General features: G+C 37.9%; 1 protein-coding gene across 4 annotated transcripts; it reads right to left on the reverse strand.

Annotated features, from left to right (window-relative positions):
* Positions 1–51965: 51965 nt before the first annotated feature.
* On the reverse strand, positions 51966–119358 carry ETV1 (ETS variant transcription factor 1). Of its 4 annotated transcripts, none has more exons than XM_064704406.1 (13): positions 119218–119358; positions 117147–117282; positions 116268–116355; positions 114505–114552; positions 104581–104634; positions 84206–84335; positions 82475–82663; positions 78438–78685; positions 66405–66473; positions 63979–64047; positions 60790–60959; positions 57132–57233; positions 51966–54558 (listed from the first exon to the last, which is right to left on the reverse strand). In XM_064704406.1, exons 2-13 carry the CDS (start codon positions 117189–117191, stop codon positions 54337–54339), a joined length of 1434 nt encoding a protein of 477 aa, XP_064560476.1. In that variant the 5' UTR covers positions 117192–117282; positions 119218–119358; the 3' UTR covers positions 51966–54336. The 4 variants fall into 4 exon arrangements, with proteins under 4 accessions (XP_064560476.1, XP_064560475.1, XP_064560477.1 ...); XM_064704405.1 differs by lacking the exon at positions 119218–119358 and adding an exon at positions 117840–117989; XM_064704407.1 differs by lacking the exons at positions 66405–66473; positions 119218–119358 and adding an exon at positions 117840–117989.
* Between the last annotated feature and the right edge of the window lie 24821 nt (positions 119359–144179).

A 144179-nucleotide genomic window follows, 5' to 3' on the forward strand; every position in this document is an offset into this window, starting at 1 on the left:
CAAAATCATGTTTCAGTTAGATTCAGACACAAAACAAAAGGAATAACAAGACCTTCTTGCAGATACCAAAGAAAAAGTTCAGTTCATTTTCGGTAAGTCCAAGGCGGACTTTCATCATGGACAGTTTGGAACATAAAACCACATTGAGACAAAAATTAAAAATTATCCAAAAAGCAGTTTTCCTACCTATACCTAACTAGTTTGCAAATATAGACACACTTTCAGTGTTTGTAAGAGGCATAAAATATATAATATGCTATTCATTGGAAATCACCATGCAATTTCATATTTAGGTATTACTATTTTCAACATCCAAAAAGCAGGTTTTCTATGCTTTCAGCTTGATACATAAGTTTTAAAGACCCTTAAATACCAAAAATATAGAAATCTCTGTTTTGTAAATATGTGCAAGAAGGAAAGCATGGTGGTTTTTTTTTTTTTTTTTCTCTAGGACATATCTTAACAGGGAAATTTATTCGCTGTGATATTTTAAGGCATGGTTTTTTACCATAATTTTTGCACAAAACAGTGACTCAAGGTGTAACATCTCTACTTGCTTTACTTAGAACATATTTAGATGCAAACCTTTAGAAATCTGACCTGGAAAACCATGACCTTTGAATACCCCATTCCTGTTTCCTTCATCTAAAAATTAATTCAAGTGTCTCCACATGGCTACAGAGGCCGAATGCTCCATACAGCCTTCAAATCTTCTATAGCCCTAATTCTCTACAGCTCCAACACAAACCCATTCATGGATGGAGGGCCAAGACCCTCGTCCCCTTTGACTACCAACTCCCCTCTCCTCCTCCTGCACCAGTCTGCCCTCCCCTTTTCTGATGCTGAGAAGGGAGATGAAGCATTTCCTGTGCTTTTCTCAGCATGGCAGCAGTAAATGTGGCTGGTCCTTCAGCAAACAATCCAGGTCAGGAGAGAGCACTGTGTACAAGCTGTGTGGGGGCTAAGCATCCTGCAACCACCACCAGTCTCACAGGGTGACAGTGAAAAAGCAGCATTCAACAGGCCAGAAAGCTGCTTGAGGTCCCAGAAAGAGTGGCTAGAAAAGAGATGCAGTGCACTTCTCACCGCTACTACCTCCGTAAAACATCACTGCTAGTGTTGAAATTAATGGGCATGAGGGCATGAAAGGAAAATGCCTTTCTTCTTGACAATAGATGGCAATTATAATAATTATTATTTTCATTTTGGTTATTATCTCAGAGCTAACCATAATAATTCCCATAGCAAGCATTGAAATGTGGTCCTGAATTTTGCAGTAAGGACAAATAAGAAGCAATATGGTCTGAGCATGTGTCCAAATCCTATGTTCAGCCCCACGCCTATCTATTTGTGCACCCTCCCATCCAATGCCACAGCGCCTGGAGGTTGTCCCTGCATCCCCTGTCAATTTATTCTTCCTGCCCTCCTGTCACACCATCCCAAGCCACAGCTGCAGGAGTTGGTGTGCACATACAGTAGGTTTGCATGGCAATGTTTTGGCAGCTGGGGGGTTACAGGGAGTGGCTGCTATGCCAAGCTGGCAGAAGCTTCCCTCATGTCCAACTGAGCCAGCCAGTTCTAAGACTGACCCACTGTTGGCAAAGGTTGAGCCCATCACCAATTGGGGTTGTGGCTCTGGGATAGTGTATTTAAGAAGCAGGGGGAAAAGAACTGTTTGCTTGTTTGGAATATACCAAGATTCTGTCTTTCGCCCCCTCTCCCTCCTTCTTTTCTTTCCCTATCACCAAGACACCTGAACATCTCAGAGTCTTTTATTAATTTACCCAAACAATGATCCTGTGAGCCTGGGAAATGCTGTTGTCCTGTCTTATTCTACTATACTGATGGCACAAAGGCAATGAATGTGCCCAGCACAGCAGAGCAGGAATCTCAGCACAGCTTTCCCAATGTCCTCATCACTTGTTCCCATTGAGTCTTCCTGTTCACATTTCTCTTCATTGTTTCATCAACAGCTTCAGGTTTACTGCTTCAAAAACTATGTGTTATGATTTTAATAATCAGGTTTTTTTCCATAGATAGTTTTTTCCTTTCACAGCTTTTCCTGCTACATATTTTTTGGTTTATAAGAAATGACATTTTCTAAAAATATTCCCTTGCTTTCCACATAAATATAGAGCATTGGAAGTTGATTTGGTTGATTAGAAGATTTCATTAAAAGCAAAAGTGGAGTTGCTTTAGAGCACAATAGGCAGAAGAGTGATCATTTGTTGTAAACTATCTTACAAGATACAGGTACAACCCTACAGCGTGGAGAAGGAATGGCTTTATGTTACCCAGAATAATAGCGATGTAATTGGGGTACCACGACATTCAGTGCTATGGAATTTTCTTCTTCAAGCCCAAAAAAGGCATTCAAGAAATGCCTCAGACATTTTCTAAATGTAAGCCTGAGAACAGGGCCTTATACACTAACTTCATCCAAACCCCGTTCACAGAGAACTTTCTCCTTATATGATTTGTAGACTGTAGAGCAGACACAAAATTGAGTCTGGATTTTTAACTTTCCTTTGTGAAACACATGGAGTTGCTAAATAAATGAGGTGTAAACAGTGCTTATGTATCACTGAAACACAAAAAAAGAAAAGTAGGAGCCATTTGCATGGTGTCTTCACATCAGAAAAAGGGGAGTGAAGAATAACCATCTCTAGCTGACATTGCAAAGTAGGAAAAAACCAGGCCTTTTCCTTGGCACCTTTTTCTCTATCTTTGAGAATATTACTGGATTCCAAATCAGCAGCACTGATCCAGGGCTCTGTTTTGGACACTCATGCCAATGTCACCAGCATCAAAATGATCCATCTCTTGTCTCTTCACTGGGAAAGAGAGAAGGATGACAAATATTCCAAATACCAGTGTTGATACTTTCAAACATACCTCATGCTCTAGCCTAGGTGTGTCCAAGTGCAGGGAAAACAGGGAAGGACTGCATTCCAACAAAAAGAGAAAGGTGAAAAGGACCTAGAAACAACAAAGGTAAATGTGACTAAGTAAGAAAGCAAGTGATCCAGCCACATACACAGTAAATACTTTCATCCTCTATACATGCCTAATTTCTATTTCTCATCAACATTTACTAGACAACACTACATGTTACTAAACAACATTTAGTGGTTTCTAAGTTTTGGTGTACAAACCAAAAGTGAGATGTGATTGTAAATACTACTTCCATTTACTATGGATTTAAGACAAATGCATTTAAATATGGGTATTAAAGGTTTTTAAAAAATAAGCTACATAAAAAAATTTGCATATTAGTTAAATAAAGAATAAATTATTTGAAGCAGCTGTTCTTGTTAGAGTAATATTTTTTCATATTAATTACAAACCTCTTAGTTTGTTTTGTGTGCCCAAAACAAAGGCAGCCTAATCAGTATAAATTCAAGGCTATTTTGTGCCAAAATTTGTAGGGACTTACAAAGTTGGTGAAGGCCAAGAACATCTAGGAAGACAACAAAACATATTTTTGTTATGGCTTTCATCACAATTTTTCTCGAGTTATTCTCCTGTGGACTGTTACCATAGAGGGGAAAAAACCCAAAACCAGCAAAATAAAAGGGAAGCCAAATAACCCCTGTTGCAAATAAAGATGTAAAGTTTGATGCTTTCAGCCTTTGAATCCTGATGCAAAGAAAAGTTATTGTGAGTTAGTAATGGATGCCATTCTTTCATTTTAAAGGAATTTTAAAGAAAATTCAAAATACAGCTCTGCTGAAATCATGTTGCATGCCAGTAATGATAGTGAATCTTGTATAAAGTTCTATATCCTGTCTACTACCAGATGCAGGGCAAGACTTTTCTGCTGGCAAAATTTTCAGATTAAATGAATAATTATAGAAAGGGATTGGATAGAAAGTCAGGAGATCTAGTTTAAATCCTACAGCTGCCATATATTTCTGCATGACGAGGCGCTGAATGCTGAAAATCTCCGTCCATTCTCTCAGACAGGGATGCTGATATTTCTTTTTCTCTTTCTTTGAATATTATGTTTCCTTAGAGTATAAAATCATCACAGCAAACACTCCTTCTCCTGTATCAAATAAATTATTTTATCCTTAGTAGGATATGTTATACACAGTTGTAAGATAAATAATCATGTTCCAGCTCTTAACATTCATAAACTGGAAATTGTAGTTAACTCCTGAGAAGACTAATTTGAATGGATTATGAGAAAGATTAAAATGACAACACAGTGACTTGGGCTAGTCCTTTTAGGTGGAAATGTGTTGTCTTCAATGTCTGTCATGACATCTCTTATTAGATGCTGAAAATATCTGTACAATGAAAATATACATTGAAAACCATCTTCATTTATTCTTGGAGTTTCAGCTCTAGAACTCTTTTCTGAACTAAGAGGGTAAGAAGAGTAAAAAGAGAAAGGAAAGGAGGAGGACTTATTGAAAGTTAAATTATTTCACACTAATGTCTGGGTACTTTCTGGAGTTCATCCAGGCCCAAACTACTCCTCAGTTCAGTCCTGCCATTCTACTTCACTGTGGTCAGACGATGAATCAATTCTTATGCTCTTTCTGTCCATTGTCTGTTTTTCTTCCTTTCTCTGCGTAATTAAACATGTGAAAGACTCTTCTATTAGCTCCCTAGAAAGGACTTAAAAGATAATTGGCCTGATCCACAAAATGGTAAGAAAATATTATGTATAACACAGCTATCTTCACTTTGCCTGAACATTCAGCAGGGTCTGGAGATGCTGCCAAACTGGTGCTTCAAAGGATCAGGCCCATAAAATGCTCAGTAGTTTGTATTTATGCAACAGAAGCCATATACTGAGCTAGCTAATCTACTGTATTCCCCATGGAGGCATCCCAGCATCAGCTACGTTTGCTATCTCTATTCCTGTTTAAAGGTGTCAGCCTAAATTCAAGCAGCTGTCAGCTACCTAGTGGGCTTGGCTCTTTCCTAGCAGTTAATTGTGCAGACACCATTGATTAAGAGGATAGGCCAGTTGCACGGGTTCTGATTTGCAAGAAAGCAAGGAGGAAGAAAGAGAGGAAAATAAATCCTTTTATTATATACAAGCCAGACATAACAAATATAACCTCAAAGCTATTTGTAAAATTAGGCAAGCATGCATGATTAATGTGCAGATTATTGTCCACATCTTGATCATGCTATGGCCAAGATACACTGCAAAAACAGATATGAGATGTAAGCAGTTTCTTTTCAATCTTGTTTTATGATTTCATTTATTTTATTTTACACTGTTCTGAGGAGACAAAAATCTTTCTGAGAAAACCAAATCAATGAAGTTTGCTGTCCAGAAGGGAATATTAGTATTACCTTTGTAAAACACAAGCCACTTCATCCTGTTAACTCTATATCAATAGTATGTTAATGCTTGATCATGGCAACCATTCCATAAACATCTAATAATTTAAAAAGTCAGAAAATGGAAAGAATAGAACACAGAATGAAAAGAAATCTAGGCTTGTTTTGGAAACATTCGAAAGATATTTAAGTTCCCAGAAAGATACAAAATATTTTAATGATTTTTCTCTGCTAGTGTAGACATGTGAGACATAGTCTCTTCTTCAACACTATGAGTAAAGACTTTTATATGGAAATAAGGGATTCCTCAGCATCTTTACTGAAGCTGTAACCAGTATAGCTTAACACATGAGCTATTTGGGACTCTGCTTTCGTGTCCTGGCATAGGTTTGAATAAAGGTTTAAGGTACTGAAGTTTTAAGAACGTTATTCTGTTAATATGCAAACTTTCCAGCATTTATTCTAAAAGCTGTACCATAGAAACAAGCTCTTTCTTTTCTTGCATTGCCTATTGTAAAATAAATATGTACAGATGTGTATCTGTGAGCAAACTAAATTTTAACTTGAAATGCTCAGCTATGACAATTACAACATTTCTTACTTTCATAATGAAAAGTATAACACACACATGTCCGGTTTTCGGCTGTTTGGATGGCCTGGAAAGGCCTGGGGTGACCTTGGGGCAGCCCGCGTTTCAAAGGACGAGAAGAGGCTTCAGTTCTTTTCTCAGTCTCGGTGTTTATTAATTGTTTATCTAAAAGATTTTCTCTCGGCCCAACAGAGGTCTGCTCAGCAGCCAGCCATGAGCACACTCCCCTGCCCTCCGGGCGGTCACCTATCTTTATACTCAAAGTTACGTGTACAATATTTATCATTTTTCCCCAATACCTTTCACCCTTATTGACCAGTGCACTTTTAGTAATGACCAATCCCAAAGTGCCACCATCACCACAGAAGATGGAGGAGAAGAAGAAGAAGAAGAAGGACAGGACACGCCCCAATTCCTCCATCTTACTTCTCTAAACCCCCCTGTACAGAAATCCTAAACCCTGTGTTTCACTCTCTAATTAACTAATCCCTTCACCATTCACTCCGGTGAAATCCTCCTATCCTCATACAAGTGTCGTCTCCTGTGTAGGATCAAAGTCCAGCCACCAGACACTTCTGGCAACATTCCAGGACTCCCGAGCCCCCCAAGGGTGGTCTCGGTGACTCGGCACCTCAGTCCTGAGGTGCTGAGATCCCATACAGACATTTGACAAAAATTCATTGCAAATCAGTGCATACTCCTTCAAAATCACTGACTCTCTGTGGGGTGTCACTCTTCTCTCAGCAGTGACTGACTGAGCAGTCAAATACACCTGACATGCTTTGGGGACTTAAATCCAATAACACTGAAATGGATAAGGCAATGATCTGATAGGTGACTTGAAGAATGGTGGATTTGTTAAATAGATCAAGCTCAGCAACAAGATTCATCCAACACTTCCTCCCCTCACTTTCACAAGTGCTGACTTCCCTAACTTTTCTTCTCCAGTGACCCTTAACATGTTCAGTTGTGATGCCTCCAGCAGGGCCTTAACCTGTATAATTTTCCACTGCCATCACCCACATGTTTTCCACAGAAGGGTATTTCTCATACAGATTTATCAATATCCAGACATCTGTATCTGAGCACAGTGTTTGCTTCTAGAAAGATTCAAAAGAATTTCAATGTCCAAAAATTTTAGTAAACTGAAACTTTCTATCCTTAAAAGCTGACTAAGCCAAAAGAAAAAGGTGAAACAAGCTTAAAAGATCTGAGAATCCTATTCCTCCCCCATCCCTGTTCTTTTTCATTTCCCGTGGAAATATGATATTTGTTTTGGTACACACAGAATCTTTTTGAAAATCTGACTGATTGCACATTGAGCTTTGTGTGCAACCACTTTGATTTGAAAGCAACTGCATTTTCCAAAATAAAGCAAGGAGCGCTGAGGAGGGAGAGACACAGCTGTATGAAGCTCCATGTCCCAGCAGTGGGTGTGTCAGGTCCCCCCCACTCCTCCAGATGCTTGTTGCTTAGCTTCTGTGTTTTCAGCACAACTTTGGGGGAGTTTCTAGCTTATGGTTTCTGACTCTGCCTAGCAACATTTTAAAGATTTTTTTTCTGTCTGGAGTTTTGTCTGTGAATCATTTCAAAGACCATATTTCTGGTGATACATGCTATCAGGCAGAATTAGCAAAATTTTGCCTGACTCAGGCAAACAATATTTGAGCAAGTTTGCGGCATCAGGAAGAACACCCACAAAGAAAGTGCCACTTTTTGTATTGTCTAAACTCTGCTTTTCAACCTACAGGCAATTGGCACCTAGGCCTCTTGAGAATGTTGTCCCACCTTTGTGGTGGGCACAGTGCCACCCTAGCAGATGGCCATGAGTGTTGGCATGCTGAGAATCAGTATGTGCATCACGTTTGAGTACAATAGGTCAGCCTCCCATCCAAGTATGTGGGAATGAGAGTGTCTGTGCTGGGCTTCTGTGCCAATGGTTAAAGGAATATACCATCATTAAACTAGCTGAAGGAGGAGATTATTTTTTTAAGATTAAGTCATGTTCTCTATAGCCATTTGGGATCAGCATTTCTGCTGCAGTTCTCTGGTTGCTGGATCACTGAGAGAAGGCAGAATGCATGTATGCATACATGCACACAGATAGCCCAGCCAGGGAGACACCTTCTTGCTTCAACAAAGATGTATTTTTGCCCTATTTGGTACCCCTGCTGAATGGCTCATCTAGGTACAAAAGCCAGATCCATAGAAGCTAGCATATAATTTGAGCTCAATGGATCCCTAAGAGCACTACAGTATTTGGCATGAAATTTGCCATGGAGCCCTTGAGGGGCCTTTCTCATCCTGGAACCAATGGAGTCTAATTTTGATTCAGTAATGAAAAAAAAGCACCTTGCTGACAAAACAGAATGGACCTGTTCAAGCTCCTTTTTACAATCACATTTAGAAAGTTACTGATAACAGTAGACATGCTTTCCTCCCTCTCTTCTACCAAAATAGGAAAAATTCTTCATAAGTAGTATGGAGGCTCAAGGCATTTAGACTGAATTGTCTTATAACAACCTCTTTTAGTGTAAAATGTGGTAGGAAATAAGACTGTCATTGTCTGTCAATGGCTTCTGTAGTGCAGGGCATAAACTAAGAGCAAGCCAGGAGCATCTGCTTCTCTAGAGAGATGATGACCACTCAGACTTATTGATGTTCTTTGGCCTTATGCATTTGGAGCTACATCACAAGATGCACTGCAATTCATCAAATTTCTTTCTTATGTCACTGAATATTCTGTTTGAGCTTCCAAATTTCACTCTTATTGGAAATGTAGACCGTTTAGTCTGCATTGAATAGATATGTCTGTTGTCATCAATTTTAAGTAGACATATTGAAGAGATTTTTTTTTTCCTGGAGAGTGAATGAAACCACCTATATATTTTTATCATCTTATGATATTTTAAAATTAGCTTTATGATGCCATCAGGAAGAACAATTTTGAAAGTTTTTCACTACCCTACCAGTTCTTGAGAAAAAGAGACTGACTATAATGAATAAGTGAGCAATTGATGTGGAAGAGCCAGAGTTAAATTTCAGACTTTACCTCACTTGAAATTATTTGAGTTATTAAAATTAATCATTAACATCATCAGCTGAAATCAAATAAAGGACTCAAGTCCACTTCCAATATCTGAACTCCTTGAACCTGTTCCCTGGAGGAAGCTCTGTTAATGAAAATTATCAAAATATTTTAGATTCAGAAGAAGTATATTCTTGATTAAAGCCAACAATAATCAGGTTTTATAAGAGTATGTCAATTACATCTTACACAGGTAAATCACTCCTTGTCCTTGTATCATCAAAAAACTAAAAAAAAATCATGGCACCATTCTCAAAGCTACCCAAGAGGGTTCAGAAGACTACCTGTTCTCATCTTAATTTTGAAAATTTCCCCTATATCCTCAAGTTACCAATAACAGCTAAATAGGGCTCAGAATCACAGAATCATCTAGGTTTGGAAGAGATCTTAAAGATCATTTAGCCTAACCTTCAACCCAGTACTATTATAATCACCCCTAAACAATATCTCTAAGTGCCCCATCCAGACACTTCTTGATGTCTTCCAGACATAGCACCTCCAGTGTGGAGGCTTGCGAGCCTACTGGAAGGCAACAGCAATTCCCTGGAGAGATCCACCTTAGGCTCCAGGCATTCCTCACAGCTCAGGGTGAGGAAAGAAGCTGCCCCCATGGTGCTCTGCGGCACTATGTTAATTTGTACCAGTTCTGTCCTCCCCATTAGCCTGTTGGCCTTCTCTACCCCTTTTACCCTTACGTTTTCAAGTTCTACTAAATTCTCAACTCCCTCTAATCCCACTGGTTTGTGTAACCCCGCCCATCCAGCCTGGAATTCCCTATTAGTCTCTTCCCCGTGTACCGCCCCTGGGCCCTCAGAGCATTGGATCCCTGATGCTCTTGTGTGACCCCTCTTTCCCTGTAGTTATACCCTAGACTCTCCTTTGTCTTTGTTTTTGGCCCCTGGACCCTTTCAGTGTTGCCTGAAACAAAGCACATTGGAACTCTGTGTCTGGGCCCTCCCTGTCTTCACTGCTGAGCTGCTGCTGAGCTGCTGTGTGTGTGTGTCTGTGTCTGTGTGTCTGTGTCTGTCTGTCTGTCTGCCTGTCTGTCTGTGTCTGTATGTGCTGGTGCTCTCATGGGTCCTACCCGTTGGCTCAAGATGTTCTCAGGGAAGGTTGTGTTCACCACCCCTGCAGACTGCAACACTCCAGCACCTCCCTGGGCAACTCATTCCAATGTCTAACCATTCTTTCAGAGAATATTTTTTCTAAAATCTAGTTTTTACTTCCCCTGGTGCAACATTTCCACTCATCCTTCTTCCACTTGAGACACAGCAGAAGAGACCAACCCCCACTTGGCTACAACCTCCTTCCACAGAGTTATAGAGAACGATAAGGTCACACCATAGCCTCATCTTCTCCAGACTAAATAACCACCGTTCCGTCAGCCCCTCCTCACACAAGAGGTTTTCTAGATCCTCCACCACTCCATTGCCTTTCTCTGGACACACTACAGCACCTCTCTGTCCTTTCCGGAGTGAGACACCCAAAAGTGATCACAGAACTTGAGATGCAGCCTCGCCAGGGCTGAGTACAGAGGCACAATCATTTCCCTGGTCCTGCAGGTCACGCTATTCTTGATACAGGCCAAGATGCCATTGGTGTTCTGGCCACCTGGACACACTGCTGGCTCATATCCAGCTGGCTAACTACATCTGCTACTCATCCTACAGTGTTTGCTCAGAGCAATAGGAACACAGCTCCTGTGTGGCCTCCCATATTTCTCATAAGAAGGAAAAGAAGCAAGCATAGGAACTAATCACCATTAACACCTACACTCATTCATCTCTATGCTCTAACCACTTGATTATTAAAAGCTGCATAAGGATCCACAGAAAAGGAGAAGAAGTTTCTGAGTACATTCAGCCTGCATTCAATGACAGGGAACTAATTATGTTAAAAAACCCAAGAAACGATGACAAAAAGAAATAATTAATGTTCCAGCTACAACTATTGTTTATAAATAATAAATGTACATATAATTTATAACCATATATAGGGATATCATTTGATACAGTAAAATAGTAATATACTGTATATCACAACATAATAATTAGAATGCTAACCCATGCTAGATAGTCTTCTAAAACTAACAAAATTACTAATTAAAAAAAACTAACAAAATACTCAAACCATACAACAACATTGAAACATCAAATCATTCCTTGAGAAGCTGAGAATTCTTTTTTGTGTGTTCATTATGCAATGGGCAGATTAATAAAATGAAAACTAAAAAGCTTTTACTATATCATTTACTTAAGTCTTTGTATTTCAGACTTTACACAAGGGAAGAGCTCCATCTGGAACTTAGTTTTAGTAGTGCTAACCATGCAGCAATTTTTTTCACCATATAGAAATAAAAAGTAAAAGTAGAGTTAGAGGTACCACTACATTGTGGTACCTCTATCAATTATTTGTTCCCAGTCTTTCAAAAAATGACTGAATATCAATTAATTTCTAAATAAATAAAATTATAATTTCAATTATGTTTTTTCAAGTATCTGCACTAGTTCAATACACAGCTTGATATGCTTTCTTCTCTTTTCTTTAATATCTTCCCATGCCCTTGCAAATAATTGTTTTGTTACTTACAGTAAGCCAATAGAGAAGGAGTGTGTCTTCCTGGGACAGTAAGTGACACACATCTCTGTGCCCTCCTGTGTCTTGAGAAAGAAAAGGAGAGGAGGATAAATTCATATGGCTGGACCTTCCTGTAACAAGTTAGGGCAGAGCCTGGAAAAATGGGAGAAGTTATGACAGCCTCTCTTTAGTCCCCTCAGCAAGATTGTGGAGGAAAACATCTTGCTGGAGTGAAAAGAGCAACAGTAATATATTACATACTCTTTTATAAGACAATCACAAGAAAGGCAGACCTCACACCTGGAAGGCCATTGTGCAACAGCACTTATTTTACAGAATAACAAGGAACCTGAGGCTTCTGCATTAGGAAGGACAATTCTCAAATATTACCATGACCATGGTATATTCCTCCTAAATAGAAGACAGATTCATCCTTGCATCAGTTTTCTGTTCATGATTTTATTTTACTATTTTGCAAAGATTCCCTGGATTGAATGAATCTGGCCTTTTCTGCTCTCATTGGTGACTAAAAGAAAGCTAATAAAGCCATTTTTAAGCTGAGTGTGTAAAACTTGAAATTTTTGCAATAATAATGGGGTTTACTTTATTTAACAGAAAAAACTGTTATTACTACTTCATGTATTAAACTAAGTTGTACCATATCTCATTTACATCTGCTTAAGAAACATGTAAGTCAACTTCCCATGTTAAGCAGCATAACAGTCAATATGTTTTGTTTTCTGTGGGAATTACCTACCCTCCATCTTTCCCCAGAACTGGACATCCTTTCTGCTAGGCAGTCCTCCAAAGATTTAAAACAGCTAGGAGAGTGACAAATAGTAGAATGCATTGTCAGAAAACATAGCCAATTATTAAGTTAATTAGTATATTTGTGTCCCTGGCTAATTTCTTTTTATTTTCCTCATTAAAGGTAGTATCATACAACCTTCAGTTAAGTACATGACTTTGTCATACTATGTTCTGTAGTATGTGACCCCAGGGCTATCACAATATGCATGAACAGGCACCCATGAATGACAGCATCTCAGAGAAAGAAAAAAGAGATTTAGTTGTATTCCACAGACTGCTGCCAGTAATGGGGTAACTGACATGATGCTTGTGCTGGTTTTTGGCTGCAGTAGAGTTAATTTTCTACATTACAGGATTTATAATCAAGTACATCAAAGAGTCAGCATTTTTTGTCTGTCATGCTTTTCCAACATTTTTCTGCTTCTGAAAGTTCTAATTCTCTTTCAAAGTGTTTTTTGTAAGAGTAGAATCAAAAAGGAGATTGTGAAATTTGAATTATTTAATCAGAAATATTTTTACAAAAAATAGTCATTCATGATACATCTTATCTGCCCTGTATGACAGTTAAATCTGTGGAGGATTCCACAAATAAGCACATTGCGCTACAAACACATCTGACTGATCTAGAGATATCTTTAGGTAGCTTAAGGCAATCTGGCTCAAACAGCAGGTAAACTAGACAAGGTAAGTTCAGCTCTCATAGGCTACACCTCTCCCAGCCGCATGACAAAATGTTATTCCATGAGAGCTTAGCTTTCTAGACTCTACCTGAAATGTGGAGGTACTCAGGCTAAACAAGCATTACTCAAAGCCACAATGATAATTAAAATATAGGCATCTCACTGGCCAAGGACATGTTCCACTCTAGGAACATCTCACTGGCCAAGGACATGTTTCACTGCTCTACAGTGAAAGGAGGTAGGTTTAGATTGGATATCAGGAAGAAATGCTTTCCTGTGAGGGTAATGAGGCTCCAGAATAAGCTGTCCAGAGAAGTTGTTGACACCCTTTCCTTGAAATGTTCAAGGCCAGGCTAGATGGGGCTCTAAGCAACCTGGTCCAGTGGAAGGTGTCCCTACCCATGGCAGTGGGGTTGGAACTAGATGATCTTTAAGGTTTCTTCCAACCCAAACCATTCTATGGCTCTATGATGCCCAGCTCCCTGTGTCATTTCTGAAGAAAGCCAACATGTTTACAAGGTTTGGTTTACAAGGGGCCTGATTTGCAAGGCAGGACATTATACAAACTCAGTAGGAAACCAAGACCTAGGTGCAAGGCTGGCTCAAAATTTTATTTCTGAAGCTTTCAAGAACAAGAGACCATGGCCAACTGAGTCACAGTGGCCCTGAGAATTGCTCACCTGGCTAATACAAAATTACTGAAAAGCCTGTTTCTTTGTCATAGCACAGCCTACCTTTTTCTAACAGTCATGCCTGTAAGTCAGTGAAATTGTGTTTCAAATCCCTTGGCAGCCTTTGGGAGGTTTGGGAGTAAATCTTTATCTCCAGAAGGAAGACTCCATGCAGAACAGAAGATGCCTCAGCAGCTGTGCTGCCTGGCTGGGGGCAGGCAGCCTTTCAGAAGCTGCAGTGTGGCTCTGCAAGGCAGCTGTGGTCCTTGGTGCTCCCTATGGTGCCTCTCTGAGCAGAAGTCAGGGCCCTTTTCTCACAGTCTGGTCTCGTTTTTCTCTTTGTTTGTTTTTCACCTAAACCATCGAATATAATAAGGCATAAATAGTCCAGGGAACACAGATCAAAACCCAGATCTCACATACACCGTGCCAGCATCCTTAATCAATAAGATAAAGATTTGCTGTCCCACTTATCTGTTTTCATTCTGGCCATCAGAGTTAGGCAGTGATGGAAAGTAGACTCTCTGACTCCCTCTCTTGAATTTAGGGATCTATGTTTTATCAGACAAAGTAGCCTTGTCTGTACAAATGTCATTAACTGTCCCCATTCATTGGGAGCTAGGATTTCTGTATGTGCCAGTGATGCATACTAGCTTCCTTGAAAACTGTCTGGCTTCCAGGGACTTCTAGAAAACCTGCCTGGTTCCCTGGGCAGGCAAAAGCAAATCTAACTTCCAAGGGCAAGATCATTTATATAGAAAGAGTGAGGAATGAAAATCCACAGGGAATTTTTAGTCAATCCTCCTACTTTTGTGAAATTATTGTGAAATTTATTCAAGTGAAAAAGTCTGTTTTGTTTTAAATGTATGTACTTTGTCTGAAGGAAAACTTTCATTATTCAGCACTTTTACACTACTTTTTCTGTCTTCCTCATAAACACATTAATATTATTGCAAAGAATGGAATACAAAGAGGTGAGGGTAGTACACTGAACAATCTGCAGTATTGTGGGCCTGGTTTAGATCTCATCTGATGAGTATGAATTAGGAGTAACACTTCAGAAGTCCAAGAAGTCAAACTGACCTAAAACTGGTGCAAGGCCTTTGGTTGGATATTTCTGACATATGAAATTACAATTGTGGTCCTCTGGCTGGTCTACAAAAGTGCTGTGCATTAAGGAGAGGTCACAAATTTATGAAGTCAGTGGCTGCCATATAAAGAGCTCAGTCATCAGGGTGAGAGCAACCTGACATTGCCTAATTGTCAAATAACAAAGTTAAAATTTCCCTGTATTTTAATGCCCTGTTTCTGAGCCCTTTGAAAAGAGTCATAATTTATCAGATCCAAGGTAATTAATAAATCAAAGTGAAGATGGAGAGTATGACCCAGGGCATGAGCCTCTTGTAACTATTCCCACTATTGTTCATGCCAGGCTCATGTTCCCACTATTGTTCATGCCAGGCACCTCTAACCCCTCAGCTGGAGTCCCAAGAGATATCTAACCTCTCAGAGCCATTTACATGAAAAATTAGGCTCCACCAAAACATATCCTTAACAAAATCAAATAGTGGAGGGAAGCTTCCTAAGGCGCTGGGAATCTCCTATGTCTAGCTAATAGGAAATGTCAATCATGTCTGCAATCCCTTCTCTCTCCTCTGGAATTTTGATTTTCTGATCTGAGCTGTGAGCAGACTGATACTCCTTTCACACTTGGGACCCTCAGTCCCAAATGCTCTCCTGAAGGAAGCTTTACCAATTGCTCTTTATGCAGAACTCATTGTTTTATTTCAAAAATAAATCCAATGGAGGAGCCACATGTAATAGCTCGGTGGTTAGAAGCACTCCCTGAGGAGAGTGAAGGGGGACCCTGCTCTCTGCAGCCTGAGGGGGCATCAAATTAGCAGCTCCAGGAGCTGCTCCAGCCAGGGAGCCCAAGGGGTGCCTCCTTCCTCCCGCTCCCCTGAGCAGCGTGTGGCTGTGGAAAAGCCAGCACAGCTTCTGGGGCCAGCACTGCACAGACGGGTCTGGCTGCAGCTAGGAAGGGGTGACTGGCCATGATTTGTACTGCCAGTTTGTTTTGCCTTCCTCACAAGGAGAATTTATACTACTACACCATTGTCCTGCTGTCCTACTCTCCAGCAAGAACCCCTGTAAATATATTTCCTATAGTAATAGTAAAACCTGATTCACCCTCTAGTATTAAGGAGAAAAAAGCAAAAAAGGTAGCAATCTCTCAACATTCCTCATATAATTCTTTTTATGTGCTATATATTAACTCTTGCAAAGACTGGTCTAACTACATTTCATCGTATTCTCTAAATTCATTTGTTATGCATTATGTCACATCATAGGTCACAGTAACTTTATTCCAGCTCAAGAACAGTAGATTCTAATATCAAATATTTTTTTCAAAGAAAAAGCAGATAATTAGTGGATAGGGTAAGCAGAATTTTTTTCTCTAGAGAATTCACTCCTCACAGATCTCTAATTAAAGCAGAAGAAATTGCATGATGTGCATATGCTGTTAAGCGTTAGCACAAGCAAACCTTGAAGAGGGCTGGTACAAAGTGATATAGGATATTTTACTTGCTTGTTTCTTAACACTTCATGCAGACAAGACCTCTACTTTTGCTTCAGCTGCTAATCAGCTTGTCTGGTTACTGGATTTTTTTTTTGTTGGCATTATTGATAATTATTTATATTGCCCTGGTACTTAGGAGACTTATTTCCAAGCTGAAATTATGCTACTCCTGCCAAAAAGGCAGGCTCTGCTTCAGCAAGATTGCAATTTAAGGATACATCTGTACTGTACAGGAGACTGCTGCTCATGATAAAGTCATTTCATTTAAAGATATTTCAGATATTTTCTTTCTATTCTGAAGCTAGCTCCATAAATATTATGGAGGTGGTGTGATAAGAGGCAACAGATACCAACATATGGGGAAATACAAGGGAAAAATGAGGTGATTTTGGTCACTGAGATTGATAGGGGTCAAAGCACATCCACATCATAATTGCTGTCAGCTGTTCACTAAAATTTATGGTCCCAAAGAAAAGGGTTTTAAGGAGGGAATGAAAAGAGGATGATAAAGTAGCTGTGTATATGGTAACAGAAAGCTTTTCCCCAGGATGAAGAATAGGGGGAGAGGAAGTTCAGAAGATAAAACCAGTGAATAGTGAAGACTCAGGTGTGAAAAGGAGGGATATCGATGGTGGAGACAGGGTCTGGAGAAACTTAATGGTGAAAGCAATAAATTTCATAACAAATGTGGGAAAAGATGCAGAAAAAGGAAAAAATCAGTCCTTTAAAAGATTGAAGAAAGATGATAAAAAAATTATTGTAACAGCATTTTATATGGGACCAGACTCTTGTAAAACTTGGACTAAGACATCCTGCAGTACTACATTGTTTGTAGTTATTAAATATCCACAAAATTTAGATTCATAGTGACTTTAAAGTTATATTAAAACAGTGGCTGAAGCTATGTCTACAGACAGAAGAGATTGGCAGCTCAAGAAGATAATTCATCTTCTACTCTAAGAGAGCTCATGTGAATCTCCTTTTGACTAATAGACACAATCAGAATCTTTCTAAATACATTTTCAAATTACTTTGTTGAGTTACGTTTTTTATTCCATTTTTTTATGCACCGTCTCAGTTACATCTAGGCTTCCTGTCTCTTCCTGTTCTCTAAAGGTTATGAAGTTAATTTATCAAAGTGGTTTTAAACATGAAGTGGTAATGAATATTTACACATGCTATGTCTGTCTTTGATGAGATAAAATGTGAGGATTTATTAAACAATTTTCCAATTAAAGATAGTCTACAAAGAACAAAAGATACATCATTGGGCAAAGTAAAGCAGCGCAAGTGAAGCTGTTAAAAGCTTATGAATTTTGGGAGTATTGACCTGTAATAATACACTACTTCTTAAAAACCCAGCACTGTTTTCTCAGACACTATTAACTTTTGGTATGCATTGCCCTTTCTAGGATTCTTGGTAGGTTTGTACCCCATGACGCAAATTCCTTAGGAGGCTTCCATCCTAACATCTGTTGTAACCTGTGGATAGTTTATCACATAAAACTGTGCTTTCCTGCAGATCTGTAAGGCGTAGCATGCCACAGGAGGACAAGTAGAAAAATGGTGTTATTTTACCTGTGTCTGGGAAGAAGGGTGTTTTCTTTTGGTGGTGGCTGTCATCATGTACAGAGATGTCAAAAGCTGAATAAGCAGTTTAACTTCCAAACAAGTTATTTTGCTGGCCGCACAAAATCTAGGGAAAGCTGCTGTTGAGTCCTACATTATGTCTGGTTTATACTGAGCAAAATTCTCATATAGACAGAAATACATTGGACTCTTCAGGCCTCCCACTTGCAAGAAAACCTATGTCAATATTTCTGAAAACCAGTGGGCAAATTCACAGAAACACTGCCAAGTTGAAGAGCTTTTTCAATATTTTTTCTTTTGTTATTCCATGGGTCCTGTATGTAAAGGGTCTGTCATTTCTCTACATAACTACATTATATTCAGTTGAGCTGCTGGTAGGAATAGAAGAAAACAGGATCTCTCTTTGAACTACAAATTGCACTCATGTTCAAGAAAATGTTTATGTTACACAATTATCAGATCAGATTTGCCTTGATCTAAAACATTTTCATAACATTTATCAAATGACAAAAAATTAATTTTGTCCTTGTTTTCCTTCAAATCCAGCAGTGTTCTTATTACTATGAGGGCTGCAAGTGCTAGTTCAAATTCCCAAACCTTTGAAATAAATCCAACAAGTACAGTGAAAATTACTTATTTTTTAAGCATCACTAACACACTTATATAAGGGCCAATAGACATCTGTATATTTTAATGTTACGAGCTGGGACAAAACCCTGAATTTGTTATTCAAATAAAATAAGCTCTAAATATAATCAGACTAGATTCAGCTTCAGGCTCAGCTTACCTGTAGGCACTTAAAATATCAAGGCATGTTACGTCATGCAGGAGAGTTCTTGCTGTTGGGAAATCTACACCCACGTGTGAAGGCACAGGAACAGACACGGCTGAGGGGCTACCAGGCATTGACAACGTCTTGCACATTGCTGCTCCAACTCAACCCCAATAAAGCAGTATTATGCTTTTTATACTTCAGTGACAATCTCAAGACGTGTGCTGTCTCAGAAGATGATATGGCATGTCAAAAGGGAAGATCAACTGTGTTACAAAAGGAACAAGAATTTTTTCAGCAAAATGAACACCCTCCAATTAGAATTTTTCTAAAATCAACTGTTAGGGTTTTTTCCTCTTTTCTTTCACCTGCCTCATTTCAGTCAAAAAAGGCAAAATCTCAGTGCCAGCATCACACATACTGTCTGCAGCTGATGCAAATGAAACTAGTTTTTAGCTTTGGATGAAGGAAATATATCTTGACAGATAGGGTTTTTTGTCAACTGTGTATAAAACCTTTGATATATATTCACAAAACTGAGCTTGAATCTAGATACTCCATTCTCCTTAAGCAAATATGGTAGAGCACAAAATGAGGTTAACCTTTATAAGGGGTAATTTATAGTAGAATGAACTATTGATGTGATTTTACCTTCCAAAATATGAGGGTGATATCGGACTTTTGACTTCATGTGGCCAAAAAGAGCAAAATATTTTTCTACTGTTCCTGTCAGTGAGCTGCCAGCTGTCAGCCTATGTTTGAATTAAAGTAGTTATTAGTGCATAGATCCTAAAACGAATTGCTGCATTCAGAAATCTCTTATGGAGCAGGATTGATCCTTGCTGTAGGTTGAATCAAACAGAATAAACATCCACCCATGATTGAGTAACATTTTGACATTGCAGACAGAACATGTCCAGTCTGGTAAAATCTCAGCTGGGGTTTAAAGCCTGGTCCATGATGGCAGAGATTGTTGGCATCTTGTGTCAGGCAGCCCTCTGAAACCTGCTTCAGGATGGCTTTTCATCCATGGGATGATTTCAGGTTGCATCTATCATGCCAAGTTTTTACAGTAAATCTAAGAGGCAGTTGGGCCTCAAAATATTTCACTTCCACTTTCTTTAATAAATTGCCTTTAATTCATTAATATACTTAAGAATTAGTAAATGTAAACATTATTTATATTAGTAATGATAATTAATTAATCAATTAAGTCATAAACAGGTATAATAGTAAAAATGTGATTAATGTAGAACATAGTTACTCGAATGAACTTTGTAGCTTTTCATAAATATTAAACAAATGGGAATCATAACACATTTTAGAAAAAGTATTGGCAGGTAAATTCAAGAGGGGATTGTCTGCAACTTTACTCACTTCTGGCATTTTGGAAATTGTCTCTACTAATTATGTCACAATCTTTCAGGTTCTCCATGGAGATCTTAGTTGGCAGCAGAAAGATAAATATGTACCAGATAATATTATTCTAAATTAAAACTGCTGTCATTATAATTGAAGGAAATGTGAACACAGGCAAATTCAGCTCCCTGAAATTCAGAGCCATCACCTATTCAAGTCAATGGGTCAGCATTAATTTTAATTTAAGCTTCTATTGCTGTACATAATGAAATTTTAAAAATCAACATAGAAAAAAGATTATATAGTTAAAGTTTTAAATCCAAAGAGATATATGCATCAGTCCAATCTCACACCATCCCTGCTGTCCCTCCCTACTCTGTCCATTCTCTTCCCGGAGAATGTACTCACTGCTGCCTTCAGTGCCATTACCCTGGCAACTGGATGGTCTTTGCACATAGTCCCACCCCAGACACATCTGCACCAGAGTTCAGATCAGTCCACAGCAATTGCTGACATGATACAGCCCCAGGAGTTCCTGAACAGAAGCTGACATCCCACAGCACCTTGAGGGAACTTAAGAATAAACTGTTTTCCACCTTTTGCACTTACAGATTCACACAAACCTTCTATCCTCATGTTGAGAGAAAAATGTAATAATCAGGTCAGTTAACCTTTGATTGTTTGTGAGACTAGCTCTTGGAAAACATTACCTCTTCTAGTCATCACTACATTGCTCAAGAAATCCAGCCCATATCTAAAAAGTGTATACAAGGAGGCTCAATCCAGAACTTGTCCCAGCTGTATGGGATGAGTGTTGGTTGATGAACTTATATACACAAATGCACGACTGGGGAGCTTGGGGGTTGGTGTTTATGTTCATTTCTTAACACACAGCAAGGATCCTTTGCCATAAGAAGAAAAGGAATAAGGCTCAAATCATCTTGGTACAGCAATATTTGCCTCTGATTTCTAATTCTGACACAGACCTCCAGTGGAAGCATGGACAAATTCATTGACTCTGCCTCAGTAGCTTGTTTTTGGACCAGAGGCTGTTTTTCCTTGCTTCTGAAGGAGTAAATCTTTCAAAGCTGTGCTATAGCTGTGGGAGAGCCAAAGGAGGTAGACATCCCACATTTACTTTTCAGAACAAAGTAAATTAGCCAGGATGCAACTTGCAGATAGAATAACAGACTCATTTAGGTTGGAAAAGACCTCTGAGGTCATGGAATCTACCCAGCACTGCCATGTCCACCACCAAGCCACGTCCTCAGGTGCCACATCTACACATCTTCTAAATTCCTCCAGGGCTGGTGACTCAGCCACTTCCCAGTGGGCAGCCTGTTCCAATGCTGGAAAACCATTTCAGTGTTGCAGCTGGACTGATCCTAATTCCTGCTTTAGGAGAAACTCAGTATTGTCTACAGAGTGCTCTATATTCACCAACATTGCTACACGAGCTGCAGAAGCAGCAAACCTGTCCTGCTAACAGCTCATCTCTGGCTGGCTGTTTGCTTGTTCCCAGCATATACAACACCCATGTGTTTACATTGCTTACAAGCAGGGATGACCAACCCCCAGGCAGCAGCAGTGCAGCCAAATCCATTGAGTTCAATGGAAATATTTCTGTTCAGGTCAGCAAACACAGGGTCAGACTCTCTTACATTCAAATGAACAATTAACAAGCAAAGAATAAACTGACACGTGCTCCTGAAGGCTTCAAGAAGAATGAGGAAGCTTCTCTTACAGCTCAATTATAAAAGGTTAAAAGCTTAGGACATCTGATTATAGGACTTCTAAGCCTCATTGATCTAGGACATACTTGCACATTAAGCAATGAGAAATATTTTAATTGATCATCCTGATTAGCCATGAAGTGTAAGGCTGAGCCAGCTGGGCACTGAGCACTGTCCACGCTGAAAATCAGTAATCACAAGTTACCTCTAATTTAACTGGACGTGGGGTCTTTTTTGGTCCTGCATTTAACTTGCACATGCTGTGTTTACTCCTATCTGCCAAAAGTCTTAGCTCCTCTGCAGACTAGCAGCTTGATCTCAACATTAACCATTCCAAACTCAGACAATGCAAAATCAATTTTGCAACCAACACTTGCTAAGACACAGAATATGTTTGTGTCAGCTTTTTGAGTTACCTTTTTTTGCCCATTGCCCTGTTTCCAACAGTGAGTGGCTCAGCATTTTTTTAAGGTAGGAGGGTTTTTTCACTTTGTGTTAGTACAATATCTTTGATGCAGATATCTTCAAATGTTTTACAACCATGCAGTAACCTTACTGCATATCATGGGGGTTGCATATTCGTTTATCTGTATAGCTAAATTTACACACATTATATAAAATCCATATAGCTCATACACACATTCACATATGTAAAACAATACAAGTATTAGAACACATTTTGCCTTATATGATTATACAATGCTACATGTGGTTGTCAGCTAGGCAAATATCTTACTGCATGATTTCCTTGACGGAATATGTATTCCCTCAAGGAAATTATGGAGTAAGATATTTAGGTGGTTGTAAAATATGTGAGCATTTCTGAGTCAAAGATTCTGCATATACAAAATCATTGTATATACAATCATCATTGTCTCTACTCATGTCTGGATGAACTATAGCACATAGCAAATTCTCAGGATCATTCAACAAATCATGAGCACAATTGGGAATAGACAGCCCTACCCATGAGATACAATTTATTTTCAGTGCTGTGTATTGAGAAATGGAAGACATTAGAGAGAGTACTGATGCACCAGTGCTAAACAAAACAGCGTTTCTTTCTTCCCTGACTTCCTCATTTTTTGGCAGAAGCAATTTTATTTTTGAACATTTATATTCTTCGTGTAATATAGTGCTTCAAAACAAGAGTGTCAGAAAGTTAAAGTGCAGGAAGATCAATGAAGCTTTTTAAATGGTTTCTAAAAATGTGATAAACCTTTCTTCTAGTTTCTTCTATAATAAGCACAATGTTTAGCAAAGTAGTTAAAGCAATTTGGGATTCCTGCAAATCTGACTTAAGCTGTTCTAGTATCAATATGGAGAGGAACCTTGAAGAATACGATGCCCTTTTGTTAGCAACTTTGGCTGTAGCTGATTTACTCTCAACCAACAAGCATGTTCTAAGGCACTCAAGGTATTTCTCTTTTGTCTGATTAAACCACAGGTAAGAAAACATACAATTAAAATAGTTCTAGCCTATGATTAATAATCAATATTTAGTAGGGTAGCACAGAGATTTCTAAGGCTAAGTCAGGGATATATGATGCTTTCTTAACAGAATGTTAGTGCACACTAAAAGAAAAAAGTATTATCACATGTTGGTGGCCAGGGAATTACCAATCCTCTGCATTACTTGCTCCTCACAATGTTAGCACCATGGTTTTCCAGCAGTCTTTTGGTCGCTGCATGCACAGATGTTCCTAAATACAGTTAAATTAACACTGCTTGCAGTCCATGTCACATGGTCTCCATAACATCAAATCACTTAAGCAGTATGAATTGGTTAACATATTTTATGACTGAGCCATATTAATGAGTATTAAGCATATTTTAACAAAATCAAAGAAAACCAGCCCAATATGTTAGATTTAATAGGTAACTTGGAAAACTAAATGCTTTTTTTCCTGCTTGAAAATAAGAGTCATCTGGTTTTTTGTTACTGTGTGAATATGAATATTCTGATGAAACTGGTGTAGCTCTTGCTTTCTGTTGCTCTCTGTTACTCAGTGTTTTCAGAGCTTGGGAACAGATGGTGCACCACCTGACTCTGCACACTCTAATGTAAGATTCATTGTGCTTCACAGGAAATCAAAGATCAAGCAACATTGCAGAAGGTGAAGCAGCACCTCAGCAACCAGCAACACAGTATGATATAGTCAAGTGATGGAGCAAGAAAGCAGAATGAGAGAAGGAGAGAGGTAAAGAGAGACATAATAGAAGAAAGAATCCTTTTATTTTCTGCTTGCCTTTTTTTTTTTTTTTGCTTTATTTTCTTCTTTCTTTTCAATCTCTGATCTATTCTTTGGAAAAGGATCATGTGATTTCAAATGAGCAACTTTAATACTAAGGTTGTCAAAAGTTCAGACCTGCCAAGAAAGATATGAATGCTTAGAAGGGAGTTGTTTGATTTGGTTGTTGGCTTCAATTTCCCTTCAAGAAATTCCTGTTCGCAACATTATCAGCTTTAGAAATTTTAAAAAGTTCATTCTAAATTTCAGAGGGCCTTATGGCTGTAAAGAATTACAGGTATTAGTTACCTGCCTCTCTTCACTTGCTACCCATTCTTCCCTCCTTTTGTCCTGACTTTCCATGCCAGATGGCATTTTGAGGTACCCAGGACAGCGCCATGTAGAACACACATGCCTTACACTTTGCTCATAAGAGGCAGGTAACTATCTGAAAGGATCATCCCCCACTTTCTTGTTACTGAAATACAGGAATTTGCATGACTCTGTATCCTTAAATATATGTCCCATCCCAGCATCTAGGCCTGACCTAAATCAAAGTAAAGTCAATAGGAAAACTGCTTTATGATCAGTTTGAAGCTCACCATAGCAAGCTTTGCACTAAAATACTATAGGGCTGTCTGTTTGCAATGTGCAAATAGTGAAGCAAAAACCTTTACCACAGTGAAGAAAGTAAGGAAAGTCAAGGATCACCTAAAAAGGAGGGCCAGGGGAGAGTACACAGTGAAAAAAACCATTCACTCAGCCCTCAAACCTGTTTGAGTGTCCAGATTGCATCTGGGTATTTAATGTTCAATGAATTAAAAGTGAGGTGGCTGTTGAGGATCTGATCAAGAAAGTCAGCAAAATTATCAAAGCCATTGAGAAATACGAAAACTATGTCATTATTACAGGGCTCTGATGCTATAAAGAAGATCAGATCTAGGCATAAATATTCAGCAGCAGACTAGAGCAGGACTGCACTGCCTCCGGCTTATGCTGATTCTCAAGAAAGCCAGGCTGGTACCTGTCACTTAGAAAGTTTAGAGCCTATCTTGTTAGTTTTCACTTTTAACCCTTTCAGTAAGAGAGTCCTGAATCTTGTAAAGTCCCTGCTCCTCATCCTTGGCACAATCAAGGAAGGACGTAAATATTAATTTTGTTTATGAAGGCCTAAGATAGATCTACCTCAGACTTACAGTGTCTGGATACTGGTAAGAAGCGCAAAACCAAAATAAAAAAAGCTGATTGTCCCACAGGGAGAAAAAAGAAACTCAGTACATTGCAGTACCAGACGAACAGAAGTTACACCAGTCTTAAAGACAGTGAAACATCACAGAAGACAAGGAGCTGAAAGCAGGACATCATTCACTGCATCAGTGCTTCACTGTGCTGCATAGACAGATGATAAGACCAAATCTTACACTCCTCCTGACATTCACTTTTGAAACCACCTGATTGCCTCTGCACATATGCTTTCCAGTGACATGTGCCAGCTTTATTGCATACTCCTCTTTTACATTTCTAACAGACCCTATATTTATAGGAATGATGCATAAAGTGATGTTTTTGCTCCAGCTAGAGCAGTGCAACAGGGAGCTGAGCACAGCTGATGTGCTGCCAGTTTGAGTTCACTGCAGTGAGGCTGTATCAGAGGATTACAGTGATGTAACTGGAGAGATTAGTTAAGTTATCCTATCCATTTTCTTTATATGAACAAGGTGGTAACTAGTCCCCTTGGTCAGGCACACAATGAACAACAGCTTTGATGCTTAAGCCTCAGGATTTATAAAGTATCTAGTACAGGGGGGTGCAAACAAAGTTGTGCTATCAGTATGCTAATCAAAATAAGAAATTTCATTGGTTTCATAGGTTTAAAATGGCCCCTTTATCCTTAAGCATAATAATAAAAATAGAAGTTACAGATTTTAGTTATCAGGTTTTTTTACTGAAATCTTGATATACAAGACAGCTTAAAGCAAATCCTTATTTGCAGATGGATTATTGTTCTTTGACATATAGAAACTGAAACAATATTTTTGTGCAAACACAGCAGGCTTGAAACTCAGCATGTAGAATCAATTCGATATTATGAGCATACATTACCTTACTGTAAGCTTTATTTTTTTTCTTTTTTTTTCTACTTCAGACAATTACAGTGTAAGCCTTGCAAGTAATCCTTCACAAATCACTGCCCATGTAGGTCTCTACATTGAAAAGTGATGTGGTTAGAATAATGATATTTCCATAATGAAATAGCAGGCAGGAAAAAAAATGGCATACATATATAGCATTAGGGAAGAGATATCTAAATTTCTCTTGGTAAAATCCAAAGCAGCTGAAATACAAAATTCAACAATCTCTTCAATCTAATCAATTTTATATTCTTACAATATTTGCTCACATTAGTAATATAATTTGTTACTTCAGAAGTCACTGCAGTCACTTGGTTTGACTCTTGTAGCTGAGCATGACACAGAATGAGAAAGATACTTTAACTTCAATTTGTCCATGACATTTGAAGAAAAATACTTAAACTCTTCCAACAAAAACCCAAGGGTATTAGCCAAAGAAGATAGTAAGTTTGAATAGAAAACATCTAGCTATCAATATGATTATCATTGTTATTTATACTGTGTTCTACCCTACTCTGCAAGTACAATTGACTATTTTTAAAATTCAGTAAAGATATCTTAATATTTTTCTTACTTAGATGACTGAGGCACTTTGTGGACTGAGGGATGAATCAGCTCTTCACCAATGAGGGGAATAAACTGTACTTCATATTTTTCCATAGTTTTTTTTCAATTGTCCTCCTTATGTCATTTGTGGCTGTTAAGTCATACTCGAACACAAGCTACAGTAACCCTGTCTACTCCTCATCTCTCCCCTGGCCACACAGTTTCAATCCCTCCTTGTCACCCACGCTGGCGTTTCTGTGATTTGGCACTGAGCTAATTCATGGAGCTGAGTCAGCTGAGGATCATTTTCTTTTTAAAGGATGGGGAAGAGAGGCAGAGCTGTGACTTTGGCTGGTTGTGCACCACTGTAAAATAATGCTCTGAGGGATGGGGCAAATACAAATACATGAGCTCAAGAGCTCACACCAAAGCTCTTGAGTCCACTTGTGATTTTTTAGCGATGCATTGTGCATGTTGGTGTACAGCCTTCTCCTTCAGTAACAGATACAAAGGGGAATGGCTGGAGCACTTCTAGAAACTCAAAAGTGGTTATTTTTTGGAGATATTCAAAAGGTGTCTAGGCACAGTCCTGGGCAACTGGCCCCAGGAGGTCCCACTTGAGCGGGGGGTTTGAGCCAAATGATCTCCATAGGTCTGTTCCAACCTCAGACATTCTGATTATATGAGAATTATCCAGACTGATACTGATCTGTTTTTTTCCAAATGTGGTGCTCATCACATCTTGCTCCATTCCAGCTATACTGTAGGCATTCTATTGGGATGTCTTATGTAAAGAGTACACACTCTTTAACCAGCATAATTGAAAACCTAGGTAGACAGCATCTTAAAGATTGAGTCAAGGGTCTTGAATCCACTTCCTAAAAACCCAGAATTTAAACAGTTACTGGGTAAGCCTGACCTGTTCATAATCAAGCTCAGCTTTCAGAGGAAATTAATTTACTTTTTCCCCTTTTACCAATATTGTGTTAATTACCACTGCAAAGAAATGTGCACATATCAGCTTTGAGATGAATACAGAAGGGAATGGGTTTTTCAGGAAGAAGCTGGGAAATTGTCACAAGCAAGGTTACCATTAAGCCCACACTGGTCCTTCTGCATCACCTTTTCTAGTACACAATAGTAACTCTGAAGCATAGGGTTAAGAGATTCCACTTTTTAAAAATCCAAACAGTACATTGACAATAAGGTAAAAGCCATCAATATAACTAAAGTGGCTCTTTCTTGCCACAGATATGTAGCAAATATTTCATTCCCTCCTTGTCACCCGCTGGCGTTTCTGTGATTTGGCACTGAGCTAGTTCATGGAGCTTCTAACCTTGGTGCTGGAGAACTGACTTTGCTTATACAGTTCTTTCTTAAGGTACCTCTGTACTTTGTATAATCCAAATAGTGAAGAATTTACAGTGAGAGGATTCCAGAAGCTTTATTAAGATATAGCATCTGGTTCTCTTAATCTAAAAATATTACTTCCTCTCTTGAACAACACAGCTAAAAGTAAGCATGAGTGGATCAAAATCTAGATCTGTATTTACCATAGTCTTCAAAAATTATATTTTTTGGAATAGAAATGTGAAAATTCTTCTCAAAATGGCTTCTCTGTGAACAAAAACAACTCCCCCAAAGACCAAACAAGCTAACAAACAAAAAGTAAAAAGCATTATTGGAGTCATGTCTCTCTGCTTATTAGATAATTTGCAGAACAGTATCTTGATCAACCACAACAATGCCTTCTTTCTCAGTCAATTATTACCTTTTTATTCCTAACGTCATTTAAAAATACTGGAAATTCCTGAATTTTCATATTCCTTTACCTATAAGAACTTCCACTTGCACTCCTCCCTTTTCCTATTTTATCCTCTCCATCCTGTCAGTTATTGACTGTTTTTTTGTTCACTTTCCCTGGCCTACCCACCTGTCCTGCATGACTTCCAGAGATTTCCTATCTTCCTTCATACATAACTCATCATCCACACCCTATTTGTCTTTCTCAGTCAAACATTATCTCACTCCAAATATTTGTCTTTCACTCTATCAAGACCAAATAGACTTTCTATTATCCTGGCCAAACCCAGACAACAACAGCAACCACACACCACTACTCTCATTCAAAGGCTGGGTTGAGCCTGTAGGTCCCCACCCCTGGACATGTCACCGTCCAGGTTGCCTCTCTTGTCCATACCATGTCTGCTCCTGTCAGGTTTCATCATCTCATTGTAGCCATCTCTTCTTCCTTCCCAAAACATCAACCAAACAGTGGACACAGAGCTTCAGACTGGTTTGGTCAGTCCCCCAAAGGGCTGGGTGAGCAACACTCTCTACCTCCTTGGAGAAAGCTGGGATCATGAGCACTCCTGGTAATGATGGAATGGTGTTGACCCTCATACTGAAATGCAAGCGAGTAGAACCATATTGCTAGATACTGGCATATCCATCAATAGTCTTTATTGCTTGAACCAGGACTAGGACCAGCAGAATTTTAGAAGACTCTACTGTGCATCCTACTTATTTATTTCATGCACTTTGCAAACTGTTTCTCCACTACATTTTCCCTCCCAGCAAGATTTCTTCCTGGTAATTGAATATGAAGGTTGACAGCCAGAAAAAGGCAGACAAATGTTTCAGGAGGCTCTGGAATATACCTAATGTAGCTGCATATGAATGTACACAGACAGGCCTCAAAACCAGAAGAATGCGAACACAAAGGAGTTGCTGGGTTCCCTGACTCAATACTTCTCTACACACAGCTTAAAAGTCCTGTCTTTGTGAAGGTGAGGAGTGTGAGGCTCTGAATTTTATCTAAATAGAATTAATAGCAATCACAATACCAAAAAGGGCAAAGAAATTAACACCTCACCTCTTTGAGAAATTGGAACTTCTTCAGGGTACATCCAGATGTTAGATGCTGGTTCCAGCTTCTTCTCCTTCTGCCATATTAACAGCTTTTGCAATTTTATATTACTCAAGAACAAAATTGTTCCACAAGGAACTCCTGCTTCATGACTCCAAGATATGGCAGTACTACAAGCCTGACGTGCACTCAGATTTCAGACAGACTTGAAGTATAGAGAATAGATATTACAACACAAGCTTATAGGTCATGGTGACTTCTTGCTGATGTTGCTGTTACTTTAAAAGTCATTTTCATTCTGTCCTTGAAAGTTAAGAGCAGATCATACTAACAAAGAAGTCATTTTCCTGGAATCTTTAGGGCTGTGAAAATTGTGATTTGGGCCTTGAGTTTTCTTATGTTGTCACTTTGTTCTCAGAACAGAGACCTTGCCAGCTTTGCTTCTTGGAGAATACTGAAGTAAAACAGCTGAACATCAGAAACAGCTCATGATGAGCTTGTCATTTGTGCTCAACAGCAGGGGCCCCACACTTGGTAACCATTACCACTGCCTAATCTACTGCATGTTTTCTTAGTCAGTAGAGATTAGAGCAATGGTACTTCAGACATCTATTGGGAATAGAGCTAAAACGGAATCATGAAAATTATGTGCAAAAATAAGAATGTATAATATAAACAATGTTACTTTGCTGAATGTTGGCCTAATAAAAATGCTGCTTGTTGCTATGCTGAAGTCCTACCTTTGGGAATTGACTGCAGACTCTAACAACAAAACAAAGAGACTACGGGCTTTTGAGGCTTCTACAAATTTAGAAACTCATTGAGAACACTTGTCCACACAGGGGGAAGTTTTCTAAGTTATGTGCTTGAGATTAGGCTGTGTGATTGCCAGCAATGTTAATGGGAGTTATTCTTGCCTCTGAAAATATCAGCCTAACTCTGCAATAAAGTAATTTCCTCCACTATTGGTTTAAGAGCTTTTTGCCAAATTTCTGACCTCAGTTACTTATTTGAAATCCAAGGTTGTTTTCTGGGTTGTGTTGTAATGAATCAGTGCCTGCAGGCAAGAGAAGCAATTTCTCAATAAAATTCAGAGACTACAAGTACATCTAGGACTAATATCGGCTGCTTCTAATACATTTGTACCACTATCCTCCACGCATAAACCACCAGTAGGGGACATTAAATGCATTATAAATAGAAAGCCTTTGAAATATCTTCATAGATTGAGGAAAGGAGTATCAGCTGAGAGAACTGCCAGAAGAATTACCAATAACCAAGGTTAGTTTCTGGCCCCTCTCCTTGGGGCAGGCAGAGCTGTTTGGTGCAATGTACAAATGCCAAAATGTTCAGTGCAATGTACAGGAGACTAAAATGACAACTGCTAGCTTTACATTCCAGAGAGTCCAGCATCTCTTGAGACATTGTGGCTTACCACTGCATTGCAGTGAACTAAGCACTGGCCCACCACAGCAATCCAAATGGGCTGTGGGAGGCTGTTTTGCTGGTTTAGAAAATGTTCACTAAGATGCAATAGCTCTGACAGACCAGGAATAAAGGTTTTTGAGACCTAGGTAGGAGTGGGGACATGCCTTAGAGACAATAGCCACACATCAATATTTATCATTATTTCAAACTGGGGTGACAATTTACAACTGAACTACTCACAGAGTATAGTGTAAAAAAAAAAAAATTATACTAAAGGTGAAGTAATTTGCTTCTGGCCATTTCAGCATCAAACAATTTCATTATACCAGTTAGAAGTGAAGCTGGAAGACATTTTTCCTTCTATGAAACAGTGAATCTGGTTTGAATATGTCACGTATTCATGTGAGCCATGTGATACTGTTCCACTCTTTCTGGATTTCCAAAGATGCTATGAAAAGTGGAATTTTCCTTTCCAATATAGACAAGAGAATGCTCTAAACAACCCAGGACATGTAAAATTGAGTTACTTGAACAATTTTTCACAGAAAGGTAAGTCAGGAACTACTGTTTAATATTAAATTTATCTAAAAAGAAATTAATTTGACTTAAGTGAACAAAATAAGTCATTGTTATGACATTATATGTTATCACACCATATTAATAAAATATTTTTTTCTTTTTCTGCCTTTTTTTTTTGGTGTGTGAAATCTGCATTTTTTAACAGAATAAACATGTTAATTGAAAGTGGTATGACTAGGTCTAGTTTAAATGCTATAAGCCCTTTGAGTGTACAAAGTGCTGGGCATCCTGGCTTTGGTGAAGTAAAGCAGATTAAAGTACATATAACTTTAAACACAAGAACAATCCAGTATTTATACTGCACTTGCATAATTTGTAATTCACTGTGGTTTCTAGCTGACTCCCATCAGTAGAAACTCAGTGGGTCACCACACACCTTGGTCTGATTATTTACACCGAAAGAACCTGTTGAAGTCAGAGATGCTTTGGTATTCCTTGTATATCAGTATTTGTTTACAAAGAAGAAAGGAACTATGTCTGCATCCCATCCCAACATTTAGTCAAAAGTATTGACTAAGGCAAATACTTGAGGAGGAGAGTAGTTTATATCTTGTCAAGCATTCAAAGCACACCATAACACATCTAGAATGCAAAGAAATTGTACAGCCTTCTTCAGCTTGGATTTGGGGTAAACTACACTGACATAGGTGTCCTTTTTTATCAGAAGCAATAAAGCAGATTGTTGCTGCTGCAGTTTGGCAGATGCTGACAAAGGCCACTCAGGTGTTCTTGCAAAGGTCAGAAAAAAAACCAACTTGAAAAACACACTGTCTTAGTCACCACAAACAAAAAGCCCAGGTAAGAGCAACACAGCTATGCAAGGGAAGGGATGGACTTTTAGTCAATGCAGAACTTCCACTACTGCCACTAGGTCCATTGCAGAAGTGGATTATCACTATTTTTAGTGTTGCTTTACTTGCGTTAATGTTTTGCAGTAGAGACATATTCCAAAAAACCTTCATTTACCTGAGAAAAGTGATTTTCAGTCTTTCAGTGTGTGCTTTACATCTCTGTACTCTAACCTAGAAGATCAGATGAAGAAAAGCAGTGTGACTCAGACAAGGAGGCATTGGTCCTACGCCAAACACAAGAAGTGGTCAAAGGTGTGGTGTGGATTATAGACTGAATAGGAGAGATCAGTCTGGTGTTTACACTCACCAGGAATGGCAATAAGATCCTGTATTTATTATCCTATTCAGCAAAATCTCAATTTGAGAAAATTAGGGAATTGGCAAGAATTAGAGTTTAGCAGTAAGTTAGCAATACTTAATTTGTCTGCTGGGAAATTTGTCTTCTGTCAATTTCCCAGCTAAAAACTGCGAAAATGCAAGTTGACTAGATTAAGAGAAGAACCACCACCATTTCCAAAAGAGAATGCTGCCTTATATCTGATGAAAGCTGATGAAAGCCTAGATCCTTGGTCTTCAGTCTTTTTACAGTATGTTATTTATGGTGTTCTCTCATGTCAGTCCTTTTATCTCATCAGGTTTCACATGAATAATTCACTGAAACTCTGGCTATATGATTTGATTGCTCTTCTAGAATGTATGTTAAATTTAGTTATGCTGCACTTTTCTTAGTGAAGCTTTATTACTGAAACTCACAGTTTAGCAGGATACAATCCCCTCCTCCCACCTTCCAACTGTGGGTTTTGTTGTGGGTTATTTCTTTTTTTTTTAACAGAATGTCAACAACACAGTGCTAGACAGATCATCCATTTATACTCTGAGGCTGTATTTTCATCTAGGTTTTCACTTCTCAGAAAGGTCTTAAGTGTCTTGAACTATGTTCTATTCAAGTGTATTTCTTGTAGGATGCCAGCTGCTTTCCTGGCACTAGCCATGAACGTCACTGCTAAATTATGCTCTCTAACACTGTCTCTGACATCTTGAATGCAATGTTTCTAACCCTGACCCCCCTTCTGAATTGAAAGACATGTTGAGGATTATTCCTGTTCTGGCCCATTCTTTCTCACTTCCGCTTGTATTGTGTTAGATAACTGAACTAATTGCTGTGACTCAAAAATGTCACATCTTTGCATGTAGTGGCTTGCTATCATCCTCCCAGAAATACTAACATCATGAATAAAGTTGCATCAGCAAAGTTTTAAAATAAAGATGATTTAAAAATATTCTTTCTAACTGTGCAACAAGAAGATTATTTGGAAGAGATATTTTCTATTGTCTGCCTAATGAAAATTTTATATTGACATATAAACCCTGTGCATCTCTTACTGGAGGACTCAATTTACCAGGACTGAAAAATCTGAAGGCCATGGTCTGAAATGAGAGTGGCCAACAAATCCTTTTTTTGTGTAGATACTGATTTTATCAGGAGTCCTTACCTCTGTTTGACTGCTCTGCATACTCAAACTCTGTACAGCATAGAACTTTCCTTTGTGACATGTTGGGACCGTGGCTTTTCACAACATTCAATGGGAGTGATGAAGTGAGCAGATCTTATTAATTGCATACATGTTTCAATACTTTATGAAGCTTGAGCATGAAGGTCTAGACTATGAAGAAACACATAACACTCATATCAGGAATACCACCTGCATCTAACTTTCTTTGAAATTATTTAGTACAACTTTTGTTTATAATTCCAGTTTGAAATCAGTAACATCTACAACCCCAAGCATCAATGCCCTTCAATATCTAATTTCACAGTTTTCTTAACACATATCTCATGTTATTTATTATAGTCAGTGTCATCCCAACACCTTTGTCTGTTCTTGCTACATTTTAAATGGTTTAGCTGGCAAGCCATCAATCATAAATCATGAGACATATTTTAACTTCAACTAAGATCAGTTTAGAAAGAAAACAAGTCTTCTATGGCCTAAATGTGTACATTACTCACATCTATAAGTGATAAATGCCTGTTCTGGAAATTTTTTTTTTTTTTAGAGTTTTGGTATATGTCTGTAGAAAGAAACAAAATTTTCCATTTCTTTATGGCCTGGAGCAACAATATTATTGATAAAACCAAGGCTTTTAATGTGAGGAAGCCTCTGCAGACATAACTTTCAATGTTCACAAACACATCCATTAAACACAAACTTTCTTTCTCAAGTTATACTTCAGTCACTAGCTAAATGAGGAATGATATAATCTTAGGAATAACTGCATTTTCTCCTCTGGAGACATAAAGAAGCTGGAATCATTGTTTTTATTTACTCAGTGTATTTTAATGTTTCCCTTCCTGTAAGATATCTTATGCAGACTAGTTCTTCTGTTGTTCTCTAACTTCTGACACAATAAAAAAACAAAGATATTTTTAAAATATGAACCAATATGGGAATTGGCCATGTGTTTTTGTGGTTTTCTCTACTTGGTGTTAAAGAACAATATGACAACAATAACAAACTCACAATAGAAAATTATGAACAAAACCAAAAACATCCAGTTTTATAGTACAAAACAAACAAGTATTTGGAAAAGATAACAGTCTTTCTACAATGCAATTTTAATTCAAAATAAAATAGATAATTTTGTATATTCCATCAGGTCTATTACTAGCCACATTAACCAGGTGATGCTCATTTCATTTTACAGGTAATTTATTGCAACTGCAACACTAACTCCAAGGCAGTTCACAAAAAATAATTTACCTTAAGTAAACACCATTTGCCACTAATGATGGGGCAAAACAAACTTGCAGAGCATTTATGAACAGTAACATCTCTCTCTTTCAGTACACATTTGGAAACCAATCTCTGTTGTTTGCAGATGAATTAAGCATGGCTTGAAAAATCATTAAAGCCATCTGCTTTGATGAGAAAAAAACCTGCTGTGATCATTTTATTGCACTCAGAGAGGCTAGGGACCATTTTACAATATTTTTTAGCATCATTTACCCTAAATTTGACATCCTGTCTAAAAAATGATGAATATTATCATGTCATGCTTATTTAGAGCTACATGTACAGACAAAGCAGCTTGTACAGGTAACTCAAGGTATTTGTTTTGCTGGTCTCCAACAGATGGATAAGCCTGTTTTTCAACCATTAAAATCTGTAGTTACAACAAACTAAATGTTTATGGGTTCTGTAGAAAGCTTAATCTCCCTCCTAAATGATAGAAGCTAATAAGCATAAAAATATCATCAGTGTTTCAGTTACAAATTAGTTCCCATGGTCCATTTAAACGTAACCTCCTTTTATGGTTTTTTCCCCAAGAGTGCTCTGCAGTTTTTCTAAGTATAATAAACCAGTAGGTTAATATTGCTGGCTTTTTTGCTTTCCAAATACATACATTTGAGACCAAATCCACCTCATTTAGCTAGAAATAACTTCTAATAACTTTCAGAATCTCAACAATTCCATTTTTAAAATACTACTCAAACTCCTATAAATTGTTCAGATTTACCTCTCAAGTAGCTTTCGGCAGTATTTTACTGACTGGATTCCACCACGGCTGGCTCCCCTGAAATACAGTACAAGATGTACAATTGCAGCAATGCTCTACCAATAACAACACTAACACTTTCCTGCTCCCTGTTTAGCTTTTGTACAAATAAATGTACTGCACATATGGAAGTTGTTAGTAAAATTTGTGGCAATAAAGCCTCCTAACATTAAATGAGTCATATTATGGCACTTTTTTCAATTCCACAGAAGGGCGGTGAATGGACCACCTAGAAATGTCATTTATTGCATCATCATCCTAAACAGGATGAGCTGCATGTGACCTGAGCTAGGAACCAAGGAAGAGGAACCAAGGAGCCATGTGAGGCAGTAGCTGCTGCCTAGAACCACAGGAAGTATTTATAGGTACAAATATTACTCCCTTTTCCTGTACTCATCCGAATCTTGGCATGTAACAGACTCTCCGGTCCTGGGACCAGTCTAGAATAAACAGGCCCTGGGTATTCCTGTCGGTGCATTCATCACAATTACAGGTCCTTAGCAAAGATCAATCCAAGCAGATAATCAACACAGCACAAAGCAGCAATGGGACTGATGTGTTTCAGTGTCTGCTGGTCATAACTTCCTTGATCCAGTCTAGAACCTCATCTGCTTTTTCATGACCAGATCACATCCCTCTGCAGCAGGCAAGAACATCTGGGTAAATCTGCTTGAAGGCTAGATTGTTCAGGAGAAACTTAATAATATGGAGTCCTCATTCAGATGCATCTGCCTTTTTTTCATTTATGACTCTCCAGTTCTCTCCATTCTAAGTCTTTGCTAGATATTCCCCTTAAACTCTATTCCTTCTCCAACAACCCTATTTCTTCATATGGCTTGAGTTACCGAATGATCATTTCCTCATTTTCTTTCTTTCCCTCCACTTCATTTCCTTTCACTTTGCATCTCACTTGGTAATGCCTAGAAAAGTACACACATTTCTCTGTTCACCCCTTCCTTGCCAGTCCTCCACCTTTCCCTTATGGTTATACATGTACGTGTGTCCGAGGGATGTCAGCAACCACACTCCAAAAATCAGTCAATTTATTGAGTTTTCAGTACTTCCTGAATGCTTAGGTGTTCTTCGCTCAACCTCCCCCATTGCCATTTCTGGAAAAGCCTAATCTTTGTATCAGGTTTCATGAACAACTGTTTATGCTTAACAATAATATTTGGGGATATTAAATCAATGCAATTACTCCCATTTCGAGGATGGAGAACTTGAGCACAAAAAAATGAAGACAGTGACCATACTTGTAAAGTAGTTCAGGTAAAGATCGGAATGAGCAGACAGGTCTCTGGACATATAGCTCTGAGGTTTGTTCATTTTCTTTTACAACAAATTTTAAGCATACTTTCTCCTAATAAACATTAAAGAAAAATCACCCACCTGAAATCTTCCATACCAAGGTGAAAACATATAATCTAGAAACTAATTCCACTGTTAGGTATGAAAACATACTTCATCATTGAGAACATCATGCAAAGAAAGGAGTTAAATTGACCAGGAACACAGCAAACTCATCATACATGGCCATGTTTCTGGGTGAAGAATGGAGCCCATGGGCTCATTCCTTTCTCATCTTTTCACAGGTGGTTGACCTGTAATTATAATCACTCTACCTCCCTTGTCTGAGAAATATATTTGTTGATACCCACAGAGATCTTTGCAAGGCCTAAAAGCAGAATCCAGCTGTATTTCTAATGGTGCAGACAGACTAGAAAGAAATAGCCAGGAATTTCTTTGACTGTAGAGGATCACGTGAAATGTTTGATGACTGCATAAGAGAATAGTTGACATCTATCTCATACACATAACAGTAGCTGTTAAAGCCTATGCAGTATCAACTATACAATCACAAGTCATTACCTTTCTCTCATTATCTATTCCATGCTAATTCTAAGAATAAAGCATCATATTTGCATAAGAATATTATCTCAGTTACTCAACATGGTTTTTAAAGGCAGACTTAGAAGTTAAACAGTGATATTTTTAAAACAGTACAATGAATATTGTATTAAACAGTCACATAGCAGAGAGCTGAGTGAGATAATGCATCTGCAGTATTTTTCTGTCTCTAATAAAAGATATTTACAAGCATCCGTGATCAGGCTTCTATACTCCTTGAATGACAGAATTGTGCAGTTGATCCCTGAACATCTTAAGCTGCCTTTTAAGATGCATTCTTTTAATTAGGTAAAGTGCCTTGTATCTCATTGCTTTTATCCCCACATATTCTCACACAGCACTTTTCTTTTAAAAACTTCTTAGGTTGTGTCACAGACACATACAGACACACATACACACACACACACACATATACACACACACACACAAAAAAAAAACCAACAAAAAAAGTCTTTCAAAATTAACTCTGAGGCAGAATGTTCTTCTAGGTTTGCATGGGAAAAACCTTGTCATTTCAAGACTCTCTGACTGTTCATCTACTCTCTTTCTAATGAATTCATCCTTCCATTCTCCCCCAAAAGGCTGCTGAAGAAAAGATGAAAGGTACACTATAATGGAAGACGTACTACCAACTTATATTAGAAATTAAGATTTATGGTTTTGAAGGAGATAGCTGTTCCCCGTGTACAAGATGTAAAATATATAATATACAACATCCAGCATAGAAAGAATTTTACATGTATATTAGTTAATCTTATCATTTCCTTCATCCTCAAACAATTAGTTAATATATTTTCTTTTTTATTCCGTTATACTGAAGAATATAAATATTCTGTATCTAAGCTTACAGTCAGAGCCAACTTTTCCCAGCTGCTTAAGAGTTTAAGGAGCACTGCCAATACTTGCTGATTCACAAAGTCATGTTACTCATTCTCTCTTTGTCTGTCTTCCACATTCTCTCTACTCTTTTCCCTATTTTTCTGATCAGTATTGTACAAAAGATGCAATCTTTTCTTTGTTTGCATATTTGTTCCACAAAAATAGTGTTGATGGTTCTGATAATAGCCAGAGTATGATTTATCGTGATATATTCCATATTCATGTTTCATTAAAATTAAGACACGTTTTTTCTGTCCACTCTCACATCTTCTATGTTCTAGACAAATGAGCCACTAAAAGAAGGTTTTCTTCACTTATTTTGAATAGAAGCTATCTTTAAGTCCTAAGAACTATCCAACATTTTCCATCATCTCATTTCTTTGCTCTTTACTTTTCCCAACACTCAAGCATTTGAGCTTTCTTCGTTCAAATATGCAGGTAGAGTTGTGACAAATTGCAGCTATAAACTAGAAAAAGTTAGAAGCTACAGCTCTAGGTTCCACAGTGAAGCGCAGTATTTGCAAAGTACATTACATCACTGCTATTTTTAGGGCAGTAGCAGTAAAAAACAGATTCCAGACCTCAATTCTCAAAATACTGCATGAATATATAGTAAAGAAAAGCTTTTATTCCGAAATCTTATTAATTCTGATCAATCTACTATAGGTGTTGGTGGAAATAGTCCTATTAATTTTACTTACCTCCATGTTGATTTGGGCTTAATCTGTAATTTTCATTATAATGATTGCAACTCACATACAATCTCCTGAAATTTCAGAGGACTTTTGTAAATACTAAGACAAAACAAAACCAAAGCAGCAGAGAATATTTTCCCTGATTCTGGGCAACTAATTTAAGCATGTGCATTGTCAGTGCTGCTTCTAAAAGCCAAATCAGAAAGCAAAGATAGCACTACCTGTTGGCTTTCTGACAATACCTCAGCTTCTCTTCAATATCCATAGAAAGAGACATGAAGAAAGAAGGTGGGGAATATACCTGTGGGAGGGATGGAAGAAGAGAATGTGACATCTGGAGTGGCATCTGGGATACAGGGCTCAGTACATCATGGCATGGTCCATAAGGATATTCAGAGAATTTAAAAAATTGTTTTGGTTGAAAAAAGCCTCTAACAATGTAAAGCTCAACTACAACCAACCCCACACTGCCAAGCCCACCACTAACCATGTCCCCAGGTGCCACATTCACTTGTGGTTTTAAGCACCTACAGCATCCAAGCAATTCCAGAAGTCACTACTCGCTCAACAAGGGGCATCACCTACTGTGGTCAGGAGAAACCACAAATTACCCACTTGCTGTTTGGAGCATCTACAACCACCAGTGCCTCAGCTCTGCTAGAACAGATGTTTCACTGCACCCCAGCAGAGCTGGAATCTGATGGCAGACTGGACATGGGTGTATAAAGGATTTCCTCATCTTATGGAAAAGCTCAATAGATGAGAATAATTTTTTTCTGACACACCTGTTAAAAGTTATTATAGTTCTCACATCACTGAAAATATGTTTTTTTAAATCTACACATAATATTCTGTGTTCCATTTCTGGTTTCAGTTCTGTTAAATTCTCTATGAGTTTTCCAAATGGAGAAGTATTATTGCATTGATAGCAATATCAATGATCTATGATAAAGCTTTAGTAATATTATAGTCATTTGACCTAGCCTACATATATAACACAAAAAACTTAGACACAAAAACCATAGACCCTTTTCTGTGCTTTTTCTGTCCAAATTTTAAAAAGTTATCTAGCTAGTCATTTCTTTGCTGTGAATTTTTACCTCAGGAAATTATAGAGGCATTAAATTTCTGAGTGAAGTAACAAAAGAAAAAACTCTAGGAACAATTTTCTATTCAATGACTCAAATGATTGCAATTAACAGCTTTCACATTTTCATGAGTTTAAGAAAGAATTTGACCTTCTTAACAAAGAATCAGAAACTGAGTACTCTTTCTCTTAATCGCTCTCTGAAGCTGAGCTAATTTAATTCCTGGATGATGCTGATTTCTTTGCTATAGCAGAAATTTGACCTTATAGCTTATAAAAATTGGTTTTTAGTATAAGTGCATTGGAGATGTTTTTATACAGTATTAATTGATGCTTATTGCAAGCTGGATGGCTGATCATTTAAAGCTGTGGTGTCAGGCATGCCTTGCTTGTGGGTCTTTGCGACATGACAGCAAGTACAAAGACTATTAAAATCTCTTTGTGAAAACACAAAAATCAATCCTCTTCCAGAAGGAGGTGCCCTCCAGCACAATCAATACAAACTGGTACAACAATATCTTATGGTGCTTGTCAGCTGCTTTAAACCTTTTTGCTCAGCAGAGCTCACAAAGTGCTGCTGCGTTTCATCTCTGCTGGATTGTGCCAAATGAAGATGTATTTCTAAATGAGTTGCAGGGGCAAATGCTGCCATCAGTTACCCCTGTGCAGATGGCTTTAAATTTGGCAAGGTTGTAGAAGACTGATCTCAACTTAGATTTCATCCACTAGAGTTAAAGAAGATGAATTTGTTTACTGCCTTGAGACTTTTCTTTCCTCTACTTTAGTTATATAACTGGTTCTTGATGGAAATTTTTGCTCTACATTTTGATTCTTGCATGCTGGAGAGGCCAGAACACAAAAGCAATCTGAGTCATGACAATCTACAGTGTCTTTCACCTTCCTTCTATTTAATCAATGGTATTAGCTCTAATTACAAGGCAACTGGTGGAAATTAACATCTTCAAGATCTGTGTGCCTTGATCAGGTGCACATCTACCAACTGCTTTAACTTTGCTTTGTCTCTTTGAGGTTGTGCATTTGTCACACCTCTAACACATGGCTGTGAAAATCATAGGATTTCTGCAAAGACGTCCTTGCAGTCAAATATTCTCCCCAGATCACTATGAACCCATGGCTTGATAAGTGGAACTGTTTGGTTCCTACTGCCTATCACCTACTTCAATCAGTTTTGTCTGCTGATACATATCCCTTGAAAATAAGCACCACAAAAATCAGAGTGATAAAGAGCTCTGGCTTAACATAATGTTGCTAGACACAGTAAAATACTCCACCAGCCCAGGACAACATACCCTGCACGAACATTCAATACAAAAAGGCTTGTGCAGTGAAAAATTCAAAAATTCATTCAGTATTTTCAGCTCTTGTGCTGTATTTCTTTATGTAATGAGACATCAAACACCACGACTGAAACCAAATCCCCTAAAATCTTGTCCAAACAAGCCCAGTCAAATCAAAATCCCTTTTATGGAAATTAACCTTCTGTGAGAAGAACAGAAAACTCAACCAAATAGGCAGCTGCACAACATTGTGAATTAGTACATTAGCCTTTCAGCCTTGGGAGAACAGAGTTTAAGTTCTGGCATTAGGCACAAAAGCAAACAATTTTTGAGGTCTCATATGAGTCATGCTCATGATGTACTTTTGATAGCTCATGTTCAAAGAAAGGTCACTGTGATTTGAATGGATAGCACAATAGATCTTTAGCCCCTGTTATTATTAGCTACTTATTTAATTTATTAAAAGTAACAGTGAAAAACAAAGAACCATCCTCCTTGATGAATAAAGAATATGGAGATGAAACAGTTCCTGGTTTGTGAGTCAGGGAATGGTAGTAAAACTGTTAATTTTTCAGTATTGCTCCGTCATTCTTTTGACAATACAAAATACCTTGGGCATAGATGGAATTGGAAGAGGATAGAAAAACCTCCTAGTAAGTCCAGAGTGTAGTTGATACACAAGCACTTTGATATTTTCTCTTACTGAGATTACAAAGCCTCCAAAATCTCCAACTTTATTCCATACTTTTCGGTTGAGTGGAGCTGCCATCATGGGCCCTGGTTAGCAGGAGATGCCTGTGCTGACAGCACACCTGCAGAAATCAGGGATTGGCCCTTGTTTTTTGAAGCTGCTGAGGTCCATCCACGCTGGCCACATTTTAAACATCACCTCCTAAGGGCACCAGAGCAGGCAATTCCCAAATGGCAGAAGCAGGCAAGGCAAAAGGCCAGCTTGACTGAACAGGGATCTTCTTTTGGAAATAGGGCAAAAAAGGAAGGTGCATGTGCAGTGGAAGCAAGGTCAAATGACATGGGAAGAATAGAGAGATGCAGTTTTCTACTTGAGGGAGAAAATTTGTGTGGCCAAAGCTCAACTGGAGTTCAAGCTGGCCAGAGGACAATAAAAGGAGCTTTTTCAAATATATTGATGGCAATAGGCAGCGTAAAAATAACATCATCCCATTACAGGATGATGGTCACCTCAAAAGCAGGAACAGGACAAGGCAGAGATGTGTAATGCACTCTCTGTGTTTGAAATTGTTCTGTCCATGTTTCAGCAAGGAAGATGTATTTAATACTGTACAATATCCTTCTATAGACTTACAATGGTCTTATTTTAGCGGGCAATACTAGAATAGTTAATACTCTAAGACAAAATATTTCAGATACTTGCCTTTTGAAATGTTTTTCTGCCACAGGACCCCCAGTAAGATTTGTCAACATGTCTTAGTATGTTGTTATGTCTGCCTTAGTTTCCTCAAAATGGGATTTTCACAATGAAGGAGTATGAAGCACAGAAGTACTTAAGCAAATGGAAATACATGGGACAAAAAGAAAAAAGGATTTTTCTCATCTGAAGAGGTGAAAAAGCAGATTGCAGTGCTCTGGTGCTGACAGAGATACAGAACAAAAATAAGTAATACTTTGTTACTGCTAAAAAAACAGAGGAAGAAAAACTCTTGGATTTGTAAGGAGAAGATAGAAAACAACTGGATGCCACAGCCCAGTTCTTTACATTTTTATCTTCATTTGCATTTGTGCTGATTGGTTTGACCTTGCTCAATTCACACCCTCTACACAAGAATAAATGTATAAAGAAGGGGTTGAGGCAGAATGAATCAGTCTTCTCAAAGCAGGCATACACAAAAAATGTGTATGCATACACAACCAATAAGGCATACAAGATTAGCTTCATCCATATGAAAATGAGGTGCAGTAGGGAAATCTTGGGCCCAGCCCTATTGAATTCAATAGACTTCTGAGTTCTAGTTTTAACTAAACTGTACAGAAAAATTCATAGAACTACTGGAAATGCTGGAGAACTTACCAAACCATTGAGTGGAGCTCTGCTGCCAGAAAATGTTGAAAAAACCCAATGCTTCTGCTTGTGTTTGGCGTTTGAACTCTGTTCCTTCACAGTTCAGAGTTTCACCTGTGCAGAGAATGTTCATGCATTCAGGAAACCATACATCACTTACAGGTATAAAAAAGGCAGAGGGACCTAAAGTCTGTAGGCCTCAAGGCAGACTCAGAGGAAACACCTGAACTCTGTATATTAAAACATTGTGACTAAATAGTCTTCTCTTAAACTTATTTTGACAGAGCTGATTAAATTTCAATCCTAAACTCTCCTCTATCAGCTGTAATTATTGTACTTAACCTTCAACTCACTAATTATTTTTCTTTTTCTTGAAGCCTTGTGAAGTCATTCTGTTTTACAGAATGTTTACCTTCTCAGTGGAAGGTGAACATTTTTCTATTGTTATGCAGAAACTTGCAAAAAATAAATGGGTTATCTTATGCCAGTAATGGGAATCTGTTAAATGTCGTTTCTCACAGAACTGCTCAGTCCCTTTCTAATTTCCACAGTTATTTTGGAACTGGACACAGGAAAAACAAAAAGTTTTCTATTTTCACACTTTGAATATATATCAAATATATATGCAGTCCTTCCTATAGCCTTTTCTTACAGATCTGACTATATTTCGAGGCCTGAGTATATTTTAAGTCCTCCATGATCCACTTCCATATCTTTTCTGCCCATTTCACCAAAAATTTGCCATTAGGGCAATTAGACTAGCTACTTTCCTAGGCTTTTATTAGAAGATTTTATGTACTGGTAAGAATTTAATGCAGCTTTTTTGTCTTAATTCTGACAGACCAGAATAAATACCTTATGGGGATCACACTAAGTTGTATCTTACAGCTTCAGGATGGCAGAATCATTAATGACATTTCTTAATAGAAGCACTTATATATTAATAATGTATACATTAATTACATGGCTATTATATAAAGTGCCTATAGAGTCTATGTACATGAATAGTATCCATGTAGTAAATCACAAAGCTATATGTCAACTGTAATTATCCATTCATTTTTAACTTCCTTTTCCCTGCTCCATTGGGCAATCTCATATTCCAGCAATCTAGAAAAGTTAGTCATCCTTTCTTTATTTTCTGATAAAGTTTTCCTTCCTTTCTCACAAAATCTGAAGTTTAGGCAAAATAGGAAACACCAATTTCTATCTTATAAACATCTGAAATAATTGACAGCTTTTGTTGAAAGAAGTGGTTTGAATATGTGTGTGAGCAGATAAATATTAGCTAACACATCTGTACTACTTCTCTGAGATGCTTTATTTGGATCTCACTTTCAAAATTCTTTGTCAGGACTTAAGACTTTCCATCACAGTCATTAGCTTTTAAAGCAGAAAAATGAAGAAACCTGTGCCACTATTTAAAATTTTCTAAACACTTGAAGAATATTTTCCTCTTTCTTTTTCTTTAGCATATGAGGTTCAGAGGGAAAAAATAGCTTGGGATTGTTGCTATAAAAGTTTTCTTTATTTGGGCAAGGGGAAAGCTGTAAAATGTACTTCTGTCTCCAGAAACAAACAGCGTGGAAGTAACAAGCAGCTTGGGCACAGTAATACAACTCTTTCATATCCATGTCAATAAAAACCCTATACCACATTGCTCTATGATTATTCCATAATTATGACATAGCAACAGCTGTATTCAGTAGAGTTGGTCAGAGGCTTTAGCTTTAAATCTGAATTTTACCATTCAATAACAAGGATAAAGGAAAAGAGTAGGAATCTTGATAGCCATTGAGTTTTAAAGGGGAAGCTTATTTTTCCTTCAAAAGCAGGGTCGTGAGAAAAGGAAACTACCATATACCTGTCTAAACATTTAAAACCTGAGGTACAGGAGAGGCTTGCTTTCCTTGGTGTCCTTTTTTGTTAGGTATATAGGCTCTTCCAAGGGGCTTTTCTTTAGCAATACTGTTACCATCCACTAACTGATTCATTTTTTTTTTTCTCTTGTCAGTCCAGAGGTTCATTTTTTTACATGATGATGTCTTCTTTAGCACGTCTCATTGAACACTCCAGATTTTCATAAGCAAATTTGAGACCATTTCACGTAATACAAAAATTCATTGGCTTGAGTTACTTACATGTCCTAGGTGTGCAGTCCAACAGAAGCTGAACTCATCTGATGTCCCAGAATCAAAGGTCTCTTAGTGAACCATTTTAAGCTAATTTTTGTTTCTCATTAATTACAATTTACAGCTTGCAGTTGCCAATTTGCACCAAGACTGAAGTTTTAATTTTTTTTCCTTATGATAAATGGTTTTAGTATTCTTTCCTTGCTCTTCTCTACTAGATACAGCTACGACAGCCTGTTCTCCTAATGTATGGAGCTACTGTCTGTCCCATTTAGGGCTGGCATGAGAATTCAGCTCACACTTGCAATGATATTTTAGACTGATACCATTTTGGGACAATGAGTCAGCAGGTCACACTTCTCTGGTTAAATCCTCTTATATAAATTTTCAGAAATACTGACTTCCCATTATAGTTTATGCACATGGTCACCCCCAAGTAACACAAATCAGCCAAATGAAAACTGCCTTTAGTCTTCCAAAAATATTACTAACTGAAGACATCACATACACAGTATTTCCAGAGTTTTTTTTGTATTATTTTACATGAGAGATTTTTGGTCTCTTTCTGTCTGTGTTTGTCATAAGCATCCCATCAAAATCCAAACCTTCTTGTCATGAGAAATTTGGTCTTGGATCCACACCTCCTTTCAGAGAGTCAGATGCACTGCTCTGTTGATGAAATTGATATAAATGCATGAAGTCACCTGAGGTTTTAAGGAAGAGTCCAAGTCTGATGAAATTATAATACGTACTGCTTAATGTTATCTGTTGAGGCTGGAACTTAGAGCATTATGGAATATGGAATTGATAAATTTAGAGACAATATGAGACTGGAAAGACATTTATAAGCGTGTTTTTCTCTCTCTCTTTACTTTTGGGGGTTATAATTTCTTAGCCCTACTTCAACCCTTTATATTACTATATAGCCTTAGCTTCCTATATGCAAAAATGTCCTGCAGAGAGCAAATATTATGGTGAAAAGTTAAGTGTCAGTGGTAGTGATATAAAATGAGTATTACTCACTGACTGGTCAAATTTTATTCCTGATTTTTTAAAAATTTCTTCTTTGTTGAAAGACATACAGTTCCCAGCTAAACATAAATGCAGCAATATTTCTCTTTCATCTTTAAAAATAACTCCAACCCAATGTCAGCAGCTTTGTAATTATGCACAGGCCTTTGCAATTTAGTGTAAGAAATTCAAACTACTTAGGTGAGTTGTGTTACCTCCTCTTCAGTTCAGTTAGAGGACCCAAACAAGATGCCATACACAGAACTACCCTGTCAAATAGAAATTTGTGCCTTCATTTCAAATACTCATGTCCAGGTATATCCAAGTCATGTGTAGCCAAAGGTATATTCCTTTGCTGGTCTAGCCTTTCTGGCTAAATCTGAAATATATGTGATTTTTGCTAATATAGAGAATGGCTGGAAGCTTAGGGCAGTCCTTAAGACTTATAAATGGTCACAAGGTCTTTGTGACAAGCTGGGCAGGCAGCCTGACCCTGCAGATCCCAGATACCTTTGTAGAGACTAGTGCTGAGCCCCTGGGAGCAGAGACTCCATCACAGAGTCTGCCAGCATTGGTCAGGAAAGTTAATCACAAGGATCAGAGATGTGCATAGAGCTCCATCAGAGAGCTTTATACAAAAGCAGAATGACTTGCCTACATCAGTAGAATTAAGAAGACATGTACTTTTGTTTAATTTCATGTTTTATTGTTGGTCTCATGCTATGCCCCAGGTCTTGATCATTTGTATAACTTTCTGCATAATGCAACAAGTAAAAAATCCTTTGTATATACTATGCTAGACAGGCATACACATTACCAAATACAGGCTCTGTTAACATAAAGCTACATAGCTGATTTTGAGGAAACCAAGCTGAGTTATACCAACCCACAATCTGCCCCATTATCCTGAAAGGTATTCTTTCTTCTTTTGTGTTTGTGGGTTTTGTTGGGGTTTTTTTAGTATATTGGGATGAAGTAGACATTACATTTACAGCCCCAAACATTCTCTGCGTATTCCAGTATCTTGTTTTTTAACAACTACCAAACACTGTGCAGAAGATTTTACTAAATAATCATCACTCCAAAGTCAGAACTGGTATTCCTGTCCTTGGGGATATGCTACCAGGGCCATACACATCCTCAGCTCTGAGCCTAACGCATTTGGCCCACTGACCACAAAGTGCACTGCCTCCAATTACCTTTCCTCTTTGCTCTTATCTCAGTGTACTGATGCTGTACTTATCTTAGTCCCTTCCCTTTATCTAAAACACTGCAATCTTCCAAGTCCCTTAATGCAGTTCATGGTTTGACTCCTGTTGTTCTCATCTAATATTATCATCCCTTTCTGGTGTTTTACTTTCTCTCTTCCTTTTCCTGAAGCACTCCCACAAGCACCAGGGTCTTAAAAAATCACTGCTGTTTACAGAGTTTATTACTTTCCATAATTTCTTATGATTCTCCTGCAGCATGCCATTCAAATAATTATCTTTGTGATTTATTGTATTGGTCATATAACCTCCTTCTTCCTGTACTAATCAGCTCTGGAGTAGCTGCTTGGTAGAGCCAGATTGCCCCTGACAGACTCTTTCCCATCTCTGTGCTTCCTCACTCAGGCATGCTGGGATAGTGCTCTCTCTGGTCTTCCACATACACACTGAGTTCCTTGCCAGGGCAGACTCACCCTGGCTGGCCAGGAATCAGCCTAAACTGCAGATTTCAGCAAATGTCTCAAGCTGAGGAGCTGGTGCCTCTGCAAAAAATCTCTCTCTGCCTCTATTTAGGTGGCATAGCCATATGGCACTGCCCATGCAAGATTTTGACTGAAAGCCACCATAGAAAGCCTTTTGCAGTACATCTAAAATACTCAACACTCTACCTGAGCTTCTACAAAGTGCCACTGTACTGATGAGCAGATTGTTCACTAAAATGAGGGAGAGAAGAATTGAACTATCTTCAGACAGATCAGCTGGATCCTGTCACTGAAGGGGGGGGAAAGAAAATGGTGAAATCTCCTCATCTTTCCTTTCTAGGGCAGCAGCAAGGAAATACCATAGCCTCTATTGTAAATTACACAGCAAAAATTCTATTTTGGACACCGATTCTCTACCTGGTTACTTGGAAAGTAACTGAAAAGTAATACATATAGACATTCCTTCTGAAATAAAGCCAGTCATGGATACCCAAAAACTACCAAACCACCCTCACCTCCAAATCCAGCCAGTGGCTGTAATTTCCTCTCTACCACACAACTAAAAAGCATTTATATGGGCATATGTGCCCACAGAGCTTTGTAAGAGAAAAGACAAAGACACAGAGTTATGGCTTACCAGATCCAAATGCTTGATTGTAACCCTGCCTCAGGGTTACCTTCCTGTAACTCATTTAAAAACTCATTTAAAACGAACAAAATTTCAAGGTACACTGAGTATTTTTGAGGTCAGCCCAATGAAACTACGCAATAAGGACAATACAGCAGTATTAAAGACATGATACATTGCTAGAGTAAATACTACTATAGCTTTGGAGAGCCTGATGTATGGATAACTTCTTGGAGTTTATTTACCCTTTCTTGTTGTGATGCGTGTTGTGGCATTTTCACACAAAAAAAGTTCTTTGGGAAAATGTCAACAAGATACTTCATAGACATTTTCAGACTATTACATAAGAAGATAGCACAGATATTTCCTTCCCACAGAAATTAAATTGGTGTTCAGGGAGAAAACCAATATTTCAGCCTCCTGACGATTGAAGTTAACTTTACCTGCCTCACAATCATGAAAGCTGGGGGGTAAGGGACAGCACTTGGCTGATGCATTTTTGGTGTCTCAGACAGACAGATCTGGGTAATCCTGCAGTTTTAAAATGCTACTGTCCTTAGCTTTCCATCCTGCTACTCTGACACAGATTACTGCTCTTGTAGCAGAAAAAACAAAAGACAATGCACTGTTGTCCCCTCTTCTGTAAGAGCACAGGGAGGGGAGGGCCCAGTGCTGTACTGCAGATACTCCAGCTCTCAGCCTGGTAGCTTAGCAAAATTCAGTGGACTTTGAACTGGGGTTTCTGATGCAGAGGCACCTGCTCTCAGCTGCTACCTCCTTTCCTAGCAGAGCAGCCTCTGATATAAAACCAAACCAAACCAACAAAATCAGAAAAAAAACCCCAAAAAACAAAACAAACCACAACAAACAACAAAATAGAACACCACAAAAACCCAACCAAAAACTCAAACACACAACAGAAAAATCCTCAGATAAGCAGAGAACTGAGAAATTAATTTCCTAGGCTCTTATGTTAGAGGAATATTCCAAAGTGATGATTCTTAAGAAGAGTATAAGATACCATATTAATTATGACTCCCAAAAAAATCTTTGAAGGAGACTATTTAGAAAAGTCCTCAGTACTATTAATGTGAGCACTGAATAGGGCTGTTTATGGGTGCTATTACCTGTGAACTGAAGCTAATGCTCTTCAGAGGAGAAAGTAGAGCCATTAACAACTCAAAGATTTCCTCATAATACCTTTTGTACACATTGATCTGTTTCCTGCTATTAAAAACCAACCAAACAAAAAAACCACAAAGAAGGCAAAAATATTTAATAGATGATATTGTCCTGTGAAAATGGACTTGAAGCCCTACTCAGTCAGATGTCAAGGGCAATAAAACTCTAAGCATTAATCCCTGGGGAATAGTCCCATGTAGCAGAGAATCCCAAAGATGAAAAGATTCTGAGTAAAGGCCTCTTTCCAGGGAATTTCTGGAGAAAAGCATTTATGTATCCCAGTTTCCCCCGGTAACCTCACCAGACCATGGTCAGGACAACAAGCAGATTTGGTCTGAGAAGCAGATGAAATTTGCTCTTTCAGTGAATGTAATGTTAAGGTTGTTTATGTAAGAAAGGCTGGTGTAACCTTGGAGAGAAAAGGGCAGACTCTTTGCCATGGAAGTCGGATCCCTAAAGAAAAAGAAACTGTCTCAAACTTGTAATGTTAACTCTCTCAAATGGATTCTGAGGGATTCTGCCAAGTCCTTCACTAACTTCACCTGTGTCCAGCTATTGGTGCAAGTGATCTGGGATGGCACATGAAAGCTGAGCCCCTTCAGCTGTTCCACAGCGCTGGGTCTTGCAGTGATGCCTCCTGACTTTGCTTCACAGCAGCTCTGCCCTGTCTGCCCCACTGCTGTGCCCAGCACAGAGACAGACCAGCAAACAGAGACAAGCTCACTCTATTACAGCTCCCACTAAAAACAGGTGAAAGCTGCATGTTCCCTCCACTTGTGGTGCAGCTTGAAAACGAAACCAAAATACCCCCAAAGCAACCAAAGGAAAACCCAGCCCGCTTACCCCAGCCCCAAACATCCCACACTCAAATCCAGTAAGGTATTAAAATGCCCTCTGAAAATGTGTAAGTGTTCTTAGTAGGAATCAATCCCAAAATATACATAGACCATCCTCCTCCCTTTTGTCAGTCAAATACCATGCTTTGGTAATCTAACTCCTGACTATAACTCATATATACACACACATGAATTGTACATACGCCACCTGTTTTTTCCCAGTTTTTTTTTTTTAATTTCTTTTTTTTTTTTTTTTTTTTTTTTTGATTACCCTTTGAAGCAAGCCATTCTAGGCACTGGGGACAGACCATCCTCTCCTTTCCCAAAAGAGTAACCTTTCTGCAGGGGCCTCTCCAATCCAAATGGTTAGGAATCCAATACACAACAATCTTGCAGAAATCAGCTGCCAGATTTATTATTCTACCTGAAAACCCCCAAACAAAACAAAACAAAACAAAAAAAAACCCAACCCCAAACAAACAAAAGAGTGGAATAAAAATAGACTTTAAATAAACCTCTTAGGTACATTTTAAAAAGGGTTAATCAGTTCAGTGAAAGACCTTTTTGTCTTCTGCTGAGAGATCATGTAATGTTGGTCTGACTGCTTGTTTTGTTCAGTGAGTCACTACCGTATACAGATATATATATATTTTTTCTTCTTAAATATTACACATTCGATGCAATTTTAAAATCTTTTTTTTCCTTTTTTTGTCCAACCCCTTTCCCAAATACCCACATCCTGCCACAGCCAAGAGGCGCTCTGTGCTGACATTAAAGAACCAAAACCAATCCAAGGACTTTTCATCAAAGCATGTTTCATTTGAACCTTATTTCAATGGAAACCACATATTTTTTAAACAATATTACTGAACATTCTCCCTTTCCTTTTTGCTAGTTCTGCAATTTTAGACGTCTTTTTTTCAGTTGATCACCAAGTATTTAAGTGCCATTGAAACCTATGAATGACAGAATTAGGTGGCATATTAAGGCATATATCATAAAATATGTTGTCTCATGGATCTGGGTAAATTAAATACCTGCCCAAATGCTTTTTATGCACCTGTGGTTTCTAGTGACCACTACTTCTTTACTTTTGATTAAATGTGTATTAAAATATTCATAACTTAAGTAGTGTCTTAACTGACAAAGGATGGAAGATTAACCCACCACCTAGGACTGTCTTTGAAATCCATCCATTATGATGAAAGTTATTATTGTCTTTTTATGGTTATGTGTTTATTTTTCCCCCATTTCTTGACAATCTAGGAAAACGAGGTACTTCATATAACAACTATTTAAATTTCACCGGGCAAAAAATTAAATCCAATTCTTAGCTTCCTCTCCACCCCTCCAACTTATGAATTATTGTATTTCAAAAAAGGTGCTCATAAATATTTTAAACTTTTGGGGTTTTGCCACTTTTTGTTTTTGTTTTACATAGAGAATAGCACGTGTGATTTGTGTCCAAGGTAACCCCTCTCAAAAAATAAAACAATTTGAAAAAAATAACAAAACAACCAAAAAAACCCCTCAAAATTTAAATTGTCTTCCGAGCATATCCGATCACATTTACATTTAGTGTCCAAAACAAGTTGATTGGTAACACCAGTGCCAGCACTACAACGTCATACAGCAACTTCATGGTATTCTTTGACAGTTCATCTCTGTTCCACCGAAAATTACAAAAGGTTCTGCAGAGCTTTCCTTAGCAAGCTGAAGCTTACTAGTCATTTGTGGATGCGCATAAAAGCTGCTTATAGCACAGCTATTGCGTAAGCTATTTTCTAAGCAATAAATGGTTCAAGTCATCTATTTTGTCCTGAAATGCTACCTGTAGTTACAGCATTGCTTATAAATGGTCATAGTAAATTCAGCATCAAAGAGAATATTACAGAAAAAGACAGCAGCAGAAGCATTAGCATTATCTAGTATTTATATATGTTATCAACATAACACAGCAGTAAAAGGTTTAAATGCATATTAATGGGTACCGTGTCTAAAAATTACTAAAGTACCTATTTAGTGTATTGGATATTTTTCTCAAGGAGTGCTTGCTGTGTCTAAACAGCATAATTAGATATGTGACTTAGTACAGTTAATTCCTATTGATTAAATAACTTATTTATGTACCAAAGGAAATGGAAGGATACAAAATGTTTTCTCCCTCCTGATCATAATCCTGTATTTAATGCTGACATGATCATCAGAAAGCCTACTCCATGTAATTACTACCCTCAAATGGATCTTGAAAAATCAGCGCCATAGCATGGACCATATATGTATAGCAATGTGGCACCAGATACAGCATGCAGCTTGCAGTCTGAAGTCAGGGATTTCACTGCTTGGTCACTGTACTTATGGCCAGCCTGTCATTAAATAGGATTTTTTTTTTAAGTCATACACAAAAAAGAGAAAAAATAGAAAAAGAATGAAAAGAATCAAGGAAAAAAATAGGAAAACTATCTGGTTGTTCACAGAGGCAAGGTACAAGTTCTGCCACTGGAAACTTCTAAATTAAATGCTGTGGTATATGCTTTGCTTCTCTTTTATTACTGCAGAAAGACAATTAGGAATGGCAAGAAAGAAATGCCCTAGGCATGCTGTGCTGATATCATCATCAAAAGTGGTTATTTTGCACAATGAGAATTAACTGTACTACGGATACCCAGAGAAAATGTACAATATCTTATGCCGATATGAAACAAAACAGACATGATATAGCTTTTTTTTTTACTTAAAACCTGTATGTTCCCTTCCCAAACTTAAGTAAAAAGCAAACCCACCCTTTTCCTCCTTTTACACAGAATAACATTTAGGTTCCAACCCTCCTCTTTCAAATAAAGTGCGCTGTCCATGGCAGACCATAGGAGTAATGCAACAGGAAAAGCCCCCTTTTTAGTGTACTATTTAAAAAACAAACTGAAGTCGATTCAGCTTTCCTCTGGGTCTTGGGAAAGAGGAGAAGCTTAAGGGAGGGGGAAGCACCCCTTCAGTGTCACTGTTGTTAATAGACATAGCCTTCGTTGTAGGGGTGGGTGTTGCAGCAGCCCCCGTCCTGCATGTAGACCATGCTCTCGTCGAAGTGGGACAGAGGCACAGTGTCCTCCTCATTGATGTGGCGCTCCATGTCCGTCTTCAGCAAGGGGCGCTGGTTGTCGGGAAAAGCCATGGAGAAAAGCGCTTCAGGGTCACAAACAAACTTGTACACGTATCTTTCTCCAGCCACCTTGGGACAACACAAGGGGAAAAAAAGGCGCAGTGTAAGGCCTCGTGTTTCGCAGCTCCAAGTTCAACAGTCTTGCAAAGAACTCACCTTTGTTACACAATTAATAACGTGACAGCAGAACTGGTGAGCTAACAACCTAGCAAAGACAAGTGGGACCTGCCAAAGCAGACTGTGCAGAATGCTCTTGATTTTGCCACTCATGACATCCTGTTGGAAGATGAACTAAGCACTCTGCTTCTAAACATTTGTTTGCGACTGTTTCCTATACTTAACCACAAATGGAACCGTTCTTATTGGAAAATGTAAACAAATTGTCACTACAGTGGCAAAATAAAATTACACACTCTGTGTGCGAAGTGGAAAAAAGAATCACATTGCACTGCAGAGATCTGGATTTCACTTTACACAGATTGATTCATGCTTACGTATAAAAGCACTTTAGTTATAGTGCCTGCTGATTGTACAGGGACAGTGTAAGCAAATACGTAGGCTAATATGTACTTAGCAATTGCTCATGCAAAGCTGGGACATTTGGATTTGCTTATGGAGGGGATATTTGTCCAAAGATCCTAAAGTTTTCCCTTAATCAGAAACAGCCTTAAATGTCTATGCTTCAATTTCCTAAAAGCTAGAGAATGATAAAAACAACATAAAATTGCTGTCTTAATACAAGCAACAAAGAGAAGTCAATATAGTGTCTTCTCAAGTAGCTTATTTTAAAATTTGTGCTTAAAAATATGCATTAGATTGCATGCTCACAATTTATTAAAATGATTTTAAAATAAAATCATATTGTCTGCTTCTTGCAACTCCAGCTACCATAGCAATGAAGTGAGTTAGTGAAGATGGAAAAAGTGTTGGAAACTTAACTCTCTTCTTATGGGTGCAAAATAGTTTGAAGCACCTCCTTAAACTTTCAGCTCATTTATTCTACAAATAGAATTTGGTAGGGACTGTATCTGCAGCAGAATTTTTAAAATCAAAATAATGTCAACAAGTTTGATAGACTAGAGGCTGCACTCAGAAATCAGGCTTTTGCATAACCTGCTATCATTGTTGATTTTGAAAAAAAGGAGGGAAAATATGCATACAAACTTTGTCATAAAGAAACCTTCTTTGCATCTACAACGCCCATTAGTTTTTAACATACATGAACTGGCCAGACAGAGTGATCCCAGGAAAAACCCAAAACGTTGCTATGTCAGAAAAATAAGCATACAAGCTAGCTTTCAAAACATGTGCTAAATCTATTCTTGTAAATAATAAAGCAGTAGTTTAGGATGTAGCAAGTTAGTTGTCCAAAGCACTTGCAAGATTTCCACGTTAAATGGATGTGTGGGTTGGGGCAGCATTATCAGCCTTCTGGTATTTCTATCCCCACCTTTTCAACTTGCTTCACTCTGCTACATTTTTTTGCCTGTGCTGCCTTTGAAGTGTGCTGGCAGCACAGTTGCCTATGCTGCTGAGCTGTAAAATGCAACAAGGAACTCCTCTGCCTGAAGCACCAGTCAGCAAAACCAAACACTTCTGGTTCTCTCTGATCACATCCAGTCTCAAATGCACCTTACAAAGACTCTGTGCACTGTTACATGACACACAAAAATGAATGAGGTGCTGAGCTACTGGAGAACTGTAAGCCAATACTAGCCCAGATTATTGTCCAAGTTGATTACTGCTAGTGGAAAAGGAATGCACTACAACAATCCCAAAATCTAAGAAAGGGAACTTTTCAGACTTCACAAATCCTACTGGAAAAGGATAACGTGAGTAACTCTCCCAGTAACCTGAGCTAAGAGCACTGTTTCCATTCATGGAATTGGCATATGACAAGTTTAAACATGTTCATCATCACTGGTCACAAGACCAATGTGAAGAGACATGGAATAAGTTTTGCAGTCCAAGATGTTTATTATGATCTTTGATCACACCTGGCAGTTTTGTAGATACAGCAGACTGGCCTCTCCTATTGATTTCTCAGTCAATCTACATGGTACTACACAGCAAAATTTAAAAATCAGCAAGCCACAGTAGGAGGATGGCTTGAATACTGTCAGCAGACTAGCCAGTAATAGATAAATTATTGTTATATATTTCTCTTAATTCAGTCTATTATAAATATTAAAATCCATTCAAAACCACTATTACTACAACACTATTGGTAAAAATATTAAAGTACTTGGTATGTTAATAGGCATAATTATTCTCCCCTATCTTGCACTTACTAAAGTACCCAAGCACTGGGCAGATAATTTAGATCTGCAAAACATTAATCATACTGTACTCTACCATTTGCCTTTTCCAGCTTCCAGGAAGCTCTTTTGGATATTTTTGAATGTTACTTCTTTCCTTATAATCATGAAATGCATTGTGTGAACTGAAACCACAGACGGTTTTTACATAGAAAAAAATATCTTAATGCATATGCTGTACATAGTAGGCTCAAAAGCTTAGTGTTGGCCAAAACAGATGAAAAAAACTACCTTAACCATGCAATTACAAGTACTCCTTGTAAACTGACCTAGGGATTAACATGCAAGACTCTGGTGAAATGGAATACAAAATTAGGTCCTCACCTTTTGCATGATTCCCTTTTCATAATAATAGCGAAGCGATCGGCTAAGCTTATCGTAGTTCATAGCTGGCCTGTTCTTCTGAATCCCCCAGCGACGTGCCACCTGCCACAAAAATGCATTAGAAATGATTTGTTAAATGCATTTAACAAGCAGATCTTATCATCAGATACTTTATTTGGGGATGCAGGAGGGAAAACCCTGCAGGTGCAACAAACAGGAAAAGGTTGCTATGACCTGAATTTCCCATGTACTACCATGAATTTTAATTGGATCTGCATCATGAGTAAACTTGTAATAGATTTATTGGACAACGTGGTGGATGGTTAGGGGTTTTTTTTTGCTTTTTAATAAAGAAAACCAATGAAAAAATAAATAAAATAAAAAGATAAATAAAAAAATAAATAGAGACATATAAAGAGATGATGGACAAAAAACATTTAGCAAGTTCTACCAGAAAACTTTTACAAAACCTTTCTTCAGTTTGATATTATGGATAATTTGTACCATGTCTATCTTTTCCTTGCTGCCAGGGAAAAAACTAAGTTATTTTAAACACACATGCATGCATATTTAGTTCATGAACTAATACAGACTGTACTTGGAATGACAGCAGTGTTGCAATTATTAGGAGATACAAGACAAAACAAAAGAGAACTCCCAGTCTTAAACACTACTTCAGCAAAAAAAAATGAATTATCTGAGGAGGCAGAATAATCACTTGGAAGAACTATATGGTGGAATGAAGAATGGAACAGGAATTTCATAGTTTCAGCTCTATAATTTCCCCTTAAAAATAACAATAAAAAGTGAATTGCAAGTAACTCATGAAGTGATTCCATAGAGAACAATATGCCTTCTGCTCTGACTTATGTTTTCTACTTGACTTTATGCTTCCTGTTTTATTGCTAAAGATAGTTTTGGACAAAGCGACCCTTTGTTTAAAGAGCTTAACTTCTTATTCCTTGCCTGAAATTTAATCGGCTATTGGTGACATTTCAATTACTGTCTGTAAAAATGACTGTAATATCACCTGAGGGAAAAAAAGGCAGAGCTGATGAACTCTTTAAAGCACATTTTATAAAAATGATTGAGAGGTGCATATGCATACAGCTCTGGAAAAAGGACAGAGTAGCCAGCAGCTTCTCTGCAGACTGCTCTGCGAAACTTCCCGTAGATGTCTGGAGCTTTTTGATGCAAGCCATGGCAACACGCAGCACTAAGAAAAATCTATGATTTTGGTGTCCACCTGGACTATAATTTCTAAAATTTCCTTTGAAAGCATTATTTCCTTTCAGTGGTGCAGCTTTTCAGGGTTATGTAAATTATCACAGTTCTGCTAACTTCAGCTACATTTTAGCTGTACTGACACACACCTCCAATCACGTACATTTATTCCAGCTGCAGATTTGGCCCAGATGTCTAACTTTGATTCACCTATTCATTTTTGTAACACATGACCACATCACTCCTTTTTTATCCCTTCCAAGGTTTTTTTCTGCATTAATCGGAGTCCTAAATGTCCCCAACATAACAGGCTTGCCAAATAAATAAATACACAACAAAGATAAACAACAAGTAATGGTGAAGAATATGTTATATTTGTGGTATTTTGAGACTCCAAAACAAGCAATCAGGTCCAGCTCCCATCCCTGAACTGCACAGCATTTACCTAGTCCTGCTCTGTAGAGGGGATTCCACTTTTCTACCCTACCTTCCTGCTGAAGGTTGTTGTCCCTGTGACAAGCCTGCATAAATGGACCTATGCCCAACTCTCAGGCTCCACAGTTCACAGTCACTTACGTCCTGAATGAACTGTGGCACTCCAGGAGCTGATACATATTCATTTTTGTTGTCACTCTCTAAGAGGGCGTAAACCTCCAATAAGGAATGGATGGAAAGGTCGTGTCACTGACATCCTAGCTTGCCACAGCAGAACCAACAAGCTCTTTGATTTCCTTTCAATTAATACTAGGCAACCAACAGAACTTGTGCGACTTCCCATAGGCTATTCTTATTTTAATTGACTGTTTCTGTCAGATTCATGACATTCATGAAAAAAACAACTTCAAGTCCTTTGTACTTCTAGGAACACACAAAGTGAGGCAACCTTCAAGCCTCCTCCAGATCTTGGATGCAATGCTGCTCAAAAAGCAACTTCTACATAGCCAGACATGCAGATGATCTGTTTAAGTTAAATTAGAATATCCAATTCTTCAGGGAATTACACAATAAGAAAAACAGGGGTTTGTTACTTTCCTTTTCTTAGCTAATAAATCTAAAAAGTTTTTGCACCATCTGCTGGAAAGCATTTCTCAATAAAATGCTTCAATCTTTAAAAAAATTTGGTATACCTCAAAGACAAGACAAAACTAAGAGAGTAAAAACTATGAGACTAAGGTAGGGGGAAAAAATCATGTGCATCATTCACCAAAACCAAACAAAAAAAGTTCCAAAGATTTTGCTCTGTTCTTAGGTTACACAGCTAAGGAATCCATGTAGCCTGCTAAGGATGCAGGCTTGCCAGCAAAGTTTCAGTATAATATTTAATAGAGCTATTCTGAGTTCGAATCCTCAGATACACAATGCCAAGATCTGCCTGGTAGTGGTGACTATCACTAGAGCAGGGGATGCTCAGACAAACAAGTGCCAGCACCTGGGTCCTTGCATCAACCTGCTCCTCAGCCAGACCAGGTCGGGAAGGAAAGGGACATCAGTCCCGACGCCATCCCCAGCTGCTCCAGCTTCTCCACAGAGCAGTTAGCAGACAATGTAAGTAACATGCAAGAAAGCTTTCAGACTCCTAATGCCAGTAGATGAATGGCAAACAGCATAAATAGCTGGTGGAATGCAGAAGCAGCCATAAACCCCCAAGCCTTCCCACTCAGCTCTAACTCAGAGAGGATCCTGTCAGAAAATTTGATGTAGTCCTCTCTATTAGAAAACCATATTCAAGGGGCAAGAAAAGTAAAGCAGAATGATACTGCCTTTTGACAAGCCTAATTAAACCCTCCACTTAAATTTTACAACAAAATTCACATCCACCTGATCTTCCAACAATTTCCATGACAGTTTAGAATGCAGGCTAGGTTACATAACATTACCCAGTCCAAAACAGTTTACATAATAAAACATTCAATTTATTCCTGTTTATCACACAAGTGAACTAAGACACGCTTCAGCAAATGTTCATGAATATAAGTAATTTTATCTACCCCATGGTTGAGAAGAGCCATGCATGTGCATGAGTGTCTGCAAGCCTAGGATCTAAGCCTGTACTAAACAATCTAATGATTCAATCTAATGAACCTAATATTTGGTGTTGAAAGACTAATAAGGGACAAGTTTTCAAAGGATTTTGGGATACAGTTACATCCATAAAGTGATTCTGAAATATGCAGACCCCACAATTAATGTGAACTATTTACTAACTCTAGTACTTGCAACATTTTTATTGTTTTGTGGGACTAGAAGTCAAATCTATGCTTAGCCACACCTCTGTCCTAACTGAAGCACTTCCCTTGCCAGTCCTTTCTGTCACCATTCTAAAGCACTACTGAAGCAAAATCCCGAAGGAAAACAAGGCCTAAGTCCAACGGAGCACAGTTAAGTTTGCAGGACGGGGCAGTGGGTGTGAGAACATGCTGTCTGTCTAACTCACCTCCTCTGGCTCAATCAGCTTGAACTCCATGCCTCGGCCAGTCCATGCTATGAAGTGAGAGTTTGATGGGTCGTCCAGAAGAGCTACCAAGAACTGCCAGAGCTGCAGCGAGCCGCGCCGCTGGTACGTGGGGCCCTCGCGGTACATGCCCGGCTCCTGTTTGACATCTCCTGCACACAACGGCAGCAACGTTAGAGGAGCAATGCCCTGCAACACCATCACTCACTTTGTCAGACGAGTTGGCAAAGCAATCATTAGGGGTAACAAAACAAAGGGAAGAATCAGCCACCCTGAAGTGCAACATTCCCCTGTTTGCTGGGGACTTACAATCACATATTAATATACTAAAAAGCATTTAAATTCATTCATGATTTATGGAAGTCTCACTAAGTCTCTCCCCATGTAGGTCTGATAAATGCAAATCTCTTGCAAACCATTTTGTAATATCTTATCTTTGAAAGCAAGTTAACTATTTTTGAAGCAGCTCTGAAATGTGCAGAACTGTGTTTGTGTACTATACTTTGCACAGGCCCCGGTTTTGGTAAAGTAATGTAGGCTTCATAAAGGAGCAAAACCCTATTGAGTGAAACTTCTCTTGCATGCAAATGCTTCTAAGGAAATTTTGACATAGTATTTGACTTGGACTTAAACAGCATGTCGTTTACGTATAGGCATGTAAATCCTGCAGATACACAAGTTCCTCTGTGGCATATTGGACCTGCATATGAGCAAAATTACTTTTACTCATATCTACATATTAAATTCCCTCTGAAAAGCAATAAGTTAATTTTTCTAAAATTTTAAGTCTAGAAAAACATTTTTAAAAATATCAATAACATTCTACTAGCTGTTCTACAAATTGCCAATGAGAAAACCATCCTGTTACACCCATACTGTCTTTGTTGTTTTTAAATCATATTTATACTGAACAACTCCTGCAAACAACAACAGCTGAAAGGTCTGATGCTGAAGCAGACAGTATTTTTTTCTCCACACAATGACTGCAATCCTACATATACTGGTAAATTCCTCATTTCAACTATCAAAACAGTAAAAGCCTCCAACAAACAGTGTGACCTGTTTAATAAGGAAAGTCAGGAATTTAAATTCAGCCACAACATTAGGATGCTCTGACAGCCATTACAGAATGGCTCTGCGTAGTGAAAGGCAGAATAATAATATTAAAAATGGAGCACTTCCTTTTGTAATCAGGAAAGAAAATTGACTCAATAGCTGTGGAAAACAAATAAATCAGCACAAGGCTTTTTGGTTTATGTGAGGTTCAAGTTCCAGTCCTGAAAGTCCTCCTTTTTCAAGGACAGGCTTTTTCCTTGTAATGATAGCTGTGCAATGTGCAAATAGCAAGCACAGTATTATACAGGATCAAATTCTTTCCTTGTGCTGATCTTTGATTTCAAATGAAGCAGCTGAGAATCTACTTCTGAAACATCAAGACTAGTCCTGAGCTTATCCAACTTTTGCTTTACTGACCAGAATTTGATGACACATCTGCTATTTTTCCCTCAAAACATCATGCTGCAAGCATAAACACACCTATTTGCATCAAGAGTTCAGTCTTCTAGAGTACAAGGTGTTCTCTCAATGGGCAGTCATAGAAGCTAGCAGCAGACAGCTTGCTTTGCAGGCACAAAAATACTTCTTAACATTTAATTCTTTTACTGTACTTGTATTTCTTTTTCATTTTCATTCCCTTTCCTGTATAATGCCAAATTAACCAAAAGGTTTTTTAAGGAAGACAGACAAATGCTACTGTTAATGAGTCTTTACTCCTTGTAGTACAGGGTCTGATCCCATTCCCATAAATGTACATATAAATCTGACACTGGTGCTCAGATCAGATCCACAATCATTTTTGGGGAACAAAAAAATACCTGACACAATGTGCTTTTAAAAAATGTTAAAAACATCCAAACAAGCTCACATTACAAAGCCACAGTATAAAGCAGACTTTCAATAAAACACGCTGTGACTGTGTCAATGCAGTGACAACGCAATACTGAATTGAGCAACCTTCAGTTAGGTCTAATATTGTTTAAAACTCTTTTATCTATTTCTTACCAACATAAAAATATAGGTGATACTCTGAAGAATGCGCAATTCTCTGGGTTGCTTTCATTTCAGAGTCTCCAGATTTTCAGCAAATACAACAAATGCTGCTAAACATGCAATATTTTGTAATCCATAAGTGAGTCTCAGGACAAAACAAACAAAATAAAGTAGGAGAAAAACACCAATTCTACAGCCCTACTTTTAGCTTGGTCAAAGATTTGTTCACAAGTTTATCAGGAAATATCTAATCTTTCCTGCTGAAATAAATAAAGCCAGACATACACACACTAACGCAAAAGCTATACTAACAACACTACACTAGCCTGCGTCCACCAACATAATGCCATTCTAGCAAATTTAAGTAATTGGTCTCTAATTTACTTCCCAAAGTTGCAGACTAACAGAGTCACTGGCAAGAAATACGGTGTCCATCTACTTTGCTTCTAATGAAATAAATCTGAAATCAACTCAGTTACACCAGGAAACTGATTTTACGTCAGAGTAACTGAGGATAATTTGGACCATTCATTTTAATTGACCTCAGAATTCCTCTTAAAAAAATCTGCTGTAATTGGTAGTGTTGTGAACAGGGCATTGATTTGTTATCAATCCCACTGAAAAATAAACCACTAGTACATTCAACCTAGTGCAAATACATTGACATAAACACAAAAAATGCCCTATATAGTCACTTCTCACTATTCATCACTTTGTAGACAGTAAAACAAGAGGCTTAATCCTCAGTAAAACCAAAGCTGCTGCTTTCTCCGCTGTTTTGTTAATTATAAGTACAGCTTTCATTACATCTAAACAACAAGTAATATGTGATCATCAGTGCAATGGAAATCGTCTTATGACTTCTCAATGGTACAAAACTGATCTCCTTTGCCACAAGTCTGGATGCAGCATCTTTCGCTGGCAAAAGTCAAATGACATCCTCTTGAAGAGGAGACTTTGGTTTCAAGAGACAAAGGTCAGCTTTGGTTGGGTGCACCACAAATGGTGTGTTAAGGAATCCTAAATTGGAACGTTACTGGGCTTTTTTGATCAGCAACAGAGAAAAGTCCCTCATCTCTTTTTCATCTCCCTACACAGGAAAAAGAGATGTGTCATACATACCGTCAAACTTCTCTGGAACAACGCAAGTGTCATCATAAAACTGCCTAGGTCCCTTTTCATACATGCAGCCTGTAAGTTGAAAAGAGAGAGGTGTTTATATAAAAGATGCATGGAGAAAAAAAGAGATCACAGGCTTAATGCCAGAGGGAACACTAAGTTATACAGGAATCAGATTAATATCCCACATCCGTTAGACACCGCCCAATCCCAACATTTTGGCCTAAGTACAAGGGTGTTTAATTAACATATGCATTCCCAAAAGACTGTTAATCTCCACCTGCTAAAATGAAAAAGCACCCATATTTCTCTATGATTTATTACAAAATGTTTGCTCATTTCCTGTTTGAACTAGCACGGCTTTGACATTTAACCATTAGTTCCTGCAGATCTTCTCCCTGCAAGACTAAGAAGTACCACTCAGCATTTCCTCCTCACACCCACACAGGTAGGTCACCCTCACACACTGCTCTTGATGTTCCTTCCAGTTAAGATAATTTTGTAAAATTTTATTTTGTCATTAAAAGACACTGTCTACAACTCAGCAGCCTTCCTAGCACACCATTCTGTACACATTCCTGCTATTTCCTATTATGCCCATGTTTTGCCAAACCAGAACTGTATTGCATATGAATATCAGCTTCACCAGTGCTACTGAGTGAGACAAAACATCTCCTCTCCTGCCGCCCTCTGACCCTCCTTCTGACTGCCTAAGCATTGCAGAAGGCTTTTTGCCTTAAGGTTACAGTGCTTGGTTGGGCTGGTTTCCCACTGTGAAGCTGAGGAGGAGGCCCACCTCAAAATCCTTTTTTCCAATATATTGTTTCCCTGTTCCACAGGCCTGATCTACATTCATGTATTAAAAAAACATTTTGTTTAATGTGCCCAGATAACCAAACAATTCAAACTGCTTTGTGACTGCCCTGTCCTGCCCGTTATTTACTGCTCTTTGTGCCATAAAGTTATCTATTAACTTTGTTCCATATCTTTACTGAAAATATTGAATAGCAACACTCCTGATATCAATTCCTACAGAACTATAATCCATTCAGAGATGATTGCCTGCTGACAGCCTCTTTTAGATCTGTCAGTTGGCCAGGTCTTAATGTATTTAATGTGTACTTTATTGATATTGCTTTGTGCTAACTTCTTAATCAGAATGTAATGCAGAGGCAAATTGAATGCCATAAAAAGTCAAGCTATACGATACAAGCATCTTTATCAATCAAATTTTTATTTTCAGTAAAGAACAGAATCAGATTTGACATGACCTTTATTCTGTAAAATTATATTCATTGATTTCCAAATACAGAAAACAAATATTAAGCTAACATCACTGCTTTTTTACGTCATTCCTGAAAATTCTGCCACCTCCAACTCCTTACAAGACCATAACATGGATAACATGGGTTTTCCCCTATCTGTGCTATGATTAAAACTACAACTCTTTTGCCCTTATCCCTGCAGTTTGTTTATGTTTTTCCTGATGTCTCTCACCTCCCTTACCAAACTTCTATACTACATATAACTTCATATAACAAGACTTAGAAATTTCCATCTCCTGCTTTACCTTCCTTTTTAAATGCTATCTCTTTTTTTTTCTGTCTTTATTTCAACCCAGAAGCAGATGGGATTTTAGCCAGATGTGTTATCTTTTTGCTTCTATCTTTACCCTAGCAAATGAAGTCTTCCTGGAAGACTTTGATTCATACGTCTATCTGGATTCTCATCAATCTCAAAACCAGATTCCTCATGTTTCTGAAATTTGCCCACTGGAAGAAAAATAAACCCTAAACAAACAAGCAGAAAATAATATATTGCAAAGACAGATAAACTAAAACAGGACAGTGGAGGCTATAACCTCTCTTTCACAGTCATCTTAGTTCTATTGGACTTCTAATTTCTAGTACATATAAAGTTCTGTTACTCAGAATTCTTAATTTTGACAATTATGTAAGCTCTGTCCTACTGAAATAATTGGGAATTCTGGTACATCTCAATTTGGGCATAAAGTGCATCAAAACATTGCAAAAGTAATAACAAAAGAAAAAACCCAAAATCTTCACTGAAAATGGATTACTTAACACAGTTAACTGAGCCTGCCATGCTAACAGCCTGGAAAATATCACTTGAGCAGAATGGGTGTAACAGACAAATTTTTAAGTGTGTCTTCCTTTTAACTGCTAGAGGCCTTGACAAGCAGAAGGAGTTAGTTCATAATATAATTGCTTCTATGCTGATCAACCCATGGCACTAAAAGAAACTACAAAAAATTCAGTGCATCAGAAACTCAACACTGAAAAGGGAAAGAAGAATGATGCAAGTCTTCCCAGAACCAGAACTAAACCAGTGAGCCCAGATACCCCCAGGCTTTTAATTTTGTTTTTACATTTCTCTCATAAAAAAGTGATGCATAATAGAAAACTTAACTTCTGTCCTGTTTGGGTGAGCCAGGAAGCCTTCTTGCCTCATGTAAATGGAATGGCAGCTAGGCACTTCTGAAAGGAGAAGATGACAATGCAAGTCAAAAGACTGTCAGGAATTAAAAGTGTGCAGGTTATCAATGGGACAAGCTGCAAGCACAACAGCAACAGAGAAGGATGCAGCTCATAGTGAGAGGGAACCTGTCAACACACAACATTTCACAGCAGCCCCCACCACGCATGGCCAAGAAGAAAGCCATGAAGTGATGCTCACAGATCCCACCTACCACAGGCACCTGAACTCCAAACCTCTTGTAATCAACTCTGCTAAAAGCTGACTGCCTTGGCAATTGCACTTTGGACCATTCACCAAAAAACCCGTACCAGTGACCAAGAATGTTTTAAACTCTGTGCTTGTATATCTATCTTCGTATCTAATTCAACCCAAAGTTTTTAATCAATTGTGATGAAAAGACTGCCAGTCACACTTATCAACACTACATTTACACAAGGAATGTCAAAGTGAATTTAGAGTAGGATAATGCTTTTTAGACTCTGGCTAAGGACTTGAAGGGTTAATGAAATTTTCTGCAGTTGCTAAGCATTTTATCTAGAAATTTAGGTCTATCTATATCACTCTCCACTTCTATGTGTTTAAAACAAAAATGACACCTTAAAAAAAATACTATGCATATTCTAAATAATACTGATATTTATTTAATATTCTCCACCTCTACTCAAATCTGCAGGAAGAATGAGAAAAGCCAAATAGAACTAATGAAAAACATGTTCTTTAAATGTCTTTCTTTTTCTTCCCCTTGTCTTGCACTGTCCCCAAGTAGTCACATCCTGTGCACAGGGACTTGCAAACAGAAACACACCGTAAATGTTTGCCCTTCTAGACCATGTTTAACCTACTTCTTGGATATCAAAAGTCTTGCTCAACAAAGTCTATTTGATCTTGCGATGAACTCCTACCCTAAGCTATGCAATCTGTTACCAGTAACTTGTAACTCTTTAAGAGATGCAAACAGAGGTCGAAAGAGCAGACATTATTTTTCCAACACCGCCTACAGACTCTTTCAGACTGTGATTCCAAATTTCACTGTTCACTGACTAGTGATGAGTATCAAAGATTTGGCAGGATAAGAAAATGAGGTTTTACACTGACTTCACAAACAAGTGAAACACAGGGCAGTAATAATAATAAGTTTCTTCTAACAGTCCATGGTCCCTCTTGCACATCTGTGCCAAACTCTTCATTACCTCCTCTCTCAATTAAACACTGGGGGCCTGCCTCCTCAGGCCTAGAGAATCTCTAATGTCTCAGGCAGCTATTCTGAGCAGCCACAGGAATCAGTGACTCAGTGATCACCCCAGTCAAGTATAGCTCTGCAGGCTAGAAGTCAAGGCTACAAGCAGTGCTTCACCTGCAAGGAATCATTCATGTTAGCAAGTAGATTGAATTCTAAGGAGAATGGAAAAATCTACGTAAAAAAGAGGAAGCTGTAGAACTGAAACAGATGCTATTTTCTATTTTAGGTAAAGCTTCTCTACTATTGGCAGCAAAGCCCTTTTTGACTCATGAACTCCGCTCCTGCAAAGTGATACAGCAGAGTATACTGAATAAAGAATTATGCATGCATTCACAAAGTTGTCTTCTTAGCCAAGTTGGGGTTTCATCTCCCATGCTCCTAAGTCAATTATAATTAACATCTGGAGTCTCTTTAAGGCAAGCATTGTTTGTACCAACATTACTTAATTTTCTGGTTAGCTTGTGCTTAAACAGTCCACAGAGGACCAAAAAAATACAGCAACGAAGAGTTTATTTCTCGTAAAGTAACTAGAGTCTTGTTATCCTAAAGTGCTATCAGTTAATTTATGACTATCAGAGTGGGTCAGACTCTAATCAAATTGTAGAAACATTTCCAAAGTGATTATTCAATCAAATGACTAACATGGTTAATTAGGAGCCATAAACATTGCTCTGAAGTTCATCAAAGTAATGACTTGCCCAGAAAAATTACTGCTAATTAAATTGCCTGCTGCTTTCATTTCTACCTTATCTAATAAAAAGTCCAACCAATGAAATTTAGTATTGCAGTTTTAAATTGTACTAAATGCTTGACTAAGACCCAGAAGTATTTTTACATGTTAAGCGGAGCTACTTCAAAAGAAAACATTTTAGTGCAGAAATTACAGAGCAATTATATGTTTCCTTCTTCTTAAACCATTGTTTCAAGACAACAAATAAGACAGAAGCAGCCATGAAATACTTCCAGGGCAAGATCCAAGAGATGACTGATTTATCATCTTTTTACAAGTTTTGGTCTTTGAAGAAAAAAATGTGCCTGGATTTAGACACACAACAAGCTTATTTCATACTGTTAATGAAGCAATTCACATCGTAAGGTTACATCGGCTCAAGAACAGCAGAGCCCCTTAAAATAAAAAACAACAAAACAAAATATCTAAAAATATGGAAATGTAAAAAAATTGCTTATCTTTTATTATTCTTTTGGAATACTTAGAGATGATTCTTAATTTCTCTTCTTATTACAGGAACATAGCAATCATCTTAAAACAATGAATATGGTTTTATATCCTAGATCATGAAACCATTCTTTTCACAATAGGTGCTGTTTTAAAAAGTACACATAATCTAGACACTGCAAAAGTGCTTTCTCATCCAGGACTGTCACAGAGAAAAATAATGGAAATAAGCTCTGCTATGCCTCCTTCAAAATACATCCAAGCAGAAAAAGCCCAAACAGACTTTCTCAGGACAAGAAAAATCTGCTATTGAACTTGGCAGGCACAGATTCTAAGTCTCATTATCAAGTAAGACACTTGAGTGGTCCCTTGGTAAGGTAGTTCATATTAATTATCATGTCAGAATTTAAGGGGCTAGGTTGTCTCAGCCCTCTGTATAACTCAGAGCAGATAAAGAATCCTTAAATCCTCTTTTCTGATTGTTATTCAGAGTTAAGGATGAGATTTTGTTCCCACAATCCCACCCTGTACAGAAAATAACAGAATTTCAGCCTGTGTCCCCAGCCAGAACAGACACAGGGAAGATGGAGCAAAGGGATGAAATGACAGGACTGTATTCTATGGGAGGAAGTGACTGACTGTCTTCTTCTGAATGAAGCAGAGCAAAGCAGGAACTGGAAACCTGAACAAGGATTTATTCTTCAGCTGTTCCTGTCTCTGGCTTTACACAGCCTCCCTAACTGAAGGGCAGGTTGTTATGTTACACTCTAACTCTTTATTTAATTCTTTCTGAATTACTTTTCAGCTTGCTTTATCGACATCAGCTGAAGGTCTGGAGGCGCAGGGCACACCCCATGTGCTGGTGACAAGGCACAGTGCCATGCAGAGGCATTGCACGTGTGCACGTGCAGAGGGACAGGAGATGGAGCCTCGGAAGGCACAGACCACCTGAAACAGGGTGGGAGAAGAAGGGAACTGCCTGCCTGGCCTCACCCTCCCTGTGGCAGCTCAGGTGAAAACTGTGCTGCACTGGCAGGCAGCTGCCTTAGTCAGGGAGCCTGTTAACAGGTCACTCAAATACACCAAATACTCAACTCACAGTAAAACATGTCTACTTCCCTAAAGATTTAAAACAAAGTGATAATAAGACTGCAACCTTCTTACTGTTTTCCTGTCCACTTTTCCACTTATACTTTATTACCAAGTAAGTCATATTAGAAGCAGATTCCATAAGGAACTGTTTCAAAAGGACCTGGTCCCCAAAACTTTGAAGGGACTTCACTGGAAACCCTGCAATTTCACTTATATCATGTCCTTCTAAATTTTGGTCTGAAAAGTAATTATGTGAATTTTGGCCCCTATTTCATTAATTCAGAGTTTGTGTGTCTATACAGATAGACTTAAATGTGCCACTTTGCCTTCCCATAGACAAGAAATGCTGCACATGCAGACTCTCTCCCATTGTACTACTGGGTACAGAAGGACATGCACAAGTCCCTTGGGTAGCTGGGACAAACCTGGAGTCACTGCCATGTGCCAGCCTGACCCTGTGAACACACCAGCCATCCCTCCGGCGCCTTTCAGGATTCCCCTGCACAGTACAAGCGCTTCTCTGCTACATGAGCAGGTGGTTGGTGTACTGGGAGAGAATTTTACCAAGTGCGGAGACAAAAGTAGCCTTTTAAAAATAAAATGCTCAAACTAGAACACATCATACTTTTGGCATTAAACTTAAAACATCACAATATCACTGCAAATAACTTTTCTGTTCATGGATTTCCAAGAGCACTGACAAACTGTTTACAAAGCAGCACTTCATCCACCTCTGAAACACATTCAGCCTCCTGGTGGAAAGCAGCTGTTTGCAACATCACTGAGAAGTTCTGACGAGCTCAAGGGTGAAGATAATAGTGGAAACACCAGAAAAAAGGACCTTTTTAGGTAAGAACGGCAGTTCTTCAAACAAGATCACAACAAATCGCTCAGGTAGCACCAGGAGTCACTAAGAAAAATGCATGATTTGTGTTTTGCAGGGAGAAGTAAAAAATTATTCTTTTGGATTTTTAAACCTGCAGAACACATTTAGATTCAAACTCATACCTCCCCAAAAGGAGATATTCAGGTAAAAATACTGGAACTAATTACAAGAATTGCTTGAGCAATTGACCCACCCCTTAAATGTTGGTGGACCGAGTTTTAGTTCAACCACCTTTAAAAGCTTTATCCCCTCACAAGCTATGTAATGAATAGAGTCCTACAAACTGGTAAAGTCCTGGCAATACAAAAGTCAGCATTATTTTTTTCAGTAGCAGATTCAGCATGAAAAAATGTAGGTGTGCTGAAATTACATGGGTGAAAACAAATAAAATAATCTCTAAAAATCAATTTTAAAATTAGGCAATCTTTTCCCCAGTCATGATGCAATTTAGAAACATTCAGAATGGAGGGTTTTATGCATTTTCTCAGTCACCAGCCTTTGTGCCAGCAATCTAGGAAAAAACCCCAAACTTACAGGAATGTGCACTCATAGATAAACATACACTTCCTTCTAAAAATAGCTGATTAAAATTGTTAAAGTTTAATTTCTTACACCTCATTTTACAAAAACTTGTCAGGGAATTAGGTTTGGCCTCACCGGCTCATGTCTAAGTGGAAATATTACACAGATACAGAAAAAACCTTAATCAAACATCTTCCTTTCCACAACTTTGGTTTTTAGATCTATGACAACATCCAACGCATTTTGTGAGACCAGATGTCAACAGCCTGTCTAGGCGATGTGTAACTTTTTGTACAGCAGAACAGGAAAACAAAGGCTCATACATTCAGCTCTGAATTGAAATTCCACATGGAGCTGATCTTTTGAGCATACTTTAAAATCATGTATTTGCTTTTATTAACCTCAGTAACTGTAAAATGTGTCTTAAACATTGCTCTCCTTTGAATTCAACAAAAGACAGCAGTATTTTCTCTCTCCCTCGCTCCTTTTGTTGGTAATCTTGCTGCAAAAATGTCTGTGTTGCTTTTTCTCCCCCGCCCCATTCCCTGCCTGTAAAATCGAAGTTGGACAAACACTGCACGGCTGAAGTGACATATTTGAATGGAATTCAGACCAACCAGTTCCTGTTTATGTTTCTGATTTGAGAATGTAGCCTTCTCATTCACTATACATTAGAAACACACCAAGGCCATAAATGGTGTCAGGTTGCAGGCAGGCAGGGCCAAGCAGCATTAATCATTACTTTAAGGCAACTGGCAAAAGCAGCAGCTGAGGGAACACTACACCCTTCAGCTCTGCATAAATGGACATTCCAGGGTTTGGCGTGTGTGGGTTGGCTTTTTTTTTTTTTTTCCCCTTCAGCATCCATTTTATGAATGAAACTTCAGGCTGCACAGAGTCCATTCATATAAAAGCTATGCTCACAGGGCTCGGTCTCTTGGGATCAATTGGTCTTGAGCAAGGCTGATGTGATTGGTTTAAGGCAGGCTTCAGCCTTCCATTACTGATTTAAAATGCAGCCTGTGTCCATTTGACCTGCCTTAATGCACAAAGAGTAAATCCAGACTGCGCTCTCAATCCTCAAATCAAATCATTAGCCAGTGCCACTTACTGTAACTGTAGATTTAGAGGATATTTATCCATTTCTTTGAAAAACAGGGACTGCAGGACAATTTTTCAGATCGTATTGTCTGCCTTGAAAACAAAAATACATCTACGGTCTCCTGCCTATATACTCACATTAACCTGGTATTCAGGCTTTCCTTTGTTCACAAAGGTAACATTGCAAAATGAAATAATTTCTAACTACAGATTAATTTCAGGCAGAAATAGTGAATAGAGGAAATCAGCTAGACTGACAGAAAGTGAAAAGTTAAATTTGTGCCTTTCACAGCAAACTTCTGAAGTCCAGGTTTCCCAATTTTCCCTGTCAGATGCTGTCGTTTTCTGCCGCCACACAGTCCGACAGCAGATTTGTCTTTTAAAAGCAAGCACAAAGTCCAGTGCAGCTTAACTACTGAACAAAATTCATACTCATTCACTGAAGCAACACAGCAAAGACAAGTTCCCAAAACACAAAGATGAAATATTTTAAACCACAGGGAAAACTGCAAAACCAAAATTGAGGTGAGGAGAGTTCTTAAACTTCCTAACTCAAGAGCAAACCCTGTCCCTTCTCCCCTCCTGCCCTTATGCCATCTGGATTTTCATTGAGAACAATTGTACTTTTGTGTATAAGAATTTCTTTAAGGCCATAAGGAGATGCAGTTCTGAGATGTGTGTACTAAGCACCATACCCAGGAAAAGGAAGGAGTCAGTTTTGTTTCACAAAGCATTTTATAAAAATGTGCTCAAAACAGCCTGATTCAAAAAAAGGGGGGGAAAAAAAAAGAAAAAAGGAAACTTGGAGAGAGAGCTGGAAGACTTTTGAAGCAAGATACAAAATCTTGAGTCACACTGACAGAGCACACACACAATCCATCTACAGTGATTTAGAGGTGGTGCATTAGTACCAATAAATTGCTTTCCATAAGATGTAGTTATGAGCAAGGGAATGCAACCAATCAAAGAGAAAATTCAGGTTTATGATCAAGAAATATTTCTTAACTGTGAAGTCTATTTGTCTGTGAAATAATCTCCCAGAGGGAAAAATAGAAGTAATAATACTTAGCAATCACACAGAACTTTGTATTTTCAGAGCACAGTACAAAAATTAGCGAATATAATCAAAAACAGCAATGGAAGCACCATGACTTGTGCCACTTTAAATGCTGCACTGGTCAATGCATTTAATGCAGCACTGGAGAATATCCTGGAAAAAGCAAACCAGCACTGTCTCCAATTGACTTTTTCTCTTTACACTAGCATCTCCAAATATCTAAATTTTTTCTTCAGAAATACAATAGAATAACAAACTTTTTAAAAAATAAATAGGGGGGGGGGAAGGAATCAAGCTGCAAATAAATAGAAATATTTTTTCCCCTTGAAATTTCAATTCAGCACTTTCTCTTATGCTATTCTGCAAAATCTCAAATTTAAGAATACGTTGGCTGACACCTAGGGAAGAATGTGCTACTAGGGGTCTTTTTCCACCTTAATACCCACTGATTTGCTTTCCATAAAACACCTCACCAGGAATTTGAGAGGATTCTTGCATTTTAATCTGTTTCCAATTATTAGGAAAATACATTTATAACATGGATGGCAGAATGCTACCAATATCCTATTCCTGTAAGAGCAAATTTAGGAGGTTAGTAAATGTCAAAATTAACAACTTCCTGCACAAACTTTATATGAATCCTTTGCTGCAAATATGATACAGCCTTTTGCTCCATCACTTTTGTCTTGAGAGCACAGGTGAAAACTCTTTGTGGGAAGGAGAGCCATGCTGCAAACAGCTTAGCAGGATAAGCCCCTGCTTCATTTGTTACAGGGGATGGATATTGTCTATGTACTGAAGTTTTCAAGAAAAGAGAAGATAATACAGTGGAATGGTCAACTTTAGGCCCCAGTAAAGCCATTCCAGCTCCAGCAAGGTTTTTCAGAGTAGCCACATTGCTTCTGACAGATTTTTGGTATTATGTATTTTTGTACTGCTTATACTGAGACCCTTATCTGATGTTCCCATAATTCTTCATCTAGAAACACAAAGAAAGTCCCTAGGAGCTAAGATTTGAACATATGTAGTACATAATGTTATTTTAAAAATCACCCAGTTCTAACTGGGTATCCAAAACAAACAGGTTTATGTATCTGATTTGTCTCTCTGCCTCCGTTCATTTCTTTTAACAGAAGGGCAGTTGCCCATCCATTCTCACTTGCCAACACAAAGTATTTGCTTGTGAGGCTTCAGGAATTAAAGGGATGAGCAAGTCAGAAAGAAAGACATGGAGGCAAATAATTCTGTCTGGAGAGTTCATTCTTTAAGTGATGTGACTAGTCTCTCGGAAGGGACAGGGACAGAATCCAAATTTTCTAAGGTCCGTTCAAGCATATTAATTGTAAGGCTACCCGGAAATGAAACTGTGAGAACAGCCCTGCTAACGCCTGTAACACGATCAGGAAGTACGGAATCTATCTAAATTTCAACAGAAAAATTCCTGGCAATCAGTAAGTAGTATATGCAAGCAACAGTTCCTCCTCTATTCATCTCCATTACCACTGTGTGACAAATTTCAGTTTCCAAAGACATGGCTATAAAAAATTCTCAACCAAAATAACTATTTCAATTTTGCAAAAAACTATTTTCAATTGGGCAAAACCAAATATTGGGCAATTGGGCAAAACCAAATATACAATTTAATAATTTAAGATGTCACTTTAAAAATTGATTTTTAGTATTAATTGATACACACACAGCAGGAGTCATACCTTACTATATTTGCAAATACACAACATCATGTAAGAAGGGTTAAGCCTGTGAAGGTCCTGCTCAAAAACAAAGCACAGAAGAGACAAGCTATATCAAGTTTGGCCTTTTTGTTTAAGTACCTGAATACTTTACTGAATTCTAGCAGTGCTAACTGTACAGGAAAACCCACTATTAGGCCTTGTAAACAAAGGTCTTAGGAAACCTTTTGGAATACATTCATTAATTATGCAAAATCTCAAAGCTCTGTATGTCCCTGGCTGCACTTCTGTGACTAAAGTTGCTAGATTTACCATCAAGTACTAAATACATCTGACTGTCAGACATGGGGAAAAAAAAATCCATGACAGAAAATGTCTGATTGAACTTATATGATGCACTGTGACTTCTAGAAGCGTGGATAGATAAGGAAGAGCCTCTACTCTGTTGACATTTTTCTTTTTCCATTATCTCAAACATCTCCATTATCTCTATTCTGCAGTAGAAATTGCATACCTGCAATTACAATTACAACTAATTGATCTGCCATTTCCCATGTCATAATTAATGTCATGTTTTAATAGAGTTGTAATCATTCTATAATAATGCTTTTCATTCATCAGCTTCCCACAAAGTATAAAAGAATAGTGCACAAAAGCGATGAACTTTTACGAGTCCCTTTCAAAAATATCCCAAAAGGAACATCTCAGTGCATTACAATGAACTTTTTAAATGTGTTTCTATATTCTTATCTGAGCTGCAATAAAATACAATGAAAAAAAGGACTTTTTACTCTGGCATTCCTTCTTCCCTGAACATCCATAGGTGAAAAATGAAATCAATGATTCAGTGACAAATACATTATGTTTCCTAAGGGGTTATTTAATGTACTCTTAGCAAGGATGGAAAATGATGGTTTCTGGAGAACAGATGGTAACAAGACAAAATATCAACAGACCACAGTTGTTGACTGCAATTTATGGAGTGTACAGATGTGTCAACTTAAATGCAGTGATTCTGAGGCCAATAAAAGTACTTCCTGATACCAACAGATTAATTTTTCATGACCACTGGTTACACAGCTATTACATTTTTAAAAACTAATCATTCATCTACAAAAGAAGCAACAATTTTGCCTGAAGATAATTATTATAAAGTGGAATGTTGTTCTTGCTGGCACAAAATAAATAGACATGACAGGACTGGATACAAGTTTGTACATCTTCATTTCAGAATAAAATTTCCTGCTTTCTTCCATACAGAATATTCCAAAGAAAGATCAATGTTAGCAGCCAGTCCAGATTTAAAGTAACAGTATGCAATAAGGAGGTCCCACTTCTGAGCCAAATAAGATGCATATTTACAAATGGGCCTTTTTTTGACCTTTAATTTAGCAAGATGAATAACAGTGCTTGTGAAGGTTGCAAGGGACTGGCAGTGCCTGAAGCTGTAGTCCCCCATTTATTATCCACTGCCACATGAACTACACAGTCTCTCCCATATGCTCTAGGACCAGAGATACATAACTCCACAAAGCCACAGATCTCAGAACCCTCATCAATGAATGGGTTGAGTTCTGGATCTGATCCTTGTAATTCCATTTCACTTTCATCTTGTCTTATATTTCAGCTTGGAGAAATATTTCACCCCTGGTCCCCTCCATGTTAAGGGCGAACTCGAATTTTCCTAATGATTGATTTTTTTGCCTGTTAAGAATAAGAAAACTTCCCAAATTTCCCCATTCTAACATTGAGATCAACTCTACAACAAGCACTTTACATGAATGAAACCACAAAATACCCCACCAGATAGTCAGTGTTAAGTTAGCTACAAAAAGAAAATAAAAAAAACTGTTTTACACTATATCAAATTGCAAGATAGTCTTTCATGAGCTGAAATTTCAAAGGACACTTCAACTCAGCTGTCATACAGCCTTTGGCAAATAAACTGCAAAAGCATCTAGCCAGAGACTGAACCAGAAGGAAAGCCCTGGGAGTACAGCAGCATCAATAAGAAGGGGGAGTCAGACCGAAGTCAGACAGAGCCATCCGTTCCCCCTGCCCAAGTCATCATGGATGTGTATGAAAGCAATGTACTCTCCTCCAGAAGCACAGCTGGGACACGCTGAAATCACTCCCTTTCAACAGAGGAGCATGCACAAAGCAGGACTGAGGCAGACACTGAAGAGGAGCTGCAGAAATCACTTACACTAAAACTGAACAACATTTTGATTGCATTATCTTGGCTCCATACCAATCAACTGTTTAACCCCACCTAGAGCATTCCTCATATTTTAATCTCAGCTTCTTTTCATACCACCTTTCCAGCTTTCTTCTTTATAGCTTCCTTTACCTTGTTACTTGGTGCTCATTACTAAATTTCTTTTTTGACTTCTTAATTTTCTCATTCTTTTCCCAATTATAATATAAATATTATGTTGAAATTTTGTCAAACATTTACAGTATTATTCCCTTGATTTTTCTATCCTTCCTATTGCTTATCTTTTCTATTTTGATCAGAACCTATTGAGAGTAGATTCTGCCACCACCTCCTCTGTTTTGTACTGCCTGTAGAGCAATAAGGTTCCATTCCAGTTGCCCTATAAGCACAATCATAATAAACATTATTAATAGCAACAGTGTATTCTCTACATCAGCAACCTGGCATCTCAGATTATGTACCTCCACAAAACACAGCAGTATGCACAAACTGAGGAGCTGACACCAATTTGGCCGATTCTTCTCCCTCATCGGTTTTATAGCTGTATAAGCCCCACTTCAGTGGAGTTACTCCTGATTTAAAGTAATGCAAGCAAGAGGAGAAAGAGTTCTCTATTTCTGGCACACAAATGGAAGAACTCATAAAATGGAGCTCACAAATTCAGAGGTCAAAGATGAGATAGTACAGAACAAGATCCCTCTTAACAAAGCAAATTTGCACCCATTACTTTCTTCCTCGACTTCTTTAATGTTTCTGGACAGAGATTTCTAGAAAATGAAGCCTTTTAAAGAGCAAGAAATGGTGGCACAAGTCACACTGTATTATGTAGCAATCTTAGTACTTTTTAAGCTGTCTCACACATAATTTGTGAGATGTGTCAAAAGAGCAAGTTTCAATTCATACAATCAAGACATCAATAGCACTGGCTTGGAGTGAAATATTGTTTTGCTATGCAGAACTAAAGGAGAATCTCACCTACCTGAATCATATGCAAAATCCCTAGGTTCCTGTTTAATCATCAGAGGAGGGGGGAAATTTTGACTGGCTGCACTGCCAACCATAGCGTTGTGTTCATAAACTGGATCGTGGTACTCCTGCTTAAAACCTTGAGGCGGGAAAGGGATGTTTGGTTCAGACATCTGGCGCTGATATATTGGACGTCCTTCCCTTGGCATTGCAGGCAAAGGTGGGAAAGAATTGCAAGGTTCAGAGAGCTGGCGGCGAAATCTAGAACACAAATTAGAGAGGTCATGTAAAGGACTCCAGCTACGTTCCATTTCCCAAAGATCTTCACAAGTCGTTATTAGTGGCTGTATCACTTTCTCAATAACCAACATTTTGCTTATGACCATGCCAAGTGCTCCCATCAGGGTCACTGTCACTGTAAAACAGCAGCAAGCAAAGAAACAAAAATCCCACCTATTAATACCAGCTCTAAGACCTGTCCCCACCACATCCTCTTTGCTTTCAATATCTTCCCTCAACAGCAGAGGGAAACAGGAAATGCATCAGTTTGAAAACAGTAGAAAGACTGACATTCTACCACAGTGACATGAAGGAGGCGTAGTTAGAGTTCTCTGCTCATTCACAAATGTTAGCAACATCTTGCTCCTACTCTAATATACTCTTACCCATCTTACTGTTACACAGAAATCATTCTGACCACAATAAACACATTTTTTATAGAGTATTGTCTGCTCTAACATTTGGAAACATTCCAGAGTAAAAGTCCACTGTTCTGGGGTGGTGTCGTGAGAGATCGATTCACAAGGATGGCACTGCACTCCAGCTGTAACAGGAAGGGAATGTCAGCACCCTCGTAAAAGGAGAGGGTGCAAATTTTTGCTACGACAATTAATTACCCTCCAGCTTTAACTTTTCCCCTTGGTTATTTCTACATGAAAGTTGTAATCTGTACAAGCCACACTGCCATTTGGTATTCCCAAATGCTCTTCAGTAGGCAAAAAAGAAGAGAATTTCAAATTATCTTGTTTTACATGAAATGCTACTCTCAAGAGCCTATGCTTGTTTTCTCTTCCATAAAACCTATCTAACTGAACTAAAAGGCCTGAATGTAATTACTTGGACATCTGCAGGTTCAGAATCATACAGAAGAATACCAGGATGCTTTTTTCCCACTGGACCCTGATGAACTGCATGATGTCTTCCAGTTATGTCCTGCAGATTACCACAGTAGTAATCACCACAGCAGTAATATTGTGTCCACACTAACCAACAGCAAAGGCAATGCTCTTGCAGCAAACTGTTTACTAGTCCTGTTATCACTTAATACAAAAAAGACACTTAAAAAATACCCCCAAAAACTTGTGCCTTTCTTTGTAAGCTTCTTACTGTCACACAAAAGAAAAATGGAGACCTAATCATTCCTGAGCTTCCTATACTTCGGGTCTGAACCAGCTTTGATTCATGCAAGCAAAAAACTTTCTTTTGGAGAAAACTATGTGAGTGAAGTACAATGCAGGAGTTTGATTCCATGAGCAATAAAACCCTTGACTATCAACTCATAGGTAGTACATATTTCTACAACAATTTAAACTCTATTACCATCTGTCATAATACTGCTGTAACTTATTCTGACAAATATTTACTATCACAGTGTAATTATAAATACTGTGGAAACTAGAGAGATAGAAACTATTACCATGCAGTAGTGGAGACAAAATGAATTTTTCCAGTGCTGCTGTAAATACTATAATTTTTGCGGTAGAAAGAGTACTGTGCTGTAACATTGGGGTTTGCAATTCCACCTACACCTGCAGAAAATAAACTTAGAAACTCAAATGTATTATGAAACAGTTAGGCTGACTGGCACTGCATTCATTTCCTTTTTTTCCTTTTTTCATTAGCCAAAAAAAGAAGCAGAAATTATCATTAAGAACTGTCAAGGAGTGAATCAGAAAATTGCAACTTGAAGATAAAATAAGAAACAGGCTCACTCACAAAGCCTCAAAGGAAGTTAATAATACTTGTTGTACTGGAAGCTTTGTATGGAATCAAGCCATTTGTTTATACAAGTGGATTTGTTTCCTGTTGGTACTTGTTAGGACCACTTATCGTTCATATACTCATGCCCTGTATGAAGATGTATGGGCTGTATGTACTAGATATTATTGCTATCCTGTGCCACCAATGCACGTTCCAAAAACACTGTGCCTTGAGTTACAGATGCATATATGAACTCACATAGGCAGGTCATTTGTTTAAATGACATTTTCTGAATACAGTCATTGTAGTAGTATCTCACCTTGTAAATCACAAAGATTTGAATTTCACAAAAATATGAAGTACATGTTTGCTTCATACACAAGATTCAAAATAAATAAGAAAATGGGGGAAAATTATCTCCCACTACAATTCCACCTTTCTTTCAAAACGGAGAAAAATGAGATGATTTTTTCCTTCCTTGAGTCAGCTATTTTGGACTTTACTAGAACACATGATGTTCTATAATAGAAGGGAAGCATTAGTACAAAATGCCCAAAAGAACATGGATATCAGAGATGGGGAGGGAGCAGAAATTATGTAAAGAGCCTACAAAGCTTGCACAGAGCAAGGGTTGTGCGTACAGAAACTATACTAGGATGTATGCAAATGTCTATAAATACTGAAGTTAGGGTTGATATACAGGTTCAGTGCTCTCTTTACAAGTAGCTTTATAATAAAAAATTTTTTTTTTTCATCTGAAAAATCTTACTACTGTTCTCTGCACATCAGCCATTTAGCTTCAGCTGATTTCGGTCTCCTGGCAGCTTGACTTTGGTGTATGTACAGGAACACATTTATCCACCCTCCTGTAATCTAAACCACTGCCTGCCTTCACTGGGGGCCTTTGTGGCTAGACCACGGTCCACAGCTGGGGAGGAGATGGGGACTATGACAGGTGAAGGGGCCAATTCAGTGTTTCTTGATGGCCAGAAGGGCTTATAGAGAGCCTTGGTGGTATTTAAAGCTATCTCAGCAGAGCACAAAACAGCAATATTAACGTTAGCAACCTCCTTCAAAAGTGCTCTGCACAAATCCCTGGAGATAACAGCCCTTATTAGAGCAGAAACATGCAAATCACACTCCCAACAACTGTATTTCTTTCCAGGTCTTTCTTAATTTGATAATGGTTAAGAGGTAAAACAAGTTTCTGAACATATATCTCTTTACACACCATTGGAATTTTAAATGTTCCAATGAGAGCAATCAAAACTCAGCATACAAAAACAGGTTCATGCAATAAAGGCTAGGGTAAACAGAATTCCACAAACAAGTGCTTGGACTGAAAAAACAGGGAATCCACTGAACATATCTGTTGCAAAACTGAGCTAAGACAGTTGTCTGGGGATTTCTAACATATCAAAACAAAACAGGGTGACTTAAGGACAGTTTAAGCTTTAATTCTAGTCTCTAACTCTTGTGGCTTTTACTCAGACTAATGTTATTTAAGCATGGTTTATGTTGGCATCTTTTTTTGAAACACTACATTACAGAAGGGCTTGGAAAAACGATCCAGCCTCCTAAAGAATATTCTGAAGCAGGGACACTGCAACATAGCCACTTATCCCTTAGATAGGTGAACTGCTTAGCAAGAGGCCAGATATTTATAGTTAGGAACATGCTTGCTAGTGACTTATCACCTTGAAGGGCTTTCTAGCCTCAAGTGAATCACAGAGCTACAGAAAAGCCCAGGTTGGAAGGGACCTTGAAAGACAATTGTGTCCAGCCTTTCGTGGGAAAGGGAGCCTAGATGAGATTATCCAGCATACTGTAATCACCCTCACAAGACAGAAGCAACATGTAATTTAAATTCTGTCACTGCCAATATGAACTCATACACTAGTGCACCAAGCTGGGTGCCAGCCTTTCATGAACACACACATTTCTGCACTACCAACCTTGCTGGTTTCCACCTCGATCCCCCAGCCTAAAAGGGAAGAGCTGTGGGCAGGAAGCCAGTACTACCCTATATAAGAGCCACAACTGAACACCTTCCCATGTTTTGTGGTTTACCTGTGATCCATGGGGAAGCTGCTGTCTGGAATGGACTGGGATGGAGGGAGGTGGGTAGGGAAGACGCGGTCAGGTTTCGGGGTCTGGGCGGAGCTTGGGGAGGCATGGTGCAGCGGCGACACGGGAGTGCTGGATGGCGTTGGTGGGTTGGAGGGCCTCATTCCCACTTGTGGTTTCTGATCATAGGCACTATTAGTAAGGCAAGGGAAAAGCAAGGTAGGTTATTTTTTCCAAAGAAAGAAGAAAAAGCAAAACCATAGCATCTACATCCAGAAAAAAATCACCACAAGTGCCCCATTTAGAAGCTTTTGATTATAGTTAACTTATGAACCAGTTTGGGGCAGAAGAATTCTCAACTTTACACTAGGAAGGGCAATGAAGAACTCATGTTAGAGGCAAGTGATTCAGCACAGCATTTGCTTCTATGAGACACAGAAATGTACTTTTAAAGGACTCAGTCTTACAGTCACATTCTAACAGGAGGTATACAAAATACATAAAAGTAGAAGCACCTTGACTAGAGCACAAAGAGCTGACGGTGCCTGTCAAGGATCTTTTCCTTTTGCACAAACCACAAAGTGAGACAGTAAAACAATACAGCCAGAGGGAAGTGATCTGACCCAGAAAAACAATGGTATGCTGGCTTAGCTACCCATACTAGGATGTCAGCAGCCTCTCCTGACAGGTTTTTTTACCCCTCTCTCTCTCAAACTGCTGGTCCTACAAATACATAGATGCTATTTTCAAGGGTGTCTCACATCAGGAAAGGACCTGAGAACACTTTGATCATCCCTGTTTCTAACCAGGAGAAATGCAGACATTAGGAATAGTAAGCACAAGCTTGCACGCTTTTCTACGTCAGCTCCCTTAGCACCCATCAAATCCATCAAGAGATTCATTTGATTTTTAAAACCAAAATCATTCCTTATAACTGGCAAAAGTGCCAGTCTTTTCCTTTTTTTACCCCATTCATATCCAAAAAGTTAAATGCTATAATGCTTTAAGTGCTAACAGTTTTCATACTACATTGATGAGAATCAAAGCTAGAGGAAAGATTCTAAAATAGACTGAAATGTCAATAAGAAATCTTTCACTGCTGACACTAAAGGAAGGAGTGACATGCAAATGCAACCAAAAGAAAGTCAATAAGGAATGAAGAGGTATCAAGCCCCTCCACCACCCACAAATAAATAAAGCTTTTATTATCTATGCCTATAAAAGAAGACAACTTGCTTTTGAATGCAACTAATGAAACACTGTTTTAAAAGGTAATCACCCAGGAATATACACATACAACATCTTCACAATTTGTCAAATACCTAATGTGTTGCTCAGACCTGCCAATCCTTTGCCTGTTACACAGATCTCTCTTTCCTAATGCACATAATGCATTTTGAAAGTACTTTCAACACAGCTCACAGAAAACAAGATATTCCTTTCTTCTATTTCATGTTTGAACCCTGGGTTTTTAAACTCTGGCTAGCTCCCATGGAGGAGGAATGGAGGATGTGCATTTTGATGAAAAACACTGCTTTAAAATTATTATGTAAGTGTTTGACACAACTGTAAACAAATCCATCAGTGTTCATCAGCTAAATGCATTATCTCATCAGTCTGTTATCTGCTGAAGAGGTAACTTTTCTAAGATCTCTATTATGGTTTTATTACTCTTTCGTCAGTCCTCATTTAAGCCAGCAGTTCTCACTGCAAATATGCTCCTAATTACTTTACCTGACATTGTACAGGCACTTTTCCCCATAACTGAACTTGAATGGTTGCTCTTGACTGCAAGCGGAGCCAAGTTCCGAACATGGGCTATGGGGTTCCTTCTTGATTTTCACAGGGAGACCATGAAAAGCCACTGGAAAGAGAAGGAGAATGCAATTAAAACCCAAGTACAATATCAACAATTAGCTTTCCCAAGTAAGCTCGACACTGCTAATTAAACACATGATTAATTAAACAATTGTAATAATAAAAACAATATAGGAAATAAACATTTCAAATATTTCTTTGAGTGTCAACTGAAAAATAGACACCAGAGATCCTTCACATTGGCTATTATCACTTCTATTGTTTAATAGAATGATGGCCAGCATCCCATCTCATTAGCAGGAAAATAACAGCCCACTTATATTTGGCTTAACTACTGTAAATGTTGTCAGAGGCAAAATACTTCCCAGGCACCAAATGTTTCTAAGTAATATCAGAGGTTGCTTTTAGCTATAAATGCAATAGTAGTCCACTTCAAAGAGCATCACACAAACGACTCCAAAATAAATTTAAGATCTATCAGCCTCAAGTGTATGATCAGTAATGTTTTCATCCCACAGAATGCTTGAAAATTTGCAGTGAAACCCCTTGAAACTGGATGATTATATGCACTTTTAATTATAAATAACATCACTAAAAAATCAGAAAAAATGTTTTAAGTAATTTTTCTTAAAAATAAACAAGATAAAATCCTGGCCTGACGAAATTCAATAGTAGATGTGGTATAGACACAAACAAAACAAAAAAAGTCATACTTTTTAAAAGCTAAAAAAAAACCCCAGAGGGGGTGTGACAGAAATGCAGCATTAATTAGAAGCACAAGGTGGTCTGTACTAAGGGAAAGGCCAAAGGTAAAGGCAAGGTTAACCAGCAAATTAGTTTATACCAGACAACTTTCCTTATTTCATATCCAATCTTAACCAAAATTAAAGCAGAAGAAAATTAAAAGTTCACCTGACACTGACAGACCTAAGTAAGTGGCTAGGAGGACAAAGGACTAAAAGACAGTTATGTAACAGCTTGAAAACATACCTTTCAAGTTTTAAATAAAATGAGGTTGTTAATGCATTTTTGAACTCCAAGATGGCTAGAATTCAGAAATAATTTTATCACTTTGATGTTGTCACCAAAACACCATAGTATGAACATCACATTCCAGCCTGACACAGACACTTGTATCTCCACAAAAATCCACGTACATGCAGCAGTTCCTGTTAGGGAATCTCAGCAAAAAGCCAGGCTATCATTATATACCATCAAGTAGCATCTTACCCCTTGTCTTGCACCTGAACTTGGGAAAGAAGATTTGTTACAGCCTACATATCTTCTGATACTAATGCATCTGGGCTCAGTGGGGAGATAAATGAAATGCTGTCTAAGAAGTGAGCATCCGAACCACTAAACTCTGGCATCTGTGAGCAAGGTCTGGATTCCAGACTTTTGCATTGGCTTTTCTCATGGTTAGGCAATGTTCAGAGAACTCTTTCACAAATAGATCCTCTCATACCCTATTACATGACAGCTTCTACTACTGCCTTTCAATTGAGTCATCTGCAACATAACACTATTCAATTTTGACACGTATTTTCACAAAACTCACAAGAGTTAGCAGAAACACCTATTCAGCTATTATATTTTGTGGACAATACCACAAAAAGTTATGTGGAAAGATTAGAAAGGAGAAGCAGACAATAAAACATATAGAAATGCATATGCACAGCACAACAGCTTAGGAAACAGAGACGGAAAATGTGAACATCACAAGAAAATAAGAATTCTTCCTGAATAACACTGTCTGAACTTGCACTAAAAAAAAGCTCACATAGACTTCTTGAAAAATGATTCTCAGACTTAATAACATGGCAAAATGCAGCTCAGTCAGTTTTCCAAAGCAATCACAAAGCAGGCTGATATCCAGTAGTTTGTTTCAGGATGCTTCTAGTGAACTTTTACTGCTGACTCTCCTTTGTATGTCTGGTCAAATAGTGCATGCATATACATTTAATGTATATGATGGGCCCCACAACTCTGGGACGCTGGCTCCAAAGCTAAGGTAGGCAATCTCTTTAACTTGAATAAAAAAATTAAAACACAACTGCAACAAGACTGTTTTAAAGCCAGTATCACATATTTGCACAAAGGCCACAGGCTGCTCTATTTTTTATTTTTAATTTTTTTTTTTACTTTGCTACTTCCTTGGAGTTAATCTGTTATGAAAAATTACTTCCCTTATTTATTTTTAAATAACGGGAGTACAGAGACTCCCACACTGCAGCCCTGTGCGGAGAACTGGCTGGGTATTTCATCACAGCGCTGAGAGCCTGAACGTCTGCTAACAGGCAGTTTTCCAGCTCACTGGCACAGGCACAAGTGAAAGCAGCACATTCATTTTGTGCAATTTGCTTTACCTTCCCACATGGAGTTGGTGCATGTAAAAGGCTGTTAAGTACTAAATTATTCCTTATCAAATCACCATCATCTGGAGTCATGATCAACACTAATTAAATTACTTTCACTGAACACGGCTCCAGCCTGCTGCCTCAACTGCGAGGTACATTTTATTTTGCTTACTGTACAGTCCTAGCAAGGTAGAGGGCACACTGCTAGAAGGCATCTCTGCTGTAGTTTTAATTAAAGTTTACCTCACCTTCCTACCAGCTTTATAAGCTAGGGTAAAGTGTATCAAATCAAGTAGGTTAACACCTTCACTTCATTTAGAGAAAGCATTACAGACCAAAGTGATTTTATATTAGATCTTTATCTTAACTACAGCCAGAAAGATAATGTAGCTGTAAAATTTAAAGCCTTCCTCGGGCAGTCCCCTGACACAGTCACCATGCTAAGCTTTATCTGTAACTCCACTTTTAGAGGTAGAGAGGAAAAAAGATAGGCTGATAAAAACACTGCTTTTTGGGGGCTTTCTTGAAGACTACTTGCCCTTTCAGGACATGTCTTAAGTGTGGCTGAAGATGACAGACTTATTTTAACTATACAATTTCAAACATTGAAAGCAGTTTTCATACCATCACTGAAACCCTTTGCCTGTCACTTCTGATTTTAGTGTGACGCTCATTCTATAGTGCACCTATTAAAAGAATTTAAACATACACTCTTTTGCTAAACCGGATTTTATATTATGTTCTCAATCTTCTTTCTTTTGAGGAGAGCAGGGTTGCTTATTTATACAATCTAATTTTAGTGCAGCATACCAGCTACCAACACATTCATATTAACAAAATGACATTTTAAACAACCATCTCCTTACCACTTCTTTCTTCCTGATGGTAAATTCATTTTACTTAACCCCAGAACAAGAGTCTCAACCCTATTAAAGTAAGGGGCTCTCTGCCTTAATAATGGTCTTATTAAGCAGTGACCAAGGGCCAAGATTTCGTCCCCAGTGATTACTTACAGATAACTACCTCCGAACTTGAAAGGCAAACAATCCTACAACATGTATTTAGATGGATGGCTTCAACACCTCATCTCAACTACCACACAAAGTCAGGCTTACCGGTATCAGAAAGAGACCCTTGCCCCACTGTCTGGAGCATCTCCAAAGCCAACACACAGATATAAGGCAAGCATGACTGCTGCCATATATTGCAAATTGATGAAGGTATAATAAATTACTGTATGCATATTCTCTGTGCATAAATATGTCTATTTATATCTGCAGAGTAAAAGGGCTTGCATATTATACATAATGTGCTGCTGTACAGAACTAGATTTTATACAAAGCTATAATGATTTCACCCCAAAGTAAGCTCACATGTAACACGTAAAAACATGGGGTGGAACCTGCCATCCATCCTTCAGAAGTGCTGTTCTACTTTGCTATCTGTCAACAGCCTAATCCCTGAACATTTGGTTCATAATAACACCCAAAGAATGAAGAACCACATCACTCAAATGAAGAACAATTTTATTAAGAACTCTAAAGTCAAAGGGGAATTGGTTTGTCTCAGAGGAGTCTGATATGTACACTTTCTAGCCTGAGAAACAGGAAGTGTACCACCTCTGTACAAACAGAACTGAATCTACTTCTTTTGAGAAAGCCCTGAAATGCACTGCATTAAGCAATGGCTTAAAATATTTTTCAATTCAAGAGGTGACTATTCAAGATGAAGAGGAAATTAGGAATATGTTATGTGAAATGGCAAGTCATTTCTCCTTTGAACAAAAAGTAACATTTTAACTTTCAAACTTCAGATTCCTGCCCAGAACACATGATAAAATCTTATTTCTGAGGAAGAATGGTTTTAAACATACTTTAAAAAGCCACAAAATATAACTGGTAATTCAGTGATGTTGGCTAATGGCAGGCAATGCTTACTCTACTGATCAAAGAGACAAAGATGTCCTATCCACACTTGTGGGTCAAGAACTTCTACTATATGGTATAAAATCAATTGACAGCAGTTGATTTTGTACCACACTTGCTCCTGATAGTGAACTCTGATGTCTCCTAATTAATACTATATTCACACGTATTACATTTGAGGACTTTGAGTACCTGAAGAGAAAAGAAAGAAACAGTAAGTCATGGCCTAAACAGCTGTTTCTGAGCTGTTTTTCAAATTTATGCTCTCAAATCATTCTCTAAACACAATTCTGTAAATAAACTCACTAATTTTGATCATCAATTAAGGCAAAATGGCTAATGTGCAATGTAAGGTTTGAGAGATTTCTTGAACATACTTGAATACAGGGGACTTGACTCAACAGCAAGATGAAAAGACAGAAGACATAAAAATACTTAAGTTGATACCACTCCAGGTACTAGCAACTCCAGACTGACTGAGGTGAACCAATATAATACTTGGTAAAATTTCAAATGCAAGAAGGAAAGGACCCTGTGCTGATAAAGGCAACACAGTCACACTCTAAATCTATCTCTCGATACATACAGCAATGCAGCAGGCACTTCAGATACATCAGAGTCTCTCCAAGATTCTTTTCCAGTACATTTACTTCTGCCAAGCCCTCCCCTTCCCCCAACACACAAAAATCCATTACTAAAGGGTCTAATCTCAGCTATCAGCACAGAGTGCCTTTTATGGAGCCATTAAACCATTTCTCTTGTTTACAGTGCCTGAAGAAAGATGTGAATTATGTCTGTGACAAAACAGGCGATAACATTTCTAAACTGCTATCAAAATGCAAACTGAAATACACTTAAGGACAGGGACCCTAATTCATGTTTTTGCCATTTTCCTTGCTCACTATAACTTAACAGCACTCACCTGATGATTCAAACAAATTATTTATGCTATAAGTACAACAGGTAGGCATTAGTAAAAAAAAAATAAAATCTGCTTTTAAACAGTTTATTGAACAGTTCATCAAAGAGCATAAAATGCTAGTTATGTCTTAGGTGATAGTAGTGACCTAGCTGCTCTTATCAGAAAACATTTTTAAAAAATCCAAGCACAACACTGTGGGTTCACGAGTCCTGAAATGCCTTATTTTTGCAACAGTCACCTTAACATTTGAATCATACATTCAGTATAGGTATTTGCTTACCTTAAGCAATGAGCTATGAAACTAAATACTTTCTCTATAGCTTTCTAGGTAGGAATGCCAGGCTTTATATATATTTTCCAAAGAGGTTTCAAAAGTGTGCATTCAACTCATGAAACAACAGCCTTCTGCATTCTGGAAGGCATGTATTGATTATTTAATTCTAGATCATTATGATTTGAGCTTTAGACCTTTGTAGACAGCTCCACTCTGAATTTCAACAATATGAATCAGATTAAAGACATCAGGATGCCAAAGCAGTGTGCTCTTTCAATTTCATTGTACTATATATTTTGATGAGAAGTTTTACTGGTAACTTTGAGATGCTCAGGAGTGATCAGAAGCAGGCACTCGACATAGCTGACCATTCATTCATACTCCAGAGGTTATTGTGCTGCTGTTGGATGAGGTATGCAGCCTCATATACTAACAGAACCTGAAATAAAAATATCATGTAGGAGAGGTGACAGATGAAGAGAGCTGGGACAGTAAAGGTAATCAAGAATTGCCATCTAAACTGTTCCCAATGATTTTGAATAAAAAGCCTGTAAATACCTAAGATTGCTACAGCTGAACACAGAAGTGACTTTAAGCATGGACGACTGAGGCAAGATCTGCAGTTGTTTTCACCCTACATGATCTCTTGCAAAAAAACGTTTTGTTTCTGGCCACTGCAAGAGCTGCAGAAATGAGCAAGACTTGAAGGCTGTGAACTGATTTAGAAGTGGCTGAAGAGATTACATCTACACAGACTCCACCAGGTTCTTCAACCATTTATCTATCAAAGTCACCCCTATCAGATCTTAGCTGAGCTCCAGTCAACTGGATTTCATTTAGGTCCTGCTCTCTGCCAGATATTGGAAGAAGTTGGTGACAAATTGGATATCTGACACACAGATATGCATCATCACTGTGGTTTCAGAGACTATCCTGGCAGTTATAGAAAAGCAGAACCTAGACAAGAGACCTGAACTTTCGCTACCTTACAAATGAAAGCTGCTAGCAAGAGAAGGGAGGGTGGGGATGGGAGTAATCTATGCATTCCTGTCAAGTATCTTTTTGAAGAAATACATGATCTTGATATTATTCTCCATTTTACAGTTGCATCTAGAAAACTATAACTCCTTCAAGATCCAGAATTTAGACCTAAAGAGAGACCTATACTCACCAAGTAGTGACTGCTCACCTGAAACAGTCTGAATGTATGTTTGGGTATTGTTGTGTGCACACAGAGTCAAATGAAAGTAAGCATACTGAATATGTAAGCATGTCTCTGCAATGATACATTACATATGGCCAAAATATGTGTAATACTGTAATAAAGAGCAGAAAGATTGTTTCCTTTTCAAATGGACATGTATAACTGGGGAGAAAATGGGTAAGCAGCAAGCAGAAGAAAGTAGAAACTTGTAAATGTGTGAAAAAGCATTCAATAAAAAGCTAGTTCTTATGTGGTAACCTGACTCTTAAGTCCACAAAAGAAAATCTCTGGACAGCCTTTAACACAGAGAATGCTCTGCCACCCCTTGTCTTAGTGCTCTTTCCCAGAAAGTGGGACTTCATCACTGGGCAGCACTTGGCAAAGCCGTTATATATGATTCCATCAATTCAGTCTTCGCCTTGGCTTCAGATCAGATCCTTCCAGCCCCTACTAGCTCAAAAGATAGAAACAGCATGGGACCTCATTTTTTGGAAGCTAGTTCTGAACGATGAGCCCAAGCACCAGCTTTCAAAGCCAACTGGCAAGAATAGAATACGTGGGCAAGAAGGATCTATTTGAGAACCTTGTTTAACAAAAAGAAAATACCAGCTTTGAAGTAATCTGTCACCTTTACTGGAAAATATGCAACTACAAATGCACTTTAATAACAGTTAGAACTCATGCTGCAAAATGAAGCAAATTGCTTATTTTCTCTTCCAAACTAAAGCCTACAATATTGTACATGTCAATTAATGGTCTACTTGAATCGCATGAACGCAACGCAAGAGTATAGCCTTTACATCCTTAGGGGGTGGGAAAGGATGTGGGGGGAAGGTAAAGAATAAAAGACAGCCCAAAATTGTGGGATTTTTTTCCTCAAAGCCTACATGGAATGTTCTCAGATGACATGGTATGAGAATAGAAAAAAAAATTATTTTGAATTTGACTTAGGAAAAAGTAGCAAGTAGGTGAAAACAAACGGCAGCGCAAGCTGGAATTTATTTTTGTTTACAAATAAGGAGTTGCAAGATGGAAAATAACAGCCCATTTTCCTACAATTGATATTGGAAAATTCTGGACATTAAGATCTACAGTAATGCATCCATCTTAGCCAGCACTGTTTGCTAAAATAACTTGCTCTTGCTTTGGAGTCAGGTTTTTTTCTTTCCTAATTTTTTAAGCAAAAAGCATTACAGATTAATGACTAAAAGACAAAAAGAATGCATCGATGAAACTCAATTCTAAATTAATTGAATCACCTGTTCATCTATAGATTATGTTAATTCTCTGTATTCAACATAATTTTCCCTATCCTGACTATGATCTGGCATTAACATGAAGTCTTTGAGATTAGCACCTGAGGCCAAAAAAAGTGTTGAAATAGAAAACAGAGAAGAGTTCACTGCACCTATAGGGCACCAAGTCTGCATCAGTATCCATCAGGCAGATTTATACAAGGGCATTTATACCCAGGGAAAAAGTGACAAACAAAACATCACTAAAATGCAGGCATATGCCATTTCCCTGCAGGACACCTTATGTGACAATTAAACATTATGGTCCTGCCCCTGTTCAGCAAAGAAATTCTTCTAGGACCTTCTTCACAAAGGAAAGTAAGTGTCATTCTTTAACTGGAATTTTCTACAGCTTGTGTGCTAAGACACTAAAACATTCTGCCAGTGTAGCTATTTCTGGGCAGCTAACCCAAGACCCTCTTGCCATGACAGATGTAGCCTCCCCTGAGAGGTGGAGGGGTTCCCAGTTAGTGTGGGAGAGGAAGCACAATATTGGAGGTTGTACGCATTCTGCTTAATAATTGGTTCACTTCTATAAATCCTCACTTTTAGTGCAAGATATCCCTGATTTGCTTATCTGTGGAGATGCAATTTCTGAAATGCTCTTTAGTTACTGAGGGTACACCTGCGGCCTTCTGACACTGGAAGTCCTGAAGATAATTCGGATATTTGTAGCCACTTTGCTTCTCATTTCAAAGGACCATGTCAGTCAAAAATTTCATAGTATATTCACTGAGTATATTCAGTGTAACAACAAGTAAAAAGCCCACCCAAAGGGTAAGCCACTAGACTGGGGGGGTAGGGGGAGTAACTTTCAGTAAATATCAATAAAAGATAACCTACTCACTAAAATGCAAAGGTAGACCAATTCCAAGGCAAACTTTCCCAGAGGCTTCTAGTAAATACCTAGCTAAGGCACTATAGGTCCTTTGTCATAAACTGACAGTGTATTTATTTGGGCAGCTGCTACCTGGCTGAACTGCCACACAATATTAGAAAACTGTTTCTACTCTTCTACCCTCAAGCATGGAACATTTTGGCATAATTGTGGTTAGTTGATCCCTCTTTGCCTCTATCCCCAAAAGATTTCCACTTTCCCACTAAGAATTGTCTGGAAAGTATTTTCAGGCAGCAGGAGCTGCAGTTACCGACACAGTTTCTCAACCTCCAAAAGAAGCAATCCCACAGAAATGCTGTCACAGGCACTGTTTTATTCCGATTTATGTCCCCTTCCTGCAGTGCTCTCCTTCCTTTCCAGACAATTTACCTGTCCAGCTGTAGGAGACTCACAGCTGCAGGCAGTCGAGTGGAAAGTGCTGCCAGAGGGTCTCTGCCTCCTAGCAGGTACCTCCAGGGTAAAAGTGAACCTGCTGACAAATACCAGGGGCACTGGATTACTGGGAGGAATACAAGGAAATTTGCAGAACATTGTGGGAGGAAGAAGGGAAGGATTAAGCTAGGAGGAGTGAACTGGCTCACTTTGATGTCTGAGGAGAGCAGGTGAGGCAGGACCAGGAGCTCTCCCTGCCCCCAAAATAAACAGAAGCTTAGGGCTCTCTGGAGGAGGAAGTGGTAACCTAATAAAATTAAACCAGCTGGGTTCTGTAGCGATTGAACTAAAACACGTGGATAGCTGAAGATGATTATAGGGAGGGAAAAAAAAATTCCAAAGAATTTTTGATCCCTCTACATTGCATCTGCTACCTCCACGTCCACACAGAGAAACAGGGCTGCTCTTCACCTGCATTTGATTTGTTAAAATCCAGGGAGGAGATCGGGGCACTTGTTCCTACAGCTACTGATAATGTATCTGGCTCCAAAGGCTCCCAGGCACTGTGCAAAAAGAGGCAATCCACCTTTAGAGCTTCTGCTAAAGAGGAAGTTCTTAATGTAAAATCAAGCCTGGGAGAAAACTTAAATTGTATTCCTACCTGGGAATTATCAATAAAGTTAAATGCAAAGAGAAGAGCTGGCCACTATATCAGGGTCTGTGTGCTTTTCTGAGGACAGGATCTCCATTTGCAGCAATTTTCAAAATTTAATTTAAATTGTGAGAGGTAATGGCTAAGCATTGCGTAGTTTCCATTACTAAAATACCCAATAATATCCCAGCATTTTACACATACACACACATGCACACTTTCCACTTCAGGTAATTATGCAGTTTGACATTTCAGGTCTGGATTTAAATAGTTTTATAGAAACAAAATTATGAAGAAAACTCTGGAAACTATAACAAGCATTTTTACCAAACATAACAATAAACTGTAAAATGAACAATTTTGTATTTTCTATTTATTGTTTTAAAGGTATCATCACCTTGATATTTAGGAAAGATGCCCACAGCAGAAAACAAATAGGAACTGATTCTGCCTCATTTCACCTCTTAAGGAAAAGTTTCAAGTTACATCAGTATAATTATTATCTTTGTTGTTCTTTTCTGATGTATTCATGCAAAGAGCTAACAGCCATCTATAAATGAAAGGGCCACCGATCTTGTTCTTGCAGCTGGACAAAATGTGAAAGAAACTGGATTTACTTCCTGGTTCTGCCATAATCCAAACAACCAGTGTCAGAAGGTTGATTCTAGTTTGAAGTAGCTCAGCCTCAGGAGCCATAACCAATGTGTCAGTTTGTGTCCCTATAAAAACCGGAATATCCTCATAATACAAGAGCATCCTAATAAAAGATTATCCTTAAGGATAATCATGCTTGTCAGATAGCTACTCAAGTATATGCAAAAGTAAGAGAAAACAATAAATAATGAAATGGACTCTACATTGAGTGCTCTCTAGCATGAATTAAAGAACTAATTTAAAAGATTATTTACAATTTGTTTTTATTTTAGCGGCTCTCAATGTTAGGCACTAAAACTGAACAAAACTGCATTTTGAGATTATTTTTAATTCAATTTTGCCTTTAACAATAAGTATATATTTATAAAACAACACTAAGTCAGGGTAGTCAATGGGATGTTTGTTTACATCATGTGGATAAAGGGACTGTCACCTCTCTAAATACATGTGCCCTCCATGCTTCAATGTTCAATTTTCACAAATGTTCACCAGTAATAACTCTAACAGATCGCTTTTACAAATCATTCAGGCAAGGCTGGAATCTAATTCTCTACTTCACTACTGCAAAACCTGCAGTCTCCAGTGGAAAAGGTGCGGGCCACTGAAATAAGTCAACAGTAAAATTCAGCTCACAATTTTTATCACTGATTCAACAGGGAAACAAAGAAGCCATTGTCAGAAGTGGTTACGTCTGGGAACATAAAGTCAAGACTATATTTAAGTGGGCCGATTTTCAAAGACTCTTAGCAAAGTGCTCTTTCTGGAGCCAGTGGAAGCTTGACCACCTGCAACCAGGTGCTCGTGCTCAGCAGAGATATTTAAGGCTTCTGCTGCTACTTAAAGCATTCCTAATGTATGTGAGACTCGCTGAACATACATTACTAATACACTTGCTGATGCTTTCTGAAGCCAAGCATTCCTAAAGTTTTATGATTATTTTATAAGTGCATACAATCAGTTAGACTGACAATTACATGTTGTATTTCCTGTATGCATGTATACATATATATTATATATTCACACACACACACTGACTATATAGACTTGTATTAATCCAGCTCCCAAGTTCTAATGCAAAATGCTTGAAACTTTTTGGCTTTACAGAATACTGACAGTTTAAAAAGTCCTTGCTGTCTCCATTTCTCGTATTGCTTTGGCCGTGTGAAATTTTTTAACAGACTGTTAAGTAAGGAAACATTGCATTCAGTTACAGCATGAAGACAGAGTATTAAAAAAGAATTAAACTGTTTATCTTTTCTAGGTATACATTATAAGCAGAAAGGAAACAACCTTTGAGCAAAGAGGACCAAATTAGCAAGACTGGGAATTGTTTTTGCACATGTAATTTTTCAAATGTCCTTGATGACGACTCATAATATATAAATTCAAAGACAAAAACCTGGCCAGTCAGTAACCTTCCTATTCGGTGACTGCAGGACTCGGCAGTAAATGTCACTGCTAGAAAATATTTCACTACATTAACTTACTGGCAACCACATTTGCTGAATAAGTTCATAAACAGCCACAGGAAAAAAGACAACCAGAAATAAAGCTGCTAATGATTCACTCTTTTCTAACATGCATAATCCTCAGCTTACAGAAGAAATAAATACGTAAGAATAAAGATATCCTTTACCAAGACAGTTCACTTCTCCATTCACCTCATCAAGGTCATACTAGAATCCAGGAACTGGTAAGAGTAATGTCTTGAAGACAAAGAGAATGAAGAATAAGTGAAAGGAAAAGAAAATAATCCTTCTCAGGGAAAAGACAAGCACACGCCTTGATAAAATAATCAGTTTTCCATTTACAAGTTTAGACTAGGTTTAGACCATTCCCAAAAAAAAAAACAAAACCACTGATGACTTCTAAATTTCAAAAGAATTAATAAATATAATAATTTTTGCATATTGATCAGCTTATAAACGGCTTCACTGTATCTACTTCCTAGTACTGAAATGCACAGGACCAAAACAAAAGGACTCAGAACCTGAAACAAGGGTTATTTTTCCTGTAAGCTTACAGAGGGCTACCTCTGTCCTACATGACACAAATGTGTGTTAAGCATGTCAGTGTCTTGAGGAGTTTCACTCTCTCCTCCTTTTTTTAACTGCTATATCACTTGAAAACTTCACAGCACTCTGTAGGAGAGCCTGATTTCTATCTCCAGTTGCTGAGGCAGCAAGCAGAAATAAAAAGATAAAAAAATTATACAGACCGCAAACACATTTTATGTAAAGAAACATATGTGATATATAAAGTGGATGAACTCAGCTTGCAGACTGTTTCCTTATTTTAGACCATTCCAGAGCTTATAGATTTTCAAATCAGTATTTACACTGCTCTTGAAATACAAAACTCATTTTGCAAAAACACTGCAAGGAAAGGAGCTTTAGGAGAATAAGGGTTTTGTATCAAAATAGAAACACAAAGACCCTTCGGTCTGCCTTGCTTGGCTTCAGTGTGAAAATACAGCTAAAAGAAGTTTATGCACATTTTAATACAACTGGAAGTGAAAAAATGTTCTAATACATACACATACTCCTGATGAAATTAACAACTGTCTGGTTTGTAACAGAAATAATGGTAGTGTTAAGAAAATACTGCCGTGACCACAAGTTACAATGTGAGGATCACTTGTATTTCCACAGACCAGACCTACACAGAAGGAAGGAGGGGAGGCTCCCTCAGAGAGGAAATAGAAGGTTTTTTTCAAATCTGAGAATGCAACATTTTGAATAAAATATGTTTAATGTTTTTGTTTTCATGTAAACAGCCGTTAGGAAGTGACCTGACAGCCTTAAAAAATTACCATTTGAAAGGAAAAAGGTCTACATGCTTCATCTTTGATCTAGGAGACAGATTTATCACAGGACAGGATGACTGAAGTTTATTCATTAGCTGATAACCTTCACATGCAACCCAAGCCTTTAATCTGCAATAAAGCAGCAAACAAGGACGGGGCTGAAGGAAAGGAAACTAACTCAGCTTGGATGAGCAGGGACATGGCAGTGGAAGGGCAGCGGGCAGACAGGGGCACAAAACCCCGCAGGAAGAGCCCTGTCCAGCTGCCTGGGCTCCCCCATGCCCACACTGCTGGAGACCATCAGCTTCAGATTGGTCCTGGGCAGTTAAACCAGTCTGCATGAGGTGTCTGCTGTCTCTGTGGATGCCCAGAGGTACCTTTCCATTACCAGTAAAATTCACATCACAGCCTGCTGGGCACTCTGAAAGAAAGCTTCCGCTTTAGAAGTTTTAAAAATCAAAAGCTGCGTTCTTGATGGGGGTCTTCTAATTTGTTTCACAGGGCTACTGCCACCACAAGTATTTACATAATCTGTGAGACATTACCACTACTGCAATCCCGGAGAATCTCAAATCTTTGCACCTTCAAAGCTGGAAATTCAGTATACAAATACAAGCAGATAAGCAAATAAACAGAAACTGCTTATTAAAATCAAAGCAAGCCCACAAATTCTCTACTACTAAGATCACAAGTTAAAAGGCATTACGGTCGACACTTTCCCTCATGGTAAAACTTTTTCAAGAATCAAGTCTTGCAATTATGGTCACAACTATATGGCAGATTTAAATATTTCCAATAGTCTTCTAGAGGAAAAAGAAGAAAACCAAAACCCTTATTAGCACAGGCTAATGCCCATCAATGAGCTACAAAATGAGTTTTCTAAAAGACACCAAATCCTAATTTCTTTTGAATGTGAATCAAGGAAAAAAAAATTGGAAAAGAAAAAAGAAAGTTAACAGGTGGTAACAGTTTCAGTCCGGCTTTAAACAAAGGAAACAAGTGCTCAGGGATACAATGAAAGAAGCAAGGCTATCTAAGGCAACTATGAAGGGAGATAAGGTGGTCAGCATCGACTCCTCGGTCTGACCTCTCCAGCTCTTACAACAGCAATTGCACTGGACTGTCTTTGTAAAAGGCTTTTGAGATCTCCAGATAAGTGATCATTAAGAAAGCTGTGTATCTCACAGCAGAGTGATACATGCATTTCTGTACCTACTTCAAACCAGAAACAAAGATGTTAAGCAACGTGCCCAAGGTCATGCAAAGCTAAAGGCAGGAACAAACCACAGAGCCCCGACTATCACAGCCCTTAAGAAAGAATCCATCACAGTCGGGCATGCACTAAAAGAAGTAAGCAAATGTCTCTGTATTTGACAACATCTGACCTATGGAAGGAAGTAGTTTCAAGACAAGTGGCAAGAAACAAAACACAGCTGCAGCAAAAGCCCTACCAGGGAATAGCTCAGCACCAGGAATAAGTAGCACCACCTTGCAGGGTATTTGTCAGACTGCCTGCTGTAGCACCACACTTGCAGAGCTACACTCAAAGAAAAGGTTATTCCAGACACACAGACTCTAACTAAAGGCATAATAAAATAAAATAAATCTAAAAAAAAAAAACAAAACCAAAAAAAAACCCAAAAAAAACACTGAAAAAATGCTGGTATGTGCAACTTGCCACAACCAAAACGCTACCAACTGTAATTTCTAGAACATTGTGCACTACCAAGACATGACTACCAGCTGCCTATGAAGTGAATCATCGCATTAAAAAGATGACATTTTTTTTTAGTCCACAAAACTCTCTTCTAGAAGCTGCAAAATTAAACTATTCTGCATGAAAACCAAAACTAATACCAGAAAATATACCTCATTTTGACTTCAGTAGACCTGTCAGAACTCCTAGTATTCTGGTGTTTTCCACCTTTATTGTGTGGGGTTTCTTCTCCAAAATATGTCAAAAGAAGGGAAAATTAACCTCTGACAATTTCTCACCAGCTCTTGCCATACTAAAGCAAGCAGAAAATGCTCTTCTAATTCTGAAATTCACTCTTGAAATTTAAATCACAGAAAGAAAGAGAAAGAAAATAAACCAAAAGAAGCATTTTTAATATGGTAATGTAAAAAAATAATTCCTTTGTATGCTGCAAATATATAAATAAATATTAAAGCTTTTCCTCATTTAAACTGCATTTGGAATATCCTACACCATTAGTTAAAATGACAGAAGAATACAGCTACCTGAAGCCTATGTAAAGAATCTCTCTTTAACAGGCTTTTAAAGATTGAAGCAGAGCATCTAAAAAGCACATCCCTGAATAATTTAAGATTCCTGGCATCTACATTGAAAGCGCCCCTTTACTAAACCTGGAGGAACAAAAAAAGAGGTAAGAGAAAGAATAAAGGTCATGAAAGATCAGTGACAAAATCACTACTAAAAAAAGTATTTTCTTCTATCTTAAAGTGTAATCAGACGTGGAGAAGCATGGATTTTTACAGCCAGCCCTTCCCGTTTACTGTCAACAGCTGTGGTCTAACACTAACATTTACCCCTTGGCAGTGGTAAGGTAAGGCTGTGATGATCTCGGAAACAATACAGGAACAAAATAAACAAGAAGGAAGGAAACTGATCAAGAAGGTGAAGCACAAGACAAATCCTCATTAAGCGAAACTCCGCAGCAAATAAAAGCCAAAATCTAGAATTTATCATTAATTTTAAATACATAGCTAACACTTCAGGGCAAAAGAAAAAAAAAGAAAGAAAACTCTGAAACAGTAGATCCATGCAAATACATATTATTAAAACAAAATAAACCATGATTATACTATTAAGACACCAGGCAATCAAGTTTGGTGCCGAGTAATCCCCATTCATAACCAACTGTACCAAGGTCGAGTTACAATTCAGTGTTTTGTTGACAATACCAAGTTTTCTTTGCCAACTACATCTTTTAAACATCAGCAAATCCTACCTACTTCCTCTTGTGTCTGTCACAGAAACCATCCAAACAATGGGAGCAAGTAATCTTCACCTCAACAGCTATTGACTTCGAGCAAACTGAACACTTTATTCATTTTTGCTCCTGGAGTGGAAAGTCCTTGCCGTTCTACACTACCTGAAAGCCTTGCCACTGATTACAACCAGTTCAAGATCTGGCTCCTCCTCAGTATATGAAAATGGACTTGAAACAATAGGAAACCTTATCTGAGGAAGTTAACACAGGTCACCCTTCTCCAAATGTGAATACTGACTCTACATGGAGGGAAAACCAGCTTAATTAGGTTTTATGAATTGGGTAAGAATTAGGAAAAAGTGTCACATGAAGTATGTTGATTAAAAAACCACACCAAAATATTCACCTTTTTAGAATAAACAGATTTTTACATCCTTGCTTTACAGAACTTTTTAAAGAATAGTCATTAGGAAGTTACTTGAATGTTCAGCAAACAAGTGAACTGCATTATAGAAGCAGATTCAGAAAGAGACAAAACCAACCTGCCTAAAACAGAATTTTTGGGAAAAAGCCTGTAGAAGATTCCTCACTCTTTCTGTTGAAGTTTTATTTCTTGTGAGAATGAAATTGAAAAACTAAGAAAATAATACTATTTAATATGTAATTCAATATTTTTCCAGTATAATTTCAAACAAAAAAAATCTTTTTTATACACATTGTTGCCTCTTAGAACTCAAGAATTTCAGTGCTCAAAGAAAGTAGAAAGGTACAAGAAACCAAATTGCATTTTGTTTTTCAAATTTCAGCCAAACAAGCTAGTTGTTATCTACTCTAAATTCCACTCCCTCTAAATAAAATTACAAAAAGGTTCTTTGTGGTAGATATACCAAGTTAAAAATATTTAATAAAAGAGTAAGAGAAGATGGGACTATGATGACAAAAAATTAAGGTATGAAAGTGCAGTAAAAAAGAATTACTAAGATTCTTATGGTAGGAAGGGCCTGTTTCCAGAAGCCATAAAGGAGTAACAAAACAAATTTTACTTTTAAACAGCTTAAAGCTTGACATGCTGGATCCTTAGCTAATAGAAATGTGCGTAATTCCAATAACGTCAATAATACCACATGAAGTTATGCTGGCTGTTGATCTCACCCATAATATCTAAAGCCCACACCTAACTATAAATACACACATTATGTTTGCTTTTCAAAAACTGATTGAAGTTTAATAGCAAGTCATAATTGAAATATTCATGGGCCCAAGCTAGCTTTGAAGTTAAATCCCTGAGTGGACAAAGTGGACTGTATATCTAATCTAAACTAAATGTTTCCCCTAGTTACTAATACCAGTGCAGTTTCACTAGTTAAAATCGTTATTACAGAAAATAAAGGCAAAAGCCACAGCCCTTTAAGGGGCATTCAATCCTGCTCAGTGCTAGGACACAGCACATGATCTTGGCATATCAGCTCCTCCACTATCTTCCACAGCTTGTTTCATGAGCTGATTTCTTCAGATCACCAAGCTGGTGATTTCTAGGCAAGAAAATTCTAACCACACTCTTCCAAAACTGCCACTGTTACTGAAGCTTCTTAAGTCTCCTTTTAATGTTTCAATTTAACAGCACAGATCTGTCTCGGCTTTAAAGCCCCTTTCTCAAGCAATGAAGCTATAAATAAAATGTCATTATTTTTTCTACCTGGACTGCAGATTGTAACTGTTTCACTGAAACATTTCTGTTTTATTTACATGCTTTGCACATCACATACGCACCCCTATTTCTGTAGCAAAGCAGTTTAGTTTAGATGCCTTTAAACTAAAGTGGCTGCAACCCCCTTCATCGGTATACACTTCTGTCCTTCTTCACATCTGCCTCAATCAAATGTATTAAACACTAAATCTATGACAGCTTGTCCATTCTCTCCCATGTAAAAATAAAAATTAAAATAAATAAAATATATTTAAGTAATTTTAAAAAAAGGAAATCAAGTGCTTCTGCCGGACTGCTGCCAGTAATGGGCTCAGTACGGCACAGTTATAGTCTATATAGAGCAAGTCATTATAATGGAGTTTGAAGGCAGGCTTGGATCTAGAGAAAGCAGTCACAATTGTGCTACTTCTGCAGCAGTAATTTCCCCATGGCTTTGGTTATGTTGATCTCCGTTCCTGTTTTGCAGAGCCCACAGCTACATACATTATATCCAAGTGTATGTCTGAAACTCCATAACCTTTGCCAGAGTAACTCTCCAGGAAGCTCTTCTGACCTTTACTTAAGATAAAGAAACCAACTGAAATGAAGAAATAAATGTTCCTTTGATAATACTGTGTAAGCTGTGGCTAAGGAACTTTGAAACACAACAGCATTAATAAAATAGCCATATTAGGAGAATTTCTTTATCACCAAAAGCAGTGGCCAGCTTCAATAGGGCTTTTCATAGTCCACAAATTATTTTCCAAGAATCATTGACTTGTTGTGTAACGATAATTGTGGGTTAATAGAAGCCCCAGTTGAACTTTGTACTCTTACACAAAGGCATATGCATGAATGACTATATTTGGACACAGATCCATATGTAAAGTAACATATCTGATTTTCAATGTATAGATTGTTCTCTCTTTTGTATTATAATTTAAATTTAAAAAAAGTCTTTGAAGACAGAGGTAAAAAAACCAACAACCTCTGTTATAAAAGGCAATTTTCAAAGTTTAAAAGTGACCACGATTGTTGGTTAGCATATGTACAGGAACTTTGAGAGAAAAACTAATTTAAATTGTTGCTGTGCAGGGATACTATCCTGCACAGCAACAATTCCAGGGGATTAAAAAAAAGTGTGGGCTTTTTTTTGCCTCACAAAATGCTGTTATGAATGCTCTCAATGAATTCTTCTTAAAACAGCTACTTAATAACTGGAAAAATAATCTAAAAGATTTATAGGAAAATTCAGTAAGTGTGATTTTTTTTTTTTGGTTTAAAGACAATTTAAATGCAATTCTTCCTAATCTCTCTATATTAGTCTTTATATTTCAGTATATGAATGCTGTGTTTAACAGCTATCTGGTTTAGTGAACTGCAGTAATTCACTCCAATAGGATAAACTATTTAAGTTACTTAGCAAAATGGAAAAGCTACCATGTGCTCTGCTACAATCAGCAGACACTGTTTAGAACAGACCTCTGATGACAGGGAGAAGCCTTGCCATGAAGAACAGAACTACAAAAAGAAGCTCCAAGAAGCCTGTGACTATCAGACGTTTCTCATGCTATGCCCTTGCAATCACCCAACACCACAGAACATCAGGTACAGCAAAATGGAGCCAGCATTTAACAGAATAGGAGCATTTTAATAGGTAAAGGCAAGACTTGAAGGGTACAGGCTGATAAAAATAAGTTTAGACTCTTGTTAAGTAAGTAGAAAACAATGCAAAGCAACCAGCTTAACATAACTCCTGTTCTCACCGATTAACTCAAAGGAAAATATTGTTTGAGCAAGAAAATGCCACATGCTAAGACAACTTTAGAATGCTTCAGCTGTGGCTGTATTTGACTGATTACTTGGAGAATTTTGTTTATTCATTCATACACAAAACGTGTCGAGCAGCCTGACTTCTGCTCAGCAGAGATGCATCCTCCGTCCCACAGTATCTGATCTGTGCTGGCTAAAAAGCCCCTCTGCACACTCTACAGACAAAGAAACTCCTTCCACCTCCACAACCTAAGATTTTCCGTGCTTCCCTGGGGCTGTGGGTGGAAATGACAGGGAAGGGCCCCATGCTAAAGGTTACACCTTCAGCCCAAAGAAGTTCTTTTGGCTGCACATCAAAATGCCGCTTGCTGTATCTACTCATCACACTGATGCCACCGATCAGCAAAAGGAGCTATCACATGACCACAGATCACAAAATAAATAACAAATATGAAGATGCAGATATAAATATACAAATATGTATATTTCAAGAAAGTGATGATTTGTAGTATACTTACAACTTTCAGCCTGATAGTCTGGCACAAACTGCTCATCATTGTCAGGTACCTGAGCTGAAGAAAGGAAAACAAAAACAAAACAAACAAAAACCAAGAATTAAAATAAGCCATTAAAGCATAAATAAAGACTCTTGTGCTTAATTTAAAGCACAGTCAAATTTAAAATTATGATTTTTTGTTTCTTCATTGTTGGGTATGAAAATCAGGCAAGCGCATCATTTTAATATCAGATAAGCCCTGGGGTGAAGCTGTGTGGTGCAGCGTGAGTCCAGAGAAGTCCTGGCACAGAACAATGGGAATGGGAGGATGTGGGGACTCACTGGCCCTGCCTCACTCCCTGTACCAAGATCTGGACCTACCAAGCCACTGGTAAAACTCATCAGTGCTTATTTTCAAAATATCTGCACATCAAGTCCACATAAAACCAAATCCCACTGATTAACACCAATGCTTATTTAACCTGAAACTACCACACCTTTGGCTTACTTAAAAGTGATTCCAATTGTTCGTGGCAGTCAGCCAACACAGTAGGGATTTTCTGTTATTGTTTTAAATATTAAAAAAGAACTATTTTACCAGACCACAGAATTCCTAGTTCAATGACAACATTTCAGACATCGAGAAAGATTTACTTAAAACAAAAATCACGATTAACATCCATTTGCCTTTTGTAAGATCGTCTTTGCTTTTAGGAAACTTCCATCACAAACCTGAGCTATTAAATACAATCATTTCACGGTCTGCTGATAGATAATTTTGCTCCTCTGGTACCACATTTCCTTTTCGTTGTATATCTAAGACATTATCCATCTCTCAAACTGTGTGGTAAACTCATTTAAACCATTTAAGCTGAAATAGCACTAAACGTTTATTATAGATGAATACATTCAAATAACTGCAGAACATTACACAGAAGCGGCGTCCTCGGAGCATGACTGTTTCTGGTACACCAAGAGAGATCCAGCTTATCTTCTCTTAACTTTGTCATCTTTTTCTCAACATCCACACCAACTGGAATCGCCGCAGCAAAGCTGCGTAAAATTCCCGTTTAAAAATACTTTCCACAGTTCTTGTCCAAAGACAAGCAAATAATTCATACTGTCTTAATTAAAAGTTAACATCTGCCATGATCTGGTTACCCAATAACATTTGAAAGGTAAATGCTGCTTATATAATCTTTTATCAAACCAGTGATTATCAAATGTTCTCAAATATGTTAATTGATAAAATGTGACTTTTGTGCCCTTCAGAACACTTTCTAGTATAGGAAATGCATATTCCCCGTTATATATGTGCAATTTCTACTAGTTTTTATATAATTTGAATTAAAAATATATATTTAATTAAAATTACTCACAATTATTTTGAATGTGCATTACACTGCTCTTCATGGACCAGACCTCCACTCCTTTACTCAGGAAATATTTCTAATGACTTAACTGGAAGTTTTTTTCCTGGGTAAAGAGTTCAGAATCAGGCTCATAATACTGAAAAATTATTTGTTCTGGGTTTTAAAATAAAATTAAAATCCTACTGTCTTAATTGCAGCAAATACCCCTTAAAAGCAAATGACCTTGGAAATGTGCAAATACAGATTTGAAAAGAAGTGTGAGATAAATACACTAAGTGTAATTAGCCTTTGAAAAAAAAAGCATAGCTACTGTTGCTTTGTTGTTCGGGTTTCTAATTAAAAAAAAAACACTGAACAAAATAAACCTGACAGTAACTCATCCTTTTATAATAAACCAGTACCTCTGAGGACATATTGGCTCCTCAAAATTTGAAGTTGCATAAAACACTACCAACTCAAATATACCCAGTATTTTGATGTATTCAATTTCTCTTTCTTCTAGAGAAACCACACAAGTTTTACCAAGAATGAACTCAGGAACAGAATGAGCCCAAATATTAACACTCCACAATTTCTGACATTTCATGCAATTGACTACACGTGAATGTTTGGCATTTTCCTTACAAAAATGCCAACTATTTGATTGTCACAGAAAAATCTGATTATGAAATCAAGGTCTTCTACTTAGAAATCAGTACCTATGATTTCTAATAAGTCCACTTGTTTTTGAAGCATCTGTGAGTACATTCAGAGTTAAAGTAATTGAATCAAGTCACTTGTTTACAGAAGACACATCCCACACATTTTTCTTAAGCCACACACCATTTTCAAATGCAGCAGGGAGACTAGCAGGATTAATTTTTTAACATGCACCTGCATTTCATATATACATGTATATGTAGAGATATATACATATAAATTTGTGAATCTAAGATATCTTTGAAAGCCTCAAAGAAAACAAAACCCCCTTCTGTTTAAATAAAGAGGCTACATTTAGTGGTTGCAGAACAGGGATAGAAATCTCATATAACTTTCCGGAGAGCAGTTTCCGTGCACTGGACAGCTTCACCAGTGCTTCATTCTGGTTTTATCAGTTTAATTTGACTTAGTCCAGAAAAAAATCTGTTGTAGAAATTTATATATATATATCAGTAAGTAAGGTCCTTTTTTTTCCCAGCCATAGTACTCTATGAAAAAAATAAAATATATCTGGTTGAACTGTCATAGAAACTACTACATTACTGCCATTACCACTGATTTGCTCTTGTTTATGGAGTAAATAAGAATAATGTTCTTTATTCATGGATCTCCAAAATTTATGAAGGCGTATTTAATAGAGACGGAGCGCATCATTTTATCGACACTCTAGAAACAGGTGGAGACTATGCTGTCAAAATTTACTTTAAATGCAATATTAACATAGCCTTAAAAGCCTCGGTAGAGAAAGGAACAATGCAAGTTGAAGAGTATTTCAAACCCTACCAAATATAAACAGAACAAATAACAGCAAGCAAAACATTCAAACTAGGAACATGCATTTCCAACTGGAATGCAAATTTAGCAGCATCAGTACCTTAGAAATGAACCCATAAGCCTATATGGAGAAATTAAAAGGACCTGCTAACTGGTGGAAATGAGTACTTATTTCTTTCACTTAATCTGATATTATTCCTAAACTAGCAAAACTGAAATTGTGTACGCTCATCCTGCTGAAACGCAAGCACTCATCGTCATGCAGAGACTCCTTCCACCAGCATCTCGCTGTGAGATGCTGCATCATCGGGATACATCATCCCATCACTCAAGCAGAGGAGGGCTTTTCTACCTGGATTTTGGATAATTACAGGTAGATTTTGCAGCAAATTAAACAGGCAGGTAAATACACTTCAACATGAATGTCTGAAAGGAAAATGTAACTTGCAGCGTTACAACTGTCTACACATTTATCTACATGGCCATTCATTTCCTCTTTTATTCATAAATACTGCAACTTAGCAAGGCCACCATAAAAGCTTCTGTTAACATACACAAGACACAATGCAGAAATCAGCAAAACTTTTTTTTTTACTTTGCTATTCAGAGGGAAATTGAAAAAAGATATCTGAAATGATCACCCATCTGAATGAGAACATTTCCTTGAGCTACTTAATTATGGGGGCCTGAGAAGGCAAGTATATGCCAAAAGGCTGATAAAAGGTTTTGAAGGATATTAAGCACGTGGCTTTTACTGCTTATAGCAGAAGCAGCTACATGAGTTCATTCCACATTCAGAGCCATCAAGTCTCAGACTCCTGAAGCAGACAACATCTGCAGCATAAGCTATCCAACTCAGCCTAGAATATTACCAAAAGTTTTTTTTTTCCTTCTGACTATAGCTATAATGTCTCAAGAGGATTTGGAAAGCATGCAGAAATTTAAATTAAGATCTTGAAGATGTTATCAGTTTAGGTTTTACAGTTTCACTACCTACTGAGATATGCAAACATTCGCAGCACAAAAATACTTAATGCTTGTTTGTAGTTTTTAAAGCTTTAAACATTCTTTGAAAGGCTGAACTGACAGCTCATTTTGCAAAGGGAAAGCAATTTGGAGGGAAAAAAAAGTTTAGAACTCGGGCCTGTTAGCTTGCTTTCATTGCAAGTAAACAAAAAGTCCCCATTAACAAGCATCCAGGACAAAAGGAGTTAATATTTAATTAAAACCAGCTCTATCCACTGTAACAATGACCTGGAGCCAAACAAGGCAGAAGATGTATGAGTCATTCTTTCTGCCAGTGAATGAGACAGCTGATCTCCGAAGCAATTCCTCAAGACAAGCAGTCAGAACTGGAGTTCTGCCTCCATTCACAAAAACACAGTCCAGCATGAACCATGTGGCCCCAACCACAAGCTTTTCATGTCACACCCTTCCAGAAAGCTACAGCAAAGTAAACTTGAACTTTAGGCATAAACACAGTGATTTCACTGCTTTGTCTCAAGATGCAGCACAGACCTGCTGAGGAACGTTATTTAATAAATGAAAAGTTAAGCAAACTATAAAGGGCTTAAACTTAACTCTTCCTTCTCCCACTCACAAACTGCTTCCAAAAGCTCAGCTGCACTCCAGAGAAAGGTGTTCTTGTTTAAAAAAAAAAAAAAAAAAACTGGAAACGGTCCAGAAAAACAAGAAGCTGAAAATGCTTCACTTAAAAACTTTATTTTGGGTAGCAGAACACTTCCTGCGGTACTGTGTGCTCTGACCTCATGCTTCACTTTTAGAGCTAAGAGCAATTAGTTTTAAAATATCCATCATTTATTCAAAGTGGCAAAAGAAATTGAAATTGACAGGAAATTCTATATGAGCAGTAGTATTTTGGCCTTAGCTAAAATAAGACTTTGAGCCTCAACAGTAATGGATCTACTGAGTTTTCTTTGATTCATTGTCAGTTCTGAATATCTGAAAGATTGGCTAAATTGTAAGTATTCCTGCAAGAGCTGGGGTGGGGGGTGTAGGTTGGTGGCTGTACTTTTTCCACGGGAACAACTGTTTCTAACAAAGAAGCATTGGGAAGGTAAAACACTGATAAATTTCAAGATGATAAAAAAAAAAATTACCCATAAGCACTGGATTTGCTGTCAAAACAACCCCAAACCCTTTTTACATAACGTGAGATGCTCAGACTAATAAACTTAAATGCACTTCAAAACTAGTTCCAGATCTCAAAATTCTTCCTTATGTGAATAATCCCTAGGAATATGAAGATGGGTTTACAGAATCTGCTCTTCATTTGCTGCTATACTAAAAATGAGAAAAAAAGTTAGTTTTAAAAGGAGTTCTCACATTTAGTATTTTGCTACATGCCTCATGGTTAGCAAAACCCTGTCCGCATTTGAAAATTATGATTTTGAGTAAAATTATTTACTTTACTAGCAAACAAGAAAAACACGAAAAAGTTTATTGCTACTCAGCCTTTCAGACTTGTAGATTTTTGGTGAGTTTATTTCTTTTGGATCTTTATTTTAATAACATCCCTTTCCTTCATTTTTGCCTAATCTAACTGTTCTTTTATTTTGTGCAGATATTTATGATCATGAGCTGTATTAGAAAATCAAATCTATCAGATCACTAGATTCCACAAAAAAAAATAAAATAAGAGAATAAGATATTCTCTGTATTGCAAACTGAAAGTGTTTTCACTTCTTTTGAGAGTGTTTCTTCCTGTCAGGCAGATTTCAGTCATGGAGGTACTAAATTACAGTTTCTTGACTCTTATTGCTCCTATAAAAATATGGACAGTTCTTGAATGTGGCTACATACCATCTGCCTTGCACTGGCTAAATTTTACAATTTTTTGGGAGAAAAAAGCTAGTTAGCCAGATTAAACAAAGCCACTCTAACTAGACTAATATTTGAAGATCCAGTACTCTCTTTTATTAAAGGCAATCCTTCAAGACCTAGAAACTATTTCCTTTCACACCTCCTCATTCAAGAAACAAACGACAAGTCAACACTTGCTTAGACATCCCTGCAGCACTGGTGGGACCTTCACATCAGGAGAACAGAGGGAAGAAACTTATTTCCTCAAGTTCATTCCAAAGTTGGCCAAGAATTATTTGAGAGAAATTGCTTACTTTCAGATACTAACAAGTGGCTTCTGAATACCAGTAGCTGAAGAAGCCATACCCTCAATTTAGCAGAGTTGCGGTAGAGGCACGAACCCGATACCAGTAGCAGTTATTTCAGACCCCTTTCTGTTTACTTAATCTTTTCGTATGTTTTACAAATCACACAAAGAATGTTATATTTTAGTTTTTAGTATATTGCCATCTGAGAAGCTTATTAACTTGCTCCAAGAAGCAGATCTAGCGTATAAATTTATTATTTGTCTTCGCTTGGGATGCCTTTGATGTATCTCAAACAAGCTGTAGGAGAAATTAGTGTCTAAATAATATTTTAAAAAAATTAGAGTTCTTTGTTAATCTAGTATTCCCCAAAACCAAATGTTTTCACCATAGAAAGGAGACACTCACTCACTCACTCACTAACAATTTGTTCTCTCTCTACATTTTGTTCCACAAGTAGGTAGAGTTACCATGACAAGATAACATTAGATTAATATTTTAACCACTTTTTTCAAGTCACCGAACAATTGCTACCTGACAGAACCAATCTGATTCCAAACACATGGAATCAATAAAGTCATTTTATAGTATCATCGTGTCAAAACGTTGCACTTAGTTATTTAAATATATATTTAAATATACAAGAAAAAATCCAAATAATATTTGTCTATTATTAGCAATAGGCAAGTTTAACTATTTCAAGGTTGAGCATTGAAAAAATTATTAATGGCTTCCCATTTTCAATTTCTAGCATGAGAAAACTGTTATACTCTATCTTCTGTCTTGCATAACAATTGACACAGGGCAATCTTAGAGTTGTTTTACATCAAAATAATTTAGAGTCTTTCTTACATGTATAATACTACACAGAATAAGAAGTAAAACTCATTTCCATAAAAATCTACTATGCAGCTAGTGGAATACATTTGTGAGCTCTCTAAGTAGTATTCAGCTTCTTAATTATGGAGTAATAAAATATTAAACAGGTTACACAAATTGTTTACATTTGGATTAATTCTTTAATACAAGTGAACCTCTCACCATTTTCAAGAGGAAAAGAATACATATCTTTTCTGTTTACTTGTTTACCACCAACTTGTCACAGGTGACACTAACTGTAAAAATCTTCAGGCTAAAATATGTGATGCAGTAAGGACAGCTTCAAGAAAAGCAAAACAAAGAAAAATCCACAAGCATTATTTTTGTGTGCCATAAAATCCAACTCACTTTCTTCTCCTAACAAATAAGTAGATTTTTGACCTGGTTACACCCCAGTGGGGATCCGAACTTGTGGGAGAAACCTGGTCAGCTGCCACTGCTTTTCTTAAAAAGGGTCAAGATGTTTTAAAATTTCATGGTCATTTCCCTGGCTCCAGAGCATTATGAAAAGAAATATGTAAACACTACTGATGCTGCCAAATTGGCAGACTTCTAGCCTAGGAAGGTCCAGAAGAACATAAATGGACACATCTAGCAATGGGTAAACAAGTCTGATTTCAAAATCTGTTTCCTGGCTAAGCTCATCCATATAGACACTTGAGCAGAGCTACAATGTCCTCAAACACCAGCATGTTATCAAGAGTAACAGAAGTTGTTAAGGGTGGTTTTTTATTTTTTTCGATAAAACTTTGGGATGAAGCTAATAGTTCAATATTTGATGTTGTCATCTTAACTTTTTATTTCAGTTTTAGTTTAGCCTTATGAAAAGCTGTGCAAAGTTTGTTTCATGAAACAGCTCAAACCACGGCATGGCCCGAAACAGAGATTTCTTACAGTATTTCTAGAACACTGCAAAACCTGTAATATTTAGTTGAAATATAGCGTGGGCAAATAGTGATATTTAGGTTTATTTCTTTCTGCTATGTAAAAAAAAAGGAACTTTTTTTTTCATTTTTAAATATTTCCCAGATTATTTTATCTGCCTTTATAAAGGCTTTTCAACCTAGCTGACATGGGACTAGACACCTTCTCTCTCAAAACATATCTAAATTTATTCAGTGAAATACTCTCTGATAAAGAGGTTAAAAGGCTCTCAAACAAATGATTCTAGTCTAAAATAAGCAGTGCCTTCAGAAAAAAAATTGCCATTACATTAATTTATGTACCTATGGAAGTGATCAAATTTCAGTTTTAAATTCTGCATTATTTTTCAAACTTTCATTATTATCTGCACATGCATTATGAATCTGCCTGCATTTTTTCTGACTTAAGATCAAAGAAATTTAACCATTTTTCAGAAATAAAAACATCCATGACAGTGAAACATCAATCTGAAAGTCAACCTCTAAATTAAAATATAGTATCTTTTGAGTAGCTTTTTAACATGTTTCTGATTGCTAACATGAATGAGATGATACAATGTAAAGAGCTCCTTAAAAAAATCACCACAGGGAGACAGCTACAGCAGACCATTATACTACAAAAATGATCTTAGTTCAGGACAGCCTGTTTTCAGTTATTAGGGAAAAATTTTATTAGTTCATAAAAATATATCCTCTGTTCATTAATTTCAGGAGGGGTTTTTGATTATACACAGAATAACCCCATAGTAAAACTAACACTAGCAGAATAAAAATGTCATCAAAATAAACAATACCCCACAACTTACTAATAGGTAAAGAAACCACACAAAAAGCTGTTAAAACAGAATCAGGATATAAACAAGCAGTCAGCAATATTTCCCTTTCTATGACCACTAACAGCAAGCATTTCACCCCAACATCCCTCCTTTAAAACAAAAACAAAACAAAACAAAAAAATCAAAAACCCAAAAAACCCCAACAACAACAACAACAACAAAAAAAAAACCAAACAAAAAAAAATTTTAAAAAAAAATCAAACACAGAACAACTCTTCTATAAACAGCTATACATAATCCTGTACAGGAAAAAACTTAAACATATGTGAATACTCACATTCATTTAAATCAGGATGAATCTGGAGAGATTATTTTAACTTGCATCAAATTTATGTCTATTTCAGATGCACAAGTTTACATAAAAAATTGACCAGAAATATTGAGAAGAGATAATGCATAAAAATCTTTATGCTTCAAATAAACAGTACTGCAAATATCAAAGAAAAAAATCAGAAAATGTTGCTGAAAACAAATAGATTTGAACAAGCAAAAAGGTACCTTGCAACTTGTTAAAGTTCTATTGCAGCAGCTCATTTTTGTTACTGTTAAAAGAATATCTCAACAACCACTCAAAATGCAGATTTGTACATTATTGTTCTTAAACCTTGTCTCTTCACTAGAATGTGCTCTGCAAGATTATCTGAAATACTTAAAAGAGCATGCATGTGTAAAACAGACCGATGTTAGTTTTCTAATCACCCGGTACAGAATCTCACAACTACAAATACAAAGACAAAAATAACATGCAAAATATTTAAAGGTTTCTGAAAAAAAAAAAAAAGAAAGGAAAAGTACTGGTTAAGCATTTCATACACACCTAATGTTCTGTGTTGTGAACAAGGTGGAAAGAAGACACTTGCACTTAAATCTTGAAGCATCCCGTCCCGATGAACCCAGAGAAACTAATTTCTGCCATCAGAAAAGTACTCCACCAGAACACCAAATAATTATATGTGCTGCTGAAAAGGAAACAGCAAGCCCAGTTCTGGCTGTATGTAGTCTCTCGAGGTACAATAATATAAACCTGATCAATTGCAATTAAAATCTGAACAGAGGCTTAGAACTTGAAGTCTTGGTGCATTAGTTCTTGCCAAAAGCAGATGTGATTGTGAGCTGGAAGCAATTTCTCCTGGTAATTTGTGATGACACTGGGTAGAGCAGCCCCAGAGTCCCCAAAGACAAACTCATCAGAGGCTCTAATGTATGCATGACACATGAGGTGGCTCTTTTAGAGCTCAATTAATTGGGCTGAACATTAAGACAGCAAGTTCAGGACTTTTTTTTTTCCCTCCAGAGTTGTTTTTCCTCTTTTTACAAGCAGTTTTTTCCCTTACCTTCTGCAAGCCATGTCTCCTGCAATTGGCTCAGATCTTGAAAGAGTTCTGCAAAAAGATAAAGACATGGATAAAATTTTATCTCTTCAAAAGATTAAAATAGGTTCAAAAATATATTTTTCCTTAAGAGCAATATACATCAATTCTGGTTTGGCAGTCAAGTGCACAGAAAAAGCAGGCATTCTGAGGCATCAGTTACTGATTTTTCTACACCTATTAATAAAAACCCAAGCACTTACTGTATTTTCAGCTCCTGAAATAATAACCAGAATCTTAACAGAGCTCTGTAGTATAAAAGGCTCATTCAGCAACACATAGAAAAGTTAAAAATCGTAACATTTCTTACAGGTGAACAATTTCTTCTTATACAATTCAGGCCTCCTCCTGTAATATCTGCCCCAGATAAAGCTTGCTTGGACTTCCACAGTTCTGTCTGAGCAACAACTGAGAATTTTTAATAGTAGGGTCATAACTATCATATAAAAATTCTGAAGCCGTGACCTGAGATGCTGCAATAGCAAAGAGAAATGGGAAATCTTTTGTACTTCCCCTAATGTTTTACTTCATATGACATGAGAACCACCACTATTTCCTCTATGCTGTACTCACTGTACTTCTTTAAAACTAAAACCACCTTCTTCATGGGCTGAATTTTGCAGCAGCTTATCTTTTGCAATGCACTGAAATCAGGTATTTATAATGGGTGTAAAGCAGAGCAGCATTAAGCTTACTTGCAAGCCTCAGAAACTCAGTTACGAAAATTCTGTTTGCCAAGACTAAGTAGGATATTTGAACTAACAAATGGTTTATTTTTAATTTACTGTATTTTGAGAGAGACTTCCTCTTTTATGAATGCTGACAGATAACTATTTACATATACTTAAATGACAGAGGCTATTCATTTATCCTGTGTACTGATACCCTACATGCACATTGGGAAATGATTTAACTGAAAATCAGAAAGTTGCTTTTTTCTGAATCTACTTTTCCAGGCAAGTATGGACTTTGAAAAGTGTGTCAGTGTGTTCTTACCCTGATAAGATTTACATAGGGGTAAGTTATAGGCCTCTACATATCTTCCTGTAGGTCTCGTGTACTTTCTGGGCTGTAGGCGTAGCATAACACAGCCCTTGTAACCTAAAGAAGTGTTAACAGCTACAGCTCTCAAGCTACAGTCCTGGGTGGCTACTGATGGGACTAAGTTACAAACCTTTGGGCCTCCAAAACTTTCTCCACCCTGGGTTCTCTTAATCGAAATTCCCTGGATTTTTAACCCTGTAAGTGTCGTACAACAAGAGAAACAGGCCAGCAGGCACCAGAGCCCTGACTATACAGCAAAGCTGGTGAAAATCAAATCTCCACACCCACATTCTCTCACTCCTGCTACCACTAGTGAAGATATACCAGGGAAAAGGACATTAAAAGATGGGAGGAATGAAGAATGCCCTAAATATGAAGAGGCTTGATGGTGAAAACCCAGGTGCCATGACTTGTGTCAGATGCCGCAAAGGCTTGTCCTCAGTGCATGACATCCGTGTGCCACATGTGCACAAAATGCAACAGGGTAAGTCAAGGAAAGACTTTCAACTTTATAAATTTATTGCCTTTGCCAGTTTGTTTTACATTAGTAAATGTAGTTTTCTTGTCTTGTTTATTCAGATTGATCTAGATATATTTATCTCCAAAATAAATAAATAAAGAGCTCTCAAAAAGCTTCTCTGCATTAGTAAGAAAAGGAGGGGGGGGGGGAAACAAGCCCTCACCTTCTGAATCATGAGCCAGGTCTCTGTTAATGAATTTTCTTTTCCTGACATTTGTCGGTCTCTCATTACAGTTTCTCCCACGCGGATTCTATAAACAGGAAAGATCAGTTACTTTAGAAATTTGAGGTTTGAGATTTGGTTGGGTTTGTTTTGGGCTTTTTTTAATTAATCAGGAATATCCAAAGTTGGCATAAATTCTTTATATTTTCAAACAGGGACTTCTTGCCAGCCTTCAATTTCTAACAAAAGATATTGCTGAGCACCTAATATCCTCCCAAAGAGTCCTATATCTAAATGCAACACATTTCTATCTATCTATGTAGGCATCTATTTGTACAATACATATATAATGTGCTCAAGCAGCAACACAATGCCAATCGTATTTTTAGCATCTAAAGTATACAAACCTACACAATAGCCCATAAATCCCCATAGCATAAGCTATGCAGGAGAACCCAGACATGAAATTATAATAGACTGCTTTGTTTCCCTGTGTTACTTATAAAATTGTTTGCAAAGTCCTGAAAGAAAAAAAAAAAAACTGGAGAGGGAAAAAAAAGGTTAATGTTTGCCTCAACTTCATTCTTTTGAACGTTGCAGGCAAACGCAGCCAGAAACTTTGAATGCAGCTGCTGCTGCTCTCGCCTCCCTCATCCGCTAATCATGTGCATGATTTTTTAATCATCCCAAAACTGTCTTTAAAAGAACACGATGCTTTATTGCAATAACTAAGAAGATAGGCTCATCTTGCAAGCAAAGCTCCCAGATGAAGAGTCGCCCCTACAGCCGTAACAAAGCAGAGACTGTGTCTGTAAAACTCCCCCACAGAAATAAGTCGGAGTCAAGTTTATAAACACCAACTTTGAACTGATCACTCACATTGGTGACCATGTAAGGCACTTGCTGGTCATAAAATCCATCCATTCTGCAGCTCTTCAACGAGTCTTAGCTCAGTGTTTTTTATTTACTGGGCATTTGATCTGGAGATTTCCTCGGGATCTGGACTCCAATCAGCCTAGAGGGGAATACAAGATGGCTTTTAGATTTAAAAAAAAAAAAAAAAAAAAAAAAAAAAAAAAAAGAGGCAGCATGAATGAACTGCTTGCATTTGCATACCTAATTAACCTCAAAGAGTCCCATTCATAAAAACAACCCTCCCTTCTCTGCCTTCACCTGGGTTACACGCTCCTGCCAGCAAAGCGCGGAGCACAAGCACTCGGCGGCGGCGGCGGCCGGCGGGGCGAGAGGCAGGGCTTTATTTACACTGCGCGCCGCGCCCGCGGGCGATCCGCGCCGCCGGCAGCCCCGGCTCTCGCAGCGTGTGCTCAACTCGTAATGGCGAACGCGGGGCTCGCCGCGCACCTCGCGGCGGCGGCGGCGCCCGGCGGCCACGCACTCACCGCCCTCACACACACACACACACACAGACAGACACACAGACACACGCACGCACAGACACGGCCCCCCCCGCCCCGCGCACCAGCCACCTTCTCCCACAGGATCGCTCCCGCAGCCCCACCGCCGCCGCGCAATCCTGCGGGGCGGCGGGCAAAGTTGCGGGGGAAGACCCACCTGAAGGCCACGCGCGGCGATCGGCTGCAAAAAAATTCCCTCCAAATTTAATAAAAACATTAATTATTCCCCGGCACTTCCCCCTTGGAAGCCGCGAGCGCCACTGACAGAGCTCAATCCCGTGGTTTTTCCTCTCCTCCTCCTCCAGGGGCCCCCGAGCCGCGCCGGCGGATCCCCGCCGCCCATTGGCTCCCCGCGCCCCCCGCCGGATCGCCGATCGCCGCGGCCCGCCCGCCCCGGCCCCGGCCCCGCCGCCCCGCCCGGCCCCGCGGGGGGCGACTCCGGCCGCGGCCCCGGCCCGCGGGGCAGCGCCTCGGAAGCGGCGCTCGGGGCCCGCCGGCGGCCCGGGATCCCGCCGCGGGCACGCCGTGTCCCCTGCGCCCCCCCGGGCGGCAGGGCAACCCCTTCCATTCACAAAAATTTAAATTATTTAAAGAAAAAGTTTCGCCCGCCTGACTCCGTAAAGCGAAAGGCGCCCCCCGCGCACACGCGCGCCCTTTCTGGCGGCAGAGCTGCCCCGCAAAGCGCCGCGGGCGCCCGGAGTGAGCGCGGCCAGAGACGCTTGGTACCGTTTTGTCCGGAGCTGGTGGCATCCCGGGGCTAATGGGTGCGCTCAGTTTGGCTTTTTTTGATCGGCGTTTTGGGTTGGTGGGTTTGGGGTAGGTTTGTTTTTTTTTTTGGTTCCTTTTTTTTTTTTTTTTCATTGAGTCATAGAAAGCAATTTTTATTTCTACAAGGATGACATAATTTCTAGGTTTTGTGGACAGAATTTGGCAGCACCCATACACCGGATCTGGGTGAATTTTTGGTGTAGTGGTGCCAGGACCTACCAAGGTCAGGACTTCTGAGGACTTTTCTAAGAAAGCAAGCTTTCTGTTCTTTGGACAGAGCTGCTGTTGGAAGGCTGTGTCCAAAAACTCTTGCTTTTCTGAACTACCAAGATGCACCAAAGGAGATTTGTGTGGTTTCGTAACAGCTATATTTGTCCTCCCTTTCAGCAGTAAATTCCAGGTATCACAGCAATCAGGTGGTAAATTTAGGTATTCATGACGGCGTCTTGCTGTGAGATACAAAGTTTCAGGTTTCTATGTCTGATGTAGTTCAGCATTTAACAAGTAAAGCCCCAAAGCCAGCAAGCCCAGCTTCTCACGCGGCCATTTCTGAGGCCTCACTTTGTAGCTGACAGTGTAAACCCAACTAAAGAAACGTGCTTTTGCATAATTTCCCTCTGGTGGTTTTAACAATATTCAGGTCACTTCTTCTGTACTACTTTGTTTCAGAAACTATAGTTGTTTCATTACACTTTATTCTAGAGAATATTACTCTCTGTCACAACGCTTTGATTGTCCTCATTTCTGATCTCACCGTCTATACTCACTTGTCCAGTCCAGCTGAAGAACACAGAAGCACCATGTTCCCATCACTCCTGTCCTTCCCATATGGCCTTCACAGGGAGAACATCCACCACCGCTTGTTTTTTGTGTTCTTGTTCCTTCTGTTTTCACACACCCATCCCAGCATACCTGCAATTACAAAAGAGTAATGTTATTCTAAATGTAAAAACCTATGATAATTTTATTCTGTTCTTGACCAAATCTCTCAGTTGTTCCTGTAAGCCACTTTGGTGACACAATTGCTAATTCTACACCCCACCATGGGCAGCTCTCACTACACCAGATTGCTCAAAGCCGCATCGAGCCCAGCCTTGGGCACTGCCAGGGATGGGGCGTTCACAGCTTCCCTAACGAGGCCGTCATTTTCTTATTTATACCCATACTCAGACTGGAGCAGCTGCTGGGCTTTTGGGAAGGCTGTGGCTGCACATACGACCCTGGGAAGCAAGTGGCCAGTCTGACCCCTGGACCAGCAGAGCCAATGAAGCGGCTGCCTCCAGCTGACCACCCCACCCACTGGATGGATACACTGAGCCATTCACCAACCAGCTCCCAAAGCCCTGGACTTGACCACATATTCTTCCAAAGCAAAATCAGTAATGAATTTTCTTGTCTTTGAACAGTGCACTAAAAATTGTCTGTGTCAGTCAGCCAAGGTAATTAAACCAACATCAACTGAAGTTTCCAAAGTTACCTCAGAGCCATCACACATTAGGAATCGCCCATGAAATTCACACGGGCTGGGTCCCACCTTGCCCTTCCCTACATCACAACCTGCACCTTACAAAGCCTGGCACAGCACCGTGGCCACCTTCCAGCACACACCACCACCTCCCCTCCATGTGCACAGGTTTGGCATCCTGCTTTACTGAGCTCTAGAAGGTCGACTCTGTGCAAAGAGCCGAGCTCTCTGTGGTCCCGGCTGGGCTGTAACTCCGAGAGAAGCTGTGCAATAAATGCATCCTGGCAGGAGAAGCACTGCACTGCTTGCTGTTCCTCCTCATGCCACACGTCTCTTCCTTCCCTTCCCTCCTCCCTCTCTCTGGCCCTGCTACACATGCTAGGGAGGAAAGGAAGAGTAAAGCTGTTTTGAAGCCCTCTTTATCCTCATCTTTGTTCATCCACTGTGCTGAGTGGTACTCAGAAAAACTTCATTAACTATTAAGAGGAGGATGCTGTAGATGCAGTTCTATGTGCTGAATTGCAATTTGTGTCATCATCAGTCATAACTGTCTCATATGTTAACTGGTGAAGGCATAGCAATTACTTTGTAATTTTACATGCTTGTTCAAAATTCTTGCAACTTTTGGGGTTTTTATAAAGTTTTTATGTTTTAACTACTCTTTTTGGAAAGAGTAGTTAAAACATAATTACTTTAAATAGTACTGTATTATTAAATATCTTTTCCTTTTAAATAATCCTTTTAGAAAATGAAAAATTAACTTCAAAATCACTTCTATTTTTAGTTGAAAAGGTGGAACAATTTTTAACCCAACTGAAAATATCCAAAAAATGTGCTGAATTTTTTTTTGCTACAAGAAATGATTTTTAAACTTTTCTAATAATACTGATTTAGAAATAAGATACTAGCTCCCTTTTACAAACAGATATGTTCAAGTACTCTATAAAGCTTCACTATATATTGAAATTATATATTATTTCCATTTCCTAATGGTAATATATACTTCAAACATTTATTTGAAAGTGGACAAGGAAAAATATATTTTCTGTTCAATTTGACACACTATGGAGTTACAAATAATTGCTGTAATGTAAAACATAAAAGTAAATCAAAACAGAGCAAAGAGAAGATACTGGTTTCTTCTGGAAAATGTAGAAAGAGTTTAAGCACATTTTCAAATCAAGAAATAAATCATCATAATAAAATATGATAAAATCCAAGTTCAATAATAATTTTTTAAAAAGAATAAAACAATAAAGATCATAAATTTACTTGATAAGAAGACAGGGAAATACACTCAAAAATACTTTATGATGAAAAAAAAACCTTTTGGACACTCTCATGAAATTATGCTTATACTGAAAAAAATCCTTCAGAAAAGGGATAGTCACATTTGGAGCATAATATGCAAGTACATTTCAAAGCTAAATTTGAAAAACCTAGTTTTTTTAAATACTATGTTTTGGAAATTGTTTTTCTTTATCCATTCCTTCCAGGCATTTCCCCAGTAAACTTTGATGTCACTGATGAGCCAACAAAAAGGATGCCTACCATCCAAACTGTTGAGCAGCAACTTTTTAAACATAGTCTATAGAAGACTCATGCGACTGACTACAGCAAATCCATGAAAACCTAATGAGATTTCTGTCTGGTAAATTAACCCTTGACCACATTTTAACCTCTTGACGCTGACTCTTTAAGATTAACAGTGCTTATTTTATCATGATGTGTCATAGTGTCGAATAACAAAATAGTATATAACATCAAAATTAAAAAAAAAAAAACAGAGAAATTAATAGGGCAGATGCTTGTCCAACACCATGGCTTTCTGTAAAGCCTTTGTTTCAAATGCAGCATCAAGGACTAAGCCTTAAATCAGGAAAAAGGAATATACCAGTAGGAAGAAATAAAATGGTGATTATATTCTTGTGTGAAACTATGAGATGTGGAATTAAAAGTACCTGCAAACAAGTATCTTCAATGCAAAAAGAAAACAAGTGTTGTTTTCTGTTTGACTGTATGAATTAACACCACATTGCATACATCATTGTCATTGAGACGTAGAATTACAAACCTAGAGGCCTCCATAACCAATTGCATTTCAATGTCTGTTTACCTGATAATGCAATGTAGGGCAATTTTCAGAAAACATTTATGTACTAGAAAATTATGCTACACAGGAAAACCAAAATTAGAATATTTCACAATGAGTGCAAGAAATTCAAATTCCAGACAAATCTTTTATTGCAATGTGTGCCAACCATACCCTGGGCTTCAGGACAAAGTGTGACCAGGAGATCAAAGGAGGTTCTTCCCCTCTCCTCTTTTCTGGGCAGACCTCACCTGGAATACCGCATCCAGCTCAGAGGCCCCCAAAATACAAAAGATGTAGACTTGTTGGAGAGGGCCACTAAATTGATCATAGGATTTGAGAACCTGTGGTATGAAGACAGACTGAGAGAATTGGGGTTGTTCCACCTGGAGAAGAGAAGGCTCCAGGGAGAGAGACCTGACAGCACCTTCCAGAACATAAAGAGGCCTACAAGAGAGATGGGGAGGAAGCTTTTACGTGGGCATACAGTGACAGCACAAGGTGGGAACAGTTTTAAACTGAAAGAGGGCTGCTTTAGATCAGATTTTTGGGAGAAACTGCTTACTATGAGGGTGATGAGGCACTAGAACAGTTTTGCAAAGAAGTGATGGATATCCTTTCCCTGGAAGTGTCCAAGACCAGGCTGGGTCGAATTCTGAGTAATCTGGTCTAGTGGAAAGTGTCCTTGTCTACGGCAAGGAGGCTGGAACTAGATGACCTTTAAGGCCTGGTCCAAGGCAATCCATTGTGTGATTCCCTGAAAGATGAAAACTACGTTAAGTTTAAAAATATTTTCAGCCTTCATCATAACCAAGACTTCAAAGTAGAAAAGCTCTAGAGAGGAAAAGGCTCAGCAACTCAGAGCGCTGGCCCAGCTGTTGGAGCAGAGTAACCGCAGCATTGTTCTGGATCTCCTAATGGTCTTCTGGGTAATTCCTACACAGGCACGCCCTGTCATCTCACTGAGGTTTTTGTGCCTATAAAGTGATATATTGAGCACTGAGTTCTTAACTTGAGAAGTACTGTTGACTATATTAGTCTATTACTATTGATTGTGGAGATGCTGGCTGCATCTAGCTCCTTGGATTTTCCTAATCTAGTTCCTTCTGTACCTTTGAGGAGCTTCCTTCTGAACCTTTGAGGAGCAAAAACGCTAGTCATATGTATTAATTTCAATGACAATTACGACACAACAGGAGTGAATCATCTAGAACTGTGAATCCATAATTAGAATGAATTCTCAGCTCTCTGTGCCAACACAACTGAAGCATCAGGCAGTGCTCTAGTGCAAAATACTAGAGAAAATGCAAAAGACTTCTTGACTGAGTTGTATAAATCATCTTAATTCCATCACAACAATACTCATTTCCTTACCAACTGAGAAAAATCAAAATAAAATAAAAATTATACTTGTCCAGGACCTAATATAGCAGTGTATGAGTCACTGGAAGAAAAATCCAAGTTAAAACGTTAAATGTAAATTGCAATAGGTTCTTGCAGGGTCAGTGGAGTTTCCAGTTTTCTCTCCTTGCAATTCAATTAATTAAATGGCCAGCCATGATCAAGTGGTAATCAAGTAGCCTAGAAGTCACTTGAATTTCAGGCCAGGGAAAGAATTTGTGCATCATCTCACAGATGGCTTTAATTTGCATGTCCTCCTGTACGGGTACCAAGAGAGAATCATGCAAACACTTCAGAATCCTTCACATACTTTGTGAGATTTCTGCCCCACTGTAGTTCATAGAGTTTGTAGAAAACCTCAAATCTCTTGATGCAATTATAGTCTAAGGCAAACATGAAGCAAGGAACAGGAAGAGAAATGCTTAAAGATTGTGTTTGCTAAGTTTGCTGGAAAATCTCTCATTTATAAGTTGTTTAGTGCACATTAAATGGTTTTGGTCATCCTTTAAGCCCTCCTGAAACCCAGAAGACACAAAGATGACACAACGTGCCCTTTCAGAATTACAGACTCTCACTCAAGATCACTATTGGACATGCTCAGAGCTTGAGCACAGATATTAGCATAGCAGCAAGGGGTCGGTAGGGAAAAGCAATGCCATTTATTAAATGATTGGCTATAATGACAAACAAACCAAACAAGCTTGTGGATTTAAAGAAGGGCCTTAAGCCTATTTCCTCTTTTTTAGCAACTGCATCAACTGGGTTAGTAAAAAATATGACATCTCTCTACAATTATTAATTTATGAATTTTGATAGTAACAGCAATAATCAAAACTATTACTATTAGCAGGCAATGGCTATATTTGCATTATATTGTATATTTGCACATTTGAAATAGTAAACATGCATAACCATTAGTACCTAACCATCCACTTCCACCTGTGTACCACCCCTAAGCCCAGATGGCTGTGCACAACACCTGAGTATTACAAGACAAGCAACTGAAAAGTCAAACAAAAGAGACAAAATCTAAACACAGCTCCATGCACATAAACTGACAAGACACTGAAAGCAGATGTTGATTACTAAGAAGAAAAAAATTAAAAGACAGAATAGTATTTCTTAGGGTTTTATTAAGAAACAAAGACCGAATAAAGTGTTAAAAAGACCTAAACAAACCAAGACATTAGTTGAAAAGCACACGGTAAATGTTTCAGAAGCAAACCCTGCCCCAGTCTCCAGTTAATTAGGAAGTGGCTTTGCTATTAAGAGGATGAGGCATGCATGTGTTGCCACTGGTGTTCAGGAGAGGAATTAAATTTTTTGTGCCCATTTGCAGTAGGGCATGTATTTTGTTGTAGAGTAGATAACGTAGGAGAACAGACTATGTTAACTTCTGTGAAGATAATGAGATCATATGCATTATGTTCTCACTTTTGCCATATTTAATATGTTCTCTATTTTTAGTTGCTGAGAATGCCAGCCTTTGTAGCAGGGCTTTGCTGTTCCTGTGAAGGTGCTGAGCAAAGATGGTGGTCTCTGCCCTAGAGAGCTGAGCGGTTTGCTCATCAAAACAGGAATGAAAATATGTTCTCCCTCTACCCAAACCCAGTATCCTTGAGAGGCAGAGGTAGCAAAACAGACAGTGGCTATGTGTCACTTCTATCTGTGACTAGCAGATGCATTTTAAATTAGAAGTTTTAAAGCAGCATTTGAAAGAACATAATATATGAGGTTCTTGAGCTTTCCATAGGAACTTTTCCCATCCAAAGCAAAAAGTAAGAAGAAAATGTGGGGCAGTGCAGGCTGTCATTACTGCTTTTATGGTTATCATGGCTATTAGAGAGCTACCTAGATCAACCAATCTCACACTCAGGATAAACTGTATTGCAATGAGCCAAATATGGGGTGCATCAATGAAAGGTGATTGAGGAGAGCATGGAAATCAGGAAAGGACAGCAATAAAGACAAGGAGCTAGTCCTTGGCACCACTACATGGCACACACAAGCAGAGATGCCAAAAGAGAAAATGAAGTTCAGATAAAAGAAAGCCGTAGGTAGATGGGAAAAGCCAATGTTGGCAAGGTTTAAATTGAGGACTACACAGCTATGTTGAGTCGTGGTAGGGAAATTCTTCCCTGGGAGGAAATGTGGGGCAGGAAAAAAAATATACAAAAATGGAGACTAAAACTATATGTATAGCTGTAATAGGATATACAGGAACTATAGATCAGAGTCCCACCAGACAAATTGTGCAAGTCTTCACCGAAATAATAAATGCCACAAAGGAGATATCATTTGAACCCTTAGAATTATAAAACACAAAACATTTAGAAGCAGGAAGTGATCTTGTCATTTGGTGAATTTAATGTGCTTAAAAACTTGTATTTGCACGTCCCAAAATCTGTTCACAAGATAGGAAACAAGAATTATACCTGTTTTTCAAAAAGGGAAAATTAGGCTCTTGTGAGTATACTAAGGATCAATAATAGGGACAAATGTTGCATGCTGGGAGGATTTCAGTAATATTCCAGGACTTCATTTCTTCTTTGACCTAGCTATATTGGGTCACCAAACTCAGCTCTGATATTAGAGGCTTCTTCCACATAGAGTGCGCAAGGTTACCATTATTCACAATTTTGCAATTCATTAGTTTTCAGTATTTGAAAAAGAGGGGAGAAGGGAAGAACATGAAATCTTTGAATGTTAGGATTTTCATTTCTGAAAGTACTGTGTTTTAATAAGGCATGAAGTTACTGGCTCTTATTGGATTTTATTTTGTCATAAAGATTGGGTTTTTTTCCTATTTTGAAGAGTAATGTTTTAAAATGTCCCACATTCAATCAATCAGTCAATCAATCAATCAATCAAACAAAAAAGGAATTGAAAGCAGGAGGTGGAATCCAAGCCCTGATATATGTGACAAGGGCCAAATGTGCTCTAATTCCATCTGCAACTGCTGCTGTTACTGCTACAGGTTCACCATAGGGAGGCAAGCAAGGTAAAATGACTGCAGGTTAAAGGAAGCTGCCCAACTCTTGCTCTCTGAAATATATTGCTATGAATTCACACAATTCTAGCCTTTTCAGGACTGTAGAAGCATAGAAGTGTTCTCCAGTCACTTTCCATTAAAACATATTAAAAGAAAAATCAGTTCTATAGCTAAAATAAGACATCTTCTGAGAACTGTGTGCTGCCTTAATAAGCAAACAGCACGTGTACTGTCCCAAAGAGCAAGAAGGATTCCTGTAGCATAGTAACATTCTGTGGTCTTATCTTCATTTCTAATACATTGCAGGCTGAAAAAAATTATTGTAAATCTGAAAAACACTTTTTTACATAAGAAACCCTCATAAACCATTCTGCTCCATCTATTTCCTTGTGCACATTGTTCTGCCTATTAATTCTGGTCATAAAAGGTGTAATCTAGATCAGAGATTTTGAAGACAAAGTCTTTACAGCATTCTATTTGGTTTTAAAGAAGGAGAAGGTGGTAGAGATATCGAAAAACCTTTCACTGATCTTATTTACTCTTCATTGTACCATTTTAGTTAGTCTCTGTATTCCTTGAAAAATCTTTCACTGATCTTATTTACTCTTCACTATACCATTTTAGTTAGCCTCTGTATTCCTTAGGTTTGTACAGTATTAAATTGGGTGGTACCTACTCCACATACAAGTTTGGAAACATCACAGACCAAGGTTTAAAAGTAACTGAAGGGTTTTTTGTGAGGGTCAGAGTGCCTTCAGGAAAAAAGGTACTGTTGTGAAAAAGATCCACAGAAGCAGCTGCTTTTAAAATGCCATGCATAGGTACAGCAAGGGTTGCATAAAGACTTTTGCAAAAGAGTGTTAAAATAACATAAAATAATAACAACAACAACAACCACCAGTTCAACAAATGCCACTCAGCCAGAGTGGAAATTTTCAATTGGGCAGAAATTCAGCAATGGAATGGCAGAACAGAGGCCAAAGGAATTGACATTCATTTGCTCATGTTTCAAAATCACATCTAGATTGAGAAAGAGGGAAAGACAAGAAATAGACATTTCTAAGAAAAACAGCAATATAAAAGCTACAGTTTATGTTTGGTAGGACAGAGAGTATTTAATTACATTATACCATTAACCTAAGATATAAAAGACAGAAATCATATTTGGCTTTTGAACATAAAAGGCTTGACTGACATTCCTTTTTCCAAAATAAAATGGGTTCATCTTTATTTTTTTGTAATTTTAATTTAGGTTTTTATTTCTGTTATTTATTGTAATTCTAAGTTTAGGTCTCTTTCATTGTTAAGTGCTATGCTAATTTTTCTTTTTAAATTTAGAGGCCTGTACTACAGTTTGAATTGGAAATTAAGTAAATTCCTGGTAAATTGTGCTCTAACAGGAAATGTTGAAATCTCGTTGTGAACAGGGCCAGACTACATTTTAAAAAAAATTTCCAAATCTTCTCATTCACTTAGAATCCAGCGCAGATAAGACCAGAAGCTCAGAATATCATTATATTCCTAAGATCATAGATTTACCTCAGAAAAGCCCAAAAATAAAAGGCTCCTTATATCTCAGATTACCATCTCTGCAATCTAGTACTTAATTCAGGATGTTTCTGTTGCAAACTCTGTTGAATCTTTATATTATCATCTCTATGCTTTTGATGATAGCCTAAAGAAGAAAGATGTTTTCCTTCACATATTACAAAGGAAAGCTAAAATTTACTAAGCACAGTCCCCTGAGTCACTGTGACTTTTTTCCCCCCTTCAGATAAGGAAGATACAAATGAACCCATACTTGAGGTATGGAACTTTCTTGCTTGCTTTCTTCTAATGTTGCTTTGTTTTACCAACTCTGATTATTAATTTAATAGTGTAAATCCAATTCATTGCACAAAAAATGTACCAAGTTTTTTGGGGGTAGCACAAGTCAAAGAAAAACCTTCCAAGGAGGATTTCAGTGTTGATATAATAGCTTTTTTTGTCTTATTGTCTAGCCTGGATGTCATTTTTACCCTCAAGGTCTCCTAACAGGGTGTCAAAATGTTAATTTCAAAAACTAAAAGGTACAGGATGAAAATTACCTTTGCCTCCCTGAGAAGTTCATGTCATGACCATAAACATGCCATCTTTGGTACACTTTCCTTGGATAACATAGATGAAAAGGAGAAGTAATATACACAAAGAAGCACCTATGCACTCAGCCAGACCTAAAATTACTTAAAAGCTAAACATTCCACTCATAGCTCTACCTTAGGATAGTAAAAAGGGGTGTACATTATACATATTGGTTAGTTTGATAGAATATCCTTGGGCAATGTTCAAAAACAATTGCTATAGCCATGCATAACACAATTCATACACAAGGATTCTACATTTGTATCCGTAAAGTCAAATTACTTAAAAATACCAGAAACAAATAACGATGGTAAAAGGAGAAAATATTCAAGTATTTTGGCTGAATCACACAGTAAAAATATAGATGTCCATAAAATACATATCTATATCCTAGAGTTTAATGTTTCATCCACACCAGCAAATGCAAAAAAGGGAGCAAACATAACCTCAAAGCTGAGAGCTTGAAAAAGTAAAGAAAATGCAATTAGACATGATTTTTTCTAAAAAAGGTGGTGTTACCCTCTAATGTAATTGCTAAGTAGCAACGTCAGGGATGCTGGCCTAATTTCTAGTAGTAAATAGTGAAGTAACAAAGGATGATTGAACTTGTGCTTCTCTGATTGTTTTAGCTGCCCTCCTTACTAGAAAAGAACTGTAGACTGCACAGATGTTTTTTAGAACTCAGGTCATCAAAAAAAGTGAGCTGGTCTCTGTAAAATTCCTTCAATAGCTTTAGCAAAGGGATGTGATTTCACTATGTACCAACTAATGGCTGTTCCTAGTGGTTTGTGATTCTCCAGAGGGCTCCTGATGATACAGAAATAGTTTCTGCATAAACTAGCATAAATTCTTCAGTAGTCTTCCCATGCCACTTTGCTGCAACAGTGTAGTAAGTAAAGACTATTAGAGATAATTTACTAAAACTTCTAAGGGTTTCAAATTCATCCTGTGGCTCTTTCTAGCAATAGTTCCTTTATTGCACGTGATGCTGTCAGCTAAATGTGACTTAGTGGATTGTGCAGCCTATCAAATTTTGCAAGCTCATTTAGAAAGCCCTTATGGAGCTTAAATTCAGAGTTTTCTCCTGAAAGCACAAGCATGTCCCTAAACAGAGCTAAGAGAGACCAAATACTTCTGGCATTTTCTTTAAAAAGCCCCAAACAAACAAAAACACATAATCTTGTAGGGAACTGAGCACTTCAGGAAAATGCTGGAATGTCAACTCAAAGAAGTACTCACACTGTGCCTTTAAAAAGTAGCAGTTTATATTAGGTTTAATATAGCAGAGAAATCTGTGCTGCCAGTACTGGCTGACAAGCATCCCTCAGCTTTTCCAAGAGGAACATGTCTATGGGAAGAGTGCAGTTGACTCTCGATGAGCATTTGGGCTTAGACTTCAGAGCAAAGACTGTCAACATGAAAAGTGTTCTTGCCAACCATAGTGGTGCTTTTGCAAGACCACTAAACACAGCTTCTTTTTTTCTGTCTGAATATAGCATTTCTTATATTTTTTCTTGCTTTCCATATGGATATCATCTGGTGTTCTGAATGCTTAATAGTGTAATATAACAGGAGCATGTTCAGAAGACCTCTCTTATCTGTAGCAACATCTCCAGAAGCAACTCGTGTGAAAATATTACCCATCACATTAGAGTGAAACACCAAATATAACTCACCTCATCGTGAATACAAAATCACATTCATCCTATTTATCACTGTTAAGATAAATTAGTGAATAAGAAGGAAATAAAAAGCTTTCTTGCTTACTTAGGCTAATGATGATAGTGTCACATTCTACTTATTACCAGGGGTTTTTAATAGTGAAATAGTAACCATTGTTGTAAAAAAGAAAGCTATCCTAAGTGTTAAACATCAAACAAGCCACATCTAGCACCCCTGAAGACAAGGTCTGGAAAACTGCAAGAGCTCATCATTCACTCAATAGTCATCAGCGGAGTGATTTTCAACATGACAAGGGAGGATGGTCTCAGTTCTCTTTTTTTTATTTTCTTTTTTTACATAAGAAATACATTTTAAGCAATTTTTAAGAAATTAAAAATTTAAGGGAATAAAAAGGCTAAGAACCTAGGTAAAATTTTGTGAGTCACTATTGGAGCAGATCACATTTCACTAATTCTAAATCAAAATTTGCCTTGTCAGTACAAATTTGACACAAAAGTTCCCATTGTATTTTATTTATTGATACTAGTCTAACTAGCCTAACTCATATCATTTTTCTTGTTCTGACTAAAACCTATTTCCATAGGGATGGCAATTATGCAGAGTAAGCTCAGGAATATCATCTGGTATGATAACTAAAGTACTGTCCTGGGTAATGTTTGGTGTAGGTAACACTAGTCGGGTCTAGAGGTCTTTTTATGGGACTAGGAAAGCACATAGTGTTATTTATTTTGTATCAAAGAACAGAAGGCAAACCTTTACATTATGTGCAGCCTTTATGTTCACTGAAACGGGAAAGAGGAAAAACAGAGGGAAGGGGAAATGTCAAATATCACCTGGGAGGTCTCATCTACAGGACTTACAGAGAGGTGGGCAAAACAAAAAGTGTGTGCAGTAAAAAATAAAATCATCACATCAATACTAGATAAACAGAAGAAATGGGCACAGACAAAATAACAGATAATTTACATTTTTACAGTCTGAAATTTTGTGTAAGACTTTCATATAAGACTTCAGAATATCAGTGAAAAGTTTTGTAAAATGTTGATAGAGATGTCAGGAACAACTTTATCTCATGTTTTAAACCAAAGGGAATTTTGATAGATCTCAATTTACACAGCACACACTACTGATGGGATGGTAGCAATGACTGTATTTAGAGTTTGGCTCGATTTGCCTTGGTAAGTTGTGTTAATTGCAAGTTCCAGTTCACCTATTTGACATAGTATTTTGAGTAAACAAAGCCCTTAAACTGAAAAGAGAATGCAATTCAGATATTTGTGAGGGTTTTATGCAATATGGTGTATTTTGCTTTACTGCAGCCAAACTGAGTGTGCGTGAAGAAACAGAGACAGAAAGCAGCAGAGTACATTGTATTCTCCTCGACCATATCAAAACATGGTGCCCAGAGAGGCTACCTGGAACAGAGGCTAGTCAGTGTTAAAGAAATGAAGTAGGTATTTATAAGAAAGGCCTTCAAAGGATACACCTTGGGCAGTACAAGAGCCTGTCCATGGCTACACTCAAGATGGACCTAAGAGGGACAACTGGTCAGAAATTTTGACACTTTTATAAGTTCTGCTCCGTTTACATGTTGGAGTTAATTGTCCAATTACAGCTTCAGGTTAACTTCCATCCTCCCAGACTGCTCTCCTCAATTTGCTGTTGCTTTCAGTGTTTGGGCCTGAAGCTGCACCAGTGTCCTTGGCTGTTGGGCTGGAAAAGGATCTTTTTGTCCAGCTAAGCTGTGAAGAGAAGTTGTGACCCCTTTATATGAAGTTCTGAGTTATACTAAAGCAGTACAGAATCTGGAAAATATGAAAGCTAAAATTTAAGGCATCAACCAGACTCCCAGAATTTTTATATACTTCCCAGAAACATCACCCACACAAGGAACACAACCCAGCACAATGAGGGACAGAAACTGGGACCTCACCCCTGCAAGTAAGAGTCTCCATAGATTCACAGTTTAAGTGCTTCTGAGAACATAGTTTAGCTCTTTGGTGTACCACAAGTATGCAGCCGTTTTGTTAAAAAGTCCCAGCTGTATAGCAATCAGCACACATTTTTAATCCATCCATTCTCTGTTATGAAATGCCAATAGAGCATAATAGAGAATTTTAAACAAGCATCCACTGCCTGCAGTTATAATATTCACTTCAGCCAGCTCCTCATTTCTGTAGGTGGTGAACCATTACACCACACAGATTCAGCAAGACTGTAAGTTAGAGTGATTTACTGGGACAAATGACATGAAAGTAGGAGGATTGTAAGAATGTCACTCTTGCCCAGTAAAACTATTCAGAATTACACACTGTCCTTGTTGCACAACATGATAACAATTAGGGTGCTAGGTAGCATGCCTCCCTCTGCCCTTCAACATCACAGGCAGGTTCAGCTGTGAGAACAGAGACCAGCCCTTGGTAGCACCACACAGACATTCACTGTGGAGGTGTTGTTGAGTTTTTTGGGGTTTTCTTCAATAGAAAAGCCTGGGAAAATGCTTCAGTATGTTCTATTTATTTAAAAAAGCACTTTTAAAAGCACTTCTAAGCCCTTTTACTTTTAAAAAAAGTAATATTCTTAAGCAGTAGAACAATTTTTTAACAGCACAGGCAGCTGTAAAATGGAATCTGACTAAATGGTCTGTTATTTATCTGCGCAATGTCATTCCAATTTTGCCAATATCTTAAGGCTAACTTCCTGCAACTTTTCAATGAACTGAGTGCTTTTCATTTCTCCTTTTTGAAAATGAAAATCTTTACATTTATAAACATGGAGATGTCTGTAATAAGCAATATTATTTAAATTAGAACCTCAGAAATTCTATGCTGAACCCCAGACAGCTTTGCTAGCCTTATTATATAATTATGCCTGCTTGCTTATGGGAAAGGACAAATCTCTCCTTTCACCTGGAAGGTTTCCCTGCCCAGTATCCAGCAGTCATGCCAAAGCAGAGAGTGTCCCTTTTCCAAACTACGTGGCTGTTAGTGGTCTGTAACATAGAAGCTACAGAGAAACAAGGCAGATAAGAGCCTGCAAGGGAAATTCTCAGTCATGAAATCACACATATGGCTGGTTGTTCCTCTGAAATCTCTGAAGAAACATCCAGTTTTTTAGACATATGGACATGAAATGGATCATTCTGTCTGTACATGTGACATCACATTATGTGTCTGTAATGGTTTTGGTTAGCCAGTTTATCATTTCCCCAATTTTGAGCTACCCTCATTATTCACTTGGATTTATTGTGCAACCCATCCTCTGCCAAAAAGACGCAATGTGAAAATAATTATGTATGAATATATTTACAAAACATTAGAATAATTCATTGATGGAAACTGACCATTCTGACTTCAAAAATTTTGTGGGAGAAATAGCATATTTAATAATAATAATAGTAATTACAATAGGAAACCTAAATTCAGTCCATTAATAGTGTTTTTAGAGAATTGTCATAATTTTAAAATCGTCATAATTTTAAAATTCTCATTATTCATAAAATAAAAATTCCTGAGTAAATTATTCCACTTCAGTCCTGTCTATGCAATTCTAACCAAACCAGATTTAGTTTCTGTGACCAAACACTACAGTTCACTCTATTTAAAAATATTTTAGGGACCAGGTTATCAACAAAGAAATAGAAAGTTAGAAAATATTTCTGAAAGCTAGTACAAACAGAAATTGAAAATTTTAAGTACTATCAGTACTTACAACTCAGTAAGTACACCTCATATATTGGTATATAAATTATGAGTTTTTGAAATTTCATCACAATACACATAAATGAATATAAGTGTATCTGCCTACAGTCTCTGAATTTTAGTCTAAAAATGAAGCTCAGAAGTATTTGTACATAATTTGAAAAATTTATTTAGATTTGTATTTTTGTAAAATAAATATTTTACTTAGAGCATGCATTCTTACAAATTAAAAAATTTATTTAAGCCTTATGTTTTTGAAAGGAAAACTCCTATCAGTTAAAATTGTGATTTTGGCAGATATAAAAATGCCTAAAGATGGACAACTGACTCCCAACTCATATTGAAATCAATAGTGGCTATGCATTACCAACATATTCAGAAGTCTAAAGACAAATATAAATCTCATAATAAATGTCTACAATTTGAAAGAAAACTATTATCCATTTATGTGAATGAGATTGTGTTCCCTGTTTGGGAAATTTAATCCACATCTGTTCAAGCATGTAAAAATGCCACTACTTCATAGACACTTCCACATAAAAACCTCATTATACAGGAGCAGTGCTGCATGCTAAGTTCCCTAATGCAAAAACAAGCAAAAAAAATCCCTAAAAACCCCGCCCCAATTAAACAATAACAACAGCAAAAGTAATTCACAGTATGCCACAGACTAAACACCATTTTCTGTTTTGACATTTGTCTCCATGAATGAATTAAAGGATTTTTCCACCAAAATTTCTAAGGATTTTGAGAAATATTTTAAGAAATAAATCACATGGAAGGAAAAGTACCATTTTTACTTCATGTTGTTATGTCTATCGAGTTTTAAATACTGATGTTTTTAGGGACTGCTAATTATTGCTAAAGCTTTTCACTTTTTTTCTATTCTTTTGATTTGACTGCACTTCAACTACAAGAGTACTTCCTTGGGAGTTCATGTGTGACATACAACCATAAATATCTGGCATCTTTTTCAAAGCCTGAGTTGTGGTGCATCTTCTAAACTGTACAAGCATGTAAGCTTCATCTCAAGAATCTTAAAAGTGCTTAGAAATCAATAATTGAGTGTTTTGTAAGAGCATCATCAACTCTCTAGTGATGACTTAAGAGGACTTTGAAAAAAGGTCATTGTGTAATACTTGAGAAAGTGTAACTCCTCTCACCTTCAGCATTAAAACACCTCTTCATCTTAAAAATAATTGCATAATAATGCACATGAAGCAAATAGTTCACTTCCACGCATAGATATTGCATACTGAAATAGTGTCCATTGTTGGATAATAAAAATTTCATTGCAGACACACAGACAAGTGGAAAATTTTGATGTATTGTTTGTGGAAACAATGTAATCCCCATCTATATCAAGTCTAATTCTCTAAAAGACTACAGTGCTCAAAAATTCAGTGCACTGTAGACAACAAGGGCCTTCAAACACATTAAAGATTTTGCACTTCAGACTACTTCAATTTGTTTTAGCTTTAAGAAGGTTTACTGAACTGCATGTCACTTGCATGTCACTGCTTTGGCAGAAAAACATAGCTGATGGACACAAATGAAGCTTTGTTGCAGTCACTGTTCAGCTGCTCTATTTGTTCAATTCAACTCATTCACCTGTATCTGTATTAACTTGGAAATATTTCTGTTCATTTCAGAAGGGTTTAATGACATTAAATCCCACTTTTTTACACCCTTCCACTACATCTTCTCTAAAGAATATTTATCCTAATGTCACATATAAAATGGTGTGAAATAATTAGAGTAAAACTTTCCTCCATAACTGAATTTTAAATTTGCAGTATTGTGTAGGTGAAGGTGGGGAGCTTCTTGTTTTAAACTTAATTGGAATGGAAGCTATATTTCCCTGGAAATATTTAACACTAATGGTAGGTTAGCAGTTTGGCATAAAGGATTACCTACTTAAGTCTCACAAGGTGCTTAATTGTGTTTTGTTCCCTTAAGCATAAAATCTAGAAAAGAAACAGAAGCCGAAGAAGAGAGCATAAGCATTAGTTTTGATTATTCAACTATCTTGGTTTGTGTCATACCATAAACATGTTTCCAGAAATCCTTGACAATCCATATAAACCAGTCACAATAAAAAGCTTCTCACAGTTTCTCTGAGAAGAGGCACACTGTGACAGAGGCATTTTTAAGGATCCAATTTACCTACTGTTTCCCTGGAGAACAGGGCTAAAATGAAGGGATGCCAGGCAACTTTGAGAAGCTTTCAGATAATCTCAGGGTCTGAGGCACCAGAAGGGTTTGATCATCTCAAGATGCACTCCCTCCAACTGGCTTCAAAGCCTTATGGCCCTCTGTTTCACTGGACATGTTCACAGGAAATTTTTGAGGATATGCAGAGGAAAGTGAATTGAGTCCCATTGCAACAATATTGTGGTATCATGAAAAAAGCATAGATGTTGCAGACCTATATATTCTTATCCCAGGTGTGTCTCCCTGTTACAAACTAATATCAGCACACCTTATACCATGTCAATACACTTCATTGCAAATTTCAATGTCTGTGCTCTCAATGTTCCGTTTTCCTGCTTTACATCACTTATTCCAAAGGAAAGATTTCAGAAAACACGCAATATTGTGGCACACAAGTAAATGGAATGGAGTTGATTTTTATATAGATAATAGTAATTAATGATAAGAAATGTGCCACAGTAATTTTTAAAGCAAATCTGCTTTATTAGTTAACATTTGAACCTTCAGTAATTCAATTCAGAAGAACAAGTTTTCCTGGAAGGCTATGTTGTTCTAGAACAAACACCTGTAAAATGCCTGCTTAAGGAAATAGGACTCACCAATTGTAAATGACAAATCCACAAGAATTTCTTTGATTCTTTACAGGATCTGCAACAGGATGCACTCAGTTTTCAGGTACATTGCTGTCTGATGGCAATGAGGGCTTCTCAAGTTCCCCCACATTGCGAAAATAAAATCTTAACTACTGAAATTTTATTGCTAATGCAAATAATATTAATTATATACTGCTACTGTACACATATGATGCAAGAAATGCCTAACTCAGGCAAAAACTTAATACACATCTGATTTTCTAATTGGAGCAACACTTAACTCTATATTTCAGTATTAAAAATGTCAGTCTTAGATACTTAAACTATAAGAGACAAGAATAACAAAGAATGCCAAAATAAAAGAACGTCATAAAACACTCATAAGTTTTTTGTTCTATTATCTTTTAAATTTATGTTTCCTTTTTCAGAACAGAAATTGCTTTGAGCATTTTTCATGTAAAATGCTTATCACAGCATCCATGTATAAAAAATTGATGGTATGAAAGAGTCTTAAGAAATGTTTTTCACATGAATGGCTTATAAAATCTAAAGCTGATTTCAGCTGAGATTTTTCTTCTATTTTCAAGGTCTTGTAGCAAGCTGAGAAAAACTGTTCTTGTCTTTTTACCCCTTCCCAGTTTTCATAGGGTTACTCTACAATACAATACTTCTGGGTTCAAGACATTCATATTCATGCTAGAGAGAACAAATGTCTGTGTGACATATGTCCATGTGAGAAGGACTAAAACTTGTGATATTGTAAGGGCCTCAAGTGCAGCTTAAAGAAAACACTTCCTCTCAGGGGTGGTGGAGGTTATGTAAATCCCGTCAAGGGTGTCTGATGCCAACTGCATGGCACAAGGCTGCTGTGGGGTGAGACTTGAGGGATTGCTCAGGACAGCAAAGCAGCTCTGACTAGACTACTGAAAATGCTTGACAGATTTATCAACATAAAAACTCTGTAAGAATTGCAGGGCCCCTGCCACAGGTGTTGGTTAACTTTTCTTGTTTTCTCTGAACAGAGGATAACTGCTTCCTTTTCTTACCCGGTCAGATTTAAGTAACAAAGGAATCAATATATAAACACTTAGGAGAGACCAGATGGTGAATGATAAATGGTAAGGATCAATTTAATAAAACCTATCAGGCCACAGTAAACCAAGGCATCTCTGAAAAAAATTAAAAGAGATGGTTTGCTGGGTAAAGTGATTGTAATTGTTTTAATAGATTTTTAGTAATGATTTTCATGTAGTCTATCCTGAAACCTTTATAGAAGAAACCAAAAAATAGGGCTGGAACACACCTCAGGAGTCTGTCTAGTGCATCCTATGTTCCAAGTAACCAGTGGCACAAACCCCACAGCTCACATATTTGTCTAACCAGTTCCTAAAAGCCTCTAGCAAGAGAGAATCCAGCCTCCCTAGGCAAACTACTCCACTGCTTAACTATTCCTTAGAGCATGATTGGTGTTCTTGATGGTCAAACTAATCACATTACTTCTTGCCCTATCCAGAGATCTCTCTCTTTGGGCAGATCAAAAAAACTTAAAAATTAAGTTTTTATGTATAGAAGTCCTAACATTTTTTCAGAATTTTCTGTTTTCCCTAACAAGCTGCCTCAAATATTTCATCTCTGCACACAACTCATCCTCTGGCCCACAGATTAAATGCAACTGGATAGAACATGAGGGGAGATACTGCAGATAGAAATACAAAATAATAATAATAATAATTCCAATATTAAAATGAATATTCTACAGTCAGGTTTTGAGAATAATAATGAAAGCACACCATAGTTATATAAGCATAAGTTCCTCCATGAAGGGAAATGCCAACTCACCTAAAAATTTTACAACTTCCACCATATTCTCTTATCATTTGTGCAGGTATCATCTCCTAACTGCAGAAATGGAAGTTCAAAATCAGGTGGAATGACAGTAACTTTTTTTCCACATAGAAGTATTTATACTTCCCTACATTCAAATGAAGATCAGCATTAGCTGCATATGGGATTTAAAGTATTACACAGATATAAGGTATGTTCTAAACTCTTTTTTAGAGGACAATATTTGAGATGTTATAATGGAAAGGAATCAGAGGTTATTGCATTTATGATCTATTTTTAAAAATACAGCTTGAATTCATATTGTGAATATTCATGTCTAATACACTTCCTTTGACTTCTCAACCATTGTGATGTCAGTAGAAAAAGCTACTATAAAAGAAAGGAAAAAGACAACATTTTAGACCCATTCCATGTTTAAAATATAAATGTCTGGTGCATTTATGTAGGCTGGTAACAGTCTGTAGAAACAACAGGAATGAAGAAGTTCAGTATGAAAATTCTGTCCTTACAATGTCTTCTGTCAGTTATGAAGATATAGCTGGTGCTGACTTTATTCCAAAAAGAGGCAGTGCTTTGCTTCTGTAGTAGAAATGGAGTGATAGATTGTGATATGTACTACACACACACACAAAAGAATTAAGACAGAAAGTAAGCAAAAACATCCTTCTGCACTCCTAAGCAGCTTCCTACATCTTTGATAGGACTTTCCAAGAGTAAAGGAAGAGCAAGAACTTCACAACTTAACTCACCCATCCAATTAGAGAACGAAACACTGAGTCTGTCTGCTCCCAGGGTATTGCACATGACTCATCTCAGCCAACACAGAGTTGTTCTACAAAATTTCTGCAAATTATGTCAATTTACTTTGTCCCAAAGAGAAGAAATTCTGCTTAGGGCACAGACACATTCAAGAAGTTTACCATATCAATGACCAAGTTAGCCATAACCAATTTTATATAAGACTTTCATGTTGTCTTTGAAATAATGAAATACTGAAATACCATTTGGCAAATTAAGTTTGAAATTCTTCACCTTCCTTAGATTAAGTGAGACCTTTAATTCAATTTTACTTCAGGGTGTTTTGCTAGTTAATTAAATGCAATGTGGTGATGCAGAGCTCAATGGAGGTCTTTTCTTCAGATAGAGAATCTGTCTCTCAGATGTTAATAGCTTCTTCAATATACAGAATTTGGGGGTGGTGTGACAACATACATGGAGACAGAGGTATGACTGCAACCTGAACTTTGGTATAGATCTGTCTGCTTCCTACCTTATCGTTAAATTTCATGTCTCTTCACTGCTTCTTGTATCTCACTTGACTCTTACTTTCTTTAGATTGATGGAGACTTGAAAGCCAAAAACCACTGTGAGGGCAGGAAATGCAAAGTATGGTTGCTCTCTACATCCTATTATGAAATAAAATTGCTCAGTATCCTTTGTGCAACATGAGGATTCATTTATTGATTCAGAGTACCATCATGATACCAGAAAATTGTGTAATATATTGCTGCCTTTCAACAACACAAAGCAGGGGGAAGGGAGAAAAAGGAGAGAAGGATAAATGATAAACCAAAGGACTTCTTTTGTCAAGCAAACATCATCATCCTTTGGACAGACTCTGAAATTATACATTTAGCAAGTTAATTATTTTTATAATAGAATCACTGAGTGGTCTGATTTGGAAGGGATCTTAAAGATAATCTTGTTCCAAAGGACACCTTCCTCTAGACCAGGTTACTCAAATCTCTATCCAGCCTGGCCTTGAATGCTTCCACAACTTCTCTGATCAGCCTGTTCCAGTGCCTCCTCACTCTCCTAGTAACGAGTGCCTTCTAATTATCTAATCCAAATCCACCCTAAATAATTTAAGGCCATTGCTCCTTTTCCTATTACTCTATGCTTTTGCAAAAATCCCTCAGCAGCTATCTTCTGGGCCTTCTTCAGGTAGTGAAAGGTGCAATAAAGTCTCCCTTGGAACCTTCTCTTGTCCAGACTGAATAGTCCAGTTCTCTCTGCTTTGGAGAAGTTCTCCATGCCTCTCGTCAGCTTTGTGGAAGTTTTCTGGGCCTGCTCCAACAGGTCAGTGTCCTTCCTGTGCCGAGGACCCCAGAGCTGGACACAGCTCTCCAGCTGGGCTGCCATGAGAGTGGAGGGGCAGAATGCTTTCCCTTGCCCTGCTGACCACACTGCTTTTAACGCAGCCCAAGACACGTTTGGCTCTCTGGGCAGTGAGCACACACTCCCAGCTCAAGGGCAGCCTCTCCTCCACCAGCACCCCCAGAGCCTTCTTGGCAGGACTGTTCTTCATCCCTCCATCCCTCAGACTGTGCTGACCCTGGGGGTTGCCCCTTGCTCTTGGCTTTGAATTTCATGTGGTTACCTTGCACTTCCCTACCAAGTTGGTCCTTCCTCGTTTTCCCATAGTCCCATCTTGCAGTCCATCCACTGGAGATGTGTGTAAACAGACTGCCATAGAAGACTGAGACCAAACCACGGCTGAGCATCTCAGCCTTCTCCTCAATTGTTACCAGTCTGCCAGCTTGCTCATCAGAGAGGTGCTGCTCTCCTTAACCTTTTTTTTTCTGACATACCCATAGAAGCACTTTTTGTTATTCTTTACATCCCTTACTAAACTCAGCTCCCACTCCACCTTGGCTCTGCCTTTTATGTGCTGGAATATGGCCATTTCTGTGTTTCCTAAACTAGTCTTTTGGGTAGATAAGTTGCTACTATCTTTGAAAAAAGATACCTCATATTTAAGAAAATGAACATGAATATCTTTCATTGAACAGCCTCTAGGCCCAAGCAAAAAAGATGTACAGAAAAACCTTATCGATAATCATTGACAATGATCTGCAAAACAAAAGCCAACTCATCATATTCTTCAATGGCCCCTTTCCAAATGTTGGAAATACTTTCCTTTTAACACAACAGTTATCATCTGTCTAAATTACCTTTCTCTCAAGGCTTCCCTGCTGCCAAGAGACCCCTGAAGTCCCCTGAGTGTTATGTAAGCAGAAAATGGTAATGAATAGGACTCTGTTTCTACATATCTATGAAGACATCAGTAGTTAATGACTAAATGATATTTGGGTATGCTAATTATGTAGATTCAGGGAATGTTCAGATTTAACACACTCCTTTCCTACTAAAAAAGGTGAGTTTATGTGCTTTTCCCCACTATTCCCATGAATGATACCTTGTATCTTAGGGATCGTGTGCCTGAGTCAAATATCATGATAATTTTTAATGAACCAAATAATTATAAAGACACCTACAACATGGGCTTGAGTTATACATTTTACAGGACCTTAATTAAAGTTAGTGCTGGTGTACAAGCAGCCTCCAGGACCTTTCTACACTTGAAAACACTCTTACACATGTCATACACACCTCCCTGATGGAACTGTGAAGAGCAGCAGTCGGGAGGCTGCTCAGGCACAAAACAACAGTAACTCATATTCTGCTGTCCAGAACTGGCTGTGAAGGAAGTCAAAACAGGTGAGCAATGAGAAATTTCTGAAAACATTTCAGAGATGGACTGAAAGACTGTTCTGCAATAGATTTGTTATGCTTCTAACTTTCCAAGAAAAACATAAATGAGCTCTAGCAATGTTACATTTGGTACCTATTGCAGACAGAGGATAAATAAAGATTCTTCAATAGTTTTGGCAGACAAATGAAATGGCTGTGAACCCATAAGGAGAGGGAGAAAAATCCAGTATGTTAATAAAGCTCTCAAGTGTGACCTTATAACACAGGGGGACAAATGAGGAATTCTCTTTCTTGCCTAGATTTTCAAACATGTGAAGTTCAGATTTTTTTTTCTTTAGTTGTCTAACTCACACTCAGATCTACAAAGAAACCGATAATATGCCTGTTAAGGGTCACAAAAATCCCAAAAATACCCAAACATATTTGTACCAGTACTACAAGTCAAGAAAAAATTTAAATTCAAACCACAGAAATAGAATAAAGGAGTTTTATGCAATCTGAAACCACCTCAGAAGATGACTTCTGCTGTTACCCCGCTTTTGTATTTACTAAGTTCATAATCTGTTAAAGCATGGCTTGGCATGTGTATCTAGCTCTATGGTACCATGTGTAACATTTGGAAGTTTTAAAGAAAGTTCCTCTGATGCAAAGTATAACTCATCATAAATGTCTAGCAAACAAACATCTATTTTGCTTTTCAATGGGACTAAATCAAATATTATATGGAACTAAGCAAGAATCTTTAGGACAAGATAATGCTGCTGACATAACTGCTCTTTAGCATTTCTAATAATAAAATCCCACATAACTCTTAGGTCTCCCAAAGGGTAAGAAGATACCTGCTATCCAGTGAACAACTTGGCTCTAATTCCTACAGGATGCTTAAATATTCTCTTTAGCCTTCAGAGTTTTCTGTTGTCTTTTCCTTCAGCCTATAAATTTATCCAGACATTTGTTGTAGCCTTACCTAATACTTAACCATTATTGACCGTCTGCCCGAGGTTTTATCGATGAGCAATATTTATTCACCAAAAAGTGTAGTGATGAAGCAATAGTTACAAACCTCTGCACGTTCTGTTCCTGCATCTAGAAGAGGGAAAATGTACTGGGAAAAACCTCCATCTTTTGTGTTTCTGGAAGAAAGCCTCAATCTTGATTCATTCCCACAGCAGTAATAAGGAAAATAATAGCTTTGAAAGCAACTGTTCCTGTTTTTAAAGTTAAGGATCTTGTCATCATTCACATAGCTTAAAGAGCAACTTCAAGATTATGAGTCCTGAGCTTGTCAATTGGAATTGCACACCTAATTTGCACAGCTTCCTCTCCCCAATGAACAGAGAATGAGAGAAGTACTGCTTTATGCACATCTGTCCACGTTTAAGTATAAATTGTTTATAGGTAATAAAGAAAATTTTGACTGTGTTCACATAACGAAAGACAGACAATGTAAGAAAGACAATAAAGGAACTGAGCAGCAACACAAGAAGTTATTTCCACTTGGTAACGCTTGTTAGGTCAGTTGTCTTTTTCTAAGCAGAGGGCATTTGACCCTTCCAGTGAATAGAATTCACTAAATTGCTTCCTGTTTCAGAATCTGTGAAACCACAGGGTGAACATCCTCAGGAAACCCAGGTAGGCTGGCTGTGGCCAAAGTGGCTGCTTCAGGAGCTGCTTGTGCTGGCGGAAACTTGATTTGCAACAGGGTAAAGGTTGAAAGCTCAAAGATCGTGACATACACACGAAATAACAGTGCAGGCAATGACTCTTCTGCTTTTGCAAAACTCATATGAACAAAAAGGTACCTGAATTCCTCTTCTGTACCACAGTGAAGAAAGAAAGCTCAAGGAGAAAATATTTATCTTTGAACAGAAAAAAAAAACCATGAAATAGAAAAGCAATCATGCTTGCTTGTTGCTAAATTTCTAACTCAACAAAATAAATCTTACACAACAGTGCACATACAAGTGGCAAGGTATACAAGATAAAGCAGAAAAACCCCACAGGCCTTTATGGAACAGAAGTTTCATGCAGCCGGTATTTCTGAGGTTTGAGCAATTTCTATCTATTTGGTATCAAATGCTGACTATTAGGTAATAATAATCAAAACATACAAGGAATTAAAAAAAA

The sequence above is a fragment of the Zonotrichia leucophrys genome, chromosome 2, assembly GCF_028769735.1.
Source record: "Zonotrichia leucophrys gambelii isolate GWCS_2022_RI chromosome 2, RI_Zleu_2.0, whole genome shotgun sequence".
NCBI lineage: Eukaryota > Metazoa > Chordata > Aves > Passeriformes > Passerellidae > Zonotrichia > Zonotrichia leucophrys.

What these genes read in the sequence shown, in the direction of transcription:
- ETV1 (XM_064704406.1), bottom strand. Translation starts at nt 117,191, where the DNA reads ATGGATGGATTTTATGACCAGCAAGTGCCTTACATGGTCACCAAT. An exon ending in TGTTCCAGAGAAGTTTGACG is followed by an intron (nt 60,960 to 63,978) that starts GTATGTATGACA and finishes CGTTGTGTGCAG; the next exon opens with GAGATGTCAAACAGGAGCCG. An exon ending in AAAAGGGAATCATGCAAAAG is followed by an intron (nt 54,559 to 57,131) that starts GTGAGGACCTAA and finishes TGTTGTCCCAAG; the next exon opens with GTGGCTGGAGAAAGATACGT.